Here is a 144,179-nt window from a genome sequence, read left to right as displayed (position 1 = left end):
GCATGTTTTAGCAACAAGGTATTCTTAAATTATGGTATATATATATATATATATATATATATATTTTAGGTATGATACCATTGCACACTTAGGCGACAGTATAGCCTAAACATAACTTTTAAATGCACTGGGAAACCAAATAATTTGTGTGACTCGCTTTATTGAGATATTCACTTTGCGTTAGTCTAGAACCAAACCCACAATATCTGTGAGGTGTGCCTGTACCACATTGTCTTGATTATTGTAGCTTTATAGTAAGTATAGTCTTGAAGTTGGATAGTGTCAGTCACCAACTTTGCTCTTCTCATTTAATATTTTGTTGGTTATTCTGGATCTTTTGCCTCTCCATATAGACTTTAGAATCAGTTTGTCAGTATCTACAAAACAACTTGCTGGGATTTTGATTGGGATTGTGCTGAACCTAAATCAAGTTAGGAAGAACTGATATGATATTGATATGGGGAAATGCTCATCTGTGACATATCCACATCCCTACACTTATCCCTATATCTATATATCTATGTACCTATCCTTCCATATCTGTGCTGTCCAATACAGTCATCACCAACCACATGTGGCTTTCAAGCCCTTCATATGTGGCTAGTAAGAATGAGAAACTGAATTTTTAAATTTAAAATTAAAAATTTTTAAATTTTTTAAACTTTAAATTTTAAATTTAAAGTTAAATTTGAATTTCATTTAACTTTAATTACTTTAAATTTAAATATAAAAAAAAGTCCGGCAGAGACAGCAAAGCAGCAGCAGAGTGAAGAAGCTGCAGAGTCGATGCCGGAGACCAGGGAGCCCTCGCGCAGGACCTCGCAGGGGCCGCTAGCCGCCTGCTGCGCCCGCCGCGTCTTCAGAGACTCTCCGGAGAAGGTTAGAAACCTGTTGCCTACATATCAAAAACACCCCTGGAGGGAGGGGAGAAGATGGCGGAAGAGTAAGACGCGGAGATCACATTCCTTCCCACAGATACAGTAGAAATACATCTACACGTGGAACTGCTCCTACAGAACACCCACTGAACGCTGGCAGAAAACGTCCGACCTCCAAAAAGGCAAGAAACTCCCCCCGTACTTGGGTAGGGCAAAAGAAAAAAGAAATAACAGAGACAAAAGAATAGGGACGGCACCTGCACCAGTGGGAGGGAGCCGTGAAGGAGGAAAGGTTTCCACGCACTAGGCAGCCCCTTCGCGGGCGGAGACTGCGGGGGGCGGAGGGGGGAAGCTTCAGAGCCACGGAGGAGAGCGCAGCCACAGAGGTGTGGAGGGCAAAGCGGAGAGGTTCCCGCACAGAGGCTCGGCGCCAAGCAGCACTCACCAGCCCGAGAGGCTTGTCTGCTCACCGGCCGGGGCGGGCGGGGCTGGGAGCTGAGGCTCGGGCTTCGGTCGGATCGCGGGGAGAGGACTGGGGCTGGCGGCGTGAACACAGCCTGAAGGGGTTGGCGCACCACAGCTAGCCGGGAGGGAGACCGGGAAAAGGTCTGCAGCTGCCGAAGAGGCAAGAGACTTTTTCTTGCCTCTTTGTTTCGCTGCGCGCAAGGAGAGGGGATTCAGAGCGCCGCCTAAACGAACTCCAGAGAAGGGCGCAAGCCACGGCGATCAGCGCGGACCCCAGAGACGGGCGTGAGACGCTGGGGCTGCTGCTGCCGCCTCCAAAAAGCCTGTGTGTGAGCACAGGTCACTCTCCACACCTCCCCTCCCGGGAGCTTGTGCAGCCCGCCACTGCCAGGGTCCCGGGATCCGGGGACAACATCCCCGGGAGAACGCACTGCACGCCTCGAGCTGGTGCAACGTCACGCCGGCCTCTGACGCTGCAGGCTTGCCCCGCCTCCTCTGTACCCCTCCCTCCCCGCGGCCTGGGTGAGCCAGAGCCCCCGAAGCAGCTGCTCCTTTAACCCCGTCCTGTCTGGGCGGGGAACAGACGCCCTCAGGCGACCTACACGCAGAGGCGGGTCCAAATCCAAAGCTGAACCCCAGGAGCTGTGTGAACAGGGAAGAGAAGGGGAAATCTCTCCCAGCAGCCTCAGAAGCTGCTCCACAAAGCTCCACAAACAACTTGATGTGCCTGCATCTGTGGAATACCTGAACAGACAACGAATCATCCCAAATTCAGGAGGTGGACTCTGGGAGCAGGAGATATTAATTTTTCCCCTTTTCCTTTTTTTTGTGAGTGTATATGTATATGCTTCTGGGTGAGATTTTGTCTGTATAGCTTTGCTTTATAATAGCTTTATTTTATTTCATTTTATTTTATCCTCTTTCTTTCTTTCTTTCTTTCTTTCTTTCTTTCTTTCTTTCTATTTTTTCTCCCTTTTACTCTGAGCCGTGTGGATGAAAGGCTCTTGGTGCTCCAGCCAGGCATCAGGGCCGTGCCTCTGAGGTGGGAGAGCCAACTTCAGAACACGGGTCCACAAGAGACCTCCCAGCTCCACGTAATACCAAACGGCAAAAATCTCCCAGAGATCTCCATCTCAACATCAAGACCCAGCTTCACTCAACGACCAGCAAGCTACAGTGCTGGACACCCTATGCCAAACAACTAGCTAGACAGGAACACAACCCCATCCATTAGCAGAGAGGCTGCCTAAAATCAAAATAAGGCCACAGACACCCCAAAATACACCACCAGACGTGGACGTGCCCACCAGAAAGACAAGATTTAGCCTCATCCACCAGAACTCAGGCACTAGTTCCCTCCACCAGGAAGCCTACACAACCCACTGAACCAACCTTAGCCACTGGGGACAGATACCAAAAACAACGGGAACTACGAACCTGTAGCCTGTGAAAAGGAGACCCCAAACACAGTAAGATAGGCAAAATGAGACGACAGAAAAACACACAGCAGATGAAGGAGCAGGCTCAAAACACACTGGACTTAACAAATGAAGAGGAAATAGGTAGTCTACCTGAAAAAGAATTCAGAATAATGATAGTAAGGATGATCCAAAATCTTGGAAATAGAATAGACAAAATGCAAGAAACATTTAACAAGGATGTAGAAGAACTAAAGAGGAACCAAGCAATGATGAAAAACACAATAAATGAAATTAAAAATACTCTAGATGGGATCAATAGTAGAATAACTGAGGCAGAAGAAAGGATAAGTGACCTGGAAGATAAAATGGTGGAAATAACTACTACAGAGCAGGATAAAGAAAAAAGAATGAAAAGAACTGAGGACAGTCTCAGGGACCTCTGGGACAACATTAAACGTGCCAACATTCGAATTATAGGGATACCAGAAGAAGAAGAGAAAAAGAAAGGGACTGAGAAAATTTTTGAAGAGATTATAGTTGAAAACTTCCCTAATATGGGAAAGGAAATAGTTAATCAAGTCCTGGAAGCACAGAGAGTCCCATACAGGATAAACCCAAGGAGGAACACGCCAAGACACATATTAATCAAACTGTCAAAAATTAAATATAAGGAAAACATATTAAAGGCAGCAAGGGAAAAAAAACAAATAACACACAAGGGAATCCCCATAAGGTTAACATCTGATCTCTCAGCAGAAACTCTGCAAGCCAGAAGGGAGTGGCAGGATATACTTAAAGTGATGAAGGAGAAAAACCTACAACCAAGATTACTCTACCCAGCAAGGATCTCATTCAGATTCGATGGAGAAATTAAAACCTTTACAGACAAGCAAAAGCTGAGAGAGTTCAGCACCACCAAACCAGCTTTACAACAAATGCTAAAGGAAATTCTCTAGGCAAGAAACACAAGAGAAGGAAAACACCTACAATAACAAACCCAATACATTTAAGAAAATGGGAATAGGAACATACATATCGATAATTACCTTGAATGTAAATGGATTAAATGCTCCCACCAAAAGACACAGGCTGGCTGAATGGATACAAAAACAAGACCCATATATATGCTGTCTACAAGAGACCCACTTCAGACCTAGGGACACATACAGACTGAAAGTGAGGGGATGGAAAAAGATATTCCATGCAAATGGAAATCAAAAGAAAGCTGGAGTAGCAATTCTCATATCAGACAAAATAGACTTTAAAATAAAGACTATTACAAGAGACAAAGAAGGACACTATATAATGATCAAGGCATCGATCCAAGAGGAAGGTATAACAATTGTAAATATTTATGCACCCAACATAGGAGCACCTCAATACATAAGGCAAATACTAACAGCCATAAAAGGGGAAATTGACAGCAACACAATCATAGTAGGGGACTTTAACACCCCACTTTCACCAATGGACAGATCATCCAAAATGAAAATAAATAAGGAAACACAAGCTTTAAATGATACATTAAACAATATGGACTTAATTGATATTTATAGGACATTCCACCCCAAAACAACAGAATACACATTTTTCTCAAGTGCTCATGGAACATTCTCCAGGATAGATCATATCTTGGGTCACAAATCAAGCCTTGGTAAATTTAAGAAAATTGAAATCGTATCAAGTATCTTTTCCGACCACAACGCTATGAGACTAGATATCAATTACAGGAAAAGATCTGTAAAAAATACAAACACATGGAGGCTACACAATACATTACTTAATAACGAAGTGATTACTGAAGAAATCAAAGGGGAAATCAAAAAATACCTAGAAACAAATGACAATGGAGACACGACGACCCAAAACCTATGGGACACAGCAAAAGCAGTGCTAAGAGGGAAGTTTATAGCAATACAAGCCTACCTCAAGAAACAGGAAACATCTCGAATAAACAACCTAACCTTGCACCTAAAGCAATTAGAGAAAGAAGAACAAAAAAACCCCAAAGCCAGCAGAAGGAAAGAAATTATAAAGATCAGGTCAGAAATAAATGAAAAAGAAATGAAGGAAACAATAGCAAAAATCAATGAAACTAAAAGCTGGTTCTTTGAGAAGATAAACAAAATTGATAAACCATTAGCCAGACTCATCAAGAGAAAAAGGGAGAAGACTCAGATCAATAGAATTAGAAATGAAAAAGGAGAAGTAACCACTGACACTGCAGAAATACAAAAGATCATGAGAGATTACTACAAGCAACTATATGCCAATAAAATGGACAACCTGGAAGAAATGGACAGATTCTTAGAAATGCACAAACTGCCGAGACTGAACCAGGAAGAAATAGAAAATATGAACAGACCAATCACAAGCACTGAAATTGAAACTGTGATTAAAAACCTTCCAACAAACAAAAGCCCAGGACCAGATGGCTTCACAGGCGAATTCTATCAAACATTTAGAGAAGAGCTAACACCTATCCTTCTCAAACTCTTCCAAAATATTGCAGAGGGAGGAACACTCCCAAACTCATTCTACGAGGCCACCATCACCCTGATACCAAAACCAGACAAAGATGTCACAAAGAAAGAAAACTACAGGCCAATATCACTGATGAACATTGATGCAAAAATCGTCAACAAAATACTAGCAAACAGAATCCAACAGCACATTAAAAGGATCATACACCATGATCAAGTGGGGTTTATCCCAGGAATGCAAGGATTCTTCAATATACGCAAATCAATCAATGTGATACACCATATTAACAAATTGAAGGAGAAAAACCATATGATCATCTCAATAGATGCAGAGAAAGCTTTTGACAAAATTCAACACCCATTTATGATAAAAGCCCTGCAGAAAGTAGGCATAGAGGGAACTTTCCTCAACATAATAAAGGCCATATATGACAAACCCACAGCCAACATTGTCCTCAATGGTGAAAAACTGAAACCATTTCCACTAAGATCAGGAACAAGACAAGGTTGCCCACTCTCACCACTATTATTCAACATAGTTTTGGAAGTGTTAGCCACAGCAATCAGAGAAGACAAAGAAATAAAAGGAATCCAAATCGGAAAAGAAGAAGTAAAGCTGTCACTATTTGCAGATGACATGATACTATACATAGAGAATCCTAAAGATGCTACCAGAAAACTCCTAGAGCTAATCAATGAATTTGGTAAAGTAGCAGGATACAAAATGAATGCACAGAAATCTCTTGCATTTCTATACACTAATGACGAAAAATCTGAAAGTGAAATTAAGAAAACACTCCCATTTACCATTGCAACAAAAAGAATAAAATATCTAGGAATAAACCTACCTAAGGAGACAAAAGACCTGTATGCAGAAAATTATAAGACACTGATGAAAGAAATTAAAGATGATACAAATAGATGGAGAGATATACCATGTTCCTGGATTGGAAGAATCAACATTGTGAAAATGTCTCTACTACCCAAAGCAATCTACAGATTCAATGCAATCCCTATCAAACTACCACTGGCATTTTTCACAGAACTAGAACAAAAAATTTCACAATTTGTATGGAAACACAAAAGACCCCGAATAGCCAAAGCAATCTTGAGAACAAAAAATGGAGCTGGGGGAATCAGGCTCCCTGACTTCAGACTATATTACAAAGCTTCAGTAATCAAGACAGTTTGGTATTGGCACAAAAACAGAAATATAGATCAATGGAACAGGATAGAAAGCCCAGAGATAAACCCACACACATATGGTCAACTTATCTTTGATAAAGGAGGCAAGCATATACAGTGGAGAAAAGACAGCCTCTTCAATAAGTAGTGCTGGGAAAATTGGACAGGAACATGTAAAAGTATGAAATTAGAACACTCCCTGACACCATGCACAAAAATAAACTCAAAATGGATTAAAGACCTAAGTGTAAGGGCAGACACTATCAAACTCTTAGAGGAAAACATAGGCAGAACACTCTATGACATACATCACAGCAAGATTGTTTTTGACCCAGCTCCCAGAGAAATGGAAATAAGAACACAAATAAACACATGGGACCTAATGAAACTTAAAAGCTTTTGCACAGCAAAGGAAACCATAAACAAGACCAAAAGACAACCCTCAGAATGGGAGAAAATATTTGCAAATGAAGCAACTGACAAAGGATTAATCTCCAAGATTTACAAGCAGCTCATGCAGCTCAATAACAAAAAAACGAAGAACCCAATCCAAAAATGGGCAGAAGATCTAAATAGACATTTCTCCAAAGAAGATATACAGATGGCCTACAGACACATGAAAGAATGCTCAACATCATTAATCATTAGAGAAATGCAAATCAAAACTACAATGAGATATCATCTCACACCGGTCAGAATGGCCATCATCAAAAAATCTAGAAACAATAAATGCTGGAGAGGGTGTGGAGGAAAGGGAACACTCTTGCACTGTTGGTGGGAATGTAAATTGATACAGCCACTATGGAGAACAGTATGGAGGTTCCTTAAAAAACTACAAATAGAACTACCATACGACCCAGCAATCCCACTACTGGGCATATACCCTGAGAAAACCATAGGTCAAAAAGAGTCATGTACCAAAATGCTCATTGCAGCTCTATTTACAATAGCCAGGACATGGAAGCAACCTAAATGTCCATCAACAGATGAATGGATAAAGAAGATGTGGCACATATATACAATGGAATATTACTCAGCCATAAAAAGAAATGAAATGGAGGTATTTGTAATGAGGTGGATGGAGTTAGAGTCTGTCATACAGAGTGAAGTAAGTCAGAAAGAGAAAAACAAATACAGTATGCTAACACATATATATGGAATCTAAGGAAAAAAAAAAAAAAAAAAAGGCCATGAAGAACCTAGCGGCAAGACGGGAATAAAGACACAGACCTAGTAGAGAATGGACTTGAGGATATGGGGAGGGGGTGGGGTGAGATGTGACAGGGTAAGAGAGTGTCATGGACATATATACACTACCAAATGTAAAATAGATAGCTAGTGGGAAGCAGCCGCATAGCACAGGGAGATCAGCTCGGTGCTTTGTGACCACCTAGGGGGTGGGATGTGGAGGGTGGGAGGGAGGGAGATGCAAGAGGGAAGAGAAATGGGAACATATTGTATATGTATAACTGATTCACTTTGTTATAAAGCAGATGCTAACACACTATTGTAAGGCAATTATACTTCAATAAAGATGTTTGAAAAAAATAAAAATAAAAAAAAAAAAAAAAAAAAAAAAGTCCGATTCAGGTATTGGAAAACTTTTACATGTTTGAAACAACTTGGGTATTTCTATCTCCCTTTTAAAAACGTAAGACTATCTTTTAGAGTAGTTTTAGGTTCACAGCAAAATTAATAGGAAGGTACAGAGATTTCACATTTGCCCTGCCCCATACATGCATAGCCTCTCCCATTATCAGCATCCTTCACTAGAATGGCAATCGATGAACCTACACTGACACATCATAATCTCCCAAAATCCATAAATTACATTAGGGTTCTTTTTTTTTTTAACATGTTTAATGGAGTATAGTTGCTTTACAATGGTGTGTTAGTTTCTGCTCTATAACAAAGTGAATCAGCTATACATACACATATATCCCCATATCTCCTCCCTCTTGCGTCTCCCTCCCACCCTACCTATCCCGCCCCTCTAGGTGGTCACAAAGCACCGAGCTGATCTCCCTGTGATATGTGGCTGCTTCCCACTAGCTATCTATTTTACATTTGGTAGTGTATATATGTCCATACCACTCTCTCACTTCGTCCCAATTTACCCTTCCCCTCTGCCGTGTCCTCAAGTCGATTCTCTATGTCTGCGTCTGTATTCCTGTCCTGCTCCTAGGTTCTTCAGAACCATTTTTTTTTTTTTTTAGATTCCATATATAGGGTTCATTCTTGATATTGTACATTCCAAAGGTTTGGACAAATATATAATATGTATCCATCATTATGGTATCATACAAAATACTTTTGCTGCTCTAAAAATCTCTCTCCATCTATTCATCCCTCCCTGACTCAATCTACTTTTCTTAACTTTGAATTTTATTAGATTTAAATACTTATAACTATTTTAAATGAAAATTGAGCATCCAAATTGAGATAAGCTTTAACTGTAATGGCAGATTTTAGTGTAAATTGCGTTTTTTAAATTTTCTATAATGGACACATTATTTTTATAATCAGAAGAATATTAGTTCAAAAAGAAAAAATAAGGTCTTTGAGATTTGTCCATGTTTATAGGTACAGCTCTAGTTTATCAATTTAACTGCTGTATCGTATTCCATTCTATGAACATTTAGGGCATTTAGGTTGGTTTCAAGTCTTCACTAAAATACACAGTGCTGCAGTGAACGTGTTTGTATTTGGTTCCTTGTGTACCTGTGTGATAGCTTCTGTAGGCATGTAGATCTAGTGTGGGGTTGCTGGATTGTAGGACATGTGCATCATCAACCTAACTAGACATGGCTAAGGATGCTGTTCAGAGGCAGGACAATTCACACTCCCATCAGCAGAGTGTGAGTTTCTCTGGCCTTGTTCTATTTTTTTAAAATTAAAGTATAGTTGATTTACAATGTTGTGTTAGTTTCAGTTGTATAGCAAAATAATTCAGTTATACATACATGTATATATGTACATATGTATGTATGTATGTATATATACTCTTTCATATTCTTTTCCTTTATAGGTTACTATAAAATACTGAGTATAGTTCCCAGTGCCATACAGTAGGTCCTTGTTTGTTAACTATTTTATATACAGTAGTGTGTATCTGTTAATCCCAAACTCCTAATTTATCCCTCCCTCTCCCTTTCCTCTTTGGTAATCATAAGTTTGTTTTCTATTTCTGTGGGTCTGTTTCTGTTTTGTATATAAGTTCATGTGTATCATTTTTTTAAGGTTCTACATATAAGTGAGTAGTATTCCACTGTATTTATATATCACATCTCCTTTATCCATGTATCTGTTGATGGACATTTAAGTTGATTCCATGTCCTGGTTATTGTAAACAGTGCTGCTATGAACATTGGGGTGCATGTGTCTTTTTGAATTATGGTTTTCTCCAGATATATGCCAAGAGTGGGATTATTGGATCATATGGTAGCTCTATTTTTAGTTTTTTAAGGAACCTTTATACTGTTCTCCAGAGTTGGCCTCACATTCTTCATAATCCATGTTACTTTCAGATTTAGGGATCTGATGTACTCTTAGGGTAAAACAAAACTTTATTAAATGAGTAGAGTTTGCTTTAGAACTTCCCAGAGAACAATAAATGGCTACCGTAAAATTTTTGACAACCTCGAATTAGTTGATTGGATTATTTAAAAAATATTCAAACACAAGAGTAATGTTAAGAAGAATTATAGAAAAAGCCTTTAGTATTACCCCCTTAACATAGTCACTTTTAAAATATACAACATATATTCATTGACTTGGTAATTACTCATTGACTTAACCAAACTGAATAATTTTTAAAACCAACTCACTATTGGCTTATTTTACATTTTATGTATTTTTTCCAAATATGTTTACTCCTGTATTGCTGTTCTAATGGGTCTGAGTTGGACTACAGTTAAGTAAAAATGAGTAGAACAAGTGCCCACATCAGACTTGCCTTTATTTTAGAACTTGTCTCTTGCTAACATTGTAATTCCCAAGAACAGTTCTGGTCAGATAGAGTATTCATGCTTTTCCATAATGTTTTATTTTGTTTGAAGCAAAAATCAAGTACACACAGAGCAAAGCATGCTAAAACATAAAACAGATGATCACAGCACAAAATAGCAGTTTATAAAATTAGCCTCATCTCACTTTTTTCTTTCTTACAAATTCCATTGTTTTGTAAATGTCCTGGAAAGAGCAAGCATTGCCTATAATGATGGGTTTCTATTTCTCTAAATAAACAAAAGACATTCTTAGGAAATTCTAATTCTAAATTGTTTTTACTCGAGTCCAATTTGAGATATAGATGTGATAAAAAATTATGGCAAAAATATCCTTTAGGCAGGTACATCTTCACAATTGATGCCTCATGCAGAGTTGTCAAAGAAAGGATTCAGTTAATTCTTCAAGGTCAGTTGTCCCAATTCTTAGGAGAAATGAAATCATTCCTAGTTTCTTGGTTTACTCATTGATGTCTTCACTCAGAGAAATTTTTCCCTCAGATTTGAAACAGAATAAATTTATCATGTTATTAGCCAACTGCTTTCATGAAAAATTCCTGACGCTTAACATTCCACCTCTAATAGATGATTTATGCTTCCTGGTTAGAACCACATAGAATTACTCATGCCAATGGACCTATGTTCTTTTCTGCTATGATTATCTTGTGTCCTCACCATCTGCAAAACAAAAATATGTGTTGCTCTTAGTGTCACTGGATTTGTTTAAAATGTTCCCTTTAGAGTCTACTCCTTTTTATGCCACATAAAAAAAATGCATAGTTTTGTCATTTTCAATAGTTATAACAAAAGAGTGATGTGATAATAGATACAAATGAACAACATGTAAGTAGAACTGTAGATATGCTTCTTCCTGGGAATATACTGGTACACTGATGATCTGAAATTTGATGCTTAGCATATTTAGTGGCTGGTATCACTGATTCAGAGCTACAAGGAATGTGCAGAGCTAGAAAGACTATGCCCAGAATCCCTCTGATTTTTTTTTTTTTTTTAGCATTAATTTCTAGGACAACATTCCTTCCCTTCCTATCCCTCTTCCCCACTCCTCCCCGATCACCCCCGTGTGAGCTTTGGCTTCCGACATCAGCACATATTATTCTTTGGAGGGCTGATGTCCAGCTACTAGAGTGGCTTTAACCACATAGAGCGTATCTGGGAGTTCAAGGCAGCCCTTGACCAATCAATGATCTATGAAGGAGTAAGAAAGCCTTTGGTCAGGACGACTCTGCAGCACAACTCACACACCTGAGTGACTGGAAGGAGCGAGCTAAAGCTGCACTCTGTGACACTTTCCTGAGGTGACACCCTTGTTTGCTTCTACCCCTTCCCTGTCTTGCTGCCTCCCTTTCCTTCTGATTCTCCCCTGAGTGAGTGCCACCTCCATAAGTCACATTCATGTGAATCCACATCTCAGGGTTGGCTCTGGGGAACCCGGCTCAAAACAGGATCTGAAAGACAATCTCGCTTACTTGTCTTCACACACTTTTGGTTACATACCCACCTCAAAAGAAAATAAACATGTACTCTTGCCTTGCATATTTTAAAGTGTACATCTATTTTTTTAAAATTATGAGTTTAAATAGTTGGAAAGGATGTAATTTGTAACATATTGTAAAAACTGACATTTAAAGATAAAACTTCCACATTTCTCCTCTTTTAATTTACCCAATGGAAGCTAAACATCACAGTGATCTGATACCACCATTATTCATTTAAATATACCATATGATTTCACTTATATGTGGAATCTAAAAAAACCAAACAAATGAACAAATATAATAAAACAGAAACAGACTCATAGATACAGAGAACAAACCAGTGGTTCTTGGGGCAGGGTGGGAGAAATAGGTGAAGGAGATTAAATGGTACAAACCTCCAGTTATAAAATAAATAAGAGAGGTGTGGCCAAGATGGTGGAGTAGGAAGACCCTGAGCTCACCTACCCACTGGGTACACCAATATTATTTATAGAGTGACTATCTGTGGAAACGACCTGAAGACTAGCAGAAAAGATTTTTCACAACTATGAGACCAGCATAACCTGAATACCAAAACCAGACAGACAAAGATGACATAGAAAAGATATTACAGACCAACATCACTGATAACACAGATACAAAAATCCTCAACAAAATACTAGCGAACCAAATTCAAAAATGCATAAAAAGGATCATACACCATGATAAAGTGGAATTGATCCCTGGGATGCAAAGATGGTTCAGCATCCGTGAATCAATTAATGTGATACAACAGATTAACAACTGAAGAATAAAAATCATATGATCATCTCAAGAGATGCAGAAAAGGCTTCTGACAAAACTTGACATCCATTTATGATAAAAACTCTCCAGAAAGAGAACATCTATCAACATAATAAAAGAAATATATGATAAACCTACAGCCAACATCATATTCAACAGTCAAAAACTGAGAAAATTTCCTCTAAGATCAGGAAAAACACAAGAATGCACACTCTTGCCACTTCTATTCAACATAGTAATGGAAAACCTAGTCACAGCAATCAGATAAGAAAAATAAATAAAAGGCATCCAAATTGGAAAGGAAAAAGTAAAACTGTAACCACTTGCAGATGACATGATATGATATATAGAAACCCTTAAGAAACCACACACACAAAAAAAACTATAGGAACCAATAAATAAATTCAGTAAAGTTGCAGGTTACAAAATTAATATGCAGAAATCTGTTGCATTTCTATACACTAGCAAACTATCAGAAAGAGAAATTAAGAAAACTATCCCATTTACAATTGCATCAAAAAAAAAATATACGCCTAGGAATGAACTTAAGCAGTGAGGTAAAAGTCTTGTACTCAGTAAACTATAAGACACTGATGAAAGAAATTGAAGATGATACAAATAGGTGGAAAGATATACCATACTTATAGATTAGAGGAATTAATATTAAAATGACTAAATTCCATAAAGCAATCTACAGATCCAATGCAATCTCTATCAAAATACCAATGACACTTTTCACAGAATGAAAACAAATAATTCTAAAATTTGTATGGAAACCCAAAAGACCCTGAATAGCCAAAACAATCTTGAGAAAGAAGAACAAAGCTGGAGATACCATGCTCTCTGATTTCAAACTATCTTACAAAGCTACAGTAATAAAAATAGTATGGTACTTGCAGAAAACAGACACATAGATCAATGGAACAGAATAGAGAACCCAGTAATAAACCTACACCTATATGGTCAATTGATCTACAATGAAGGAGACAAGAATACACAATGGAGAAAAGACAGCCTCTTCAATACATTGTGTTGGGAAACTGTATAGCTACATGCAAAAGAATCAAACTGAACTACTCTCTCACACCATAAAAAAATAAGCTCAAATGGATTAAAGACTTAACTCTAAGACACATACAACTCCTAGAAGAAAACATAGGCAGTATGCTTTTCTTAAGGACTGGTTAAGGATTGGCTCTTTAGCAAGAGAAACAAAAGCAAAAATAAACAAATGGGAGTTCATGAAACTAAAAAACCTTTTGCACAGTTAAGGAATCTATCAACAAAACAAAAAGGCAACCTACTGAATGGGAGAAGATATTTGCAAATGGTATATCAAATAAGGGGTTAATATCCAAAATGTCCAAAGAAGTTATACAACTCAACATCAAAAAACCAAACAACCCAATGAAAAAATGGGCAGAGGACCCATGTAGACATTTTTCCAAAGACATACAGATAACCAACAAACACATGAAAAAATGCTCTTCAGTGAAATGCAAATCAAAACCACAATGAGATACCAATTCACACCTGTCAGACTGGCTATCATCAAAAAGTCAATAAATAACAAGCTTTGGTAAGGATGTGGAGAAAAGGGAAACCTTGTGCTCTTTCAGTGGGATTGTAAATTGTTGTAACCACTGTGGAAAACAGTAGGGATGTCCCTCAAAAAATTAAAAATAGAACTGCCATAAAACCCAGCAATTTCACTTCTTGCTATTTACTCAAAGAAAACAAAACACTAATTCAAAAAGATATATACACTTCAGTGTTCGATGCACCACTATTTACAATAGCCTAGATATAGAAGAAACACGATGGATGAATGGATAAAGAAGATTTGGTATGTGTGTATATATATATATATATATATATATAGAGAGAGAGAGAGAGAGAGAGAGAGAGAGAGAGAGAGAGAGAGAGAATGGAATATTACTCAGCCATAAAAATGAAACCTTGCCATTTGTGACAACATGGCTGGATCTAGAGAGTATTATGCTAAGTAAAATGAGTCAAAGATGAATACCACATGATCTAGAGAGTATTATGCAAAGTAAAATGAGTCAGACAAAGATGAATACCACATGATCTCACTTATATGTGGAATCTAAAAATCAAAATAAACAAACAAAACAAAATGAAAGTAGACTCATAGATACAGAGAACAAATGGGTGGTAGCTGGAAGGGATAAAAGGGGATTAAGTACAAACCTCCAGTTACATAATAAATAAGCACATTGGACGCGTGTACTATTATTATATTCTTTGATAAAATAATATTTCTTATAATTTGTTTTATTTTATTTTTTTCAGAATTTTGAAGCTGCAACTTAGCTCATTCACTTTATAGGACATATCCTCATATATCCTAATGGGCAGAACTCGTCTTTACTGTCAAACCAATCAACTAGTCCTTACTGTAAAACCAATTTCTGCCTTAGAAAGACTGATTTCTTCTTCCAATTGAAATAAGTATGTTACTAAGGGTCTCTGTTATGACATCTTGAGATTTCATTTTGAGATACTTAAATGATTAAGGTTCTTGCTATGATTTTTTTGGTCTGATGAAACCACACTTGCTCTCCATTGATATTTCTCTTGGGTGCTCTCTTTGCTTTGTCCTCACAGAATTCTCACTCAGGAGAGATGCACCCTTTGACAAGAGTTGGGAAATGGAACAGGCCAGATTAGTAAGTGAAATTTATCACAACTCCAATCATGCCCACACTATAACATATCTGGGTTCAGAATATCCAAGCATGAGTTCAAATAACAAAGCTCTAGCAACACACTTCTTCTGTAACAGAAACATGTACAGGATGGGAAAGACCTGAATTCTTACCTGGCTTAAAGGAGGTCTACAGATCCAATATTTAAAATGACACTTTGTTTGACAACATGCCCCCCCCCCATTCTGTGCTTCCCTAACAGGGTTTTACATCTGGACAAAGCACCATAAGATTTAGAATGACTGAGAAATAGGCCATTTTTGTGTGTGTGTGATGTGAGGAGCACTTGTAAAAGGGGATGCAGGAGAGACCTCCATTATTCTTCAGACAAAAACATTCTCAGATAGAGTCCTTTAGTACTAGTTTTTAGAAATCCATGCACTTTAAAGTCTTTGCAGGTCTCCCCTGGTCCCCAAATATAAAAAACACTAGCGTTGCCCAAGTGCCTCCTTAAACAATAAAGTTGAGGATCAGGGCAATCAGGTGACTTTTCATGATCACAAAGCTAGCTAGTGACAGAACCAAAAATAGCTTCTGGATCTCTTCATTCTCAGTTTGGCCTTCTTTCCACCATGGTCATCAACCTCATCATCCTCATCATCTTAAACAATAGCTAACATTTATTAAGCTTTTACTCTATGCAAACTGCTGTTTGAAGGACTTTACATTCATTTACTGCTCACATTAGCCTATGATGTAGGCTCTACAATTACCCCAGGTGGAGAAATGGAAGCTCAAGAGGCAAAATGATATGCCCAAGATCAAATGACCAGTAATTGCAGAAATAAGATTCAAATCCATGTCTGACCTCTGGATTCACTCTTTCAACTAGTTTCCCAAAGTGATTTCTATAAAACATGACCGCAGTAAGACGCTCCCTGATACAAAACGCTGTGGTCAAATTGGTTTGAATATTAGCCCTTTTCTCAGAATCACAATGAACATGAGCCTATTAAAGTCACTGAGAAGTCCTGCAAAAAGGACACCTATTTATTAGTGTTTTACAGAAAAATGATTTTTCCCAAATACTTTTAATATCTAGTGACAGAACGCCCTATTAAGAAGACTAATTTAGGCTCAATATCTGTACACTAAGTCACTGGACGGCAAACTCTAGCCTGCATCAAAATCATCTAGAGGGCCCCAACCCAAGCTTCTGACTCAGTAGGTCTTTGGTGGAATCCACAAATCTGCATTTCTGATGAGTTTGTAGGTGATGTTGATGTTCCTGGTCCAGGGATCACACTTTGAGAAGCACTGCACTTGATGCTGGAAAAATAAAGGCTAAGAAACAAGCCCTGGGTTCGCACAATGGAAAAACGAATACAGTTACACTTTTAAAAATGTACATTAAAATCTTGCAAGTGTACATTATAATGAGCAAACAGAAAATGTATACATTAAGTAGGTGGATAAAAGTGAAAACATCAGAAAAATGGGCAGGTGAAAAGAAAAGCCCTCTCTTTGGGAAAACAAAAACAAACCAAAGCAGTGTAAAGGCTGATCATTCTTCACAATGAATTTTTATTTTTAATTGTCAAACATATTACCAGAAAGATAATTCATAGAGGGATAAACCTCGTTGGTTATGTGCCCAACACAGTATATTCTGAGCTTCATAGGTAGCATTTCCAACCTTTCAACAACGCAGAGGTAGGTTTTATTATCTCATTTTCAAGCTTTAAGGTGAACTTGTGTTCTATAAACATAATTATACAGTATGAAACATTGTGACAAACAGTATAGGATTAGGTGCTGAGAATGTTCTTTGGGAAGACACTTCAGATGTCTGCAGCTTCCATTTCCTTATCTGTGAAAGGATACAGTACAACTCAGAGATTTCTAAAGCCATTCCAATTTTCAAATTCTAACCTCCCATAATTCTAAGAAGAAAGTGAAACTGAGATTTTCTGAAAAGACTCAGACTGACTTCAAGGAGCAGGGCTGTCCAAGTCACCAAATCAAGCTGTCAGCTAGAACTCTCTGAGGGAAATGATTAAAGATATCATCCACTTCTATATGTATGATATATAATTAAATAGAAAAATGGGGAAACCTTTGAAGGAGAAAATTATGAGAAATGATAATAAACAAGAAAGGTATTGGTAATGCTCACTTGATAATAATCCTTTTGATTCTACTAAGCTTATCATTTTCAGCCAAAAACTGCCTTGAAATATCTAACAGAACTGATTCAATCAGGATTTATAGTAGTGTTTTTCAAACTTGTATACACACTAGAATCACCTGTGCAGCTTCTAAAAAATATGGATGCCTGTGTCTCAACCCCAGAGAATGTGACTTAATTGATGTGGAGTGTGAGGTGGACTGTGGAATTGTCAGCAAATATCCAGCTGATTATAATGTATAGACACGTTTGAGAAATGCAGATTTATAAGGTTCCTTCCTGTGCTTACACTGTTAATTATATCCCCTGCTATGGACTAGGTTGTGTGCCCCAAATTCATATGTTGAAGCCCCAACCCCCCATGTGGCTGTATTGGAGGTAGGGCCTTTAAGGAGGTGATTAAGGCTAAGTGAGGTCATAAGGGTGGAGGCCTGGTCTGATGGAAGTGGTGTAATTATAAGAGGAAGAGACACCAGGACTCTCCACCATGTGAGAACAAAAAAAGGAGGTGGCTGTCTGCAAGCCAGGAAGAGAGCTCTCACCATGAGCCAAATTGGCTGGTTCCCTGATCTCAGACTTCCCAGCCTCCAGAACTGTGAGAAAATAAATTACTGCTGTTCAAACCACCCAGTCTATGGTATATGTTATGGCAATCTGAGCTAAGACATCCTCTCTTACACCCACCCACTCTGCCTCTGATTTACCCCGAGTCCTTCCTCTCAGTGTTGGGAAAGCACACTGAATCAGGAGTTGCTAGACCAGGGTCATGTCCAAGTAAAGCACTAAACCTCTCTAAGCGTGAGTTTCTCCATCTGCATAGGAAGGATATTGATTCCTGTCTCCTGCTTTTGGAGGGGAACAAATGAGGTCATGTTTATGAGATTGCCTTATAAACGTGGAGCTCTGTACCTGGATGAGCTACATCAGTACCTGCCACTTTCCCTTACTCAGCCAGCTTCCCTTCCACCCCCCTACTTGATTTCTCACTTGTGTCCCTTCCTCAGTGTCACCTTCCCAGTGCATCCTCTCCTCCATCTAGTCACCAGTCACTTGACCTCACTCCAATTTCCTCCTATCAGAGTTGTCCTTTAGAATAGATACGTTGGCAACGAATTCTCTTAGTTTTCCTTTATCTGGAAATGTCTTTATTTTGTCTTCACTCTGGACAGCTATTTTCGTTGGGTATAAAATTCTGTGTTCACAGTTCTTTTCACTCAGCACTTTAAAGAAAAATGGTGTTCTACTGTTATTTGGTTTCCATGGCTTCTGATGAGAAATCTACAGTCATTTCAATAACTGTTCCTTTCTTTTGTAACATGTACTTTTTCTCTAGCTGCTTCCAGATTGTTTCTTTATCTTTTGTTTTCAGTGGTTTGATTATGATATGTCTGAGTGAGGTTTTCTTTGAGCTTTTAAAATCTGTAATATTATGTCTTTTACCAATTTGGGAAGTTTTGGCCATTATTTCCTCAATTTTTTTTTCTGAATGAATCTCTTTCTACTTTCCTTCTAGAATCCCAATGAAACAAATGTTGGACCTTTTGATATTGTTCTTCAAGTCTCCATGGCTTTGTTCATTGTTTTCAATTTCCTTTCTCTCTTCAGATCATGTAATTAATCTACCCTGAAATTCACTGACTCTTTCCTCTGTCATCTTCACTCTGCTACTGAGCTCATCCAGGGAATTTAAAAAATTTCAGATACTGTGTTTTTTACTTCTAAAACTTCTTTTTGGTTCTTTTTTGTAATCTCTATGTCTCTGCTGAGAATATTCTTCTGTTCAAGTTGTTTCCGTTTGTCTTATGGAGCACAGTTATAATAGTTGCTTTAATGTCTTTGTCTGATAATTGCAACATCTGAGTCAATTAGAAAGTTGGCATCCATTGTCTTATCCTTTGAATACCATTCACATCTACTTGTTCTCTCTTATGTTACATAATTTTGGATTGTATCTTGAAAAAAAATTTTTTTTAGGTTGAAGCATCTTGGTTTTTAAAACATACATATAGTTTCTATTGAAGTATAGTTGATTTACAATGTGTTAATTTCAGGTGTACATCACAATGATTCAGTTATATATACATACATAAATATACATATATGCATATATGTATATATATATATTCTTTTTCAGATTTTTTCCACTATAGGTTATTACAAAATATTGACTATAGTTCCCTGTGCTATACAGTAGATCCTTGTTGGTTATCTATTTTATATATAGTAGTGTGTATATGTTAATCCCAAACTCCTAATTTATCACTCCCTGTCCCTTTCCCCTTTGGCAACCATAAGTTTGTTTTCTATGTCTGTGGGTCTGTTTCTGTTTTGTAAGTAAGTTCACTTGAATTTTTTTTAAGGTTCCACATATAAGTGATACCATATGATATTTGTCTTTCTTGGTCTGGCTTACCTCACTTAGTATAATAATCTCTATGTCCATCCATTTGCTGCAAATGACATTATTTCATTCTTTTTATGGCTGAGTAATATTCCATTGTATATATATTTCACATCTTCTTCAGATATTACATTTTATAGACTCTAAATCTATTATAATTCTCTGTATAACATTAATTTTTTCAGCAGACGATCAATGTGCTAGGTTCAGAATGTCAGTGCCTCACTTTCTGTGGGCAGTGGTTCCAATCTCAGTTTAGTGTCCAAAGCCTTTGTTATCCTGTTTTTGAGTCTTTCCCATCCATGTACAACTTAGGGGAGAACCTGGGACTTATGTAGTTCCCATCGTTAAAATTAGAGAACCCCTTTCTCCAGCTCTCTTCTCTGAGGCTACCCCCACATGCTGACCAACAGGTCCTCTTTTCTTGGTTACTCTGCCCCCAAAGATAGGGGCCAGAGTAATTTCTCTTTAAGTTCAGCTATCTAGCCTTCTACTCAGCTCCAAACTGGAGCCCACCTTTAGAGCAAAACCATGAGAGAAAAGAAGAAAAAAATGGAGATTTCTTCTATGATCTTTGACACACAGGGGGCCCTTTTCCTAGTTCTTCTGGCCAGAAATATGGGGGTTTTATCAAGTTTAAGCCACCTGCTCCATGGCCACCATGGAGCTCCAGGACTGGGGCTCTGCACAAGGCCAAAAAAGAAAATGAGAGACTCATGCCCCTTTACAATATCTGCTTCTATTTACTTTTCAGAGTTCTTCAGTAGTTGCTTTTTGTGTTTTGTCCAGTTTTCCGTTGCAATCAGTGGAAGAGAGAGACAGCATGGGCTCACTCCATCCTGAGGCCAAAGTAAGCTTAGTCCTTCTTGACCAGACCATATATTTCATCATATTTATATCTATTTTTCCTTTTCTTACATCTTATCTTCTCTCTCCTCTTTGCCTATATTTTTCATATTTCCTCTTTCCTTGTCTCTTGTTTTCCATAATTTTGCTGATTTTATTATATTCTATATGCTATCTGTATCTACAATTATACCCATATCTAATATATGTAGTATATATAATATATAACATACAATATACATTGTATATATGTATATGTATACATACATTATATATAATATACATACATTTTATAGATATAGTGTATACCATATATAACAAGATACATTGTATATATGTATATATGTGAAGTATACATACATATATAGTATTTTACATATGTACTGCATACATATATAGTGTTTTATTGCATAATTATACCAACATTTATCATATGTGCAGTTGAGCATTTTTGTTCCCAATTTAAGGCCACTACAAATAGTTCTGTTATGAACATTCTAGTACCTGACCCTTAGCAAATATATATTTTTCTGTTATATACATTGGGATATATATACACTGGGGTAAAATTGTTGGGTCATAGGATATGCACATTTTCAGCGTTAGTAGACACCCAGGAATATTTATTTTAAAATAACTTCTCCCATGATTTTGATACATAGCAGAGACTGTGAACAGCTGCCCTCGAACTGACTATGCCTGCCTCTTCTCCATCTCCTATTTTCTCTTTAGCTATACGTCCACAGCCACTTCCCCACGCAGCCTAACAAGTGCACAGAGATCTCAGAGCCACAGCAGCCTTGTCCTCTCCAGGTTCCACTGGGCTCGGCCAGGAGCCTACATCTCAGACAAGGAAAGCCCTGGTCATCAAGGGAGAAAGCAGACCCTGAGTCTTCAAATTCTGGAGGTCTGTTGCTCAGTTCCTCTCCTATCCCATCTCCACAAGAATGCAGGGCTCCTCCTGCTCCCCAAGAACCTGTGGTCCTTACTCTTCTCCCTATTACGTTTCTATTCCTTGACCCACCCCAGGCATTTATATCTAGTTCTGGTTTTGTCAAGGCCAGTGGCTCCTTTTTTTTGCCCTCCTAGAGTTTTATCTCCCTTGCCCCCTTGTTTTGGGGACCCCTGCAGCCCTAGTTGTTAAGCCCCTCTATTCTACAATCTCTATTTGTCTCCATGAGTTCTCATTGCTCATCTTCTACCAGGGAAAATCCAAACAAACAAGGGTATTTCAGAGTTGTCAACTCTAATGCACTCAGGTTACATTTTTCATCTTGTCTGATATTTGCTAGAGCTGTAATTTCTTCCGAATGTGCCTCTTCCTTGTCTTTCATCATCAGTTCCCTAGTTGAAGAGAGCATGTATAACCTCTGGACCAAATCAGTGGTGGTCCCAGAACTGTTACTATCACCATTCCCTAATTCAAAGAAATGCTGCTGCTGGGAATCTCATTCACCCAAAGGCTCACTGTTCTCCATCTCTATTTCATATACCTCAGGAAGAAGGCTGAAGTGACAGAGAAAAATGAAGAAAAATATGTTAACCAAGTCCCTTTCAGGATTCAGTGTAGATACAGACAGATAATGTAACAGGAATCAATTTTATGCATGTTATTGGAATAGTCCAAATGCAGTTTGTGGATGAAATTTGACTGAGGGGCAACTTTTTAATTCCAAAGGGAAGTTAGACATTTGTGCCCATGGTTTAGGGTTCCAAACCAATATTATTCTCATCACTGAATTTTTACTGAGTACTTAGGGTTGGACTTTGCAAAATCAAACTTAAACGAATTCTTCCTGCCAGTCTCCATATGGGTTCTGTTTTTGAAACAGGAAACGTTTTTGTTGCCGCTTTGTGAGTTTTTCTTTTTCATCTTTTTCTTCTGCTCTAAAACTATTACATCTAACCTTTGATATTATATGTTTTCTGTTTTAACAGTACCCAATATTTGAATGATATGATATAGTTACTAATAAGGCATTAATAGGGGTCTCTTTTTTCATAAAAGCTACAAAATTGGAAACATGGTTCTTTCAAATATGGATCATATTCTATGTACTATTAACACCAGATCGGTGGTGTTGTCACAAATCAGGAACATTTAAAGCACCCCCCGCCCCACACACCCACACACCCCACAACGAAACTTGCATCCTGAAAACTAAAATGCCATTTCTTTCAAATTATTTTCTTAAGGACGGTTTCCAGTGGTAGTATTACCCAAATTGTGAATTTGTCAACTCACAATACAGTGTTTTCTGTGCCACCATTCTCTGGGTTGGGAGAGGTGATGTTAACACATTTGGGTCTCATATCTGCAGGGGGATATTTGTTGATGGCACCTGGAGAGAGAGTGGGTGGTTAGTCTAAATTTTATTCTTCCATATTCTATCACCCAAAGTCAGTTCATCTTTTCCTGTGGTTGGAGGTGTTTCCAAGAGTAAGTTAATTTTATAAGGGACTCAGGAAAGTATGCACCTTCTGACTTTGCAATACCTTGTTGGCAAAGTCAGTGAGATATAGCAGTGATTGAGTCAAAAATTCTCATGCTCTGTGTGTCACAGGCTTGCAATATAATTCAAGGATATCTCTTAATCCCTTATAATATCCGGTTCTCTCGCTCTAAAAGGAAGATGTTTCTAGAAGACAGTATTACTATTGAAATTGTCTGCCCTATTTATCTTGAGGTTGGAAGAAGGCATCATTTTTTTTTTTTGCAAGTGACAAGCTTGCCACTAAATATAAATTCTGAGTGCCAAGATGCTGAGGGTTCCATGAGCCCTGGGCTTTATGAGTGCCAGAAAATCTTCATCTCTCTGATTCCCCATTAAACTTGCAGGAGCTACAGACAACCATTCAGGGTGGCCTCTGTCACACTCCTAATTCCCGGCACAGGCCCGGACTTGCTTGATGCTACAAGCTCTTAGGTTTGCTACTATAATCATGCCTGGAATTACAGCTCATGGACAGAGACTGGGCAGTCTCTCTCAAATGCCTACTGTGAAAAGACCCCCTTAAACCCCTTGCCTGGCTGTGCCTGAGACAGCTGTCTGAGACAGAGGCTCTAGAAGAGATTTGTCCCCATGGCTCTTAAGAATTCAAGTCAGAAGCAAAGTTGATTTACAGTGACAAGATGAAACAGAAGTCCTTGGAGTAGGTGGAGGGTGGTGGGAGTGGGGTATTATTCATTACAGTGATACCACTGTAATCGTTTATTAAAGCTTTAGTAATTGATGTACAGTTTAATGGATTAGAGCACAGCCCTGGGGTCAGAATGCATAGGATTGAGTCTAGAATTTGCCAACTATTAACTGTCAGCTTTTGAGCAATTGATTTAATGTCTGTGAACCTCAGTTTTCTCACTTGTAAAATGGGGATAATTCTACTTTCCTTAGAGGGCTGTCCTGAGGATTAAATGATACAATCCTTTAAAAAAGTTGGCACATAGTAAACACAGATTAGGGTTAAAAGACACTTTTCACTTTCTGGCAAAGACCCTGACAGTGGGACAGCAGAGCTCAAGGTCACTAGGACCTGGGATTTTCTCTGTGGTTTTCTCATTGCCTCCTACTCACACCTAGACTCCACCACTCTTGACTGAAGTGAGAATCATGTTACTAAGTCAACTGGTGGATTGTACAAAGAGGTATCTATTGGAAAAGCAACAGAAGAGAAAAACTTAAATGACTTACGTCTGATTGAATGAACAAATGGCTTGACATATTTGACGATATAGTTCAAATCTGGCTTGTGGGTTCGGCCAAGCTGGACTAAGTGATGATCCAGTGGGTGGCTGGCTAATTCTTCTAATTCCTTGTCATTGTGTAGAGGACCAAAGGAAAACACAAATATGGAGTAGCCCTGACACTTGGCTCTCAGAGATACATTTCTTAAGACTCCCCTGTCTAAAGGATTGGTTTCACCAGCAGATATAACAAAGATAACTTTGTTTTTCCTCAGGTTGGGGATTCCTACAAAGACATTGTCAATTGTCCACTGTAAGGCATGGCCAATAAAAACATCTCCATTAAGCTGCTGAAGGGAGTCTTGGAGATGATGTTTCATTTGATGTATACTGTTATAAGTAACCAAATCAAATTCTAGGTAGATGGGGCATTCTTCTGTGTTGGGCATATAGCCTGGAGGAGAGTAGGTCAGGACTGCCACTCTGTCTCCCAAGGTGGAGGTCAGTGGATCTGGGGCCAGGTGAAAGTAATCAAGCACTGAGGTTATAAAAGCTTTCACTTCCTTAAACTCATCATTTCCTATTCTTTGGGAAGCATCTATGAGAAAAGCCACATCCATGTAATATTCTTGAAGAGAGGCATCTCTAAGTTCATAAGTAGGACCTGGTTCTTCTTTTCTGCCACTGTTTTCCTGTCCTGCAACAGAATAACTCAAGTCACTATTTTTAGTAGAAGGAAAACCTTGAAACTCCTAACCAAGAATGGCAATACACAGCATGAGGTGTTGTCATACTTCATTCCCACACCCATGGTGTACGTTACTAATCAATATCAGTACTTGTTCCCAGATGCATTCTCTAAGTACATCTCTACACAGTGTGTGGAGAGCCATTACCACTTGACAGGTATTGTCACATGTGAAGAAACCTATTTGCTACCCCATCTCTGATCTTTGTCAAAGGATTGATGGATCCTCCAGCTATTTTCGTATGCAAGGTGAAAAACATACAGTGATTTTTAGTGCATGCCACATGGTTACAAAATTTGGAGTACATACTGCATGAGATTTCATTATACGTAATGACCCCAAGAGAAAAGTAAATATGTCAAAGTCACATTTATTGATGACATCTTTATATACATGCTTAAAATATGCACCATAATATGATGTCATGAGAAGAAGTATAAATGCTGACTTTAGAATCCAAATTCTGTGTAAGACATGACATACTCTAAGACCTTGGTACTCAAAGTACCAGTCCGCAAACAGCTTATTGGCCCATGACAAGATAAGAAGTTTGCACCATGATATAAGTCAACTACATCACTAAGCACACAAATTATTTCATCTGATTTTATTTTATTTATTTATTTTTTGTATCAAGACCTTCTCAAGGAAGGAAACAGTGCTCCAGTTACACTCTGATGCTAACTTCTTATCTTGTTGAAGGCCAGCACTTCAAGTGGCTCTGCTCTAAAGGGTCATGAAACCATGTCTACAATCATGGGGACGATGGCTGGTTGGTGAGGTCACAACAGGAAATGTCAGCTCAGAAAGACAGGAGGACGTGGTCAATATTCTTTTTTTTTCTATGAAAGAAGTATGTTTGTGAACCTAATCAAGCAAGAAGTAGATTCCTAACTGGCAAAAACTTATTACCGTCCAATTGTGCTTGGCCCATTATTCATGCTTTGCATCTATTACTTTATTTAATCCTCACAGCAACCACCCTCACAAATGAATTGATTAACCTGTATAAATGCCACAAAAGTTTAATATTGAAATAGAATGCAGAAAAACAACACCAGGGATAATGTTATTAACAAGACAAATACTATCAGATGACTTCTGAATGCTCAATGATCTCTGCATTCCTGGGGTCAACTCCACATTATCTTTTTTTATCTATTGTAGGATTTTTTTTCTGACAAATAAAATTTGTATATATTTAAAGTGTACAACGTTCATCAAAAAGTATACAAATAAGAAATGCTAGAGAGGGTGTGGAGAAAAAGGAACCCTCCTACATTGTCGGTGGGAATGTAAATGGGTGCAGCCATTATGGAGAACAGTATGGAGGTTCTTTAAAAAACTAAACATAGAACTACCATATGATCCAGTGATCCTACTCCTGGGCATATATCTGGAGAAAACTATAATTCGAAAGGATACATGCACCCCAATGTTCATAGCAGCACTATTTACAATAACCAAGACATGGAAGCAACCTAAGTGTCCATTGACAGATGAATGGATAGAGAAGATATGGTATATATACACAATAGAACAGTACTCAGCCATAAAAAAGAATAAAATAATGCCACTTGCAGCAACATGGATGGATCTAGAGATGATCATACTTAGTGAAGTAAGTCAGACAGAGAAAGACAAACATCATATAATATTGCTTATATGTGGAATCTAAAAAAATGATACAAATGAACTTATTTACAAAAACAGAAGTAGACTCACAGACACAGAAAAGAAACTTATGGTTACCAAAGGGGAAAGAGAGGGGCGAGGGATAAATTAGGAGTTTAGGATTAACATATACACACTACTATATGTAAAATAGATAATCAACAAGGGCCTACTGTATAGCACAGGGAACTATACTCAATATCTTGTAATAACCTATACTAGAAAAGGATTTTTAAAAGAATATATAGATACACATATATATGTATGTATAACTGAATTACTTTGCTGTACACCTGAAGCTAACACAACATTGTGAATCAACTATATTTCAATAAAAAATTTTAAAAATTGAATAAAAAAATTAATAATAAAGTGTACAATGTTTTAATATAAATACACCTTGTATAATGATTGCCACATCAAGCTAATATGGTTGCATTTGATTTGCTAACATTTTGTTTAGAATTTTTGCACCTATGTTCACGAGGAATGTTGGTCTGTAGTTTCCTTTACTTGTAATGTCTTTGTCTGGTTTTGGCCTCAAAGAATGAGTTTGTAAGCATTCCTTCCTATTTAATATTCTGGAAGAGTTTATGTAGAATTGATATTATTTCTTCCTTAAATGTTTTGTTGAAGTCACCAGTGAAGTCATCTGGGCTTGGAGTTTTCTTTATGGAAAGTTTTGAACTACACATTCAATTTCTTTAATAGATTTAGGAATATTTAGGTTACTTTTCCTTGAGTGAGGCTTGGTAATTCGTGCATTGCAACTAATTTGCCTATTTCACCTAAAATCTCTAACTTATAGGCAAAAACTGCTTATAATATTCCCTGATTATCCTTTTAATATCTGTAGAATATTTCTCCTCTCTCATTCCTGATATTGGTAATTTGTGTAATTTCTTTTTTACTGGTGAGTTTGACTATGGGTTTATCAATTTAGTTGATCTTATCAAAAAACCACTTTTGGTTTTATTGATTTTCTCTTTTCTATTTCATTGAGTTCTGCTTTAATTTTATTACTTCCTTTCTTCTCCTTACCTTAGGTTTAACTTGTTCTTCTTTTTCTAATTTCTTAAGATGAAAGTTGAGGTCATTGATTTGAAAACTTTCTTCTTTACCAGTATAGGCATTTAATGCTATGAATGACATCCTAAGTACTGCTTTAGTGGAATCTCACAAATTCTAGTATATTGTGATTTTATTTTCATCTATTTCAAAATACTTGCTAATTTTGCCTTTGCTTTTTTCTTTGACCATGGATTATTTAGAAGTGCTTTATTTAGTTTCCAAATACTTGGGGATTTTTCAAAGATCTTCCTACTATTGATTTCAACTTAATTCTGTTTTGGTCAGAGAATATACTTGGAATGATTTGAAACCTTTCCAATTTTGAGAATTGTTTTATGGTCTACAGTATGGTCTGTCTTGGTAAATGTTTCACATGTACTTGAAAAGAATGTGTATTTGCTATTTTGTGTGCAGTGTTCTATTAATATCAATTAGGTCAAATTAACTGATACTGTTGTTCAGGCCTACGATATTCCTGCTGATTTTCTGTCTATTCTTTTGTCAGTTATTGAGAGAGGTATTGAAACCCACAGGATCTTTTCATTTTTTTTTTTAAAGTCTTTATTCTCCTTGAGTTTTATTTGGATAATTTCTATGGCTACATCTTCAAGGTCACTAGTCTTTTCTTTTATCAAATCTAATTTCCCATTAATCCCATCCAGTGTATTGTTCATGCTAGGCACTGCAGCTTTCATCTCTACAAATTCTATTTAATTTTTTTTTTTTTACATTTTCCATGTCTCTGCTTAACTTTTTAACATATGGAGTATAGTTACAATAACTGTTTTAATTCCTTTGTTAATTCTAACATCTTTGTCAGTTCTGATTTGGTTTTGAGTGATTGTACTTTTGATGATGGGTTCTTTCTGCTTTTTATGCCAGACATTATGAAATTTGCCTTGTTGGATATGGGATAGTTTTATATTCTTATAAATATCCATATGATTTGTTTTGGGAGACAAGTTACATGAAAATGGTTTGATCTTTTTGGGTCTTGCTGTTATGATTTGTTAGGTATGTGCAGAGTGGTACTTAATTTAAGGCTATTTATTCCCCACTACTGAAGCAAGACCTTCCTGAATTTTCTTCCCAGTACTCTATGAATTATGAGTTCTTCCAGTCTCGCTGGTGGTAACAGGCACTATCCCTGGCCCTGTGAGCAATGAGCATTATCCTCTAATTCTTTCAGAAGAATGTTCCCCCATGCTCAGGTCATTTCCTCACATGCTCATGCTATCAGCACTCTGATGAATAATGAAGGGGCATCCTCTGTAGAGCTCTGGGTTTCTCTCTCTGCACAGCTCTCTCCTCTCTGGTGTTCTATCCTGTGAACTCTTACCACCTTGTTCTCCCTGAACTCTCAGCTCTGTTTCCTCATCTCAAGGAGTATACTGGGTTCCACCTGAATTCCCCTTCCTGAACCATGGCCTGGAAACTCTCTCTTAGCAGTAAGGTGGAGAAATCATAGGGTTCATCTCATTGGTTTCTCATCTCTCAGGGATCACTTTTATTTCTTGAAGTCCAGTGTCCTGACAATTGTTGTTTCATTTCATATATATATATATATATATATATATATATATATTCTTTTTGTTATTTCAATTGGTAGGTAAATCCAGTTCCTATTACTTCACCTTGGGCATTTCTAACAGATGAGAACTAACCATCTTGTTTGAGATATTCCTATATTCTCTCCCTTCTTACAAAGGACTAAGAACTGGTCATTAATGTACCAGACTTTTCCTTTATCAATACATTCATAGTCATTGAACAGGATTTTACATTTCATGAGCTGTCTGAAATCTATGGACCTCCAATCCTCCACCAAGAACCTAGTTTCAAATTCTTAGAATTTTTGATCAATATCAAGATTCTTAATTACTAAATATAAAACTGGAAGTGCAGACAAAAGCATAAATATATTTGTCTATGCAATGGATGCAATGTAATATACTTTAGCTCTAAAACACTGCCAAAACCTCTTCTAGAGTTCTTGGCAATAGTGTATCAGGATGTGTGAAGATTAGTTAAATGGACATTTCTTTCCTTTTGAGTTTACAATCCTGGAATTTACTAATCATTACCTGCTCTGCCACCAGGATCTCCATTTTGGCTTTTTAAAAAAGGCCAATCAACACACTTTGTTAAAACATAAGGAAAATTATTTCATAAAAGTTCTGGTAGAAGAGGAAGGGGTAGAAATGAAAAAGGAGAAATTACAACTGGTATCACAGAGATACAAAACATCATGAGATACTACAATCAATAGTTACATGTCATACATACTACTATATATAAAATAGATAACTAATAAAGACTTACTATATCACACAGGGAACTCTACTCAATACTCTGTAATGACCTATATGGAAAAAGAATCTAAAAAAAGAGTGGATATATGTATATGTATAACTGATTCACTTTGCTGTACAGCAGAAAGTAACACAACATCATAAATCAACTATACTCCAATAAAAATTAAAGAAAAAAAAACCAGTTACATGTCAACAAATTAGACAACCTAGAAGAAATGGATAAATTCCTAGAAACATACAATCTTCCAAGACTGAATCAGGAAAATATACACAGTCTGAACAGAGTGGCCACTAGTATTAAAATTGAATTAGTAATCAAAAAGCTCCCAGCAAACAAATGTCCAGAACTGATCAGCTTCATGGGGGAATTCTACCAAACATACAACAAAGTGCTAATACCTATTCTTCTCAAACTATTCCAAAAAATTGAAGAGGAGGGAACACTCCCAAATTCATTGCAGGAGGCCAAAATTACCCTGATACCAAAACCAGAAAAAGACACTACAAAAAAAAGAAAATTACTGGCCAATATCTCTGATGAATATAGATGCAAAAATCCTCAACAGAATAGTAGCAAACCTAATTCAACAATATATAAAAAGGATCATACACCATGATCAAGTGGGATTTATGCCAGGGACGCAACAATGGCTCAATATTCACAAATCAATCAGTGTGATACACCACATTAACAAAAGGAAGGACAAAAATCACATGATCACCTCAATAGATGCAAAAAGCATTTGACAAAATTCAACATACACTCATGATAAAAACTTTATAGCACAGGGAACTATACTCAATATTTTGTAATAACCTATATGGGAAAAGAATCTGAAAAAATCTATATATATGTATACAACACGCACACACACATAAGTGAATCAGTTTGATCTACACCTGTAAATAACACAACATTGTAAATCAACTATACTTCAATTTAAAAAAATAAATTAAAAGCAAACAAAACAAAACAAAGCAAAAACTGTGGATATGCAGGAAACATATCTTAACATAATAGAGGTCATTTATGACAAGCCCACAGCTAACATCATATGCAATGATGAAAAGCTGAAAGGTTTTACTCTAAATTCAGGAACAAGACAAGGATATCCACTCTTGCCACTTCTATTTAACATAGTATTGGAAATCCTAGTGACAGTAATCAGACAAGAAAAAGAAATAAAAGGCATCCAAATTGGAAGGGAAGAAGTAAAATTGTCACAGTTTGTAGATGACACTACACTATATATGGAAAACTCTAAAGTCTCCACCAAAAAACCATTAGAACTAATAAATGAATTCAGTAAAGTTGCATGATACAAGATTAATATACAGAAATCTGTTGCTTTTCTATACACTAATAATGAACTCTCAGAAAGAGAAAGCAGGAAAACAATCCTGTTTAAAATCACATCAAAAAGAATAAAATACCTAGGAATAAACTTAACCATGGAGGTGAAAGACCTATACCTTGAAAACTATAAAACATTGATGAATGAAGGAAATTAAAGGTGATACAAATAAATGGAAAGATAGCCTGTGTTTGTAGATTAGAAGAATTAATATTGTTAAAATGTCCACACTATCCAAAGCAATCTATGGATTTAATGCAATCTCTACCAAAATATCTATGACATTTTTCACAAAACTAGAACAAATAATCCTAAAATTCATGTGAAACCACAAAAGATCCTGAATAACCAAAGCAATATTGAGAAAAAAGGACAAAGCTGGAGATACCACCATCCCAGACTTCAGACTATACTACAAAGCTACAATAATCAAAACAGCAAGGTACTGGCACAAAAACAGACACATAGATCAATGGAACAGAATAGAGAGCCCAGAAATAAGCCCACACACTTATGGTTAATTAGTCTACAACAAAGGAGGCAAGAATATACAATGGAGAAAAGAGCCTCTTCAATAAGTGGTACTGGGAAAACTGGACAGCTACATGTAAAACAATGAAATTAGAAAATTTCCTCATACCATATACTAAAATAAGCTCAAAATGGATTAAACACTTCAATATAAGACCAGAAACCACAAAATTCCTACAAGAGAACATAGGCAAAACACTCTTTGACATAAATTGTAGCAATAATTTTTTGATCTGGCTCCTAAGGCAAAGAAAAAAGAAAGCAAAAATAAAGAAATGGGACCTAATGAAACTTAAAAGCTTTTGCACCACAAAGGAAGCCATCGACAAAACAAAAATACAACTTACTGAATGGGAGAAAATATTTGCAAATGATATGACTGATAAGGGGTTAATATTCAACATATATAAAGGGCTCGTAGAACTTGATATCAAAAAAACAACCCAATCAAAAAAAGAGCAGAAGACCTGAAGAGACCTTTTTTACAAAGAAGACATACAGATGGCCAACAGGCACATGTAAAGATGATCAACATTGCTAATCATCAGAGAAATACAGATCAAAACCACAGTGAGATATCACTTCACACCTGTCATAATAGCCATCATCAAAGAGTCACAAATAACAAATGCTGGTGAGGATGTGAAGAAAAGAGAACCCTCCTACACTGTTGGTGGGAATGTAAATTGGTGCAGCCACTATGGAAAATGGTATGGAGGTTCCACACACACAAAAACTAGAAACAGAACTACCATATGATCCAGCAATCCCACTCCTGGGTATGTATCTGAGGAAAGTGAAGACACTAATTTGAAAAGATACATGCACCCCAATGTTCATAGCAGCATTATTTACAATAGCCAAGATATGGAAGCAACTTAAGTGTCCACCATCTGATGAATGGATAAAGAAGACATTACATATATATATATATATATATATATATATATATACATATACATACACACACACACATGAAATATTAATCATAAAAAAAAATGAAATTTTGCCATTTGCAACAACATAGATGGACCTGGAGGATACCATGCTTAGTGAAATAAGTCATACAAAGACAAATATTGTATGTTTCTACTTTTATGTGGAATCTAAAAAATAAAACAAATAAATGAATGTAATGAAACAAACTCACAGATACAGAGAACAAACCAGTGGTTACCAGTGAAGAGAGGGAAGGGGGAAGGGGCAAGATAGAGGTAGGGGATTAAGAGGTACAAACTACTATGTATAAAGTAAATAAGCTACAAGGATATATTGTACAGCACAGGGAATATAGCAACTATTTTATAATAACTTTAAATGAAATATAATCTATAAAAATATTGAACCACTATGTTGTACAACTGAAACTAATATAATATTGTAAATAAACTATAGTTCATTAAAATAAGAGGAAGGGTTGACTTATCATGTTAGTAAAATATTTTTTCATACATTGCCCACACCAGAAATAGTACTCTTTTTTTCCCGTTTTCTCTTTATAAATGAGCAAAATCTCAATCCTTTTCCAAAGTACCCAGCAGAACTATTTTCTAAAGAGGTATATTTTACCTCTAAAATCTCTAAAAATAGGTTTTCTACCTATTACAGGATTAGCATGAGAATCAAAGAAGTTAAATGCTGAACTTTAAAATTTAGTCAAACACTAAATAATCACCTATGATTATTCTGCTTTGAGTCTAAATTATCTTATTAGGAAAGATTGGGCCTTTAAAAACATTTTCCTTCAAGAAAATCTGGCAGAAGTGTGGATAAAGGTTACCCACAGCTCAGAGCAATGTTGTGTATTTTCTGGAAATGTCATGCCAAATTCTTATCTCTAACTCTGTGGAAGAATTTCCTCAGAATGGCAGAGGAGGAAGGGTTTGCTCACTTGTTATGGCTTGAAAGGAATGAGGGATGCAGCTGGATTTCCAGGGAAGTGCCCCCAGGGATTAGCCTAATTTCGGCTGAGATTTAAGCCACAGGGCCAGGTGTACTCCAGTAACTTTTGGGAGAAGCGGAGGTGGAAAGGGAATTGAGGGAGATTGAGCCATCTGGACTGGGATTGCATATGCTGTGGAGCTATGGTATTTGTGAGAAATCTCAAGATATGCATGAGTTATCTTGTGGTCTGCCTTGGAATTTGTACAGGGGCCAAAATTAGCCATGTGTTCTCTATAGGCAAGCTATATGGACAATTGTGGCTACTTTATATGTACATTTCTGTCCACAAGGACTGCAGCAGATATTTTTCAAGTTAACCTTTTTTATAAGACTTCCTATGAGTCTGGCAATGCTTTCTTTTTCAATTTTTCCATTTTCTCAGTACTGAATTGAGCATCCAGTATGCTTCAGGTCTTGTGCTCAGCTTCATGCCTATCTCCTCTCATTTAATATTCCACACAGCACTATAAGGATGAAATTATCATTGCACCCATTTTACAGATGAGCAAGCTGAGGCTTGGAGGGGGCAAATGACTTGGTCAAGAAAAGACAGCCTGTAAGTGGTAGAGGCAGGATTTGCACCCAGCTCTGTGTAACACCTTCAGAAGAACTGCTCATCAGATTTGAGTGTGGAACAGACACATTAAGGGATACAGTAGCCACCTTGCCAAAGGCCCAGGACTTGGTTTGAAGAACAAGAGTCTCAGTCAATGCTATTCCTAGTGATTGAAGCTACTAAAGAAAATTTTCTTCCAAAAGTAAGCCGTTAAATAAAATTTGCAGTATTTTCTTCTCTAGGCATTATGGAACAGTGGAACAGTTATGAGCAGAACTTTTGGAGTTTGAGGTCAGTCTATACCATTTGTTAGCTCTGTGATTCTGAGTCTCTCCCATGCCTCTGTTACATTATCTAAAAATTTATAAAATTGTTATAATAAACTATAACCTTATAAGGTTTTTGAGAGAATTAAATAAAAATTTCACAGTGCCTAGCATATCCTAAGCACTCTATAAATATATTTTTTAGAAGGGAAAAAAACAGAGAAAAGTCTCAGATATCTGAAAATCCTACCCATGATACTATATTCTGTAAACCAGAATTTCCAAAAAATGCAAAGTCAGCTGATATTAGTGGAACACAATGGACATGCGTACAAGCTCATTCTGTTGTGTTTATGCATACTTTAACTGCAGAGGAGTTGGAATGACTTACACACCTCTCCATTTCACACTGCTAACCCATACCTGTCTGGTGAGGCCACTGGTCAAGCTCTAGGCTGGGGCACATGTCTCTTATGGTCTCTTATGTGTCTCTGACTGTGTGTCATTGATTTTAGGCCAAAGGGAAATAGAGACATATTTTTCAATCTCTTGTTTTGTTAGATGTGTTCCTCTCTCCACCACTTGCCTGAACAAGTAGGAGTCACTGTCTTAAAATCAACTTCATCATTTTCCCCGAAGACAGAAAAAATATCTTTCTTGGCCTAGACTTTTCTAGGTGACATTTGGTCCAAACGACTCACCCTTGCCATCTATGTCACACTCTGAAACAACAATCTACAGAAAGGTACCAGCACACTGAGAAAAGTCATGCATGCCTTAGGAGTTATTTATACCCAGACCACATGAATCTTTGTTTTTTTAAAATTTTTATTGAAATGTAGTTGACTTACAGTGTTGTGTTAATTTCAGGTATACAGCAAAGTGATTCAGTTATACATATATATATATATATATATATATATATATATATATATATATATTCTTTTTTAGATTCTTTTCCATTATAGGTTATTACAAGATATTGAGTGTAGTTTCTTGTACTATACAGAAGGTCCTTGATGTATATCTATTTTATATATAGCAGTGTGTATATTTTAATCACGAACTCCCAATTTATCCCTCCCACTTTGGTAACCATAAGTTTGTTGTCTATGTCTGTGAATCTGTTTCTGTTTCATAAATAATATCATTTGTGTTGTATTTTAGAGTCTATATATAAGTGATATCATATAATATTTGTCTTTCTCAGTCTGACTTATTTCACTTAGTATGATAATCTCTAGGTCCATCCATGTTGCTGCAAATGGCATTATTTCATTATTTTTTATGGCTGAGTAATATTCCATTGTACAAAAAGAATAAAATGCCTAGGAATAAAGCTACCTAAGGAAACAAAAGCCCTGTATGCAGAAAACTATGACACTGATGAAAGAAATTAAAGATGATACAAACAGATGGAGAGCTATACCATGTTCTTGGATTGGAAGAATCAACATTGTGAAAATGACTATACTACCAAAAGCAATCTACAGATTCAGTGCAATCCCTATCCAATTACCAATGGCATTTTTCACAGAACTAGAACAAAAATTTTCACAATTTCTATGGAAACACAAAAGACCCCAAATATCCAAAGCAATCTTGAGAAAGAAAAACGGAGCTAGACAAATCAGGCTCCCTGACTTCCTATACTACAAAGCTACAGTAATCAAGACTGGCACAGAAACAGAAATATAGATCAATGGAACAGGACAGAAAGCCCAGAGATAAACCCATGCACATATGGTCACCTTATTTTTGATAAAGGAGGCAAGAATATACAATGGAGAAAAGACAGTCTCTTCAATAAGTGGTGCTGGGAAAACTGGATAGCTACATGTAAAAGAATGAAATTAGAACACTCCATAACACTATACACAAAAATAAACTCAAAATGGATTAAAGACCTAAATGTAAGGCCAGACAATATAAAACTCTTAGAGGAAAATATAGGCAGAACACTCTATGACATAAATCACTGCAAGATGCTTTTTGACCCACCTCCTAGAGAAATGGAAATAAAAACAAAAATAAACAAATGGGACCTAATGAAACTTAAAAGCTGTTGCACAGCAAAGGAAACTATAAACAAGACGAAAATACAACCTTCAGAATGGGAGAAAATATTTGCAAATGAAGCAACTGACAAAGGATTAATCTCCAAAATCTATAAGCAGCTCATGCAGCTCAATATCAGAAAAACAAACAACCCAATTCAAAAATGGGTGGAAAACCTAAATAGACATTTCTCCAAAGAAGACATATAGATGGCTAACAGGCACATGAAAAGATGCTCAACATCACTAATCACTAGAGAAATGCAAATCAAAACCACAATGAGGTATCACCTCACACTGGACAGAATGGCCATCATCAAAAAATCTAGAAACAATAAGTGCTGGAGAGGGTGTGGAGAAAAGGGAACCCTCTTGCACTGTTGGTGGGAATGTAAATTGAGACAGCCAGTATGGAGAACAGTATGGAGGTTCCTCAAGAAACTAAAAATAGAACTACCATATGACCCAGCAATCCCCCTACTGGGCATATACCCTGAGAAAACCATAATTCAAAAAGACATGTACCACAATGTTCATTGCAGCACTAGTTACAATAGGCAGGACATGGAAGCAACCTAAGTGTCCATCAACAGATGAATGGATAAAGAAGATGTGGCACATATATACAATGGAATATTACTCAGCCATAAAAAGAAACGAAATTGAGTTATTTGTAGCGAGGTGGATGGACCTAGAGTCTTTCATACAGAGTGAAGTAAGTCAGAAAGAGAAAAATAAATACCGTATGCTAACACATATATATGGAATCTTAAAAAAAAGAAAAGAAGAAAAATTGGTCATGAAGAACCTAGGGGCAAGATGGGAATAGAGATGCAGACCTACTAGAGAATGGACCTGAGGACATGGGGAGGGGAAGGGTAAGCTGGGACAAAGTGAGAGAGTGGTAGTGTATATATGGACATATGTACACTACCAAATGTAAAATATATAGCTAGTGGGAAGCAGTCACACAGCACAGGGAGATCAGCTTGGTGCTTTGTGACCACCTAGAGGGGCGGGATAGGGAGGGTGGGAGGGAGAGAGATACAAGAGGGAAGAGATATGGGAACATATGTATATGTATAACTGATTCACTTTGTTATAAATCAGAAACTAACACAGCATTGTAAAGCAATTATACTCCAATAAAAACGTTAAAAAAAAGAAGATGTGGCACATATATACAATGGAATATTACTGAGTCATGAAAAGAAATGAAATTGCATAATTTGTAATGAGGTGGATGGACCTTGAGTCTGTCATAGACAGTGAAGTAAGTCAGAAAGAGAAAAACAAATACCATATGCTAACATATATATATGGAATCTAAAAAAAAAAAAATGGTTCTGCTGAACCGACATGCAGGGCAGGAATAAAGATGCAGACACAGAGAATGGACTTGAGGACACAGGGAGGGCGAAGGGTAAGCTGGGACGAAGTGAGAGAGTGGCATGGACATATATACACTACCAAATATAAAATAGATAGCTAGTGGGAAGTAGTTGCATAGCACAGGGAGATCAGCATGGTGCTTTGTGACCACCTACAAGGGTGGGATGGGGTGTGAGATAGGGAGGGTGGGAGAGAGATGAAAGAGGGAGGGGATATGGGTTTATAAGTATCTGTATAGCTGATTCACTTTGTTATACAGCAGAAACTAACACAACATTTTAAGGCAATTATACTCCAATAATGATGCTAAAAAAGAATTAATAAATATTTATGGCTTTATTCATGTATGGTTTATAAAAAAGCATGAAAGAAAAATAATTAAATTAAAATTTAAAAATTGAATTGTACCACCAAAATTGTTTTAAAAAAAGCTCTCCCATTGATGACATGATGATCGTGAAATTTGGCAGCTGGATATATTCCGTCATTTGAAAATGCAAACAATGCCCTTGCCAGACAACACAGACTACATTGTTAAGTTAACGTTTTTGTGGAAATGGGCATGGATTTGAATCCTGGCTGTGCCACTTACAAGCTGTGTGCTGTTGCTTGAGGATCTTAACCTTTGCATCAGTGTCCTCATCTGTAATATGTAATAGTCATTATAATAATAATAATAGATTTTCAGGGTAAGAATTAAGTTAAATCATGTATATAAAGTGCCCGGCGCATAGTTGCACTAAATAAGTGGTAGCTTCTGTCATTACTATTATTTCTCATGCATTGTTTGATCATCAAGTGAGACAGTGAATACAATGCTGAAATGAATACTGGCCCCCAAAGCATTCCATCTGCACTTTTTATTAAACTGAATACTTTCTTACTTGTATTAGGCTTTTTTTTTTTTTTTTTTTTTTTTACTCAGAGTATACTTTGATTATCAGACTACAAGCTCCTTGAAGATAGGGCCTCTGTCTGATCTTTTTTTTTTTTTAAATCTCTCTAACCCCCCAAAAGACTAGCATGGGGCTTAATTCAGAACAGGAGTCAAATACATATTTGCTGCATGGGTATTCATGGGAAAATCCATGTAAATGCTTGGCAGAGTCCTTTCCTATAGGAAGCCCTCAATGAGGGCTGCCACTACTTTGTCGATCGCCACCACCACCGTCACCCAATTATCACTTCAACTATCTACGTTTTATTCCATTAGCAAAGAGTCCCCATGAAAACAAGTGTTGCTAACACTATAGAACATTGCTTTAGTAATTGCAACAAATGATTGCATGAGACCTACAGAAGCAGTCTCTATGAAGTCAAATCATCCACATCCCCTGAACTCGCAGTTCACATTAGCTCTGCCGCATGCAAAATCTTCAAGGAAGACACCCAAAATATAATAACTATACAATAAATTCTCAAGCAAAAGTGAATGTCACAACCTCAGTCCACAGCTTAAAATGAACAGGAGACTCAGTTTATCCCCCAAAGAGCAACCAGATGATTGAGATTTCCTAAAACGTTCATGAAACATGTCATTACAATTCAAACATGATCCTAATTCTATCACTGACTTCTTTAGCATGTGTACAGATATGAAAGTAGGACATTCAGCTTGGGGACTGCTCCATTGGGTGACTCAGAAGCCAGTTCTGTTGCATTTAATTCCAGTACAGATTTAAATGTAGCAGAAGATATATGTCTTCAAGTTCAACACATGACAGAAAAAATTGGAAGCAAGCTAAGTGTTCAACAGCAGATAAATAGTTAAATACATTCATTCATTGAAAGTAACTTTATGAGAACACAGAAAAATCAGTATGAAGCTTGCAGCAATATGTAAAATGTATAACATATGTGAAAAGCAGGATATGAAATTGAATAAAACTATGTAAACCTATATGCCTATGGAAAAACCAAAAACTGCACTCCACACCACAAATAGCTCAGTCTGCTAAATTGTGTGACTTGTGACTCTGTATTACAATTTTATATGGTATGATAGTACTTCTACAATTTTTTAAAAATTAGCAGAATCCTGAGGGTGTACTGGGAAACAGTGGACAGGGTGTAGAAATCTTGAGTCCCTATACTGAATGTTTTAGTTCCCTGATCTTGGGGACTTGAAGTTTCTTCTAAAACAGGGTTTCTTTCACTATTGACAGTCTGACTGGATAATTCTTTGTTGTGAGAGGATGTCCTGTGTGCATTGTAGGATGTTTAGCAGCATCTGTGGCCTCTACCCACTAGATGCCAGTAGCACCCTCCAGTTATGACAACTAAAAATATCTCCAGACATTGCAATATGTCTCCTAGGGTAGAGCAGGGTGGAATCATCCCCAGGTGAATTTGCAAGAGCTAATCACTAAATACCTTTCCAGCTCTAATACCTTATGATTGATTCAAAATCAAAAGATACATTGGCTTTAAAAAAAAAAAACCTGATTGTAGATCACGATCAAAGTTAGCAAAATAAGAATGTAAAACAAAATCCATGCAAATTCCCTTAAGCACAACTCCAGCCTAGTTTGAAGAGGGAAGTGTTGCCTCTTATTTCTTAATAAAATTCATTGAAAAGAACGTCAGCTGAAATTATCCTAAGGCCAAGGAGTGCTTAAAGCTATGAGTGTGCCCTAGGTTGAGTTTGGGTTGGTATTTAACATTCATTAAAAATTATCCTGTCCCTCTTTAATCTTGACAATAGACTAACTGTATCTTAAGTATTAGTTAACACAGCATCTTTGAGAAAGTGCTAGGCTCACCATTGGGTCAACAGTTGCAATTTAATTAGAATTAAACCACCCATTTTTCATTACATAATTCCAAAGAACTATGTGTATTCCATTGGTGAGTAATTAAGAGCAACTGAATTTTCCAAGGAATTTTTATATTGTGGATGCCGTGGTCAAAATGCATAATAGTATCTCTAGATAACCCCTACATATTTGGATCTTAAAATGTCTTGTTAGATAGATGTTGGATGAATAGATGGGTGGATGAATGTTCAGTGTTCTTGGATGAGTAAAATAAAATTATAATCCAGTTTACCTGGATCCCTTTGACAATAGGAATTCTTCTGTTCTGTGACACTAGTTACTCAATTGCTGTTAGCTGAGAACACAGAGCAAATCTGAAAGCACACCAAAGTGGTAGCATGCACAGTAGTTCTTAAACTTCAGCCTGGATCAGATTTTTCACTTGTTAAAAATCAGATGGCTGAGTCCCACCTCCAGTTTCTGCTTCAGTAGGTCCAGGATCAGTGCATTTCTAACGAGTTCCCAGGTAATGCTGATGTGGCTGGTTTACGGACACATTTTTTGAGAATCACCAGGATAGTGCATCTGAAAAATGAGGACCTACAAAAATCACCCGTGGTGGTTTTAAAGCTTGTGGCTTTTTCCTGGCCACTCACACCCCTAAATATGAAGCAGTAGTACTGAGAAGGGCTTAGGAATCTATGCTTGTGAAGGGCTTCCAGGTGATCCTGATACAAATTGTCTTTGAGCTGCTATAAGGAGTGGAGAGGGCCAGGAAAGGTGATGGAATTAAGGATGAACTTGGAAACTGGAGTAGGGAGGGAGAAGCAAGGGAGAGGCCTAGGTAGAGAGACAGTGGTTGTGTTTCTTGTGAAAGAGAGTGATACACAACTCATTGCCAGCCCACAGTACTCTGGGAACTCTAAAAGTTTCTTAAATGGTTAAGGTTCTTGACTTCCCCAGGACTCTCCGTTCAAGGGCACAAAAATCAGCCCTTGGCCATAAGAATCACATTATAAATGAGTAATAAGCATAGCATGTGGAAGTTCTTACAGAAGTTATCAATCTTTTTATTTGTGCAATATATCTGGAATGTATCAAAGCTCATCTCTTAGCGACTAGATAAAATATCTGAACTACAATTTACTCTCCTTGAGGATGGCACATTATACAGAAAGTTCTCAGCAGCTTTTGACAACTAGCTAGCAATGATTTTAAAAAGAAAAAAAAGAAAGAAAGGAATAGTATGAAGACCCTAGACAACACTGATGATCTGAGACTCAGATTTATTTAAAGGATAAAAAATATATATTATCCTTAGGTTTGAGACTCTGTTTCCAGGCAATCACAACTCAACATAATCCTCCACAGAACTCCCAACACACTTCAATCCACTGCAAGAGAAATTGGGTGTGGTGGGTGTAACAGCAAATTGACATTTTTTTCCTATAGAGCCGTGCAACAATTATTTCTGCAGCCAAATTGGACCTTAAACTGGTTATGAGTATCTTGATACCAGACATCTGAAAAACCAAATGAAAAGTGTTTCTATTATTACTGAACAACAGTCATTAAAGATGGCTGCAAAGATGAGTTTCTCCTTTTTTCCCTTAAATATCCAATTAATTCTGTCTTTCTTGAAAGTTCCACACTTCTGAATTATTAGACTTTAAAATGCTTACCACTAACAATACTATCACAAATGACAATTGGGTATTCCAACTCTGCCAAAATAACTTCTCTTTTTCTTTTTTATTCTTCCTAAACCAAACTATAATAAATTCCTATGCCTTGAGGGCTGTTGTAATTACCATATCGTTAAAATGAATACCCCAAATTAGCTGCATCCATTAAGAAGAACAAATTTTGTATTTTCTTCTTTAAGCTATGTCTATATAATGATAAAAACCTGTTTTAAATAAGAAATCACACACTTGAATGCCTTAATGCCAAGGAACTACGTACATCCAGGTTTACTTCATTACTTTTTAAAAAAAGTCTTATTTTTCAACTAATGAGTAACTGACTTTTTAATTCTCAATTCTAGCTTCTATAAAGGAAAGCTTAGCTGCTTTAAAGACAAAATTCAAACATGTGTATTTCAGAAATAGGGGGGAAATATGGGGACATCAGTGTTGAACCCAAGGAAAAGAACATTTATTTATCCAAGGAAATTACTAAGAATGAATATTATGAGATTGGCCACCTTTTCTTTCAAACTTGCATATTCTAACATCACACATGATACTTACGACATAATGCTTTAAATGCTGGCATTCTGGCCAAATAAGCATTTTGGGAGACTCTAGATACATAGATGGAATAGCTGAATAGTCTGTTTAGAATTCTCACCCTTTTAAATGAAAATACAGCCAAAATTCTATGATCTGATTTGTTTGAAACTATTAAATCCTGACAAAAAGCATTACTGCTTTGCCATTAAAATGTATAGAGTAGGGGCTTCCCTGGTGGAGCAGTGGTTGAGAGTCTGCCTGCCAATAGAGGGGACACGGGTTCTAGCCCTGGTCTGGGAGGATCCCACATGCCGCGGAGCAACTGGGCCCGTGAGCCACAACTACTGAGCCTGCGCATCTGGAGCCAGTGCTCCGCAACAAGAGAGGCCGCGAAAGTGAGAGGCCCGCGCACCGCGATGAGGAGTGGCCCCCGCTTGCCGCAACTGGAGAGAGCCCTCGCTCAGAAACGAAGACCCAACACAGCCAAAAAAAAAAAAAAAAAAAAAAAAAAAAAAGGTAGAGAGTGGGGTAGTTTATTTTATTTCCAGTGAAAAAACCTTACACCTTCTCGTGCAATCACAAATCACAAATTCTGGGGCACTGGTCAGGCCAACTTTTAAAAATTATTTTAATTCCTCTTTTGATATGTTATTCTCTATAGTACCTCCTTCTACATCATACTAACCTAAATTGTGGTTTCTAGAGAAATCTTAAGTTTGGTGAGCATATCAGGGACATTTCTTAGAGCTTATCAGTGATTTCCAGAGTGGTACCTGTGACCATTTAAATCTTCAGGTCAAATAAAAGCTGCAGTTGTAGCCACCATCTTGAACTTGAAAAATGTTGCTTTTTATACCCACCTTATTTATTTGATTCTCTATTAGTGTTAAAGGATGAGGATCCAGTTATTTTAAAATTACTGCTATAACTTTTCATTTCCTTACCAGAAGTGAGACTTGCAATTTCTTCAGAATCCTGATCTTTGTCATATTTAGTTGTTAATTTCTGTGGCATAAACATTTGGCTTGGAATGTAAACCAGATGGTCACTTCCACTGTCTTCCAACACAAAAGATGAATCTCTGCCCACACTCAATTCCTGGCCAATGAAGCTCTTCTCTCCTGAAGAAATCTCATGTGGCTCAGGGGTAAATCTAGAAGATAAAAGGGAAAGTTTTAGGTGAACCTATATAACTTTGGGGAATACAAATAAAATGTCCCAACAATTTAATATAGTTAATTATTTCTTAGAAGAAATAAAATTGGGTGATAAAAATCTAAATTTATTTCAATCAAATAATTCATTATACTACAGGGGAATTCTACTAAACATGTAATGAAGAACTAATACCTATCCTTCTCAAACTATTCCAAAAAATTCAAGAGGATGGAACACTCCCAAATTCATTCTACAAGGCCACCAGTACCCTGAAACCAAAACCAGACAAAGACACTACAAAGAAAGAAAATTACATGCCAATATCTTAGATGAGTACAGATGCAAAAATCCTCAACAAAATATTAGCAAAATGAATCCAACAGTATATAAGAAGATCATACACTGTGTCAAGTTGGATTTATTCCAGGGACACAAGAATGGCTCAACATACACAAATCAATCAGTGTGATATGCCACATTATCAAAAGGAAGGACAAAAATCATATGATCATCTCAATATATGCAGAAAAAGCATTTGACAAAATTCAACCTCCATTCATGATAAATACTCTCATCAAAGTGGGTACAGAAGGAACATATCTCAACATAATAAAGACCATTTATGGCAAATCCACAGCTAACATCATATGCAATGGTGGAAAGCTGAAAGGTTTTCCTCTAAATTCAGGGACAAGATAAGGCTATTTAACCACTTCTATTTAACATAGTTTTGGAAGTCCTAGCCACAGCAATCAGATAAGAAAAAGAAATAAAAGGCATTCAAATTGGAAGGGAAGAAATAAAACTGTCCCTATTTGCAGATGGCATGATACTTTATATAAATACCCTAAAGTCTCTACCCAAAAACTATTAGAACCAATAAATGAATTAAGCAAAGTCACAGGACACAAGATTAATATACAGAAATCTGTTGCTTTTCTATACACTAATAATGAACTATCAGAAAGAGAGAGTGAAAAGCCAATCCCATTTAAAATCACTTCGAAAAGAATAAAATACCAAGGAGGTAAAAGACCCATACTCTGAAAACAATAAAACATTGATAAAGGAAATTAAAGATGATACAAAGAAATAGAAAGATATCCTGTGCCCTTGGATTGAAAGAATTAATATTGCTAAAATGACCATACTACCCAAAGCAGATTTAATGCAATTCCTATCAAAATACCCATGAAATTTTTCACAGAACTAGAACAAATAATCCTAAGATTCATATGAAACCACAAAATATGCTGAATTGCCAAAGCAAGCTTGAAAAAAAGAACAAAGCTGGAGACACCACCCTCCCAGACTTCAGACTATACTACAGAGCTACAGTATTCAAAACAGCAAGGTACTGGCACAAAAACAGATACAGAGATCAATGGAACAGAATAGAGAGCCCAGAAATAAGCCCACACACTTATGGTCACTTAATCTAGCTATGACAAAAGCGGCAAGAATATGCAATGGAGAAAAGACAGTCTCTTCAATAAGTGGTGCTGGGAAAACTGGACAGCTACATGTAAAACAATGAAATTAGAATATTTTCTCACACCATATACACAAATAAACTCAAAATAGATTAAAGACCTAAATGTAAGACCAGAAGCCACAAAATTCCTACAAGAGAATATAGGCAAAACATTCTCTGACATAAATCACAGGCAATATTTTTTTTTGTCTCTGCCTCCTAAAGCAAAAGAAATAAGAGCAAAAATAAAGAAATGGGACTTATTAAACTTAAAAGCTTTTGCACAGCAAAGGAAACAATTGACAAAACTAAAAGACAACCTATGGGGTGGGAGAAAATATTTGCAAATGATATGACTGATAAGGGATTAATATTCAAAAGAGATAAATAGCTCATACAACTCAATATCAAAAACCAAACAACCCAGTTAAAAAATGGGCAAAAGAGCTAAATAGAAATTTCTCCAAAGAAGACATACAAATGGCCAGCAGGCACATGAAAAGATGTTCAACACTGCTAATCATCAGAGAAATACAAACCAAAACCACAACGAGATAGCTCCTCACACCTGTCAGAATGGCTATCATCAAAAAGTCTACAAATAACAAATATTGGTGAGGATGTGTAGAAAAGGGAACACTTGTACACTGTTGATAGGAATGTAAATTGATGCAGCCATTATGGAAAACAGTATGGAGGTTCCTTACAAAACTAAAAATAGAGCTACCATATGATCCAGCAATTCACATCCTGGGCGTACATCTGAAGAAAACACAAACACTAATTTGAAAAAATACATGAACCCCAATGGTCATAGCAGCACTATTTACAGTCGACAATACATGGAAGCAACCCAAGTGTCCATCAACAAATGACTGGCTTAAGAAGATGTGGTATACATATACAATAGAATATTACTCAGCCATAAAAAAGAATGAATTATTGCCATTTGCAGCAACATGGATGGACCTAGAGAATATTATATTTAGTTAAGTAAGTCAGAGAGAGAAAGACAAATACTGTATGATATCACTTATATGTGAAATCTAAAAAATAATGCAAATGAATGTATATAGCAAAACAGAAACAGACTCACAGGTACAGAGAACAGACTAGTGGTTACCAGAGGGGAGAGGGTGGGGGGGGGGGAGGAGCAGGTTAGGGGTAAGGGATTAAGAGATATAAACTACTGTGTATAAAATAGATAAGCAACAAGGATATTTTGTATAGCATAGGGACTTATAGCCATTATCTTGTAATAACTTTTAGTTGAGTATAATCTGTAAAAGTACTGAATCATTCTGCTGTAATCCTGAAACTCATATAATATTGTAAATCAATTATACTTCATTTAAAATAAAAAGCATATACTGATACATTTGTGTAAATTCCCATTATCTTTCCCTTTCCTGCCATCTGCTTATAGCCTATGAAACACTACTTTGGAATAAATCGAGTCTGATTTGTCACAAAGTTTTAGATAAATGACAAGAAACTCATAGGTTACTTGGGACAACCAAATAATGTGTCTTAGTTTGATATCAATCTCCACAGAAAATGTAGAAAATAGTCATTTAATCTACCATCAACTGCTCTGAGAAGAATAAAACTATATAAAATATATCTCATTGACACCATGCTTCCTAAAATGGTATCTACATTTATATTCTTTGGAGTAAGAATGATAGTTTGAAAATATTGTGTTTTTATTTAGGTGATGATAAAAAACATATTCAATATAAGTTTATTCTTATTCTATTAATGCACCTTTATGCAATTTCAAGTCCATGTTTACGTTTGCATTGATACTGTTGTTTGGCACGCGGTGGTACTACTTTAACTGTTGAGAGTTAATGAGGAAAGGAAATAAAGTCAGACATAATGTTATCAACAATACATTCACACCAAGCAAAAGCCAAATGATACGATGACATAGAGTGGGAATGACCGTTTTGCAGTAGTGCAGGTGAAGACAAGTGCTGGGGAATCAAGCACTCACAGAACTGAGTGGGCAAGCTGAGAGCAGAGGTGACTCTGCAGCATGCATCATGTTTTACACATTTTACCAATATGCACCATATTATTAATATTTTTTTAATTGAAGCATAGTTAATTTACAATGTTCTGTTAGCTTCAGGTATACAGTAAAGCGATTCATTTATACATACATATATATGTGTATATATATACATATATATGTGTATATATACACATATATATGTGTATGTTTTCAGATTCTTTTCCGTTATAGGTTATTACAAGATATTGAGTATAGTTCTCTGTGCTATACAGTCGGTCCTTGTTGTTTACCTATTTTATATATAGTAGTATGTATATGTTAATTCCAAACTCCTAATTTATCCCCCTCCCCTGCACCTTTCCCCTTTGGTAACTGTAAGTTTATTTTCTGAATCTGTGAGTCTATTTCTCTTTTGTAAATAAGTTCATTTGTACCACTTTTTTAGATTCCACATATAAGCGATATCATATGATATTTGTCTTTCTCTGTCTGACTTCACTTAGTATGATAATCTCCAGGTCCATCCATGTTGCTGCAAATGGCATTATTTCATTTTTTATGGCTGAGTAATATTCCAGTGTGTGTGTGTGTGTGTGTGTGTGTGTGTGTGTGTGTGTGTGTGTATTATATCTTCTTTATCCATTCATCTGTTGATGGACATTTAGGTTGTTTACATGCTTGGCGATAAAATTTCTTATTTTACTTTTTAGGAATTCTATTTTGGCAAAGCAGAATCATCTAATACATTAAATTAGTGTTTTAAATTTGTGTCTTATTGAGTTTCCTTGGGTTTGATGTACGAATTTGTTTTTGTTTGATAGTTGCATAGGAACTATACACATATGGTATTTGCAGCTAGATTTGTGTTTGTACATGTTAAAATAACATTATATTAAAATGTAGTCCTGTAAGAAGGGATTTTCCTTAAAATAAGAGTATTGTCTATTCCATGTTGGGAAACACTGCTTCACAGGACATCAGTGCCATATTGTCCTTCAGAAGGTGTGAGCTGCTGGACACTTCCTTGTTAAACTACTAAGTATAAATGAAACCTGACATGAGAGGAACATGTATTTGCATGAATTCTGAGGAACACTTCATCTTGCCATTTTGGATATATGGGTTTTATGGGAAAGACCGCATCTATTTTGAGAAGCTCTTGGCTTAATTGCAATCTGACAGGACAGGGCCATTATGGGCTAACTCTGGGCTTTCACAGACTGTAGTCAGGGATCCAAGCTTGGTGAAATAGAGAGAAAAGCACAGAGCAGCCAAATGGGCCATTCTCGTTCTGTTTGAGGTTCAAGTCCATTCAGATTAATTATTTCTATTTTCACTCAAGATAAAATTTTAAAGAAAATTATTTACATGTGCAATGATATTGTGGGGTCTTTCATGCTGTTTTGGGAATGAAACAATGAATCACATGGAACCCCATACTTCAGTGAGACAAGATATTGGGATAAACTGTAATAAGTGCCTCAGCAGAGGTGTAAAAAGTTATTTAAAAAGGAAAAACTGTGGATTTTGACTGAGAGTAAATATGGGCTTTGAAGAGGAGACAGGTTTAATCAGGGCCATGAAGGATGGGTAGGGTTTCACTGGAAGGAGCAGGAGCCCAGGCAGTGTGACCAGAGGTCCAGGAGGGTGAACTCCTGGACCTCTGGTCACACAAGGCAGAAAAGAGTCCAGTGTGGCCGGAACTCAGAGCTTATGATGGGGAGAGATGAGAAGTAAAGTTGAGGTGGGTTGAGACTGAATTCTGGGTTCTATTCTGGGGTAAATTTCAATTTGGAAATTTCTGAGGAAACCATGAATTTTAAAGCAAAATTGTAATAAGCTCATGAGGATGTTATAAAAACATCAATCCAGAAAGCATGCTTGTGTGTAACTTCTGCTACGGAAAATGGAATGCATGAAGAGCCTTTCCTTCAGAGACCTTATCATCTGCCATCAGCCAGTTACACACCCCTCAGTCAATCAACAGTCACTTGTAAATATCAGAGCTTTCTAACTCACAGAAGATTGATACTTCGATTATCCTCTTCCTTTGAATTGATGAGTCTGCAGATGTTTTCAAGCATCAGTGGTGGGTACTGATTGAATCCTCCTATTGAGAGAGGAAAATTATAGTTAGATTTTTAAACTAGAAATTGTATTTGCTAGGGAAAGAGAATTCCAACAGGAATCTTCTTGAAGCGATAAATGTCACTAAAGTATTTCAGCACAATTTGGCTGGGGTGAGAAAAGAAAATAGTAACAACTAGAAATAGCATTCAGAATTTGATTTTAGAACATTTTGCAGCCAAAGAATTACTGGGGTCATGGAAACGGACCTCCTCAAATTGTTCATTTAAGGGTTAATTGTGATGCAGAGACACGATTTCCATATGTTCAGGCTAACATAATTTTATTCTGATCCTATAATACTTTTTCACTCAGACTTATGCTAATAGAAAAAGTAATATTTTATTACATGATGCTATTTCTGTGCTTCTGCACCAATTAACACTGATTTCCTAGGAGGAAAATAATCACAGGAAAGATTTTAGCTTACTGACCTAAATAATATGTTCCTTTACCTCTTTCTATTGTTGTTATATAAACTGCGGAATACTGAGAAATATATAATTTTCCCCTCATTCAGGAAAATAAATAGGTTTTAGTGAAAGGAGATCTTTGACCATTGAATGATCGAAGACTCTGTGAAAATATCTCACAGAATGTTTATGGTTTTATAATAATCATATTTCTCTTGTTCTAAGATGAGCATCTTTTTCTATTTCTCTGAAATGAGACTATGTCTTCTAATCAATTGTAGTTGACAGTTGCTATTGGTGAGGAAGGAATCGTGATGCCATTGTTATCACCTGTGCATGTGGGAACAACAAATGTGCCAGCACCAAAACTTGTAGAATTGGGGTCAGTAGTTTAGAAAAAATTCCCGGAAGTATTAGTAAAGGAGACTTTTAACCTCTACAAACCAAGTGAATATGGGAAGACAGTGAATTGGATGTGTTTAACAACATTGCTCAGATGGAAATCAAAAGTAAGCTAGCTCTAATAATTGCAAAGCCTAATTTAAGAGCCCAGCAAGACCAGTTTTGTGTTATTTCATAGAGTCTTTTTAAAGTGCTGTTCCTTTGGGGTGCATTGACATATACACACTACTATACATAAAATAGATAACTAATAAGGACCTACTGTATAGCACAGGGAAGTCTTCTCAATACTCTGTGATGATCTGTATGGGAAAAGAATCTTAAAAAGAGTGGATTTATGTATATGTATGCCTGATTCACTTTGCTGTGCAGCAGGAGCTGGCATGGCATTTTAAATCAACTATACTCCAATAAAAATTAAATTAAAAAAAAGATTTTCTAAAAAAATCTATCATCGATCTTGATGGTATAAAGAAAAATATCGCATGGGAAAAGATGGGTATCAATGACTCTGAGTCAAGAAAGAGCTCACAAAAGTCAAATTTTGACTAGAAGAAGTTTTAGGAATGCCTTAACCAAGTCTATTTCACGTATATTCCCTTTTTATGTATGCACAAGAGTGACATATCGTAGTCTGTCTAAAATAACTTTTTTGAAGACTATAAAATAAAAAACTCTAACAGGAAAGTCAGTATCAACATTTAACTGGAAGCACTTTTTCTTTCATTTTTCATAATACAATGGTGCATTATACAATGGAAGGCATTTAAAGAAATAACATGATATCCCCAAAGGGGCAATTATTGGATTCTTCAGTCGAATATGAGTCACAGGAGAAAGGGGAAGCTCCTTCTGCAATGAAGAGTGAACTTCCAAGACGTTGTCACTATGGTGGTATTGGAGATTCCTTGAATACCAGGGCGACTTTGGAATCCTAGGGTGGTGGGATTGGTTCCAACAGAACCTAACTCTATACTTGTCAGATTCCCAGAAAGAAAAGGTTCAGCTCTGATTCCATGGGATCCTCTAGAGCAGGATTTCTCAACCTCAATGTTATTGACATTTTGGGCTGGATTGTTCTTTGCTGTGGGGGGGGGCGCCCTGTGCATTGTAGGATATTTAGCAGCATCCTTGGTCTCTATCCACTAAATACCAGTAGTATCCTCTCTCTTAGTTCTGACAACCAAAAGTGTCTCCAGACATTTCCAAATGTCATCTGGGGAGGCAAAATCATCCCCAGTTGAGAACCACCTCTCTAGAAAGAGCATTTCTAAACCACCTGTGGTGAAGGACAAGGTATTTTTATTTCTAGCCTTTTACAGACTGATACTTTTGGTTTATATCTTGTTCAATGAGACAAAGTCCACTGTTTATACACTTGTATAATGTGGCAATGTCAAATTGCTTTAAAAGTTTCCAGATGCTTATTCTCAATTTCTGTATTTCTTTCTTTCAGAAATATTTCTGTATTTCTTTCTTTCAGAAATATTTCTGTATTTCATCAGTTTATGAAATTTCTGTATTTCATCAGTTTATGGATTAACACTGGTCCAATGGGTGACGCTTTGTAGTACATTGGCCTAGAACCTTTCTACTCAAAGTGTGATCTGTGGACCAGAAGCATTGACATCACTGAAGAACCTGTTAGAAATGCAGAATATTAGGCTCCATCCTACACATACTGAATCAGAACCTCCATTTTAACAAGATTCCTGTGTGGTATGTATGCTCAGACTCTTTGGAAGCAGCACTCTCACAGAGTTCTCCAGGGTACTCCAAGGTTGGAAATAAACCAGGTGTAGCAGGGAAAACTTTTATTTAAATGCTCAACCTGGAGACCACCTAAGAGCTGCTAGAACTTCTTTATGTTGGGCAAGTGTAGTTCAGGAGATCTCCAGTCACTCTGTTCCTTCTAGTGCTGAGATTTTGGCTAAGAGACATTATATCATGAAAAAGGTCTCACCGCATTATGACCAAAGCATAAACAAGGTATAACCAAGATGTGTCCTATTCCTGTCCCCTTTTCACCATCTAATTCACATATTTTGGTTAGCTATAGATACAGAGGTATGTTAGGTTATCAATACTACTAACAAACACTAATTTATTAAAACATAGAGAAAATAAAATAGTGACTTACGTCTAACTGAGTACACAAATGGCTTTAAAAACTTCACAACATAATCCAGGTTTGGTTTATGAATTCTCCCAAGCTGTATCAGATGATGATCAGGTGGGTGGCTGGCTAGCTCCTCTATGTCCTCCTTATGTGTAGAGCCCAGAGAAATCACAAATATGACATAGCCTTGACACTTGGCCTTCAGAGCCATCTTCTTTAAGAATTCCTTTCTCTCATGATTTTCTCCAGCGGAGACCACAAAGATGACCCTATGTTTTCTCAGTTTGGGTGTTCTTGGGAAGAGATCTTCCACAGTCCACAGTAGGGCACGGCCAATGGTGGATTCTCCATTTAGTTGTTGGAGGTAAGTCTGGATGTGCCTCTTCATTAGAGCTTGATTGTCATAAGTTGTAAACTCAAACTCTGTTTTTACCACATCCTTCTTCCTCCCATCCCAAGGAGAGTAGCTCAACAAGGCAATCCTATCACCAGAGTCTGAGGTTACAGGGTCTGAGGCAATATCAAAGTTGTCAAGCATTGAGATCACCAAGGCTTTGACATCCTTAAATTCATCACTTGTTATATTCCTAGAATTGTCTAAGAGGAAGGTGACATCCATGTATGAATTTTCAGGTAAGAAAATCTCTTTCTTGCAATTATTTGGAAAACATTTATCTGAAAACACATAGAGACTTATCATTGGTTCAATGTCAGCACAAGAAGACACTGTTGTTTGAGATCTTCAAGTGAATAAAGGACTGATTACCAAAAATTAATCATCTGATCAATACCTCTTCAATCTCACATCATTTAAATTAATAAGGAATTTTCAAAGTCCCCATAATTTCTGTGGTCACTAGCAGACAATTTGGGAATGTCTTTGTTGAAAGCAGATGTAAGTAACATGTATACTTAAAGTCTATAAGACATGTTCAAACTCTTTTAGAAAATATTTTAAATGTTTTAGAAGCTTCTGATACAAACTATCAAATTGTCCCCAGGAAAAGCCGAATCAATTGGGATAATCTTCTAAACCAATTTTCACATTCTATGGAAACTTCAAACATTACAGAGATTGAAACTCTGACATATGGTGTTGAAAGACTGGAAAACTTAAAATAGAATCTACAATCAAAAATAGAATTCTTTGATAAAGGTAGATTTAATAACTCACCCAGAAGGCATTTAAGTGTTTCAGCACAATAAATTATTCTCATTAGTCTTACCATAGCAAAGAGTACAGTGCCGAAGTCTTTCTAATGGTTCATATTCCCCATTTGGAGGAAAAGGAAGCACCTGAAATGTTCCCGTGTTGTCAAACTGCATTGAAAAAGAAGTATATGTTTACTTGCTCATTTTCTTTAGTCATCATCAGGAATACACTGTACACACACTTTAAGAGTTTGAAAAACACCTAACTAATCACCATCACCTTGCATTGTAGCCCATTGCTCTATTCAGTGCATCTTTATGCATACACACACACACACACACACACTATCCCCCCTTGATCCTAAACATAACCCAAGGAAGCATATAGAACAGGTATCAGCAACCCAATTTTATGATGAGGAAACTGCCACAAGTTAACCACAAGATTCACCCACTGGGGTAGATATTAATATCTCATTCTTATCTCTAAACCTGCAATTCTGCATTGAATTTTCACACACTTCTGATTATGCACCAGCTGTTTATGTACTATACATCAGTTTCTGGGGTTGGGTCTTGCAGAAATTTTACATTCACAAGTTTCCTTTAGCCTCTTTAAGTAGTGATTCTAACTATTTCCAACCAATCACACTATCTAGAAGAAGGCATATCTTTCAGATGTCAAGTGGATTTCTCCAATCACAAATTCCAATTAAAAGTTTATTCCATACTACTCAGCCATAAAAAAAAGTGAAATAATGTCATTTGCAGCAACATGGATGGGCCTAGAGATTATCATACTAAGTGAAGTCAGAAAGAGAAAGACAGATACCACGTGACATCACTAGTGGAATCTAAAATATGACACAAATGAACATATCTACAAAACAGAAATAGACTCCCAGACATAGAGAACAGACTTGTGATTGCCGAGGGGCTGGGAGGGGAGGGATGGATTGGGAATTTGGGATTAAAAGATTCAAACTATTATATATAGAATGGATAAACAACAAGGTCCTACTGTATAGCACAGGGAACTATATTCAATATCCTGTGATAAACCATAAGGAAAAGTGTATAAAAGAGAATGTATATGTATGCCTATATATATGTTTGTGTGTGTGTATATATATATATATAAAACTGAATCACGTTGCTGTACAGCAGAAATTAACACAGCATGTAAATCAACTATACTTCAATTTTTAAAATGTCTATTCCAAAAGGATGTAGACAGAGGACACTAAGTCTATTCAAAATTCTTGGTAGTATACTGCCTGATTTTGTCTGTTTCTTGATTATATTTTTGCTTTGATACTCACTGAAATGGGCAATATATAGCATTCATTCATTCATTCATTCAGACTCAATAACTATATATTGGGCATTTACTCTGTATGAGGCACCATGCAATACAGACACTTTAATTACAATAATAGAAATCTATCATTCCCAGGTGATGACGGGATCTTTCAATCGACAGAGATGCTCATGCTTTTGTTCTTTCTCCCTTGGGAAATTAAAAGGTAGAAAAACCACCCCCTCTGTTTTTCTGTAAAGTGCTGACTGAGCATTTGGTAATATGTATTATGATTCCAGCCTTATAGTTAGAAAGTAGTTACTACATTCCTTCTCTAGTTTTTATGAAACTGGATACTTTGGGTGTTATTTTGTGTTTGACCTTGTTGGTCCCCCATGTAAAGATTAACTGCAACCTTGGTAATCAAGGAAGTTTATTCACAGGAGTCAACCACATGCTCTTCATTCATCCATGCATTCATTCAACAAATATTTATTGAATGCCTACAATGTTAAATAGGTAATATTCTAGGTGCTGGGGATACAGAAATGAACAAAGCAGATAAAATCTCTATCTTACATTCTAGTGGGGGGACATATACCATAACAAAACCAATAAATAAATTATCTATGTTGGGAAGTAATTATTTTTATAGAAAATACTTCAAATTCCTACAATCCTTTCTGTCAGGATCTATTGTCCCTATGACTCCTATTTCCAAAATATTCATGGATACCTTACGAGCAGATTGACTCTCTTCATGTTATAGAGAGCTTTTCTTTTTATAGTAGACATGTGTATATGTGTAAAAATAGACCTTTATAACCTCTTGGATGACATAATGATTCCACCCAGGTCCAGGAACATGTATTTCATGGACAATATGAGTAGATTTTAAAATAGTTGAAGAGTAGATGGAGAAGTTCTTCAGTTTGTGGGGAGAAAGAAAGAAGCACAGATCCCATGAGAATCTGTGAAGCCAAAAGGGATGGAACCTCTCTTGGGAAAAAGGTTCATACCCATCAAAGTTTTACACAACATTAAGGGTTCAAAAACCCCCTAAACTTCACCCATTACAGTTTAAGACCAGCTGTTCAATGAGATACAGCTAGCAGATGACAGATTTGAGAAACACCAGGTTGGCAGAGGGCTGGTAAAGCATTATATTGACAGCCCTAGTTCAAATCTTGATTTAGCCACTTAATAGCTGTACAAAATTGAAGAGGTCACTCAAACTCTCTGGGTCTCAGTTTCCTGATTTTTAAATGGAGATAATGTGCATTTACTTCAGAGGGTTGGAGAATGCCTGAGTGTGTATGTAAAGGGACAGTGTCTGGTGCCCAGCAGGACCTGAACAAAGGTGGCTGCTATCATTGGCTACTGTGTTTATTAAAAATTGGATTTCATGGACCCTGGCAACAATACAGCTGTGAAAATTGCAAAGGGGGTCAAAAGGCCACATCTGTCCCCCTACTCCCCAGTATTCCCGTCCTGCCAGTACCAATATCTTAAAAACAAATACGTTGACCAGGGAAGTACTTACCCCAAAAGCCTCGTCAAGGGAAACCCTTTCATAAGAAGCAAAGACTGCAGGGCTGATGTCCATGGCGCTAAACTCCATGGTGGCCGTGATGATGGATGACCTACTGGCAGATTGTCCATTGCTAAAAAACACAGCGACTCTCTGCACATTGGCTCCTCCTAACGTCCGCTTGAAGATGTTCCGAGCCACAAACTTCATCGTGTTACCAATATCTCGGACTTCCCCAGAGTTTTGATATTTAATTTGGGAAAGAAGCTGAAGGAGTTGCTTCTTGCTATGGTAGTCAGATCCACGGATGAGGTAGCTGGTGCCTGAGTCGAAGGAAACCACGACAACTCTTGCTCCCACAGGGCAATTATTTTCCCTGATGTGAAGGTCATTGACAATAGAAATGATGATGTCCCTCGTTTCATTAAATCTCTGCTCTGTGATATCGTAGGACTGGTCCAGGGCAAATACTAGCTCTGTTGGATACACTGGACACTTTTCTACAAAAATGAGAAGCAAAAGTATTAAGTTATTTCACTGGGTCAAAAGTCTTTCCCATTCCCTTTACTCCAGTGAGACAGGTTGACACTGAGGTCTGGGAAAATGCAAGTGTCACATAAACTCTGGAACCAGAGGTACCCACATGTAAAGGGAGGAAAAGACTCTCCTTTGTTAGCCTGAAGGTGTTACCTAAATACAGAGCAGTGATATTTTGCTATATAATGCTCAGGCTTCACTGCCCACCATCAGTGCTATTTAAAAAGAAATTGGAAGGAGTATTTGGGTTAATGGAACTTCCTGTATCCTGATTGTGGTAATGATTACATGAATCTATGCATGTGTAAAACTGAACAAAAGAGTGAATTTTACTGTATGGAAAAATTTTAAAGGAAACTATGGCTTATCAGAAAATCTGAAGGTAAGGGAACCCTCTTGCACTGTTGGTGGGAATGTAAATGATACAGCCACTATGGAGAACTGTATGGAGGTTCCTTAAAAAACTAAAAATAGAATTACCATATGACCCAGCAATCCCAACCCAATATACTGGGCATATACTCTGAGAAAACCATAATTCAAAAAGAGTCATGTACCACAATGTTCATTGCAGCTCTATTTACAATAACCAGGACACGGAAGCAACCTAAATGTCCGTCGACAGATGAATGGATCAAGATGTGGTACATATATACAATGGAATATTACTTAGCCATAAAAAGGAACGAAATTGGGTCATCTGTAGAGACATGGATGGATCTGGAGACTGTCATACAGAGTGAAGTCAGAAAGAGAAAAACAAATATCGTATATTAACACATATATGTGGAACCTAGAAAAATGGTACAGATGAACCGGTTTGCAGGGCAGAAATAGAGACACAGATGTAGAGAACGAACATATGGACACCAAGGGGGGAAAGTGGTGGTGGGTGGTGGTGGTGGTGGGATGAACTGGGAGATTGGGATTGACATGTATACATTAATATGTATAAAATGGATAACTAATAAGAACCTGCTGTATAAAAAAAAATAAAATTCAAAAAAAAATCTGAAAGTTTATTCTCTTCAAAAATCTTCAGAAATGATCTACTAATAATGATAAAGTCAGCTGGAAGATTTTCATCCACTTATGTGCAAACATTTATTGAGTATCCACCATGTGAAATGCAGGGTAATATGTGCTGTGAGATACATATGAAGATGAACAAATGCAAGTTTGCCCTCGAGGAACTTGTCTGGGGAGGATCACGATATTGAAAGGTAGAGAGTGATTATTATTCTTCACAGGGATTCAGAGGACAAAGAGACTGTTTCCAGAGAGAGAGGATTTCAGGGGCTTTGGGATGACAGCGAGGGTGGCAGGAGGAAGGGGGCAGCACAGTTGACCATGGCAGGCTTTCAACGAGCTATTATAAAGATGGGACTGTCTGTAATCTCCAACTCAATCCTAATAGTCTTATGATGACTGCACTTTGGGAATTTCATAGGTAATCTACCCTATGTATCAAACCAAACTTTTCAAAGTCCTTGTTAAAGTCTGAACACAGGAAGAGAAAATAAAATTATTTAAAAATTAAGCACCCCCTCATCTACATCTACTCTCCCCAATCTGGCTAACTCTCAAAATGCATTAAACTCAAAATATAGCATCTCCCAACCGTTGTTCCCAGTAACAGAAATAGAAGAGGAAGTGTTGATTTCGAGATGTGTTTTGAATCAAGACATTTTGCTGCGAAGAAATTTTTAAAATATGCAAGCCAATAATGAACAAGAAAATGAGAAAAATGTACTATGCCTTATTTCTTAGCCCTATACTAAAAAGGATTAATGAATTGGTAGATAGCATCTTCAGAGCTGACCTATCATCACAGATTTTCCCAGAAGACAGCACCAGTTTCCATTTATTTTTAATCTCTCCCTTTCTTAGTGCCCAGCAGGGTACCTGATAAATTTAATTCAAACCCCTGAAGTTTTACTGAGTGCTTAGATTTACTAAGTTTTTTTTTTTTTTTTTTTTTGAATAAAGTGAATGGTGCCAAACTTTGGGATGAGCTCAAAGATCCGGTGGATCTATGTCAGCAGGCCTCTAGGAGACCAGGAGCTCTTGGAGTTGACTTAACCGGCTCAGGGGTGACATCATCCGAGGGGTCTAAGGCACCACGGAACACCGACTGCAGTCTAGGCCCCAGGAAGACCATCCTCCATCCTCCGGGTCAGGCTGACGAGTGGTGGGCACGTGGAGGTGAAAGGTGTGAATGGAGGTCAGAGGGAGGAAAGGAAACATCGCCCGTCCAAGGAGCCAGTGTTCACGGACTCAGCAGCAGATGGAGCAACAGAATGGGTCAGGCAGTGAGCAGCCCTGCACTGAATTGTCCAACAACACAGGCCCTACCCCGTGAAGAAAATGAGTTGGAAACTGGCAGGACCTGGAAAGAACAGCAGTGTGAAGGGTCTGGGAGCTGGCAGTCAGCATTTTATAGTCAGGTCCAAACACGACACTTAAAATTATAGTCATAATAAGTGTCTGCACAGAAGGAAAAAGTCTCTTTTCCCGTGGGTATGAGAGTTTCTTTTTTTTTCCTTTGTGAAGTGTTTATTCAAATATTTTGCCCATTTACTTTTTTTTTAAAAATTTATTGAAGTATAGTTGATTTACAGTGTTGTGTTAGTTACAGCAAAGTGATTGAGTTATACATACATATATATATCTATTTTTTCCAGATTCTTTTCCCTTATAGGTTATTACAAAATATTGAGTATAGTTCCTTGTGCTATACAGTAGGTCCTTGTTGGTTATCTATTTTATATATAGTAGTGTGTGTATGGTCTTGTCAGAATGCAAGAATTATTTCAGCAAGCTGCATAATATGGTAAGAATACTCACCTTTCCAACAAGCTATAAAGAGGAGAGAGAGAGAAAGAGTCTGTTACATTTTTGCAATGCTGACTAAAAATAATCCAAAAAATAAAATTTCAAAAAAGTTTAATATTCTGTTTAACTCTAATTGCAAATGGGGCTAGTTTCTAATTACAGGAAGCCAAGGTTAAAGGATGGAGGAGGGCGGACACAGAAGTTTATTATTTTGTGGATCTTCCTGACATTTCCTCCTTGTGAGCTGTGGCCAGCAGACATTAGCAGAATTCTGGTTGAAATTTGAATCACTGATCACTTGTTTTAGAAACAGAACAGATGAGCCTCTGATTAAAAGGCAAGATAGCTAATATTCAATTTGTTTTGTCTCTATTTTACAGCCTTCTGAGAGCCATTCAACAAGGCAGGACTAAAATACGGGGTCTTATTTTCTTCACTGATGAACACCTTGGGAACCTCTATTTTTCTGCAGAGCTGTGGGGATTTCCAAATGAACTTTGTCTCTGCTAAAAAAAAAATACAGCTCCTGTGTTTGAGTGATCTTGTATCCAGATTGAGGGAACCCCCTGCTTTCTCCCAAGCATCTGGTTTCTCCAAGTGATTTACCTGGTAAGCGTGAGATGTAACAGGGGGAAATATTGGCAAATCTTGAAGAAAGCACAGGCCTGACAATTTCCATGTTCATTTTACTCAATTCCTAGGAAGCAAATGAATCACTCCGAGACTATAAAAGATTTTACTAGCCCTGGCAACAAACTGGTCATCCATCCTGCTGGCCCACAGCCCACAAACCCGCTCACATCAACCCTAGGAACATTTTTGTTTGTCTTCATCCTGCAGTTGCTGAGATGCTGACTGCCAACAGAGAGCACACAGAACCCACAGCCTCCTCTGCATCTCAAGGCCTGAAATAGATCTCTCTTCCTGACTGAGAAGTCTCATTTGTTAACGTCCAGCCCAGCTGTGAGGCCAGAAAAACAAACTCTAGAATTAGGTGCATTTGTCTGAGTTTCAGTCTGGGGAAACTACTTGACCTCTTTTAGGGTGTTTCTTTTTTTTAATTTAGTTTTTCCTGAAAATTCTCTTTCTTATGTCTCTCCTAAGACTCCAATTACTTGGGCCCTCCTGCTTTATTCCCAACCTCCCTTTCTCTCTCCATTCTCCCCAGCTTCCTAGATCTCTTACTTTATTCTGGGGGAAGTTCCCACCCACCAGCCCAGGGCCCTCATGCCAGTGCAGCTGGAACTGCTGTAGGGCTGAAGAACAAACATGGTGGAGCAGGAGTCCAACCTTGCAGGGCATCTGAACTAGCTCCAAAGGCCTGTCACCCAAACCCCTATCTCAGTTCTGCATTCTAGAGTTCCATGCTCTCTGATCAGCACCCTGTCTGGTTATAGACTCCGCCCACTTCCCGACAACCCACTAATTTCCTGGCTAACTCCTTTCATGCAGTGTTGGAAAATGCCCTCACATCCCAAATCCTCCAAGATAGATATTCACCTCCCTGCCCCTTCCACCCCTTGGGTCTTCCTTGATTTAGATCACACACTCCTCTCCCTACAATAGCTCTCCCCTTGTCCTCTCCCTGTGCCCCAGGCTGGTTCTCACCTCCTCCCTGTGCTGGAGAGCCTTTCAGCTCTCAAGTGACATTCTTTGACATGGGTTCCCCCACTCAACCTTGGAGTTTTCTCCATTGACTGCTTCTTGCCTCTTTCCAAGTTGCCCACACTTGGTGGGACTTCCTCATCTCTGCAGTGCCATTTTTTCTGGTGTTGGGCCCACTCTTTTTGGTAATGCATCTCCCTGGGTTCATTCTTTAGAATTCCATTTCTGTCTCTCTAGTTTCACATCCTTTGGAAGCTCATTCATCCCTGCGGCTCTAAGGACGTTAGTAATTTCAGCTTCCATTCTGCCTGTAGATCATTTCACTTTAGGGTCTACACAGCATTCCTCTGCCTCTAAAATGTTTAAACTCATCATTTCTTCCTACCAATAGATTTTCTTCGCAATTCTTCCTCTGCCTCCTCATCCACAGTGGTACCAAACCTCTCCCGCTGTGGCCTTAGAGTTTTTATTTATTTATTTATTTTAAATTTTATTTTATTTATTTATTTTTTTATACAGCAGGTTCTTATTAGTTATCTATTTTATACATATTAGTGTATATATGTCAATCCCAATCTCCCAATTCATCCCACAACCACCCCCTCCCCCCTGCTTTCCCCCCTTGGTGTCCATATGTTTGTTCTCTACATCTCTGTCTCTATTTCTGCCTTGCAAACTGGTTCTTCTGTACCATTTTACCAGATTACACATATATGCATTAATATATGATATTTGTTTTTCTCTTTCTGACTTACTTCACTCCGTATGACAGTCTCTAGGTACAACCACGTCTCTACAGATGACCCAATTTCATTCCTGTTTATGGCTGAGTAATATTCCATTGTATATATGTACTACATCTTCTTTATCCATTCATCTGTCAGTGGACATTTAGGTTGCTTCCATGACCTGGTTATTGTAAATAGTGCTGAAGTGAACATTGGGGTGCATGCATCTTTTTGAACTATGGTTTTCTCAGGGTGTATGTCCAGTTGTGGGATTGCTGGGTCATATGGTAATTCTATTTTTAGTATTTTAAGGAACATCCATACTGTTCTCCATAGTGGCTGTATCCATTTACATTCCCACCAACAGTGCAAGAGTGTCCCATTTTTTCCTCACCCTCTCCAGCATTTATTGTTTGTAGAGTTTTCCATGATGCCCATTCTAACTGGTGTGAGGCGATACCTCATTGTGGTTTTGATTTGCATTTCCCTAATGATTAGTGATGTTGAGCAGCTCTTCATGTGCCTCTTGCCCATCTGTACGTCTTCTTTGGAGAAATGTCTATTTAGGTCTTCTGCCCGTTTTTTTTTTTTTAATTAATTAATTTATTCATTTTTGGCTGTGTTGGATCTTCGTTTCTGTGCGAGGGCTTTCTCTAGTTGCAGCGAGCAGGGGCCACTCTTCATCGCGGTGCACGGGCCTCTCACTATCGCGGCCTATCTTGTTGTGCAGCACAGGCTCCAGACATGCAGGCTCAGTAGTTGTGGCTCACGGGCCTAGTTGCTCCGCGGCATGTGGGATCCTCCCAGACCAGGGCTCAAACCCATGTCCCCTGCATTGGCAGGCGGATTCTCAACCACTGCACCACCAGGGAAGCCCCCTGTCCATTTTTTGATTGGGTTGTTTGTTTTTTTAATATTGAGCTGCATGAACTGTTTATATAATTTGGAGATTAATCTTTTGTCCGTTGATTCATTTGCAAATATTTTCTCCCATTCTGAGGGTTTTCTTTTCATCTTGTTTATGGTTTCCTTTGCTGTGCAAAAGCTTTGAAGTTTCATTAGGTCCCATTTGTTTATTTTTGTTTTTATTTCCATTACTCTAGGAGGTGGATCAAAAAAGATCTTGCTGTGATTTATGTCAGGCAACTCTTCCTATACTTCCTCTATGAGTTTTATAGTGTCTGGCCTTACATTTAGGTCTTTAATCCATTTTGAGTTTATTTTTGTGTATGCTGTTAGGAAGAGTTCTAATTTCATTCTTTTACATGTAGCTGTTCAGTTTTCCCAGCACCACTTATTGAAGAGACTGTTTTTTCTCCATTGTTTATCCTTGCCTCCTTTGTCACAGGTTACTTGACCATAGCTGCGTGGGTGTATCTCTGGGCTTTCTATCTTGTTCCATTGGTCTATATTTCTGTTTTTGTGCCAGTACCATACTGTCTTGATTACTGTAGCTTTGTAGTATAGTCTGAAGTCTGGGAGAATGATTCCTCCAGCTCCGTTTTCTTCCCTCAAGATTGCGTTGGCTATTTGGGGTCTTTTGTGTCGCCATACAAATTTTAAGATTTTTTTGTTCTAGTTCTGTAAAAAAAATGCCACTGGTAATTTGAGAGGGATTGCATGGAATCTGTAGATGGCTTTGGGTAGTATAGTCATTTTCACAATATTGATTCTTCCAATCCAAGAACATGGTATATCTCTCCATCTGTTTGTGTTATCTTTGATTTCTTTCTTCAGTGTCTTATAGTTTTCTGAGTACAGGTCTTTTACCTCCTTCGGTACGTTTATTCCTAGGTATTTTATTCTTTTTGTTGCAATGATGAATGGGATTGTTTCCTTAATTTCTCTTTTTGATCTTTCATTGTTAGTGTATAGGAATGTAAGAGATTTCTGTGCATTAATTTTGTATCCTGCAACTTTACTAAAATCATTGATTAGCTCTAGTAGTTTTCTGGTGGCATCTTTAAGATTATCTATGTATAGCATCATGTAATCTGCAAACAGTGACAGTTTTACTTCTTCTTTTCCAATATGTATTCCTTTTATTTCTTTTTCTTCTCTGATGGCCGTGGCTAGGACTTCCAAAACTATGTTGAATAATAGTGGTGAGAGTGGACATCCTTGTCTTGTTCCTGATCTTAGAGGAAATGCTTTCCATGTTTCACCATGAGAATGATGTTTGCTGTGGGTTTGTTGTATATGGCCTTTATTATGTTGAGGTAGGTTCCTTCTGTGCCTACTTTCTGGAGAGTTTTTATCATAAATGGGTGTTGAATTTTGTCAAAAGCTTTTTCTGCATCTACTGAGATTATCGTATGGTTCTTATTCTTCAATTTGTTAATATGGTATATCACATTGATTGATTTGCATATATTGAAGAATCCTTGCATCCCTGGGATAAATCCCACTTGATCGTGGTGTATGATCCTTTTAATGTGTTGATGGATTCTGTTTCCTAGTATTTTGTTGAGGACTTTTGCATCTATATTCATCAGTGATATTGGTCTGTAATTTCCTCTTTCTGTAGTATCTTTGTCTGGTTTTGGTATCAGGCTGATGGTGGCCTAATAGAATGAGTTTCGGAGTGTTCCTTCCTCTGCAATTATTTGGAAGAGTTCAAGAGGGATGAGTGTTAGCTCTTCTCTAAACGTTTGATAGAATTCACCAGGGAAGCCATCTGGTCCTGGACTTTTGTTTGTTGGAAGCTTTTTAATCACAGTTTCAATTTCATTACTTGTGATTTGTCTGTTCATATTTTCTATTTCTTCCTGGCTCAGTCTTGGAAGGTTATACCTTTCTACGAATTTGTCCATTTCTTCCTGGTTGTCCATTTTATTGGCATAGAGTTGCTTGTAGTAGTCTCTTAGGGTGCTTTGCATTTCTGTGGTGTCTGTTGTAACTTCTTCTTTTTCATTTCTAATTTTATTGATTTGAGTCCTCTCCCTCTTCTTCTTGATGAGTCTGGCTAATGGTTAATCAATTTTGTTTATCTTCTCCAAGAACCACCTTTTAGTTTTATTGATGTTTGCTATTGTTTTCTTTGTTTCTATTTCATTTATTTCTGCTCTGATCTTTATGATTTCTTTCCCTCTGCTAACTTTGGGTTTTGTTTGTCCTTCTTTCTCTAGTTCCCTTAGGTGTAAGGTTAGATTATTTATTTGTGATTTTTCTTGTTTCTTGAGGTAGGCTTGTATTGCTATAAACTTCCCTCTTAGAACTGCTTTTGCTGCATCCCATAGGTTTTGGATCCTTGTGTTTTTGTTGTAATTTGTCTCTAGGTATTTTTTGATTTCCTCTTTGATTTCTTCAGTGATCTCTTGGTTATTTAGTAACGCATTGTTTAGCCTCTGTGTGTTTGTGTTTTTTACATTCTTTCCCCTGTAATTGATTTCTAATCTCATAGCTTTGTGGTTGGAAAAGATGCTTGATATAATTTCAATTTTCTTAAATTTACTGAGGCTTGATTTGTGACCCAAGATGTGATCTATCCTGGAGAATGTTCCATGTGCACTTGAGAAGAAAGTGTGATCTGCTGTTTTTGGATGGAATGTCCTATACATATCAATTAAATCTACCTGGTCTATTGTGTCATTTAAAGCTTGTGTTTCCTTATTAATTTTCTCTCTGGATGATATGTCCATTGGTATAAGTGAGGTGTTAAAGTCCCCCACTATTATTATGTTACTGTCGATTTCCTCTTTTATAGCTGTTAGCATTTGCCTTATGTATTGAGGTGCTCCTATGTTGGGTGCATATATATTTATAATTGTTATTTCTTCTTCTTGCATTGATCCCTTGATCATTATGTAGTGTCCTTCCTTGTCTCTTGTAACATTCTTTATTTTAAAGTCTACTTTATCTGATATGAGTATTGTTACTCCAGCTTTCTTTTGATTTCGATTTGCATGGAATATCTTTTTCCATCCCCTCACTTTCAGTCTGTATGTGTCCCTCGGACTGAAGTGGGTCTCTTGTAGACAGCATATATATATATATATATATATATATATATATATATATATATATATATATATCTTGTTTTTTTATCCATTCATTGAACCTGTGTCTTTTGGTTGGAGCATTTAATCCATTCACATTTGAGGTAATTATTAATATGTATGTTCCTATTACCATTTTCTTAATTGTTTTGGGTTTGTTTTTGTAGGTCCTTTACTTCTCTTGTGTTTCCCACTTAGAGAACTTCCTTGAGCATTTGTTGTAGAGCTGGTTTGGTGGTACTGAATTCTCTTAGCTTTTGCTTGTCTGTAAAGCTTTTGATTTCTCCATTGTATCTGAATGAGATCCTTGCCGGGTAGAGTAATCTTGGTTGTAGGTTCTTCCCTTTCATCACTTTAAGTGTATCATGCCACTCCCTTCTGGTTTGTAGAGTTTCTGCTGAGCAATCAGCTGTTAACCTTATGGGGGTTCCCTTGTTTGTTAGTTGTTGTTTTTCCCTTATTGCTTTAAAAATTTTTTCTTCGTGTTTAATTTTTGTAAATATGATTACTACATGTCTTGGTGTGTTTCTCCTTGGGTTTATCCTGCCTGGGACTCTCTGTGCTTCCTGGACTTGGGTGGCTATTGCCTTTCCCATGTTAGGGAAGTTTTCAACTATAATCTCTTCAAATATTTTCTCAGACCCTTTCTCTCTCTCTTCTTCTGGGAGTCCTATAATGCAAATTTTGGTGCATTTAATGTTGTCCCAGAGGTCTCTTAGGTTGTCTTCATTTCTTTTCATTCTTTTTTCTTATTCTGTTCCATGGCAGTGAATTCCACCATTCTAGCCTCTTCCAGGTCACTTATGCGTTCTTCTGCCTCAGTTATTCTGCTATTGATTCCTTCTAGTGTATTTTTCATTTCAGTTATTGTATTGTGCATCTCTGTTTGTTTGTTCTTTAATTCTTCTAGGTCTTTGTTAAACATTTCTTGCATCTTCTCGATCTTTGCCTCCATTCTTTTTCCAAGATCCTGGATCATCTTCACTATCAATATTCTGAATTCTTTTTCTGGAAAGTTGCCTATCTCCACTTCATTTAATTGTTTTTCTGGGGTCTTATCTTGTTCCTTCATCTGGTACATATCCCTCTGCCTTTTCATTTTGTCTATCTTTCTGTGAATGTGGTTTTTGTTCCACAGGCTGCAGGATTGTAGTTCTTCTTGCTTCTATTGCCTTCCCTCTGGTAGATGAGGCTATCTAAGAGGCTTCTGCAAGCTTCATGATGGGAGGGACTGGTGGTGGGTAGAGCTGGGTGATGCTCAGGTGGGCAGAGCTCAGTAAAACTTTAATCCACTTGTCTGATGATGGGTTGGTGTGAGTGCCCTCCCTGTTGGTTGTTTGGCCTGAGGTGAGCCAGCACTGGAGGCTACAGGCTCTTTAGTGGAGCTAATGGTGGACTCTGGGAGTGCTCATGCCAAGGAGTACTTCCCAGAACTTCTGCTGCCAGTGTCCTTGTCCCTGTGGTGAGCAACAGCCACCCCCCACCTCTGCAGGAGACCCTCCAACACTAGCAGGTAGCTCTGGTTCAGTCTCCTATGGGGTCACTGCTCCTGCTCCCTGGGTCCTGATGCACCCACTACTTTGTGTTTGCCCTCCAAGAGTGGAATCTCTGTTTCCCCCAGTCCTGTTGAAGTCCTACAGTCAAGTCCTGCTAGCCTTCAAAGTCTGATTCTCTTGGAATTCCTCCTCCTGTTGCTGGACCCCCAGGCTGGGAAGCCTGACATGGTTCTCAGAACCTTCACTCCAATGTGTGGACTTCTGTGGTATAATTGTTCTCCAGTTTGTAAGTCACCCACCCACCAGTTATGAGATTTGATTTTGTGATTGCACCCCCTCCTACCATCTCATTGTGGTTTCTCCTTTGTCTTTGGATGTGGGGTGTCTTTTTTAGTGAGTTCCACTGTCTTCCTGTCAATGGTTGTTCAGCAGTTACTTGTGATTCTGGTGCTCTTGCAAGAGGGAGTCCTTACAGTTGTTTTAAACTTGTTTTTGTTGTTGGTCTTTCCTGGCTACACACTTGCAATGACTACATTTTTATCCAGTCTCCTACAATGTCTTTCCGATTTTCCCATTTTCCATTCTTCTGATTGTGATTGTATAGGCATGATTATAAATTGAAATGGAAACATGAAGAAAGACAAATCACCTAGAATTCTACCACCCTAACACAATACATGGTTACATTTTCCCAATTCCTCTTCTAGTATTTGTTTCTATGTACATATATTTACCTATATGTAAAAATGAAGTTAATTTAATTTTCTGCTTTTTAATGACAATATTTTTCATATTTGTGTGAGTCTTCATAAAAATCATATCTGCTTAATATTTTATCAGAGGATGATGGACTATAAAGCAATTATTCTATAAGTATAAACAGTCTACATATATAGTCATTTTTCTCTAATGAATAATATTTCAACAACCTCTGTATCTATAATTTTTTTCCTTTATTTCCTTAGCATAAATTTCCAGAAATGAGATCACTGGGTTTTTTTCTACCTCATATTCTCCTTGATCATAATGACAGACAACCTCTCTCTTTGTTGACCCTGCTTTATTCCTTTGCTGAAACTACTCCCTTTTTCAAAAAATTTATTTTATTGAAGCATAGTTGATTTACAATGTTGTGTTAATTTCTGCTGTACAGAAAAGTGATTCAGTTATTCATATATATACATATACACATTCTTTTCCATTATGGTTTATCTCAGGGTAGTGAATATGCTTCCCTGTGCTACACAGTAGGACCTTGTTGTTTACCCTTTCTATATGTAATAGTTTGCATCTGCTAATCCCAAACTCCCAATCCATCCCTCCCCACCCTCCACCCCCTTGGCAACCACAAGTCTGTTCTCTATGTCTCTGAGTCTGTGAAACTACTCTCTTGCTGCTTCCCATCACTTCCTATAACCAGATTCAATGACTTCCATTCAAGCAGCCTTCTTTAATTAAGTAGCCAAGCAACCCCAGATCCCCATGTTCTTCCCTTTAACACCATGCCCTCCAGGCCTTTGTACATAACTGTTATACTAGTGTGAACTGAGTCACACACCTTTTGAGTTGATCACTGGTTGTTTCCCACAGGCATGTTTTCTCTCCCTCTAGGAAGCACACCTCTGAGCTAAGGCATGTGCCTTTTCCTTCCTCCTTTGTTGTGAGCTGTTCCCACAGCAGGCACTCACAGCAAGCCTGCTGCCGAGGACATATGGCTTCTCCACCAGTGAGTTCAGCCTACTGATTCCACATCCCCACACTGCCTTCATCCTAAGTGCCCTCACTAATCAATGATGCTCTACGACACACAGATACTCACGACTATGGTCCTGCATGAATTGGATTAGATCACATTGCTGTACATGAAAAAGGAGAGAGAAAATAAGAAACATAAACACAGCGAATTCCAAGTGGCCATATTCATTTCCCAGTGAACAGGTTGCATTTTTGTGTGTGTGAATAAGACGATACATACAGAATATACCCGCTGCCCTGCCATGCCTTTAGGGCCCTAGGAAAACAAAAACAGAGCAAGTTATTGGTATGTGAATTGGAGTCTTCAGTGCTCTCCCCCCACACACTGAGAGTATAAACCTTTCTGTTTCAGTGTTTGATCAATTAAGCTAATGTCTATCTAGACTGAACTGAATGATTTTTCTAGGACGACAAGAAGGAAAGAAACAGAAGTACTTTTTAAAGATACTTGTACTGCAGATAGAACATTTAGAAGGCATTTCTCATAAGAATACTTAAAATTATAAACAGCAGGCTTCCCAAAGAGTAGCATGAAGGAGAGACATTTACTGAAGTATATTTAAAACACTGGCAGCAGCACACAACCCCAACATATGTGGAAAAAAAAAAAAAAAAGACAATTACATAGCCGAATGGACATTACACAGAAGAAGAGCATACACACTAAGCTCATAAATGCTGAAAGGTGATGGTGGAAAGGAGTACAGATAATTGGGTGTGATGAGTCAGGGAAGGCTCTAAACACAGTCAGCTGCCTTTCTTGATAGTGTCAGCTTTTCTCTTTTTCCTTTTAATTCCTTTTTATCAGGATCAGCCTTCTTCTTGGCAGTTGGTTCCTAATGTGTTTGCACATATGAATTCCTTTGGGCAGCTGTTGAAAGCTAGGATGTTTGGTGGCTTCAGAAAATGCTGTCACATGCTCATGATTGCTGTACAATTTCACTGACCCCTCAGAAGCTCATCCATGAATGTCAGTGTAAGAACCTCTGTTCTAAACGACAACTGGGCATCTGTCCATCCATCCATCTATCCATCTATCCATCCAACCATTCATCCATCCAATGAACAGTTAAGTGTCTGCTGAATGCTGAGGTGGTCCACTGTGTGCTGCTGGTAGTAGCCAGAACTGTCATGACATCCATGATTCCACCCACTGGGGACATATTTTCTTCCTGACCCAAATCAAGAAATACGCATCTCACTAAAAGATTCAGAGACTTATTCTTCCCTTTACAAGTGACAGCAGAAAACAGAAAAGAATGCAGAGCCATTTAAACAGAGAGAGGAAGAGTTTCCAGCTAATGAATAGAGTAGGCAGCCCACACCCTACAGAAAATCAGAACTGTGGAGAGTAGGTTCCAAAAGACTGAGTTTAACAATAACTTTGAGCAGCTTCTTAAGGAGAGACTGAGAACCACAGGCATGAGACAGAGAAACCACGGTATACCAGACCAGCATGGCCAAACACAAGAGCAGGAAGATATGGGACCTCCAGGGAGAGCTCCAGAATCTGGAAAGGAGGCAAATCCAGACCAGTCCAGATTGACTCAGAGACCAGATTCTCACCCACATGACTGAGAATAGCCACCAGTTCCTTAATTCAAAAGAAAGAAAAGATTGTACCAGAGTATCCTTTACAGTGAGTTGATTACCATTCTACTACGGATTCAGTTTCCCACAAAACATCCATGTTTTTGTTTTCTTTATAAAGTTCCAAGATAAAGAACCCCTACAGGTAGTCAGAAAACAATCACAATACACAAAACAAGAGAAGCAGTTGCTCCTGTCCTTACACACAAGGTAAGGTGCTTCCTGCACCTCACACACAAAACACAGATGGTGGCAACATTCAGTTCTTATTTGACTGTTCTCTTTAGGGGAGAGAGACATGTTAATGTCATCACAATAACACATAAGGCACTAAAATAAAGATATGGATATCTTGTCAGTGGGAGATGTGCCTGGCTCTGCCCAGGAACGCTTCTAGAGGTGCCATTTCTTTTGTAATTGAATCACAGTGGAAAGTTGCAATTTTATTTCCAAATCTCCCCAGCGTCTAAATCGAGAGGTCAGGAAGGCAAAAATAGTGGTTTGGGAAATTCTATCAACTTGTCAGGACACCTTAATGAAGCTTATGCATTCCCGTCCCTATTTTTAAACCTTCAGTAAAAATTAACAGTCACAGCTCATATTTGCATTGAACTTTATAGTTTATGAAGAGCATTCACATTTGATTATCTGATCCTCACAGCTACCTTTTGAGGTGTTTCCAACAGGACATGTCATTCCCATTTTAGAAGGAAATTGAGAGACCCAGAGACTAGTCCAAGGGCACCCAGGTAGCAAGAAGCAGAGTCTGGACTTGAACCAGTGCTTCTGACTTTAAATTCTGTGCTCATTCCAGTGGGCACCCTAGGAAGCAGCACATGCCCCTTAGTTCTCATGAGTGTACTTACTCTCCGTCCAGGAGGGCCTTGGGGTCCTTGAGAGCCTTCTTCACCTTTCAAGCCTACAGTGAGCTGCAGGTAGAAATATTCATGAGTTTCCACATCCTCTATCCATGGAGACTACCTCAGCCTTAATGTGACTTTATAATTAAAAAAATTTTTTTTAGCAAAAGCAAATATTAATTCAAGTTAAGCAAATTCCTTAGGTGTAATATAAATAGCCATTCTTTTTTTCCCACAGAACTCACAGAAAAATTAATTTTTCCAATAGTTCATTGTTAGTGTATAGAAACACAACTGATTTTTATATGTTGATTTTGTATCCTGCAACTTTACTGAATTTGTTTATTACTTCTAACAGTTTTTTGATGAAGTCTTTAAGATTTTCTATCTATAAGATCATATCATCTGCAAACAGACACTTTTTCCTTTCCAGTTTGGATGACTTTTATTTCTTTTTCTTGCCTAATTGCTCTAGCTAGGACTTCCAGTATTATGTTGAAAAGGAGTAGTGAGAGTGGACACCTATGTCTTGTTCCTGGTCTTAGCAGGAAAGCTTTCAGCCTTTCATTGTTGACTGTGATGTTAGTTGTGGATTTTTCAAATATGGCCTTTATTATGTTGAGGTACTTTCCTTCTATACCCAATTTGTTAAGAGTTTTTATATTGAAAGGATGTTGAATTTTGTCAAATATTTTTTCAGCATTTATTGAGATGATCATATGATTTTTATCTTTCATCCTAAATAGTCATTCTTAATTATTGGTAAACATCCATTTCCCTCTTAGCCTCTTCATTTAGTGATATCCTTTGCTCTGGCACTGGCTGTGCATTTAAATCTAAATTAGTCATAAGCTAGAATTGGTGCTTTAAACAAGTGAATACACTAGAGCATATGGCGATCTAATAAAAAGCTGCCATCTACAAAGAATCAAATAAGAAAAATAATTCCCCACATATATAAGGACATGGGTTGGCTGTATCATTCCCATAACTCAAGGTGATGGATATAGATGCTAATGAAATTTGTCCAGCCAGATGTAAAATATCTGTTGAATTGCATCTCTTTCATGCTGGTAATGACCATCGATATTACACTGAAACTTTAAAATGAAAGGATGCTTGTCTTGGCAGTTTGGTTTTTTAATAAGTATAACACTCTACTCTGCACTTTGCTATTTAGAACATCTCAACAGCCTTCCTTAAAATGAATACCCCAGGTGACCTTGGCTCTGGGGACTGGAACTGTCAGAAAATCCTCCAGGACACAGTAGGAAGATGTCAGCTTCATTTCCACTCACAGGGTTAATATTCTGGGCTTTAATATGTGCCCTAGAAAAGACTGGAAGACACTGGTACTTTTTAGAATAGCCTGTTATCAATCTGTAAATACTTAAAATAGTTCAGATTCATGGAACCATAGAATTTTAGAGCTGAAAGTAGCTTTTGTGTCATTAAGTTTAACTCCCATGTTATAGAAATAGAGAACTTGAAAAGATGTGTTGAAGATCACACAGCTAGGAAGTGGCATTTCAGATGACCCTGGGTTGGATTGACAATCCACATTTATAATTACAACATAAAAGCCAGAATCTTCCAAAGAAACATTTATTATTTCTAGAATTACAGGTCACTTACTGTTTGTCCCCTAAATCCTTTGGGTCCAGGCCCCCCAGGAATTCCAGGATCACCAACAACACCCTAGAGATTCAGATATAAGAAATCAAGATATTAAAATACTTGCTATGAAAGAATAAAAATAATTCTCTCCAAACCAAAATCTAATTGATCTTATAACTATATCATATATTAAATATTAAATGTCATTCCTTCTTGTCATTTAGAACTAAGTCATTGATACACCTAGATATTCTCCAAATTATTTTAATTTTCTGAGAATACAAATATTTATGCATCAATATCAATACAATGGCTATCCAATCAGTTACTAAAAATACCTAAAGAAAAATGCTTGAAAATCAAGGAAAACATATGGGGTATTGACTACATAAAGTACTAAATAATGAATTACTTCCTAAATTCATGAATCATTTCTCAAAAAGTTGAAGGTAAAAAGAAATTTATTCTGACTTTGGTGGAAAACTAATTTAACACTTATCAATATGCTAATTTAACATTTATCTGTAAATTGAAATATGCTAATTTTCTCTTTATCAGCAAATTAGAAAATTGGTCCTTTACAATGAGAACTCCTATCCTAACAGTTATTTATATAGTCCCTTCTTGAACCCTTCTCCACCTAAGGAAAGAATCTCTTTTAGTAATTCATCAATTAAAAGCACTTTTAAGGGAATCAAAAATTGGTTATTTTCCTATACTGTAGTTGATTCAATTTACTTAGACATTCTATTTTTTAATCCATATTTTCTATTTTAATTTGAGCATCAATGATTGGAAGACATACAAGATACTTTCATTTATTTAATTAATTTTTATTGATGTATAATTGATTTACAGTGTTGTGTTAGTTTCAAGTGTACAGCAAAATGACTCAGTTATACACACACACATATATAATATATATATATATTCTTTTTCAGATTCTTTTCCTTTATGGGTTTTTACAAAATATTGAGTGTAGTACCCTATGCTGTATATACAGTAGGTCCTTGTTGTTTATCTATTTTATATATAGTAGTGTATGTATGTTAATCTCGAACTCCTAATTTATCCCTTCCCCCTTCCCCTTTGGTAATCATAAGTTTGTTTTCTACGTCTGTGGGTCTATTTCTGTTTTGTAAATAAGTTCATTTTTAAGGATTTTTTTTAAAAAAATAAATCTTATTACGGAATTCCAGTGTATAAAACAGATATAACCTGAGCTACTCTGGTTGAAATGGAAGGAATGTCTTGTCGTAGAGCTTGGAGGTGAATTTCAGGCTGGTAGGCAATGAGGAATTCTAGAAGATGTTTGACCAAGAGAGTAACATAACTAAGTTATACTTTGGGAAAAATCAAGAGAGTAGTGTTTGGGATTAACTGAAACAGGTTAAAGTTGCAAGTAGGAGACTAATGAGAATATGGTAATCTTTCAGGTAAGAGGAAGTGAAGGCCACGATAATGAAGGGCAAAGTACAATAGCAGAAGGCAAGAGTTTTGCATGAGATCACCAGGGTAGAGAAATCAAGAAAAGGACTAAGGACTAAACTTGAGAGGGTACCTAGCGGTAGGGTTTCAAGATAAGGGACATCAGGCAGTGAAGGACAAATTTTCCAATTTAAAAGTTCATAGGAGTTAAGTATGGTCCTTTCTTCATGAAGCTCAGGCAAACCGATTGTCTTGCTTTTTTTTTCCTGTTTCATTCAGATCCACAGACTTATCTTAATTCTCAAGTAGAAGGTCAAGATCATTGTAACTTTGACAAATTATGTGCACAATACCTTTTGACCCATATCTCCAAGGAATCCTCTTGGGCCCTACGATTTTCAGCAGAGAACATAAATAAATCAACACACCATTTAATTGATTCACCAGTTAAAGAAATAATTGTTTTCCATATTTACCTTTACTCCTTTTCGTCCCATAGGACCGTAGCCCGGAATGCCATAATCACCCTGTGAATATATCAGTTAATTTCAATTTCTCAAGAGTGAAAATTAATTGTAACCTATACTGGGAAGATTATGGTGTCAGGATAAAAGCACCAGGGACTTCCAGGTGGAGGGGGCCTGATGAACTTGAACTCTTGGAATATTCATGCCGTTTAGTTTTCCATACTTCCTGGTATGTGCCCTGGTACTTCTTTGGTCAGCTCCACTGTGCAGACATGACAGGAGGCAGAGGGATGGTCATTTAGGACTAGTGGAGTCAGTGGCAGTTACTTGCCTGGAAAATTAGGAGCTGGTCCAAAGAACACTGGGTGAGGAATTCCCCAAAAAGGAATTGTAAATGGCCAATAAACATATGGAAAAATGTTATCCTCACTAGTAACCAAAGAAATGCAATTTGAAACAGTAATGAGACATCATTTTTGGTCAGTAAAATTGGTAAAGATGAAAGAAAAGAAAGTGACAATACCCATTGTTGGTGTGTATGCCCTGAAGTGAGCACTCTTCCTGCACAACACAAGGGTATATACGTCCTTGGAATTTTCCTAAGGACACTTTGCAATAGAGTTCAAAGCCTTAATTAAACATGTACATATTCCTTGACCCAGCTATGCTACTTCTAGAAATTTCTATGTAGAAATTAATTATGGTTTTTTCCAAAAATGTCATTACATACAAGAATGTTCATTGCTGTGCTATTTTAAGACAGTGAAAAACTGAAAACAAACTAAATATACAGTAATAAGAAGGTGGTCAAGTGAACTAAGGTATATACATTCAGTAGAATATTTTGAAGCTATTGAAAGTAACTTTGAGGGAAAAATATAATGACATGGAAATATGCCCAGGATACATTGTTAATAGGGAAAAAGAATGTTCTTTTTCTATCTCCAGGACATTAATGATAAATATTTCAAAATGGTGGGATTATGGGTAATTTTTCTTTCCCATTTCCCATGTTTTATGCTTAGTCAATTTTCTACAATATCTATGCATAACATTTGTAATAAATGTTATTTTTGAAAAGAAATTTATTTTTTTCCTATTTTTTTCTTATATTGACTGCTTTATGAACTGAGACTCTGGTACAGCCAGAGCAACTAGAACAGATACCCTGTTTCTTGATCCTACTACCCTCTTGTCACTCTGGAGTTTTGCAAGAAGTCACCTGATTTTCAACTGACATGTCCATATAGGTTGTTAAAATACTGAGCTCATCCTTTATTCTCTCTGCATTCTCCTTTCCCTCTTGCTGTTCTCCCTTTGTTTTAGCAGACAGACTAGCTATAGAATGAGTGCTTCAGGGAGCAGGAGGAATGTCTCTACATCTTCCTAGGAGGTCCCAAAATACTTTCAGGACGCCAGGTGCTTAAGCTGATGGTGTCAGCCCCCTTCTCTTTACTGAGCCCTTGGAGCTGCTAAAGGGTAAGAGTCCTAAAACCTCATACTTGCTTTCCTCGCCGTCCAGCTTGCCCCAGTGGCCCTGGATCTCCAGGAATTCCAGGTTCTCCCTAGTGAGACAAGGAGAGCTTCAGATCAGTAAAAATCAAACTTGGCTCCCACCATAGGACGTTCTGTACACTAGTTGGGGACACTCAGGGTTCTCAGTGAGGGCTCAATGCTCAGTAAGCAAGGGAGTGTAGGAAACAAATAACCATATTCCCAAAGGCAAGCAGGAAACACTAGCACAGCCCAAAGCTGGACTCAGTACTGCTTTCCCAGTGCTATAGACAGACTAAAGGAGAAGAGAAAGAGTGGAAAATTTACTCCAGGGAAAGTGGATTCATTTGCTGATTTATTCACCCATCCAACAGTTATTTATTGTCCTGGAAAAGGAACTGTTGAACATGCCCGATGTGGTCCTGCCCTCACCAAGAATACTCTGGTTGGAACGAGAGACAATTAGGCAATTCTATACTGTGTGATAAAGTTCAGGGTGCTGTGGCAGCAGAGAGAAGGGGACTCTAAGTCAGATTTGGTGGGGCGGGCAGGCTGGCTGCCTGAAGGAAGGGAGCAGGGATGCTGAGGCTTAAAGGATAAGTTGTGTGAGCTGGAAGAAGGACCAAGGGAGGAGTCAGAATGGAGGAGGAAGGCACAGTGAGAAGCCTGGGAAGGCACACAGGAGGGAGATGAGCTAGGAAGCCTTAGAATTAGACAGGGTCAAAGGGTCTTCTAAGCTACTAGAAAGTTTGGAGATTTTCCTAAGGGTCATCTGAAGTTAAGACCAGTGACATAATCTGTGGAACTCAAATGAAAGCATGGGCCCTTAGCTCAAAAGCAAACTTTCCAGACTGTGATAGCAGAGCTTGAGGCCAAGTAGGGGTGCCTTCTAAGCAAGGCCCCCTGTGTGAATGAATGGGTCCCAGGCCCACGAAGCTGGCCCTGGGGGAGGGAGCTGCTGAAAGGTTTTGAGCAGGGGAGTGAGATTCTGAACAGGCCAACGGTCTGTTCTCTAACGATCTCCAATAAGGACATTTCTGAGAAGGTAGGTTGAGTTAGACCGAGAATTGCATGCATGAACAGATCTGAGTTCTGACATCCCCCATGCCCCTGGCCGACTCTACCACCAAGTGTCTTGATGCATTCAGGAAACCAGCGAGTTTTTATCAGAGTTGTTTCATGATAGGTGAATAAACCTTGTCTCTCCTAGTGAAATGGGGCAGTTTCAGAGAGGAAGGAAAAGAATATTGGCAGAAAGCTGGTGAGTGGTTGATTGTGCTTGGATCGTGTGAAGAATTAAAATGAAAATCAAGAAAAAAAATGGAGCTACTATTTTCTCAGTATCTGAAATCTGTAAGAAATAACACTTACCTTTTTCCCCAAAAGTCCAGGCCTTCCAACACTCCCTTTATCTCCCACTGGCCCAGGAGCACCCTGAAAGAATATAGGAAACACAGATGTTGGTGCTACAGCAATTTGTACAAAACCTGTTAGATTAGTTTTGCTTTTCTTCGTGTCATTTCTAACAATTTCTTGATGCCTCCTTAACAAGAAACCCAGCCTGAAACCAGGTGACTCGGGCTACAGTCCTGGTTAGAGGACCCCAAGTCTTCATCGGCAGGGACATCGCTAGTCCAAATGGGGGCTTAGTGAGAAATAAAAAAGGCACTCTTGACACAACACATGTTATTTCTGAATGTGGCAAGTTTGTTATGGACTGATTTTGTTAGAACAAGACCGTGCTGTCATTGTCACTTTTGTGCTCTGTGCCATCCACACATATAAAATGGGATGCCAAATGTGTTTCAGTTTCCCGATCTGCAAAGGGGCAAAATGGTCTTTCACAAATATGCTGGGAAGATAACTGAGCAAACATGGGTATCGCTTGCCTTCTAAACTCTCGCTATCTGAGCTGAAAAACTGAATAGATTCAGAACATTTTTCATATGAATCTCTCACCATCCAAACTCTCATTACTTACTGTCAGAAACTTGGGAATCAAGTAGTTTCAGAGGGTGAATTCAAAGCTGAACTTAAGAATCAAATAAATTTGGGTAGCGAGGGATCTTTGCAGAGTCCATTTCAAATATCTATAGTCAATGGAGATAGGCATGGCACTGATAATTTTTAAAAGTTAGAAAAAGCAGAATAACGTATCAGGTTTTGAAATGTTCAAGAGTCAGCAAGAGGTGCATTCTTCTAAAGGCTTCCTTCAGGCGGATGAAGTGAGTTTGTGCTTTCCAAGTCAAACTCCCGTGAAGGAGAAAGGCGAATGTACAAGGAATCTGAGCTGTGCTAAAGATTTGTCCCCAATTTGTCCCAAGTTAATCCCCAAATGAAATACTCCATACTAGATCATATAAAATAAACTCTACTTGAAGATGTCTTTGAAGCAAGAGGAAAATGAAGGTTGGAGACCATTTATGGTACCATCTGAGTCACGCACCTGAGGTCCTTTGTGCCCCTCGTTTCCCTTCTCTCCTTTCCTGCCGGGAAGTCCATTTGACCCCTTTGGTGGTAATAAAAGAAACACAATGCAATGAAGTCAATGAAAACTGACTTTCTTCATTAGCGCTTTTGAAACACCTGCATAGAAAAGCATCTATCCAGCCCTTCAAGCAGCTTTAACACTGCGATTAAGCATGTCTCAGAAGAGGAGTTGAAAGGAGACCCAGACTCAGTGGAGCAGCTCTTATGAAGGAATTTCCTGCCTGGGTGTAAGACCTCATCCCTCTGTGGCAGGGAGAAATGGAAAAGAGACTAAAAGGAGAAATAAAACCCATAGAAGAGGGAAGTGAGACATAAACAATAGGCAGATGGATTCCTTTGATGGGGCAGGTTACCTGGGCCAAAGTGCATCAATGTGTAAAAGAGAAAGCAAGTTAGCACAAAAGGACATTTTAGCAGCAGATCCCTATCAGAGGAATTAAAGCATATTTTTTTTTTGTCATATTTCCCATCAAATGCATGGATCTCATATGGTTCTCTCACACAGAAAGAAAAACTAGAGGTGCTGGTATTGTTTCTCATCACCAAAGCAGTAGCTGTAAGATGTTCTGGCTGCCCAGTGCAAATGGTGGTTACAGCCCCTGGGCTGGCCTTGGTTCACAGCCTGAGCATCAAAGGGACCCTGGAGGGGCTGAGGTAATGTCACCCCTCTCCCTAAAAAGTCTGGGGATGGATTTAGGCTGGTCCCATTGTTACTCATTCTAGAGGACACCAGAACCACTCAAGAGAATCCCAAATTCAGTCTTAGTATGAAGAATCTAGAACTTTCTAAAAGAAAAATGAACTCCTGGAAAGGTCTTAGGATGGACACATCTATGTAGGCAGGTCCTTCCAGACAAGTTCAGGCTTAAAGTAGACTCCATCAGGTGACTATGTACCCATGTGTTGCAAACCATTCTCTAGGATGACCCTGGCATATTTCTGACATGGAAAAGAAACAGAGATGTCCTAATTCCAATGCCCACCTCACTAATGTTATGACCAAGAAAAAATGCAGATGACTCACATAGAGCCCTATCGGTGATATTCCAGAAGCACTGTCACCCCCTGTAGAGTCAGCTTTGGAAGAGGTGAATAATAGTTGCCAATTCCTAACTTTCCTTCATCGGAGTCTGTGTGCAGGACCTCACTTAAGAAAAATCAATTTGTTGATCTAGATACTGATTACTAACATAGTATTAAGGTCTCAATAATTCACTATGACTAAAATGCAGACATGATGCCAGGTATACACAAGAGCAAGCCTTTCTTCTATCAGTGAGCTACAAATTTTGACGGAGCAAAATCACCCACCCACAATGGGAAATGTAGAATCCCAGAGAAATGTACCATGGTGGACGGCGGGGGCAGCTTCAAATTGTCTCAGTTATTTATTTTTTATACAGAACTACATCTTCCCATCAGAATAACAGCATTATCAGTATTACAAATATTCCAACATACCCGTGAGCCTTGTAATCCTTCAGCTCCTGATGCACCTTTAAGTCCAGGGTTCCCTGGTTCCCCCTGATGGATGAGTTTTCAGTGTTAAGATTCTCTTCACATGGTTTCCATATACGTTTTCTCTTCATAGTACCTAGTGCTCCAGGGCTTCAGGGCATGGTACCCAGGAACTGTCTTGTCTGACTCTTGGCTCATGCCCTACTTGGCCTAGGATTGTACTCTTCCAAAATGTCTGAGAATTGAACTCCAGGTAATTTCTTACTCTAAGACAGAATTTCACTCTCTTGCAGTCAATGCCCAGGGTGTGTGAATAGCACAGCCTTCAGGGCTGCACAGGTCCCCTGTCTCTGAAGTGTCTGTGAAGGAGGCTTGCTTTAGGTCAGCCCTGTCCTGTGTCTGGCAATCTAACTGATCCCCCAGTCGGTGGGGCTCATGTCCAGTGCTCAGCACTTCCTACAGCAGCCGCATCAAACACTAACTCATTGGCAGTACCATCTGCCTGTGAGACATCTCCTTGGCCTCACCTCCCACAGAGGACAGGGTGGGGGGGAAGGATACTTACCGAGGCACCCTGGACCCCCCTCTGGCCTTCTCTTCCCTGGATCAGAAAAGACAAAATGTTAGTGTGTGGGTGTCTGGATGGAGACTCCTTAGAGGCAACCTGACCTTTCTTGTCCCTGACAGACAGAGTAATGAACAGCTCGCAGAAATGGTTTCCCCGAATCGCTCTCCAAAGACAAGTTTACACACTGGGCATTTAATCACCAACTAACATTTGGAGGATTGATTGCAAACCAACCTAAAAGTCATTACAGACCTAGCTCCAGTCTGACAACCCTGACAATTATCTGGGAGGCTGTTTGGAGAATGAAATCATCCTGAAGCACCTGTCTGATACCTCCCTTCTCCAGCAAATCCTACAAAGTACTGTCTGCTGATCAGAGGTTTCCTGCATGAGAACAAGCTGTGCCATATCCGTCTCTCTCTGTCCTGGGTCCCTGATGGTATCTTAGGGGGGAGTACAAACTCGTTATACACAGTGCTTCCCATGGGCCCACTGGGGTTAGACTCCATGGAATTCTCCAAGGAGGAAATGACTGATGGGGTCAGGTCAGCTCCGTGCTGGTCCAAATGCCACCATCAGGGTTGTCTGAGAAAAGCTGGTCTGAAGCTAAAATCTGGCATCACCTCTCCAGAAGCTACCTCAAGTTGCCAGTGCAGGCTCTCCACCTAGTGGCTGTCTCTGCTTTCCAGAGGGTAGCCAAGCAGGAAGAAGATCCAAGCCCCAGATCCTAACTTTCTCCCTAAATAGCAATGATGTCTGCTCTCACCCCTCACCTCCCACCTCTGTCTCGATGAGAGAGCCACAGAACATCTCACCCATTGATCTACTTTGTGTAGTGATAAACAACTATGATTATTTTATGTACAAAACAAATACTTAAAAATTCTTCCTACATTCACTTGGAAAGTTAGCCATGGAAATGATTTCAGAGCAGCAGTTTTCTTTCAACTGCCCAGCTTCTGAACCTCCTTAGAATAAAACACCTGACCAAATATCACCTCACCAGTTTGGCTGATGATTAGAATTCTTCCACGGAGGTTCTACCCCTCGATTCAGGTACTCTTTGCTTTTAAAGTGCAAATGCCCTTTGGGAGAAGTTACCCATTGTAACTTGTCAGCCATTTGTACCTTGATGTGACTCACAGAACTCTTGACAGATGAAAGCAGAGCAGAAACAGCAAAGTTTGAATCCACTGTTTCCATGATGTCATAATTCTGTCTACATTAAAAAGCAAGGATAAAATAGCATTCCTATTTTAGTAGCACAATGGTTAGGGATGTGTCCTCAGAAGTCAGACAGCCTTGAGCTCACCCCTGCCCTTTAAAGCCTGGGTGGCACAGAGCAATTGCACAATAGGTCTGAGCCTGGCTGATTAGGAGTGAGACTCCCTGGGTTCAAACCCCAGCTCTACCATTTACCTATCCTGATCCTAGGCAACTTGTCCAAGGTTTCTTGCTTTTTCTCATCTGTAAAATGGATATAATGATAGTATCTACCTGATATATTTGTTATGAGGATTAAACAAATTAATATTTGAAAGTGATTTGATTAGGACCTGGCACAAAATATGTGCTCTAGAAGTATAAATACTATTATTTATATGTATTCCTTGTGCCTGACAGGCCAAAGGCAATGGGCCTGGAACATTGTTTCAAATGCTCTGGTTCTTAGTACATGGATCCGTTGCTTTGTCAATAGCTGGGGCAACAATTAATTTACACAGGTTGAAATTCTGTCATGTGGGAGGAGATGTCTTAGGTTTGCTTGTGTTTTTAGAATTTGTCATCCATTTAAGATCCTCTGACCATCATAGAGAATTCTAGCCTTCACTGGAAAGGTGAAGGAGGGTGTAGAAAAGCCATTGTTTTATATCCATCCATGTTGATTTGTTTAATTACAAAGGAGAAGATGGGCAGGAAAGTGGGTGAGAATGGGGGAGGGAGGCTGAGAGCCTCCTGTCCATGGAGTGACTTAAACTCATTGGCTGGTTTGTCCAAGTAATAATCCCCTACCCCACCCCACTATTTTTTAAAAGTGCCTGATTAATGATGACAGTTATAAAGCTATTTCAAACTAAAAGTATTTTCTCTTAAACCAACAAAACTACATATTTGTCTTTAAATTTTATAGCATTTAGTTCATCTTGCTGCTCTCCTGCTTCCTCTGATTAATTGTAATTCTCTTGTATGGAGAGGAGGGCAAAGTCCCAAAGAATTTCACCAGAAGCACTGGGAGGCCTAAGCCATCCAACTGCAGACCCTTTCCCTTAAGAACTATGAGTCAAGATAAACAAAGGCAAGAGGAACTAAAACGTACATCCACTATCTCTCCCAGAGGGAGAGGCAATCAGCCACAGCTTTCAAAGTGGTGAGACGATTCCAGGTTTGTGACAGAAAAGGAAGCCAAGTATTTTCAGTGTCCTCGTGAACAAAACTCAGGGCCAAATCTACATTTGGACATTATTCTCTTTTGAGAATAATGAGTACATGATGAAAGGGTTTCTAACACATTATAAATATCCTCTCTAACTTTGGTAGTCCACAAAGGGAAAAGTGATTTCTTGGTTGTTCCTTAAAAAGAAGCAGAAATCCAACATTTCTGTTTTAAGCTTGATATCACATGGGATGCTGTAAAATTACCACAGCATCTTCAGGTTGCCACCGGTTTGGCCCTAATCGCCAATGTTTTGGTTTATTCAGGAAGAATTTATCTGTGATTCTTCTTTCCTTTGGTGACATATGAGGAGGAAGAGAGCACATTTACCTATTTCTTAATATTCTACAGAAGCTCAAAGATGCTAAGCTACTGGAGGAAGGTTTTTATGTGAAAGTCACTGGCTCTCTTCAAAGACATTTAAAAGTTTCTGGAAGGTGGAAAGGGAAAGGCAGACTGTCACAGTGGTTCTCAACCAGAGGCAATTTGCCCCACCACCACATCCCGCATTACTCTCGACTACATTTGGCAAGATCTGCAGGCATTTTTGGACATCACAACTGGGGAGGAGTGGGTGCTACTGACATCTAATGAGTAGAGACCAGGGATGCTGCAAAACATCCTATAATGCACAGGCTAGCCCATCACAACAAAGAATGACCTGGCCCCAAATGACAACAGTGGCAGTATATCTGCCCTGGATCAGCTAACTGCAGTGACACATATTCTGAATGCCTCTTGGCATCTCCAGGTGATAAGGAGGGGAAATAAATGTCCACGGAAATACTTACCCTGCTCCCTCTGGAACTAGGACTGCCTTGTGTACCTTTCGGGCCGGTTCTACCCTAGAAACACAATTGTTCCCCCAAGATCATAAGGCAAAAGATTCTGAGTAAATGACAGAGACATCAGCATAAAAATCTCAAGCACTATTAAAACAGAACAAATGTGTCATGCCAGAATGTTTCTGCATATTAACCCTATTGGGTATATATCCATTAAAGAGGAAAATGGTATAGCAACACGCACTGCTAATGACCAATTTCCCCATATAATATCACCTGCTAGAAACTTAATAACTTTGCCTATAGAGGTGTAACCTACTACAGGCATACCTTATTTTAAGAAAATAAGGCTCTCTTAAATGGGAACTTAGGGGTGATTGTTAGAAAAACTGTTATGTATTTTACTAAATTAATTTAGACTTTAGGAAAGCCTCAGCTCGATAACAGAATTAATCAACTCAACATATATGTAAAATAGATCCAATTACTTGTCTTCCTTGTTTTCCTTTGGAGCCCTTTTGTCCTTTGATGTTATTGCTTTGTCCTGGATTACCCTAGAGGAAGATTTTAAAAGTACTTTAGAATAAGAAATATCAGTTGTTTTTTTTTTTTCTCAAAATGGTACAATATTAAGAACTAAACTAATTTGGGTTAAGTAATGAGAGGTGTGAGAAAATTCTCCATATTTGAAACTCACAAATTAAAAAAAAAATGAAACAATATTTCTCCAAGTCTGAAGGAGGCTTAGTGATAAATGAAGAATTAAAAGAGTGCTTGCTGAAGCTATGGCGAATTTTCCCTTCTCTGTACTGGCAGCTTCACTGATGCACTCATCCAAACATGCTTATGCCAGTCTCTCAAAGGTGTAGTAAGATTCCCCTATAATCGAGTCTTCAAATAGGGAATCAATAAGGTTAGAAAACCAATAAGCAAAATTATGGAAATTTCATTCCCAAAGGAACTTGAAAGTCTCAAGATACATAAGGATGAATAAGATGGTATTTTCGTTCCCATCTCTGAATTTTTGACATAATCAGCCCAAATCAGATGCAGGTTTTCCCCAAACCAATAAGCCTCAGTCAACACCTACCACCACTTCCCAAGACATGCCTTTGCCTACAGGTTAGCAGGAGACACAAGAAGTGTGGAGTAAACTACACAATTCAGAGCCACTTGGGCCCCAGTAACTTACAGTATCCCCTGGGAAGCCCTTCTCCCCATATCCCCCAGGAGGGCCTCTGGAACCTGGGCTGCCCTGAAAAAAATAAAATGAGCTTCTGAGTTAGCTTGTAGGAGGGTGTTAAAATGTCATGGGTCGTGGTGTTTGGAGGGGAGAAAATCAATCAGATAAAATGATCCATGTTCCTCTAACCCAGCCAGATTCCCTTTGACCTCTCAAGCAGTACAAGGTCCAGTTTTAAGCCTATAGTCAGGATTATTTATAAAAAGGCTGGGAAAAGGGAAAACTTCTTATGGTCTAGCAGAGTACTGGCCAGCAGAACTTTCTGCAGAGATGGAAATGTTCTCCATCTGCACTGTCCAATATGGTAGCCACTGGCCATAGTTGGCTGTCGAGCACGTGAAATGCGGCTAGTACAATTGAGAGTAGAATTTTTCATTTTAGTTAATTTGAATTTACTGGTCACATATTGCTAGTGGGTATCGTATTGGACATCCCAGCCAGTCTAGCAACTTCTGACATCTGTAATTAAATTGTCCACTGGAAACCACCACTGGGATGTTCCATTGTCACCTCAAACTCAACTGTTCCCAACTAAACTTGCCCAAGCTGGGATCCTTGCAGGCACTTTGACTGGCTTCTCATTCCCTGCTCCTCTGGCTACCTGGAGATCTGATATCCCGGAGTCAGAACTAGGGTGAGAAAAACAAGGTACCTAGGGTGCAAAATTTAGGCAGGCACTCACGCTTTGCTTCACTCTGAGAAAGAGTGCTTCCTTAAATTTTGCACACTAGGTCCTCACTCCAGCCTGGACCCTGTTACAGCATTCATGGGTCTTGTGTCTGTTGCTTTACTTGAAGTCTTCATCACTTCTCACCTTGATTATTACAGATCTGCCTCTCATATTTGCCTTGCCTCTATGTCATCCCCAATGTATCCTCCACACTACTGTCACGGAATATTTCTAAAGTGCAAATTCAATTGTGACCTCCCTACTTAAAATTTTCCTAAGGGTCCCCATTCCTTAATGGCTAAAATCCAGACTCCTCCTCCTTGGCTCACCAGTGCATTCACCAGCTCTTCCCACCCGCTCTTGAACCTCACCTCCCTCCACCTGTACCCTAAAGCTCACACAAAGCAGAACAACTTGCAGGGTCCCCAAGCCTACATGTCTTTGCTTATGCTGTTCCCTCTGTCTGGACTGCCCTTTCTCCACATCTTACTAATTCCTATTCATCTTCAGCTCAGAGATAATTTCCTCCGGGAAGGTTTCCTGCACTCCCTCCCCACCCTGCAGAGTTTGGTGCCCTTCTCTGGGCTCCCACCTAGTTACCTATAACATGACCCCAACCACACACTGTGTCATCATTAGCTATTGATATGTCTGTCTCTCCAACTACACCGGGGGATCCTTGAAGACAAGGACAGTGTGGTTCATCTCTGAGTCGTTAGCACATAACTTAGTGCCTGACAAATGCCAGGTATTCAGAAGTATTTGATAAATAAGTGAATCAGAACATAAAAGGAGAGCCGCTTGGAACCAAGGAGGCACACATTGATGAGTGTCAAAATGAATTGAAAATAAAAAAATGTTTCTCTGTGATTTGCTACACCAAGGCCACCAAAATAATTTTGTCTCTTTCTCTTGCTTTTTATTTTTTTCTGATACAATAAAGAGAAGAGGTAAGCTGCTAACAGGCAAATGCATTCATTTGCAGACTTCTGAAAAACATGCTCATAGAAGATCCTTGCAAGTCTTGAATCTTTCTAGCTGGAAATTCTTGAAAACTGCATAGTTACCCACTTGCCCCAAATGGGGATGTAGCATCTATTCGGTGGTAATAGGCTTCATTGCTCTCAACTTTATTCCTCATAACTTGTGACACACAACAATTAAGACCATCTCTAACACCAAATTCTCCTTCTTTGATGTAATGAAAAGTGTTACCTGGGATCCTGGATCACCCTTTTCTCCTTTTTTCCCAGGAAGTCCATGAAAGCCCTAAAAGAAGACAAGGCAAAATTTCCCATTAAAGAAATACATCAAACTCATGATGATTTCATGGTACTTGAAGAAAAATGGCTTACCTCTTCCCCATCGAGTCCATCAATCCCATCGTCTCCATGTTCTCCCTGAAAGACAAAGATGGGCAGCAATCAGGTCAAGGGAGATCTCTGCCACGTGCTTATCAGTAAACTAAGTCCATTAGGAAGTGAAATTTGACTGAAGAAGTAACTACAGTACCTTATATCCAGCAGATCCTTTGGCTCCCTGTAAAAGATTAAATATCTCTCACTGGCATGTCAAGGAGAATGTGGATTCGCAGTCTGTTGAGGCAGGAAGGGGCTGCCTCCGTTAAGAGAGTGATTTTGTATTTCTTTAGTTGCTTCTGGGTTTCCAACGACAAAGAGGTTATAGGTGGAATTTAATAATGCTCAAAATTTCTTGAGATGACTAAATAGACTTCCTCTGCAGAAGAGGAAACTAACATGTAATTGGAGAAAGGGAAAGTGGGGGGGGGATGGAAGAGAGAACACAGAAGAAGGAGGAGATGGAGAGGATGCCATAGAGAATTTAAAATACAATATTTACCTTTCGACCCCGCTCCCCTGGACATCCTGCAATCCCTCTGTTTCCTTGGGGTCCAGTGTCTCCTTGTCTTCCCTAAGAAAAGGTACCCAAACAGGTATCCAAAGTGACTCTTTTGCCAGAAGCTGCCAACTGTTTACTTTTCAAGAGTGAAGCCAGAGCAGCTGGGCACTCTGAGCTCTAGACAAAGCAAACTCTCCTGCAAATTCATTAATTAACTCTGTTTTTCCCCTCGATTCAAGCATTTTCCCTTCAGGGCTTCCTTACAGATCCAAGATCACACAAAGGTGTGGGATGGGCTCAGTTGCTTCCCTGCCCTTATCAGAAAGCACAGCCAAATGTTTGAAGTCACTTCACTTCACAGCCACACTCCCAATGCTCGACTGATACCTGTTGGCCCTAACATCTTGCCCAGGCCCTAACGCTGGCCTGGAAAACTCAGATTTGCTCACGGCAGAGAAGCAAGTTTGTGCCAGGGGACAAGAACTGAGTAGAAGCAGTTGATAGGAAATGACACTGCCCCAAGCCAGTGCTCATGGGAAGGACCACCAGGCTAAAGATCCCCAAAGTTAGAGCATCCACACAGGGAAGAGCACTCAAGGTCAATGACATGTGCTTCTCCCATTAGTCTGCCTTCTCCCAGGAAATATTTAAATACAGGCAAGGGCTAGAGTAAAATGAGTCTCAAGAGAAGAACGATATTGTATTTCCTGAGAGCAGGAACCCCCAACTGTCTCTTTTCCCATTGTGTCCCTGGTGCCTGGCTCAGATCTGTGTGCACAGAAGGTGCTAATGGTTTGCTGTGTGGATAAATACTCATCTAGCAATGAACTTAGTTCTTCCTTTCCTGGTAGGTGAGGGGAGAGGTGATTTTCCTTTTCCTGCTTTGCTTTCTTTATTCTGAGGATTGTTCCCAGTAAAAGCAGGAGGCCTCACCTATGGCCACAGTTGCTGAGAGCCAGCTGTGGGCTCACAGTCAGGCATTGGGTGACACTCTTCCCCTCACTCAAACCCTGGCTGGCTCAGTGGGCTCCATGACCCCTCTGCAGGTACAGGGTGGATAAACTACAGTCTTAGAGGAATTTATAAGTGTTTACAGATGAGGAAACTGAGGGTCAAGAAGTTACATACCTTGTTAAGGTTTCACATCTAGGTCAGCCCTTGACTGTCTGACTTGGGAGCCTATACTTTTATTTATTTATTTATTTATTTATTTATTTTCAGATCTCAAAAATGATTTTACTATTCTTTTTTTTTTGAATTTTAGAATTTTATTTATTTTTTTATACAGCAGGTTCTTATTAGTTATCCATTTTATACATATTAGTGTATATATGTCAATCCCAATCTGGGAGCCTATACTTTTAATCACAACTTGCTGTGCAGATAAGGATTCTAAGGGGATGGAGATGCAGGCTGGATGCCTCCTAAGCTTTTCTTATCCCAATGGAGCCACCTAAGTGGTTTCAGTTCCTCCAAATCCATTTTTATAATTTGGTGAACCAAGTGAGAGCTCTGGTTTGGGGGTCAAAGATTGAGATTCGAAAACCACATGTGGCGTGGGACCACGACACCATGTTTAGGGGGTGCTTTGCCGTCTTCTATTTCCATGTCAGAAGCACTGGGCTGCAGGTCCAGAGAGAGCCCCTAACGGATAACCCAGTTTCACCCTGTGCAGGGGCAATAAAGAGGATGTCCAGCTCCCTGCCACCCACAAAAAAGTGCCAGGCAAAATGTAGGTAAGCCTGCTCCCTCCTTCTCCCAAAAAGTAGGTTTAGCAAGTGCCTCATGATTAAGACAAGGAAAAGGAAAAAATAAAAGAAAAGCAACCCATTCCCCCTCCCCCCAAACTACAAAAAATATATAAACAAAACCCCATTATCCCTTCTGGAAAATAAAGCTTTTTTTATGAAAAAAGTAAATCAGTAAGTATGGTGGGCAGTGGGTCACAAAAACTTACAGGGTCTCCTTCCTCTCCACTGTGTCCTCTGCTGCCTTTCAGACCTGGAAAACCCTGGGAGGAAAGAGAGAAAATTCGATTTTAGTCATCTTCCATCAACTCAAACTTGTTACATTAGGCATTTTAGGCAAGACCCTCCTCCAACCTGGTTGTGGTTTTTGCAGGTGTGGCTGTGAGTGTGAAGAGAGTCAGACAAGTTCTGGGGCTGGCTTTTGTCCTTGTTATTGGCTCTGAAGCCCTCTGCGGAGGTGGCCTCCTGATGCCTACAGGAGGCTGAGTTTGGAACCCAGTGCAGCTCAGGGCTTCAGGGTCAGCCCTGTGCCTGGGGGGGGGGGGGGGGGGGGCGTTGCATGGAGGACAGTGGTGGCCACCAGGACCCTTTCAGCAGGCAAACTGATAACATTTCCAAAGAGATCATTTTACTTTCTTCTGCTTTTTTGAGAGCTCAAAAAAGAATAAGCCCTTCTCCAACAACGAGGTTATGCATATTTAAGTTGCTATCATCTCTCCCTCTACGTTTAACTGCCTCGTGGTTTATTTTTGGCAAGGATTTCCTTTAAGGTTTGCTTTCCTCACCCTCTAACACAGGTCCGCACTGTCTGCTCAGTATATTGGGGAGTTTTGCTCTTGGAATAGATTTCTATTACCAAGCAACATAATAATAGAGGAAACTATGCTAAACAAAACACTGTCACTTAGTAAAAAGTCAAGGGGAGGGATAAATTAGGAGTTTGGGATTAACATATACACACTACTGTGTATAAAATAGATAAACAACAAGGACCTAAAGGGAGGTCCTTGATCAATTATCCTTTCACAAGGATGGACAATGCAGCACTCAGGAGCAAGAATCGTGTTTGAGCTCTTAAAATAAAATAGACCAGACTCCTTTTCATTGTGATATCTAAAATGCATTTGAAAAAGTGAATAAAAGTAAATAAAATAGAAAGGTACAGCTTAATTATTACAAAGTGAACATCTGTGTCATCACCACCCAGGCCAAGAAATAGGACATGGCTGGTACCCAGACACAGTAGCTACCCCAATCACAAACAATTCCCCACCCCTCCCCTGGAAACACACTCCTGCTTTTATGATAATATTTCCCGGACTTTAAAAAAAAAAAAACTTCACTACTTAATCATTCATCCCTAGACACTATGGGTTAGTCTTGCCTCCTTTCAAACTTTTTATAAATGAAATCATACCATACATACTTTTCTGTGTTTTGTTTTTTTTTGGCCATTACTGTGTTTGTAAAATTTATCCCTGTTGTTATGTGTAGTCGTAGTTCATTCATTTTCACTACCTTAGAGCATTCTACTGAATTAAAATACCGTGATATATTTATCTATACTATTGCTGTGTAATTGATCTTTCATAATCTTTCTTGAAGGGCTATTAATCTGCAGTGCTATGTTCTTTTTGCAGTTCAATCACCTATCATTGCTGATGAAGCACAACTTTCCCCACCATTTCTAACACCTCTTGCTGCCTTTCAAACTGTCTAACGTGCACCACCTAGAGGGGTGGGATAGGGAGGGTGGGAGGGAGGGAGACACAAGAGGGAAGAGATATGGGAACATATGTATATGTATAACTGATTCACTTTGTTATAAAGCAGAAACTAACACACCATTGTAAAGCAATTATACTCCAATAAAGATGTTAAAAAAAAAGACTTTAAAAAAAATTTAAAAAAGCAGTTTCACGTGAATTAAAGAGAAAAGAAACCTCAAGGAATGATTAAACATAAAAAAAAAAGTATAAATTGCAAAGCCAAGGAGCAACACCACTAAGGATACATAAGAGAAAAGGGAGTCATTCTTAATAGTAGCATCAAAAGTGAGCCTTCTGAACCCTCTTACACTGTTGGTGGGAATGGAAATTGGTGCAGCCACTATGGAAAACAGCATGGAGGTTCCTCAAAAAACTAAAAATAGAGTTGCCATATGATTCTGCAATCCCACTCCTGGGCATATATTTGAAAATATTCTAATTCAAAAAGACACATGCACCCCAATGTTCACAGCAGCACTATTCCCAATAGCCAAGACATGGAAGCAACCAAAAAGCCCATCAACAGAGGAGTGGATAAAGAATATGTGGTATATTTATACAATGGAATATTACTCAGCCATAAAAAGATGAAATAATGCCATTTGCAGCAACATGGATGGACCCAGAGATTATCATACCAAGTGAAGTAACTCAGACAAAGACAAATATCATATATCACTTATACGTGGAATCTAAGAAATGATACAAATGAACTTATTTACAAAACAGAAATAGACTCAGACATAGAAAACAAACTTATACTACTAAAGGGGAAGGAGGGAAGGGATAAATTAAGAGTTTGGGATTAGTTTATACACACTACTATGTATAACATAGAGAAACAACAAGGTCCTACTATATAGTACAGGGAACTATATTCAATATCTCATGATAAACCATAATGGAAAAGAATATGAAAAAGAATGTGTATATATGTATAACTGAATCACTTTGCTGTATTGTAGAAATTAACACAACATTGTAAATTAATACTTCAATAAAATATGTTTTTTAAAAATGTGAGCCCTTCTGATCTGGCTCCTACACCATAGAAGTCACACAAATGGCCCAAAGTAATTACATCAGCATCAAGCAAAAGTTGCAAACCCAACTACTCAATCTCAGCTCCACCTACACCAAATGAAAGCCCGTTAGGTAAAAGCATGTCACAACTGAATGGCACCTTTAAGGTTTGTGGTCCTTGGATCCCTTGAGGTCCTGGAGTCCGTGAACACTTGCAAAACGTACAGCAGCAAGTCCTCTCTGCAATGTTTCCCTGGAAAAAAGAAAAAATGAGTGAGCAACTATGGTGAGGAACTTCATCACATAAGAACTGAATTGACATAAATCATAATTCACCACCTACAGCCTGTCCTCTCTCATTGGGTGAGGGGCTGCAGAGAATAAGAGGTGTTTTTTGACTTAACCCTGAAGAGAGAGCACCAGATCAGCAACTGCACTGGTGACATACCTTTTCTAAGGAAATGACCTCTATTTATAGAAGGGGCACTCACCACACAGATGGCCACAGGCCAAGTGTGCACAAGACTGGTTGGTTCCTAGTTGACAGCTCTTGTTTCCTGGGATTTCTGCAGCATAAACTGTTGGGGGCTTTTGATTTGATTAGGGGTTGGTTGGATTTTAGCTTCCTATGCATTCATTTGGCGAGATGACAAAGGATGAAAGGGCATGGAGAAGCAAAAAACAATGCTCTGGGCTTTCACACTTTTTCATATGCTAAAGACCATGTAACTGAATTTAGGGCAAACAAGGGAATCTTTGGAAATACTCAACAGGATTCCAATTCCAATTCCAATGTTCCCAGGGCATTTTGAATAATGGTTTTTTTTTTCTTCAGCAACTCACCAGATACTGTGATAACATATTGCCCAATTCTCTCATTCCAATGGTCAGGTGAGTCCTGTAATCAAATCCTTTTCCAAATTCAAAGCTGGAAAACTCATCATGAGAGGTTGAGTTTAGGGAAACCACCAGCAAAGCATCAAGTCCTAGGCAGTAAAAACAACAGATATAAAACCCCAGGAATTGTACACAGAAAAGAAGAAAAGTCCATTTTATTTCCATTCAGTGAAGAATCAGAAAGGGGGGAAAAATAAGAGAAAAGAGTGTTCTTGATACTGAAGAACCCAAAAGCGCTTTGCCTGCATCTTCAGTACACACATGAGGCACTGGTTCCTGACCTCGGCATGAAATCTAAGAAATCTTACAGAAAAACACTAGCAGAAAACTGTGTTTAATTCCTCACCACCAATCTCAATGCAGTTCTTGGGCATTTGAAAGCAATTTTTTAAGAAAGGTTATTGTCCATCTTCAGAGTTCTTCTGAATTTTCTTTTTAACATGGTAGTTAGTAACTTTTTTTTAATTTTTTTTTTCACCATTTTAAAAAATTGAAGTATAGTTAATTTACAATGTGTTAGTTTCAGGGGCACAGCAGAGTCATTCAGTTATATATTATATATAACAGAATATATATATATTTTTTTTCCATTATAGGTTATTATAAGATATTGAATATAGTTCAATATCTGTGCTATACAGTAAGTCCTTGTTGTTCATCTATTTTATACATAGTTGTATGTATGTGTTAATCTCAAACTCCTAATTTATCTCCCCCACCACTATCCCCTTTGATAACCATAAGTTTGTTTTCTATGTCTGTGAGTCTATTTGTGTTTTGTAAATAAGTTCATTTGTATCATTTTTTTAGATTCCGCATAAAAGTGATATCATATGATATTTGTATTTCTTTGTCTGATCTCCTTCACTTAGTATGATAATCCATCCATGTTGCTGCAAATAGCATTATTTCATTCTTTTTGTGGCTGAGTACTATTCCATTGCATATATGTACCACATCTTCTTTATCCATTTAACTGTTGATGGACATTTAGGTTGTTTCCATGTCTTGGCTATTGTAAATAGTGCTGCTATGAACTATGAATTTTTCTGAATGTAAATTAATTACATTAACTTGTAAATTAATTACAAAATTTGTAAATAGAGTGTAAATAGCTCTCAAATCATCTACACTGCCAAACACCCTGGGAGCTGGGTGGGCCCTGGAAGCTTGAGGAAAGCCCAGGGTGATTCCAGTCTCAGCTGAACTCCTGGCCATACACAGGAATTCATTTATTCACCCATTCACCCACTCATTAATTCATTTGTTGGTCCATTTACTCTTTCCCTCCTTTCATTAAACAAATATTTGCTTATTAGGAGTCTATTATGTATTAATCATTGTAGCAGGGAGAGGGTCAGGATGCTACAAAAGTCTGAAGAAGAAGCTCCTAACTCGGTTTTGGAAGGTCACACAAGGTTTCTGTGAAGAACTGATGTCTAGACTGATACTAAAGGGTGAATGGAAGTTGGTCAAGGGAAAGAACCAGAGAAGGGAGGTGGTGAGAAGAACTTGGGGGAAGCTGAGAGTGGGGAGAGTACCAGGCAGAAGGAAAGAGGACATGCAAGGGTGGGGAGGGTGAGGTTGAAAAGGATATTGGAGGGAGAATGGAAAAAGTTCTGATGCTGGAACAGAGTGTGAGCAGCAAGGTAAAGCTGAGTGGGAAGTGGGGCCAGATCCTGTAAAGCCTCACAGGCTGTATGAAGGAATTTGATATTCTAAGAACAGTGGGAATGTATACTAGGGATTCAAGAAGGGAGGGTGACACAACCAGGACATTTATGGCCCCTGGGAGTTTCCATGGAAGCTGAACACTGGAAGCCATGAGGGCTACACCAAGGAAGCCTCCAATAACATGCCCCACTTGCCAGTCACCTGCCTGCCTCCTGTCTCTGTATGTGACTCTCCACTTCTGCACTTAGCTCCCAGCTCTTCTGAAACTATGACATGGACAGGGGAGGTATAGTGAGAAGTGCTTTTCAAAATCCATGTTGCAATCTTTCCCATGGAAAATCAGACACAATAGGAAGTGTCTTAGGTTCCCTAGAAGCAGAATCTGAGGGAGGAATCTGTGTGTAAGTGGCTTACAGAGGGAGAGAGAGAAGCAGGAAAGGGAAGGGGAGGTTGTGAGCAAGGATGTGTCTCAGTAAAGTCCTCACCTGGGTCTGATTCCTGAGGGTCCCTGGAGTGTAGGCTGTATCAGAGTTGACCCACTTCAGGCAAGAGTGCTGGGTTTCTGTTTCCCTCTGCAATAATTACCCCTGCTCCCATCCCTCAGGTAGGATGTATGACCCCAACCCCCATTCCAAGCATCAGGTCACTGTTGGGGTCAGTCAAGGGCACACATCTATAGAAGGTCACAGGTATAAGAACTTGGCTGTAGCGTTTGCAGCATTTGGGGGATAAGTGGGCAGCTGGTCAAGGGGGTTTGGGCAGGACACCAGCAGCAGTTGCTTCAAGTGGCCAGGCAAATCCCAAGTTCCAGAGCACCCTAGTAGGTACAGACTTGTTCAGCAGATTCCATGCTTCATCATTTACTTTTTCAATTTCAACTTTACCTGCTTCTCTGAGTCTGTCCGATTTATCTTCAAGCATTATTTTGCTTTCACCCCCAAGACCATCTGAAAAGATGAGTAATACCTAGAGAAAGAGGAAAGCATAGAATGGGATGACATGATAACAAAACATATAACTGGGAGGGAGAAACCAATACAAGAGCATGGAGATGGGAGCTAGAATGTGACACGGATACCTGTCCTCGGGATGCAGACGTATCCTTAAACGTGTCCCACATGGACTGCAGGAACTGTGCATTCAGGTGAGTTGGCCCGTTGACGGTGACTTGCAGTAGGCTGTCAAATATTGTTTCCTGGTAGATTTGGAACTTGGCAGGGAAATTCTGGTCACTGTTCACCTTAAAGGCCACGCTCACTTGTACCTCTGCGCCTGCCCCGCAGCTCACACCCCTGAGGGAGGCAATGTCCTCTAAGATGCCTGGGAGGTATGATTCCAGCCGGGGGTGGCCATGGAACAATGGCTGCCCCAGCAGGTGAGTGGAAATGTCGAAGCTGACCACTATGTCCAGAAAGCAGTCTGGAGAACAAGGGAAATAAGGCCAAATTAATGAGCAGACAGGAGCAAGGAAGGGCAGACAGGGCAGGAAAAGGGGAAGCAGTCATGGTCTAGGGCTGGAGGGTCTCTAGGACCCAAAAGTGTCCAAGAAGGAAAATACTGTAGCACAGGTTCACCCTCACCCTCCCTGCCCTTGCATGTCCCATTCAAATGTTACATGTTTCAGTAACTGTTTGAAGTCTAATCATGGTTTAGTCTTATTCTCAGTGGCTGGCCTCATGTGTGTGTGTGTGTGCGTGCATGCATATTTTCTTCTTTTAATGATGACATTATGATTCATATAATTATAACATATTAAATATTTGAATTGTTCTTAGAGTTTATTTAATCCAGAGGCCACTAACTCAGATGGCGGCAAAGGCCAGGAGGGTAATGTCAACGAGTCAAGTGGGCAGGGAATGAGAAAATGAACGCAGAGCAACGACCCATCTGTTCACCGTTCAGTTCCAGCTGAGAGTAGCCATGTGGGAAACAGGGCCTAATGTGGTTACGTTGTCTGATTTTTCAAAAAGAAACCTGAAATCTGCATTTTAATGCAATATCTCCAGTTTGTAAAAGTTATCAATTAATTAAGAAGCTATCAACACCAAATAGGACAAACCCAATTCAGCTACAAGTTGCCACTTGGTCACCTCTGACCCTGTCCAGTTGCTCATTTTACACACTAGGAGATGGTCATGCATGGAGGTTGCTGCTGCTGAACCACAGTGGGAACCCTGGTGTTCTGATTCCAGTCTCGGGCTCCTCCACCACTGTCATCTGCCCCCAGTGAGCACCCCAATGGAGAGCTTGGAAAAACCAATGCGTTTTGTAAAAGAAGTCGCTTCCATCATAACGAGTCTAGAAACAGAAGCACCCTGGGGAATTTCTGCCTGTTGTGCAAATTCCACAAAATATTAACCTTCACTGTTGTTCTGTCCTCCCAACTCCCAGCTCCAAGTGTACAGAACCTGAGTCCCACATGGCAACTCTCAGCTGGAGCTGAAGAATGACATCGTCATCAGGTGAGCCATGGCTCTGCGTTCATTTTCTTCACTCCCTACCCACTTGACTCACTTCCATGACCCACCCGACCTTTGTAGCCATCAGCATTGGTAAACTCTGGAAATTAAATAATCCCCAAGGACAATTCAACTCTTTACTATGTTATGATTATATGAATGCCATCATTCAAAGAAGAAAATGTACGAGATGTGTGCTGACACATCTGACACAGATGGACAACATACACACACACACACACACACACACTGAATCCCTTACAAGATGGTTTAACAAAGTTAAAATAGGAAAATGTCCAATCGGCAAATGCTTATTTTACTTAATTCCTGTGGGATGCAGGGCATTGCTCTAGGACTTCCAGAAGCAGAGAGGGTAGAAATAAGCTGAGTTCCAGGTGTTAGAGGAGCATAACCACTGGATTACACTGGGGGTCAGGGATGACCAGGGGACACAACTCAGGGCCTTCTCCGGCCTCTGCACCCTTTCCCCTGTCTCTGAGGGAGGCTGACCGATCTCAATTTCTGGAAACAGAAGAGGTGTCTATTCTCACCGCACACGTGTTCTGCTGGACTCGCCCACAGACACCTTAGGAAATGGACAACTGGGAAGCTGCAATCAAATAATAACAAAGAAAGAGCAAGGGAGCACTCACTGGTTTTCCCGCAACTCTGGCAGATTTCACGGACCATTCTTTTTTTCACATCCACATTCTTTAGTTTATCAAAGTCTTTAAAAGTGATGATTTTTTCAGAATTGCCCGTTATTGACAGAAGCTGTTCCTTATAAACATCTCCTATGCCCAAAGCCAGAATGCAAATGCCATCTTCTCTCAGGGTCTTCACTGCTTCTGCCACATCATAGCGGGGACCCCCAGATGTGATAACCACCAAAGTCTGAGGGACACCAGCCTTCCTTCTCCCACCAGCGGATTGCTCAAACTTAACGCTCACTTGTTTCAGGGCCAAGTCCATTCGCGGAAGCCCGTTGCTCTTCGTGATAGTTTGAATTCGAGACTTCCACTGGGTTTTAGTCAGAGAGTTTTGCAACTCAATAATTTCTTGGTAATGACTCCCAAATTGTGCTATCCCAATTTTCATCCTTTGAGACTGAATGTCAAAATTATCAATTAAGTCTGACAAGAAAGTTGTCATGGTAACAAAGTCTGAATCAGATACCATGTCAGAGCCATCACAAAAGAAAATCACATCGGCTTCTTGAATGTTACAGACTGCAGTTGAAAAAATAAATCAGTTACTGTCCTTGTGAATCATTCCAAATTTTCCCTTTGCTCAAATATTTAAATTGCTTTACTAAATCCTCACATTCATGGCAAATTGAGATAAGGTAACAGACGAGAGAACCACTATAGGCCCTCAAAGAGAAGAAAAAATAGTGGGGAGGAGAAAGCTAATAGACTTTGTTTCAAATTTTAATTATTTACATGATTCATTTGAAAGGACACTGAACACTACTCTGAGAAAGAAAGTAAGACGTTTGACTAGGTTGAATATATTCATTAAAAGGTCATTACAAAGGCTTGAAATCCCTTCAACATACCCATACTGGAATGTTCACCCAAGCCAAGTACCACTGTACTATTATTAGTAATCCTGTTACTATTAATGCTACCATTTTACATTTGTGTTGAAAATTATCATTTTAAAAACCTGTTTAGCATACAATAATGGTTAATATTCATGACCACCTTATGAGGAATTATTCTGTTTGTTAGGTAGAGAAATGGAATTCAGAGGTTAAGTAAGTTGCCTCAGAATACCCAATTACTATGCAGAGGACTGGTACCTAGGTCCTTTTTATCCTTAAATCCAGCACTTTTTTATATTACAAATTGTTTTAATAATATCATAACCCAAATATTAAAATTTCATGGACAAGTGTTAATAAACAGGGTACAGGGTCATCTCCCTGAAGTCCAGTGTGAAATGGTCCATAACCAAGGGATGATGCTCGGTTCCCTTCAAATGCAAAGGCTGGGATGGGGCAGCACTAAAGTGATCACGGAAGGTAACTGAGATGACGGAGCATGCATTGCTGACTTCTACTGCCTGTTCTGCCTTCCTCTCTTTCTTTCACAGCTGTGCCTCCCTAATAAAATTCTTGCATCCCAAACTCCATCTCAGCATCTACCTCCAAAAAGACAGGTGTGGAAGATGAGAAGAAAGCAGTCCCCATATTCCTAGGAAAAGACTGTAGTCCTAGTAATGTCCTAGATTTGGTGAGGACCCAGTGATAAACAAGAGCCCAAGCCTGCCCAAGGAGCTTGTAGTCTTGTGATGGGTACAGATAAGGAAACAGCAAGTATGTGTTAAGTGCTACCACTAGGAGAAATAGAAGGTGCAGGAGTTGAGGGACACGGTTGGGACACTGCCGGGTGCTGGGTCAGGAAACTGGCAAATAAAGGCTGGATGTGACAGATAAGCTAGGTGCAGCCAAGGGAAGTGGCAGGCTGGTGTGTTCGCGGTGGGTGGAATGATGCATGCAAAGATGGAGGAATTTCAGGATGATGGGAGATACTGTGAAATGGGGGGCAAGAGGTGAGGTGGGAGATGTCAGCAGGGGCTACGTGGATCTCAGGAGTTTAGGAACTGTAACCTGTGAGCAGATCAGTGACACAACGCAGTGTGTATCAGAAAGATCACTCCGTGCTAAGGATGGTCTGGAAGGCAGCAGGACAGATGGCAAGGGTGAGAGTCTAGGGAAGGACCAGACAGGTGCAAGAATTGAGCTGGCCCCACTCCCTTGGGAAAAGTCATGTTTTTCTTAAAGATGATACCATTATTCAGTATCTGAAACCAAGAAGATGTATTTATTGCTTACTTAAGTAAAGTAGAGCTGTGGAGGGCAGAAGTAGTTTCACACAGCCCAGCAAATGCTGGTCCGACACAGGATATGGGGGGAGGTTTTGTTTGGGGTTGGACTATTTCACAGAGATGAGAGTGAGTTAATGTCAGTTGTAAAAACATGATTTCTGTTGGATACAAAAGCAGGTTTCAAACTAGTAGAGAGGAAGGAAGGGAGGAGGAAAGGAAAAAGAGAAGGAAGTCAGAAGAAAGGAGGGAAGAGGAAAGAAGAAAGGAAGTTAGCTGGTTGATTGATGCATCTGCCATGTCGGGAGGCCTAGACTAATATCTGGCCAGGATTCCAGCCTTCCAAGGAGGCACAGAGATCTCCTAGATGACTTGTCAATAACTGCTGCTTTGAGGTCAGGTGACAAATCTCACCCTTTCCTCACTCAGATGTGATGCCTCCAGCCCCTCCTGCCCCGGGGTATCTCATGGATCAGCTTTGGCCCTTCCCTCCTGGTTCCTAGCAGCCAGTCTCTATTACCCCATTCCTGGCCTTTATCCGGAAAAGCTCACTATACCACTTGGACTTCCAATGGCCCTACAGGATGCTGACAATCTCATTTAGAGGGCCCTGGAACTTTGAAGACAAAAGTCTATCTGTTTAAACCATGAAACTCTCCACTTGAGTTTGGCCTGAAACTGATACCGAGTAGTTGCACTTGGGGTCATTAAGCAAATGGGCAGCTGTGAAATGAGGAAAGGTGAATATGGCCCTAAGAAGAGTCCTTTCTGCCAAGAAAAAGGAAACAGGGAGGCCAGATAGCAAGGACTGCTTCTGAAACCTTCTTGTATAATGTCTTCAGTATGGTGGCAAAGGACCTTTAGGCTCTTGCTTAATCAATAATGCATTTCTTTCAGAAATGAGAAAACTGGTAGCCTGAGCAGAGAAATGTTCATCCTGTGACACCCAGGTAATGGGAAGCCAAGTTATCATTTATTTTTTGTGTAAACTTGTATTGCTATCCCTGTAGAAACTTTAACAGCCCAACTTACCCTCTTGTGCATTGGTACACATACTATCTTGCAGAGGCAGGTAAATATCTTTCAGTTTGTTGAAATTACTGACGTGGATAGTATAGTTTTTATTCCCCGCCATAGTCTCCAGTTCTTCTTGTTCGGCCTTTCCTACACCCACTGCATAGATGATGATGCCTTTGGCTCTTAATTTCGAAGCCACGTCACTGAGCTGATTTCGGTCATGGGATACCCCATCTGTGATGATGATCAGCATCTGCTTCACGTTTTGCTTGAGACGGCTGCCATGTTCCTCCATGAACAGGTTGTTTGCATGCTTCAGAGCCCTGGCAGTGAAGGTATTCCCTCCCGTGCCCCTGGGCCTCCTCAGATGCTCAATGATGGCTGATCTGTTTGAGTACGTATTGAGGTAGAAGAGAACCTCAGGATGATCCGAGTATCTGAGCGCTCCAAACTGAACTCTGTCCGGGCCAACATCCGATTTCTTCACCAAATGGATAGTGACGTTGATCATGCTTTCTTGGTCTTGGGGCAGGATGCTGCCTGAATGGTCCAGCACAAACACAACGTCTAACTGTCTAATACTTTTACAATCTGAAAGGAGAAGAGAGCAGGCATCACAAACTTTCTGCAGTGTGATCTGCACAGACAGACTAGAAGGGAAGCCAACTACGTTTGCCACGTCCCTCCCACGTGCCAGATACTGCACTTCACTTAGGTACTGTTGCCATTTTAAAGAGAAGGAAGCTGAGGGCTGAGAGATGTACAACTTGCCCACATCATGATTCCAAGGACACTGGCATCCTTATCTATGTAACTCCGTGATCAGATTGGTGCTCCTCATGCCTCCCGACTCTATTCTGCTAAATTTCATCGGGTCGTGCAACACCTTTTGCTAAGCAGGCTTTCAACTGGAAGGGAATGTCAGAAGGTAATTCAATGTAGTATAGTGGTGAGACACAACTAATGTTTGCCAGACTGGCCTGTAGTTTTGAAAGGGGCAGGGGCTCAGTGGATAAACTGGGAGTTTCATCCTGCTCCTTCAGGCTCCAGCTGTCTCCTCATCTTCTAGTAGATAAACTTTCCCATGTGCACCATGCCTCTTTGTATTTATATGTATTCCTTCCCCTGACTTCTCAAATTGGAACCCAGAAAAGCCCACGTAGGGGGAGAGCTAAGTCTCCTGTCACCTCACCCCAGCCCCAAGCCCTCTTCCACGTTAGAAGCCAAGCAACCACTCTGGCTCAGTCTCCAAAGTGTGAGCTTGTTTCCACTCTTTTCCTTCCCTAAGTAACTTAAGCACATGCTTCCCAAAGGTTCACCCTCCACCTGCCTATCTTACCTCCAATCCTTATTTCTGGCAATGAGGCCTCAAAATTTCAAGTCTCATCCACTGTGGATGAGCCCAGGCTATGTCAGAAAAACAACCCAGTGTGATTTGGTGACTAAACATAACTTGATAAATATTTATGAGTTGACTTGATAAATATTTATGAATTGATCTAATGTATGAGTCAGCTAAAACTTCACCTCATGCTATAGACAGGGTCTCCACAAACATTACATTTCTCAAAATGAAGAAAGGCCAGAAAGAACCCTTTGGATTTCAAAGGTGGGGCTGTGGCCTTAAGGTAAGCCTTTCTTAGAATGTCTCCACAATCCCAAGAATTTGGGAATCACTGCCATTATTGGAGGAAGAAAAAAAAATTCCAGTTAAGCTGTTCCAAGAGAAATCTTAGAGCTATTGCCTAAAGCTCAGAGTTTATACTAAGACATCTTATTTGTTAACTTTCTGAAATTTTGAAACACATAATCCTGAAGAACAAAGTCCAGAGGAGGCCTCTGTTGCCAGAGGAACAATATACAATTACTAATGCTTCGGTTTGTTCCCTTAGTTGTATCCAAAACACAGATAACAACAGCATGTGGTAGATTTTTTTTTTTTTTTTTTTTTTTTTTTTTTATTTTTACAAGAGATAGATAGACTGACACCAAGCATTGTACATGGATGACCACAACAAAAGCAACAATGATTGCAATTACCAAACATGAAACACACTTATACTATGTCATAACATTGACATTCAGTCCAGTAATCCTCCACTGTAACAGCTCCTTTACTTTGCAGTGAAAATTGATTTGTATATTCTTTTCCTCTGAGTCCTTGTGGGATTTTTTTTTTTTAATTCAGACAGAAAGTCACAAAAATTATACTCATCCTCATCAGTTCACTCAGTCCCATGTAATTAATTTCTTTTTTTTCATCTTGATCTTTTGTTAGCACTTTTATGAGTTCATCAGTTTTTCATTAGAGTTCTGAAAATGCTTATTCATTCAGTTCAGCAGTACAGTCAGTTACCAGAAACCTGTACTTGTCAGAGTCTTTTCCATGAATTTCTTGAAGATGAAACTCTTTTATAGGAACATATTTGCAAAATCATCAGAGTACACCCAGAACTGTCTGTAAATGACAAAAGACTTAAAAATGACCATGGTTAAAGATTTGATGAAAGTTCATAATAATGCAGTTGACAAGAAAATTAGTTATTTCTGAGATATACATTTTAAAGTAATAACTAGGATTATTACTTATAACATTATACCAGAACATATAAGATTTTTAGACGTTTCCTGTAATGTCTGAAACATTTATATTAACATATTTCCATACATATTTCCATACAAATACAAATATAAGATTTTTAGAAATTTCATGTAATGTCTGAAACATTTATATTAACATATTTCCATACATATTTCCATACAAATACAAATATAAGATTTTTAGAAATTTCATGTAATGTCTGAAACATTTATATTAACATATTTCCATACATATTTCCATACAAATACAAATATAAGATTTTTAGAAATTTCATGTAATGTCTGAAACATTTATATTAACATATTTCCATACATATTTCCATACAAATACAAATATAAGATTTTTAGAAATTTCATGTACTGTCTGAAACATTTATATTAACATATTTCCATACATATTTCCATACAAATACAAATATAAGATTTTTAGAAATTTCATGTAATGTCTGAAACATTTATATTAACATATTTCCATACAAATAACCCAATGAAAGTTTAGTATTAGTTGTTTTGTTTGTTTTTTTATACTGCAGGTTCTTATTAGGCATCAGTTTTATACACATCCGTGTATACATGTCAATCCCAATCGCCCAATTCAGCACATCACCATCCCCACCTCATCGCAGTTTTCCCCCCTTGGTGTCCATATGTCCATTCTCTACATCTGTGTCTCAACTTCTGCCCTGCAAACTGGCTCATCTGTACCGTTTTTCTACGTTCCACATACATGCATTAACATACGATATTTGTTTTTCTCTTTCTGACTTACTTCACTCTGTATGACAGTCTCTAGATCCATCCACTTCTCAACAAATGACTCAATTTCGTTCCTTTTTATGGCTGAATAATATTCCATCGTATATATGTACCACAACTTCTTTATCCATTCGTCTGTTGATGGGCATTTAGGTTGCTTCCATGACCTGGCTATTGTAAATAGTGCTGCAATGAACATTCGGGTGCACGTGTCTTTTTGAATTACGGTTTTCTCTGGGTATATGCCCAGTAGTGGGATTGCTGGGTCATATGGTAATTCTATTTTTAGTTTTTTAAGGAACCTCCATATTGTTCTCCATAGTGGCTGTATCAATTTACATTCCCACCAACAGTGCAAGAGGGTTCCCTTTTCTCCACACCCTCTCCAGCATTTGTTGTTTGTAGATTTTCTGATGATGCCCATTCTAACAGGAGTGAGGTGATACCTCATTGTAGTTTTGATTTGCATTTCTCTAATAATTAGTGATGTTGAGCATCTTTTCATGTGCTTCGTGGCCGTCTGTATGTCTTCTTTGGAGAAATGTCTATTTAGGTCTTCTGCCCATTTTTGGATTGGGGTGTTTGTTTCTTTGATATTGAGCTGAATGAGCTGTTTATATATTTTGGAGATTAATCCTTTGTCCGTTGATTCATTTGCAAATATTTTCTCCCATTCTGAGGGTTGTCTTTTGGTCTTGTTTATGGTTTCCTTTGCTGTGCAAAAGCTTTGAAGTTTCATTAGGTCCCACTTGTTTATTTTTGTTTTTATTTCCATTACTCTAGGAGGTGGATCGAAAAAGATCTTGCTGTGATTTATGTCAAAGAGTGTTCTTCCTATGTTTTCCTCTAAGAGTTTTATAGTGTCCAGTCTTATATTTAGGTCTCTAATCCATTTTGAGTTTATTTTTGTGTATGGTGTTAGGGAGTATTCTAATTTCATTCTTTTACATGTGGCTGTCCAGTTTTCCCAGCACCACTTATTGAAGAGACTGTCTTTTCTCCATTGTATATCTTTGCCTCCTTTGTCATAGATTAGTTGACCATAGGTGCGTGGGTTAATCTCTGGGCTTTCTATCTTGTTCCATTGATCTATGTTTCTGTTTTTGTGCCAGTACCATATTGTCTTGATTACTGTAGCTTTGTAGTATAGTCTGAAGTCAGGGAGTCTGATTCCTCCAGCTCCATTTTTTTGCCTCAAGACTGCTTTGGCTATTCGGGGTCTTTTGTGTCTCCATACAAATTTTAAGATGATTTGTTCTAGCTCCGTAAAAAATGCCCTTGGTAATTTGATAGGGATTGCATTGAATCTGTAGATTGCTTTGGGTAGTATACTCATTTTCACAATGTTGATTCTTCCAATCCAAGAACATGGTATATCTCTCCATCTGTTGGTATCATCTTTAATTTCTTTCATCAGTGTCTTATAGTTTTCTGCATACAGGTCTTTTGTCTCCCTAGGTAGGTTTATTCCTAGGTATTTTATTCTTTTTGTTGCAATGGTAAATGGGAGTGTTTCCATAATTTCTCTTTCAGATTTTTCATCATTAGTGTATAGGAATGCAAGAGATTTCTGTGCATTAATTTTGTAACCTGCAACTTTACCATATTCATTAATTAGCTCTAGCAGTTTTCTGGTGGCAGTTTTAGGATTCTCTATGTATAGTATCATGTCATCCGCAAACAGTGACAGTTTTACTTCTTCTTTTCCAATTTGTATTCCTTTTATTTCTTTTTCTTCTCTGATTGCCGTGGCTAGGACTTCCAGAACTATGTTGAATAATAGTGGTGAGAGTGGACATCCTTGTCTCGTTCCTGATCTTAGAGGAAATGCTTTCAGTTTTTCACCATTGAGAATGATGTTTGCTGTGGGTTTGTCATATATGGCCTTTATTATGTTGAGGTAGGTTCCCTCTATGCCCACTTTCTGGAGAGTTTTTATCATAAATGGGTGTTGAATTTTGTCAAAAGCTTTTTCTGCATCTATTGAGATGATCATATGGTTTTTCTTCTTCAATTTGTTAATATGCTGTATCACATTGATTGATTTGCGTATATTGAAGAATCCTTGCATCCCTGGGATAAATCCCACTTGATCGTGGTGTATGATCCTTTTAATGTGTTGTTGGATTCTGTTTGCTAGTATTTTGTTGAGGATTTTTGCATCTATATTCATCAGTGATATTGGTCTGTAATTTTCTTTTTTTGTAGTGTCTTTGTCTGGTTTTGGTATCAGGGTGATGGTGGCCTCATAGAATGAGTTTGGGAGAGTTCCTTCCTCTGCAATTTTTTGGAAGAGTTTGAGAAGGATGGGTGTTAGCTCTTCTCTAAATGTTTGATAGAATTCACCTGTGAAGCCATCTGGTCCTGGACTTTTGTTTGTTGGAAGATTTTTAATCACAGTTTCAATTTCATTACTTGTGATTGGTCTGTTGATATTTTCTGTTTCTTCCTGGTTCAGTCTTGGAAGGTTATACCTTTCTAAGAATTTGTCCATTTCTTCCAGGTTGTCCATTTTATTGGCATAAAGTTGCTTGTAGTAGTCTCTTAGGATGTTTTGTATTTCTGCGGTGTCTGTTGTAACTTCTCCTTTTTCATTTCTGATTTTATTGATTTGAGTCCTCTCCCTCTTTTTCTTGATGAGTCTGGCTAATGGCTTATCAATTTTGTTTATCTTCTCAAAGAACCAACTTTTAGTTTTATTGATCTTTGCTATTGTTTTCTTTGTTTCTATTTCATTTATTTCTGCTCTGATCTTTATGATTTCTTTCCTTCTGCTAACTTTGGGTTTTGTTTGTTCTTCTTTCTCTAGTTTCTTTAGGTGTAAAGTTAGATTGTTTACTTGAGATTTTTCTTGTTTCTTTAGGTAGGCTTGTATAGCTATAAACTTCCCTCTTAGAACCGCTTTTGCTGCATCCCATAGGTTTTGGGTCGTCGTGTTTTCATTGTCATTTGTCTCTAGGTATTTTTTTATTTCCTGTTTGATTTCTTCAGTGATCTCTTGGTTATTTAGTAACGTATTGTTTAGCCTCCATGTGTTTGTCTTTTTTACGTTTTTTTCCCTGTAATTCATTTCTAATCTCATAGCGTTGTGGTCAGAAAAGATGCTTGATATGATTTCAATTTTCTTAAATTTACTGAGGCTTGATTTGTGACCCAAGATGTGATCTATCCTGGAGAATGTTCCGTGTGCACTTGAGAAGAACGTGTAATCTGCCGTTTTTGGATGGAATGTCCTATATATATCAATTAAATCTATCTGGTCTATTGTGTCATTTAAAGCTTCTGTTTCCTTATTTATTTTCATTTTGGATGATCTGTCCATTGGTGTAAGTGAGGTGTTAAAGTCCCCCACTATTATTGTGTTACTGTCGATTTCCTCTTTTATAGCTGTTAGCAGTTGCCTTATGTATTGAGGTGCTCCTATGTTGGGTGCATATATATTTATAATTGTTATATCTTCTTCTTGGATTGATCCCTGGATCATTATGTAGTGTCCTTCCTTGTCTCTTGTAACATTCTTTATTTTAAAGTCTATTTTATCTGATATGAGTATAGCTACTCCAGCTTTCTTTTGATTTCCATTTGCATGGAATATCTTTTTCCATCCCCTCACTTTCAGTCTGTATGTGTCCCTAGGTCTGAAGTGGGTCTCTTGTAGACAGCATATATATGGGTCTTGTTTTTGTATCCATTCAGCCAGTCTATGTCTTTTGGTTGGGGCATTTAATCCATTCACGTTTAAGGTAATTATCGATATGTATGTTCCTATGACCATTTTCTTAATTGTTTTGGGTTTGTTTTTGTAGGTCCTTTTCTTCTCTTGTGTTTCCCACTTAGAGAAGTTCCTTTAGCATTTGTTGTAGAGCTGGTTTGGTGGTGCTGAATTCTCTTAGCTTTTGCTTGTCTGTAAAGCTTTTGATTTCTCCATCAAATCTAAATGAGATCCTTGCTGGGTAGAGTAATCTTGGTTGTAGGTTCTTCCCTTTCATCACTTTAAGTATTTCATGCCACTCCCTTCTGGCTTGCAGAGTTTCTGCTGAGAAATCAGCTGTTAACCTTATGGGGGTTCCCTTGTATGTTATCTGTCGTTTTTCCCTTGCTGCTTTCAATAATTTTTCTTTGTCTTTAATTTTTGCCACTTTGATTACTATGTGTCTCGGCGTGTTTCTCCTTGGGTTTATTCTGTATGGGACTCTCTGCGCTTCCTGGACTTGGGTGGCTATTTCCTTTCCCATGTTAGGGAAGTTTTCGATTATAATCTCTTCAAATATTTTCTCTGGTCCTTTCTCTCTCTCTTCTCCTTCTGGGACCCCTATAATGCGAATGTTGTTGCGTTTAATGTTGTCCCAGAGGTCTCTTAGGCTGTCTTCATTTCTTTTTATTCTTTTTTCTTTAGTCTGTTCCGCAGCAGTGAATTCCACCATTCTGTCTTCCAGGTCACTTATCCGTTCTTCTGCCTCAGTTATTCTGCTATTGATTCCTTCTAGTGTAGTTTTCATTTCAGTTATTGTATTGGTCATCTCTGTTTGTTTGTTCTTTAATTCTTCTAGGTCTTTGTTAATCATTTCTTGCATCTTCTCAATCTTTGCCTCCATTCTTATTCCGAGGTCCTGGATCATCTTCACTATCATTATTCTGAATTCTTTTTCTGGAAGGTTGCCTATCTCCACTTCATTTAGTTGTTTTTCTGGGGTTTTTTCTTGTTCCTTCATCTGGTACATAGCCCTCTGCCTTTTCATCTTCTCTGTCTTTCTGTAACTGTGGTTTTTGGTCCACCGGCTGCAGGATTGTAGTTTTTCTTGCTTCTGTTGTCTGCCCTCTGATGGTTGAGGCTATCTAAGAGGCTTGATGGGAGGCTCTGGTGGTGGGTAGAGATGACTGTTGCTGTGGCGGTCAGAGCTCAGTAAAACCTTAATCCACTTGACTGTTGATGGGTGGGGCTGGGTTCCCTCCCTGTTGCTGTGGCGATCAGAGCCCAGTAAAACCTTAATCCACTTGACTGTTGATGGGTGGGGCTGGGTTCCCTCCCTGTTGGTTGTTTTGCCTGAGGCAACCCAACACTGGAGCCTACCCGTGCTCTTTGGTGGGGTTAATGGCAGACTCTGGGAGGGCTCACGCCAAGGAGAACTTCCCAGGACCTCTGCTGCCAGTGTCCTTATCCCCACGGTGAAACAGAGCCACCACTCGCCTCTGCAGGAGACCCCCCAACACCAGCAGGTACGTCTGGTTCAGTCTCCCCCAGGGTCACTGCTCCTTCCCCTGGGTCCCGATGCACACATTACTTTGTGTGTGCCCTCCAAGAGTGGGGTCTCTGTTTCCCCCAGTCCTGTCACAGTCCTGCAATCAATTCCCACTAGACTTCAAAGTCTGATTCTCTAGGAATTCCTCCTCCCTTTGCCGGACCCCCAGGTTGGGAAGCCTGAGGTGGGGCTCAGAACCTTCACTCCAGTGGGTGGACTTCTGTGGTATAAGTGTTCGCCAGTCTGTGAGTCACCCACCCAGCAGTTATGGGATTTGATTTTACTCTGATTGCGCCCCTCCTACCGTCTCACTGTGGCTTCTCCTCTGTCCTTGGACGTGGGGTGTCCTCCTTGGTGAAGTCCAGGGTCTTCCTGTCAATGATTGTCCAGCAGCCAGTTGTGATTCTGGTGCTCTCACAAGAGGGAGTGAGAGCACGTCCTTCTACTCCGCCATCTTGGTTAATCTCCTCCGCATGTGGTAGATTTAATAGCACAGGTGCTGTTAGCCTTACATGTGGATTTATAGCAAGTTCTTACTCGATTCATTAAAACTGATGGGCTCAAACTGAAGGTTGCTCAATTCAATTTGAAAAGGATTACAGTTTGTCAGATAAAAGTGATGACCCCAAGCAATTGTTTTAAAAAAAGTATCAAATTAAAATTTTCCAAAGGGATAGACACACGAACAGCTGATACATGATACTTAGCTGATAGAGGGTAAGAGAATAATGTGAAGTAATGAAAATATACACTATAACTTTAAAATACAGAGGGTTTTTGTTGGGGGGATACTGTGCTTAGGATATTGGTTTTAATTTAACCAAGAGGAAGATCAATTTGTATTTCTATTTACTGCTTAATAATGGTTATAGGTAGCCAAGAAACAATTTGGGGAATCATATGGGATTAAAAATTGGCTCTGGAAAATCTAGGTATGCAGGTATTAAAGAGTTGAAAATTTAATGTAAAATTCTGAGACCTTCTTGGAATATATTTAAAGTCATCAAAATCAGAGTACATTTTGCCAAATTAGTTGACAAAACTGTTATTCTAGAATATGCCTTGGTATTTTGTATATATGTTCCTGAGGTCATGGGTATTTTAACATAGCATAGATAAGACCAAAATTTAATACCAAAGTCCAGTTGGAGGCCAAGCCCAGTGTCCAAGTCACTGTTCACCCCACTATAAAGTCAACAGCTCACACCCTTGAGTCCTGAAGGATAACAGGGTCACTTACCATGAAGAGCACACACACGGAAGATGAGTTTACTCTCTATTGCCTTTAGATCATCGAAGCTCTCAACTTGGAAGACCAGGCTGCCGTCCCCACTGATCTCCTCCAGCTGAGTTCTATTGGCCCCGTACACCCCGACAGAGAAGATGACCACACCTTTGTCCCGAAGAGCTTTTGCAGGGTCTATCACATCATCTTGGGCTTCTCCATCAGTGATGAGGATGAGAAACTTTTTGACCATTGAACGGCCCCCCTTGGGCTCAGTGAAGTATGGATCCACAAAGGTTAGTGCACTTCCAGTCAAAGTGTTTTTGTTGATGGGAGACATTCTGTCTATTGCATCAGAAATTTCTTTTTGTGTATAGTATTTATCAAGCTGGAATTCTTCCCTATTATAATCGCTGAATTGAATGACACCAATTTGGGTTTTGTCTGGGCCAATCCGAACCTTAGCTAACAGGTTTTTCATGAAGGTTTTCATTTTCCCAAAATTTTCGGATCCTATACTGCTAGAACCATCCACCAGAAACATGATATCGACCTTCATGTATTCACATCCTGCATGTAATCAAAAAGACCAGAAATAAGCCAGGTTGGAATTGTCCTCAGAATGTATACAAGACAGTAAAGCAGAAATAAATCCTTTAATCAGAAAACATCAAAAATTAACTCAAGCAAATTCCATTGCATTTGAAATTTTTATCTGCTTCTTTTGTAGAAGCCTGCTGACTAGAACCCTAAATCAGAAATTCACTGAAGATTACCTAAGAAGTTTTAAAGAAGAAATGCAACTTCAAAAGTCTATATTCATTCACTCACTTATGCATATATGCATTATGCATTTATTCATAATTATTCATTCATAATTCTTGAAGTTTATGAAATAGAAAGCATCAGGCCATCATTAAGGATGCAATGTGATCAAAAAAGAAAGACAGAGAAAAGTAAGCAATTTTTGGCACTAATATGACTAATATTCCAGGGTTTTATGTATATTCTTGAAACACAAAATTCCAGGTAATCTTTATATAGCATTATTTTCTGGGATAATTTAAAGTGATTTGGGGGGGGTACCTTCAAGATGGCAGAGGAGTAAGACGTGGAGATCACATCCCTCCCCACAAATACAGCAAAAATATATCTACATGTGGAACAACTCCTATCGAATGCTGACAAAAGAAAAAAGAAAAAACAGAGACAAAAGAATAGGGACTGGACCTGCACCTCTGAGAGGGAGCTGTGAGGGAGGAAACGTTTCCACACACTAGGAAGCCCCTTCACTGGCAGAGACGGGGGTGGAAGGGGGAAGCTTCAGAGCCATGGAGGAGAGTGCAGCAACAGGGTTGCAGAAGACAAAGAGAAGAGATCTCCTCAAAGAGGATCAGTGCTGACCAGCACTCACCAGCCTGAGACGGTTGTCTGCTCACCTGCTGGGATGGGTGGGGGCTGGGAGCTGAGGTTCTGGCTTCGGAGGTCAGATCCCAGGGAGAGGATTGGGGTTGGCTGCATGAACACAGCCTGAAGGGGGCTAGTGTGCCACAGTTAGCTGGGAGGGAGTCTGGGAAAAAGTCTGGACCTGCCTAAGAGGCAAGAGATAATTGTTTTGGGGTGCACGAGGAGAGGGGATTCCTTCCCTGTCTGCCCACAGAAGGCAGAGTGCCACCTAAATGAGCTCCAGAGATGGGTGGGAGCTGAAGATATCAGCTCGGACCACGCAGATGGGCATGAAATGCTACTGCTGCTGCTGCAGCCACCAAGAATCCTGTGTGCAAGCACAGGTCACTATCCACACACCCCCCCAAGGAGGCTGTGCAGCCAGCCACTGCCAGGGTCCTGTGACCCAGGGACAACTTCCCTGGGAGAACACATGGCACGCCTCAGGCTGTTTCAATGTCATGGCGGCCTCTGCCACTGCAGGCTCGCCCCGCATTCCAATTATAATTACCGTACCCCTCCCTCCCCCCGGCCTGAATGAGCCAGAGACGTATAATCAGCTGCTGCTTTAACCCTGTCCTGTCTGGGTGGGAACAGATGCCTGAGGGTGACCTACATGTAGAGGTGGGGCCAAAACCAAAGCTGAACCCCAGGAGCTGTGCAAACAAAGAAGACAAAGGGAAATCTCTCCATTCAGCATCAGCAGCAGCAGATTACATCCCCAGAATCAACTTCATGTACCCTGCATCTGTGGAATACCTGAATAGACAATTAATCATCCCAGAATTGAGGCGGTGGACTTTGGGAGCAAATGTAGACTTGGGTTTGCTGTCTGCAACTGACTGGTTTCTGATTTTTATGTTTATCTTAGTATAGTTTTCAGCACTTGTTATCATTGGTGGATTTGTTTATTGGTTTTGTTTCTCTCTTCTTTTTATTATTATTATTTTTTATTTGAATAATTTTTTAAATTATTAAAAAAATTTTTTCTTTTACTTTTTCTCCCTTTTCTTCTGAGCCATGTGGCTGACAAGGTCTTGGTGCTCCAGCCTGGTGTCAGGCATGAATCACTGAGGTGGGAGAGTCGAGTTCAGGACATTGGACGAGCAGAGACCTCCAGGCCCCACATAATATCAATATGCGAGAGCTCTCCCAGATATCTCCATCTCAATGGTAAGACCCAGTTCCACGCAACAGTCAGCAAGCTCTAGTGCTTGATGCCCCATGCCAAACAACTAACAAGACAGGAACACAATTCCACCCATTAGAAGAGTCTGCATAAAATCATACTAAGTTCACAGACACCTAAAAACACACCACCGGCTGCAGCCATGATGACCAGAAAGAGAGGATCCAGCCCCACCCACCAGAAGACTGTCACCAGTTCCCTCCACCAGGAAGCCTACACAAGCCACTGAACCAACCTCAGCCACTGGGGACAGACACCAAAAACAACAGGAACTATGAACCTGCAGCCTGTGAAAAGGAGATGCCAAACACAGTAAGTTAAACAAAATGAGAAGACAGACAAAAATGCAGCAGATGAAGGAGCAAGGTAAAAATCCACCAGACCAAACAAATGAAGAGGAAATAGGCAGTCTACCTGAAAAAGAATTCAGAGTAATGATAGTAAAGATGATCCAAAATCTTAGAAATACAAGGGAGAAAATACAAGAAACGTTTAAGAAGGACCTAGAAGAACTAAAGAGCAAACAAACAACGATGAACAATGTAATAAATGAAAGTAAAAGTTCTCTACAAAGAATCAGTAGCAGAATAACTGAGGCAGAAGAATGGATAAGTGACCTGGAAGATAAAATGGTGGAAATAACTACTGCAGAGCAGAATAAAGAAAAAATAATGAAAAGAATTGAGGACAGTCTCAGAGATCTCTGGGACAACATTAAATGCACCAACATTTGAATTACAGTGGTCTCAGAAGAAGAGGAGGAAAAGAAAGGGTCTGAGAAGATACTTGAAGAGATTATACTTGAAAACTTCACTAATATGTGAAAGGAAATAATCAGTCAAGTTCAGGAAGCACAAAGAGTCCCATACAGGATAAATCCAAGGAGAAACATGCCAAGACACATATTAAGCAAACTATCAAAAATTAAATACAAAGAAAAAATATTAAAAGCAGCAAGGGAAAAGCAACAAATAACATACAAGGGAATCCCCATAAGATTACAGCTGATCTTTCAGCAGAAACTCTGCAAGCCAGAAGGGAGTAGCAGGACATATTTAAAATGATGAGAGCAAAAAACTACAACAAAGATTGCTCTACCCAGCAAGGATCTCATTCAGATTCGAACGGAGAAAATAAAACCTTTAGAGACAAGCAAAAGGTAAGAGAATTCAGTACCACCAAACCAGCTAAACAGCAAATGCTAAAGGAACTTCTGTAAGCGGGAAACACAAGGGAAAGAAAAGACCTAGAAAAACAAACCCAAAACATTAAGAAAATGGTAATAGGAACATACATAATGATAATTACCTTACATGTAAATGGATTAAATGCTCCAACCAAAAGACATGCACTGGCTGAATGGAAATCAAAACAAGACCCATATATATGCTGTCTACAAGAGACCCACTTCAGACCTAGGGACACATACAGACTGAAAGTGAGGGGATGGAAAAAGATATTCCATGCAAATGGAAATCAAAAGAAAGCTGGAGCAGCAATACTCATAGCAGACAAAATAGACTTTAAAATAAAGACTACTACAAGAGACAAAGAAGGACACTACATAATGATCAAGGGATCAATCCAAAAAGAAGATATAACAGTTATAAATATTTATACACCCAACATAGGACAACCTCAATACATAAGGCAAATGCTAACAGCCATAAAAGGGAAAATTGACAGTAACAAAATAATAGTGGGAGACTTACCCCACTTTCACCAATGGGCAGATAATCCAAAATGAAAATAAATAAGAAAACACAAGCTTTAAATGACACATTAAACAAATGGACTTAATTGATATTTATAGGACATTCCATCCAAAAACAACAGAATACACTTTCTTCTCAAGTGCTCATGTAACATTCTCCAGGATAGATCAGGTCTTGCGTCACAAATCAAGCCCTGGTAAATTTAAGAAAATTGAAGTCATATCAAGTATCTTTTCCGACCACAACTCTGAGACTAGCTATCAGTTACAGGAAAAAAGATGTAAAAAAACGAACACATGGAGGATAAACAATACGTTACTAAATAACCAAAGGATCACTGAGGAAATCAAGGGGGAAATCGAAAAATACCGAAAAACAAATGACAATGGAAACAGGACGATCCAAAACCTATAGGATACAGCGAAAGCAGTTCTAAGAGGGAAGTTTATAAGAATAGACTCTTGCCTCAAGGAACAAAAAAAAAAATCTCAAATAAACAACCTAAGCTTACGCCTAAAGCAATTAGAGAAAGAAGAACAAAAAAACCCCAAAGTTAGCAGAAGGAAATAAATCATAAAGATCAGATCAGAAATAATTGAAAAAGAAATGAAGGAAACAATAGCAAAGATCAATACAACTAAAAGCTGGTTCTTTGAGAAGATAAACAAAATTGATAAACCATTAGCCAGACTCATCAAGAAAAAAAGGGAGAAGAGTCAAATCAACAGAATTAGAAATGAAAAAGGAGAAGAAACAACTGACACTGCAGAAATACAAAGGATCATGAGAGATTGCTACAAGCAACTATATGCCAATAAAATGGACAACCTGGAAGAAACGGACAAACTCTTAGAAAAGCAAAACCTTCTGAGACTGAACCAGGAAGAAATAGAAAATATGAACAACCAATCACAAGCACTGAAATTGAAACTGTGATTAAAAATCTTCCAAGAAACAAAAGCCCAGGACCAGATGGCTTCAGAGGCGAATTCTGTCAAACATTTAAAAAAGAGTTAACACCCGTCCTAATCAAACTCTTCCAAAATATAACAGAGGGAGGAACACTTCCAAACTCTTTCTGTGAGGCCACCATCACCCTGATACCAAAACCAGATAAAGATGTCACAAAAAAAGAAATCTACAGGCCAATATCACTGATGAACATAGATGCAAAAATCGTCAACAAAATACTAGCAAGCAAAATCAAACAGTACATTCAAAGGATCATACACCATGATCAAGTGGTGCTTATCCCAGGAATGCAAGGATTCTTCAGTATACACAAATCAATAAATGTGATAAACAATATTAACAAATTGAAGGATAAAAACCATATGATAATTTCAGTAGATGCAGAAAAAGCTTTTGACAAAATTCAACAATCATTTATGATAGAAACCCCCCAGAAAGTAGGCCTAGAGGGAACCTACCTCAACATAATAAAGGCCATATATGCCAAACCCACAGCCAACAACATTCTCAGTGGTGAAAAACTGAAACCATTTCCACTAAGATCAGGAATAAGACAACGTTGCCCACTCTCACCACTATTATTCAACATAGTTTTGGAAGTTTTAGCCACAGCAATCAGAGAAGAAAAAGAAATAAAAGGAATCCAAATCAGAAACGAAGAAGGAAAGCTGTCACTGTTTGCAGATGACATGATACTATACATAGAGAATCCTAAAGATGCTAGCAGAAAACTAGTAGAGCTAATCAATGAATTTGGTAAAGTAGCAGGATACAGAATGAATGCACAGAAATCTCTTGCCTTCCTATATGCTAACAATGAAAAATCAGAAAGAGAAAGTAAGGAAACACTCCCATTTACCTTTGCAACAAAAAGAATAATATACCTAGGAATAAACCTACCTAAGGAGTCAAAAGACCTGTATGCAGAAAACTATAAGACACTGATGAAAGAAATTAAAGACGATACAAACAGATGGAGAGATATACCATGTTCTTGGATTGAAAGAATCAACATTGTGAAAATGACTCTACTACCCAAAGTAATCTACAGATTCAATGCAATCCCTATCAAACTCCTAGTGGCATTTTTCACAGAACTAGAACAAAAAATTTCACAATTTGTATGAAGATACGAAAGACCCAAATAACAAAAGCAATTCTGAGAAAGAAAAACGGAGCTGGAGGAATCAGACTTCTTGACTTCAGACTATATTACAAAGCTACAGTAATCAAGACAGTATGGTACTGACACAAAAACAGAAATATAGATCAATGGAACAGGATAGAAAGCCCAGAGATAAACCTCCACACATACGGTCACCTTATCTTTGATAAAGGAGGCAAGAATATACAATGGAGAAAAGATAGCCTCTTTAATAAGTGGTGTTGTGAAAACTGGACAGCTACATGTAAAAGAATGAAATTAGAACACTCCCTAACACCATACACAAAAATAAAGTCAAAATGGATTAAAGACCTATATGTAAGGCCAGACACTACAAAACTCTTAGAGGAAAACGTAGGCAGAACACTCTATGACATAAATCACAGCAAGATCCTTTTTGACCCACTTCCTAGAGAAATGGAAATAAAAACAAAAATAAACAAATGGGACCTAATGAAACTTAAAAGCTTCCACACAGCAAAAGAAACCATAAACAAGACGAAAAGACAACCCTCAGAATAGGAGAATATATTTGCAAATGAAGCAACTGACAAAAGATTAATCTCCAAAATTTACAAGCAGCTCATGCATCTCCATTTCAGAAAAAACAAACAACCCAATCCAAAAATGGGCAGAAGACCTAAATAGACATTTCTCCAAAGGAGATATACAGATTGCCAACAAACACATGAAAGGATGCTCAACATCACTAATCATTAGAGAAATGCAAATCAAAACTGCAACGAGGTATCACCTCACACTGGTTAGAACGGGCATCATCAGAAAATCCACAAACAATAAATGCTGGAGAGGGTGTGGAGAAAAGGGGACCCCATTGCACTGTTGGTGGGAATGTAAATTGATACAGCCACTATAGAGAAGAGTATGGAGGTTCCTTAAAAAAACTAAAAATAGAACTACCATACGACCCAGCAATCCCACTTCTGGGCATATACCCTGAGCAAACCATAATCCAAAGAGAGTCATGTACCACAATGTTCATTGCAGCTCTATTTATGATAGTCAGGACATGGAAGCAACCTAAGTGCCCATCGACAGATGAATGGATAAAGAAGAAGTGGCACATATATACAATGGAATATTACTCAGCCATAAAAAGAAATGAAATTGAGTTTTTTGTAGTGCGGTGGATGGACCTAGAGTCTGTCATACAGAATGAAGTAAGTCAGAAAGAGAGCAACAAATACTGTATGCTAGCACATATATATGGAATCTAAAAAAAAAAAAAAGTTTCTGACTAACCTAGGGGCAGGACAGGACTAAACATGTAGACGTTGGGAATGGACTTGAGGATGTGGGGAGGGGGAAGGGTAAGCTGGGAAGAAGTGAAAGAGTAGCATTGACATATATATATTTACTACCAAATGTAAAATAGATAACTAATGGGAAGCAGCTGCCTAGCACAGGGAGATCAGCTCAGTGCTTTTTGACCAGTTAAAGGGGTGGGATCAGGAGCATGGGAGGGAGATGCAAGAGGGAAGGGATATGGGGATATACATATACATATAGCTGATTCACTTTGTTATACAGCAGAAACTAACCCAACAATGTAAAGCAATTATACTCCAATAAAGATGTTTAAAAAAAATAAAGTGATTTGATAAACACTACAAATCAATATTAGAAATTTGGGTGAAAAGCTTTTACTAGAGATAATAAGTACATTAGTAAGCACATATCCATTCAACATGGACTGTTCTTTTATTTATACATAAAATTTGTAGATACCCTACTGACTGGAAGTGGACATTTATATGCATATATATGTATCTCTACATATATACACGCATAGAAGACCAATTTCTATAAGCCATAAAAAAGTGTTATTAATTCATGGTGCAGGAGTCGTGTGTGTATATATATACATATATATATACCATAGTATATATTTATATTACATATTCTATATATAGTATAAATATATTTTCTTTAGCATGTACCTCCTTAGTCTTAACCCTTTTGTCTATCTGTTTTCACTGCCATTCTTTTACCAGCCCCTCTCTCAATATTCACAGAATCTATTCCATAGTATTTGAAAATGTATCATCATTTTCAAATGATGATGCATTTGAAAACGATGATACAGTATCAGCCATAGAAGAATTAAAAGATGCCATCTGTTTTTTAATAACTTGTATAAGGTTCACCAGAGGGTATTAAAACCATCATTTGAAATCAAAATGCCCTGGAGCCATTTTGAAAGTTGTAAATAGGGAAGTTCCCGAAGACGTTTGTGGCCTTGGCAAAGCCCCAGCTCTGCGAAGTGTGGAAGACTCTCTTCCATGAACACATGTCAAAAGAGGAGACTTTTACCTGTGGTTCAGTATTCACAGGATCTACCTCCTCATCTCTATTTGTGATGCAAGCTGATTCTTGCCATCTACCATCTCCCAATCTTCCATGTCAATAAAAGAGTTTCAACTAGGCAGATGGTCGCCCAGGTAAAGACTATATTTCCCAGGCTTCCTTGAAGCTAGATGTGGCCCTGTGACTAAGTTCTTGCTAGTAGATATTAGCAGGACTGATTTGGCCACTTCTGGGTCTTAACAATAAAATAATTGAGCATGGTGGGCTCCCCTGGCCCTATCTCCCTTTCCACAAATGCAGGATGATGAGGACTGGAGCTCCATTTGACCTAGAGATGGGTGCTATGTGTTGAGCATGGACCAGCCTCTTTGCTAGAACTGGACTGCTTACCCTGGACTATTGCACAAAAGAGAAACAATATTCTATGTTATGTAGTTTAGGGTCTTTTTGCTAGAACCACCTAACTTGCCCCTGAACCAATACACAGTGTCACTCCATCCACATGTGCTCTGAGACCAGTCAGTGGTTTCCAGGCCCTCCAGCATAGGGTCCTTAGTTTTCCTGCCTCTCTATTCACCATATTATGGCTCATTTCCTTGTCCACAGTTTGTCTCCTCCCTCAGGTGTGCCAGGGTTTTGGCACCTGAACTGCAACTACCTGATCAACAAAAAACGTATTGTCTTTCTTCAGATTGGTCCATGACTTTCTCCCTTGAGAAGACCTGAAGTGCAATCTATTTTAGGTTTCCTGAAACTTTTACTTTCCTTGGCATCAACTCCAGGAAACGTCAGGGAACCTGTACTCTTACACTCATTCTAAGACATCCTGAAGACTCTACTCTACTACTGTCCATAACAGGAAGAAAAAAATCAATAAAGTTGTGACTTAGGATTTTGCTGTTAATGCTACTTATTTGCTGGTTTAGTTTTCTTTGGATTTTAGTGACTCCAAAAAAATTCTAACACATTTTCACTTTTGTAAGTTCAAGTAAGTGAGAATTCTTTTCCCTTCCACATCACTGAACACCTTGACCAACTTTTAAAATAGCCACATTTTATGTAGCACTTACCATGGGCTAAACCCTCTTCTAAGTGCCCTGCATGCATTAGTACCTTTAAGCTTCACAATAAGCCTACACATATGGGACAAAGGCAGGTAGACAGTAAGTAACCCATTCAAGGTCCACAGCCAATAATTGATAAATCTGGGTTGTGAACTTTGATGCTTTGACTCCATCATCCTTTATCTTAATCAGTAAGTAACATGACTCTTGGCAGACAATATTTTCAGGTGCTAATACTCACAGTCAGCACACACCACCTTCAATTAGTAAGTGGCTATTATTATTTTTTTAAATTTTATTGAAATATAGTTGATTAATAATGTCATGTTAGTTTCAGGTGTACAGCACAGTGATTCAGATATGTATATATATATAATTTTTCAGATTCTTTTCCCTTATAGGTTATTACAAAATATTGAGTACAGTCCCCTGTGCTATACAGTAGTAGGTTCTTGTTGTTTATTTTGTATATAGTAGTGTGTATGTGTTAAACCTAACCTCCTAAATTATCCCTCCCCCCCTTTTCCCCTTGGTAACCATAAGTTTGTTTTCTATGTCTGTGGGTCTATTTTTGTTTTGTAAATAAGTTCATTTGTATCTTTTTTTTAGATAAGTGGCTATTACTAATAAGAGAAATAACAATCAGGTGCAGGAATTTGCACATTGTTCTTCCTTACTTCTGTTACTTAATTTTTAGTCAGAACAAAAATGCAAATATGTGTTTCTGTTATAAATAAAAATAAGCAAGGGTTACATATGTCCTAGGTATGCATTCATAATAGAGAAATAATGGTTGGTGTTTATTATGCTAAACCTATACGGATACTCTGATGTAGGTATTATCCTCATTTTCTAGACAAGGAAGTTCAAGGTTCAAGCAGTGAAGTGAGTTGAACCCTAATCTACTTAAAGCCAGAGCCCATTTTCTTTCCACTGTCCTCATCTGCCTGAATTAGTGTGTACACACACACACACAAATATAAAGTTTCTTATCCTCCACAGCAGTGGGCTTTGTCAGAGCAACGACATTCTTAGCAACCTTCACACTTATGGCTTTCGAGATGGCCTTAGGGCAGCTGTCTATAGAGGGATTCTCCAACCTTGGCAATTGGCTTAAAGTGAGGGGTTGAATCCCTCCACAGTTATACAGGAAGTTAGCAAAATGTGAGCCAGACAACTGGTCACGTCATTCCTTGTTTTGGCCTATTAGTCCGCCTGAAGCAACCAACGAAGTACAGAGAATAAAACCTTTTTCTTTTGCTTACCTTTCTCAGTGCAGATGCTGCGAACAACTTCATTTTTGATGCTTTTTAAAGAATCAAAGTTCTGTCCAAAGTTAACCCTTTCCTCTGCCCCAGCAATTTGTTGCAGTTGTGTTCTGTTAGCCTCACCAATGCCGACCACGTGGATGGTGATGTGTTCAGCCCTTAGTCTCTCAGCAGGTTCCAGGACACCATCCATGGACATCCCATCAGTCAACACAATGAGGTAACAGGGTACCTCGTTCATCCTCTGCTTCCTTCCCTTCCTTATTAGTGGCAGAATGAAATCCAGGGCTGCCCCAGTAAGAGTGTTGCCTCCAAGTTGCTTGATGTTAGAAACAGCCTTTCTCAATGCCACATCATTAGTATAGTCATTGATATCAAATTCCACTTCCTTCTCGTGGGAATACTGCACAGCTCCAACTCGGACTTTGTCTGGGCCGATGCTAAACATCTCTATCACCGCCAACATAAATTCCTTGATTTGCTCAAAGTGTTTATTCTGAATGCTGCTTGAGCCATCAATGAGGAAATAGAGATCAGCCTCTTTTGTATCTACACAGCCTGCAGAAAAATGGAAAGCAGAAATTGCATTCTCTGTTAACTATAGAGAATCTGGAGAGAACATTGCAGGAGGGTTTGGAGAGGAGGATGAGGACACTTCAGGTTTGCACGGAGCCTGGACACTTCGCTGCACACATTCATACCCATTTTCTCTGAAATTTACCACAACCTTCTGAGGAAATTGAAACTGAATGAGGCCTAGTGGTTTGCCTGAGGTCACACAGCCAGTGAATTAAAGAGTAAGGATGAGATCCCCAAGTCTCCAGGCTTTTAGTTAAAATCATTTTTCTGGTATTGACACCTGGCTTTTTCGTTTATGCCTTATCATTTCCTGAGAAATGGGATGGGATAGATGACCTGTTCTTACGTCCCCAATAACCTCTTTTGCCCAGAGCAACTAGAATAATGTATTTAAAACTAGAACCAGATCATATTACTCTTCTGCTTAAATGATTGATCATTGTATTTAGAATTTAAAAATGAAAAATCAGCCTGATCTTTCCCCCTTCTTTTCTCTCTGACCCTATTTCCAGCAATTCTTCATCTTCCTCACTGTGTTCCAGCGACACTGGGCTTCTCCTGTACTCTAAATGTGCCCCAGGGCTTTTGCACCTGCCCTCTTTCCTGGAATATTCTTCCCCCAAAATCTTCATGGCTGGTTCCTTCTCACCTCCTGGACATGCCAATTCAAATGTCCGTTCTTTAGAAGGGCTTCCCTTCCAGCTAAAGCACATCAATCATTGTCTATTCTATTAACCTGTCTATTTTCCTTATGATGCCCATTACTTTCTGAAATTACCTATTCATTTGTTCATGAGCACAGCCTGTCTCCTGTCACAGAATGTCAGCTCCATGAGGGCGAGACATTGCCTAGTTTTCTGCTTCTGCCCGGTAGACCTGCTATATCACAGGATTTCAACAGAAAATTGTAAATAAAGGAGCTCTCAATGTTCCTTCCTTTGTTGAGCAGCTTCTCTGAAAAAGTGCTTTAACTTTCCTAATAGTCCATTTACAACTCTATTTAGCCATTTTTGAAATTGGGTAGAAGGAAAAGCATACCTTTAAAATTTAGTTATGTGCACAATTACCTGGTTGAGTATGTGAAAAGGTCTTTAAAATACAGGACAATTTAGTCATTTCAGAAATATTTTCTTTCTTGATAGCTTGTTGGCAATATATGGCTATTGACACTACTTCAGGCTATGAGGAGTTGGTCCTTAAGAAATCAGAAATACTGGAAATAAGTTTGACTCTGAGAATTAAACTATGAAATCTACATATAAAGTATTAGGGCAGGGACTACCCTGGTGGCACAGTGGTTAAGAATCCGCCTGTCAATGCAGGGGACACGGGTTCGAGCCCTGGTCCTGGAAGATCCCACATGCGGCTAAGCAACTAAGCCCGTGCACCACAACTACTGAGCCTGCACTCTAGAGCTCACGAGCCACAATTACTGAAGCCTGTGCACCTAGAGCCCATGCTCCGCAGCAAGAGAAGCCACTGCAATGAGAAGCTCATGCACCGCAACGAAGAGTATCCCCCGCTCCCTGCAAGTAGAGAAAGCCCACGTGCAGCAACAAAGACCCAACACAGCCAAAAATAAATAAATAAATTTATTTTTAAAAAAAGTATTAGGGCAAAGGTAAGCAGTTATCTGCAAAAGACAGGGGTGATGCCAGGCCACAAAAACTTGACAGCAACCAGAATGAATTGTCTTATATATGTAATAAAGAAGAATGGTGGTCAGTAATGAGGAAGAGAAAAATTCGAATCCGGGGGTAACCATGGCAATACCCATCCAACCCTGCCTGGAGCTGTGAGTCACATGTTGCTATTAAAATGTGAACTTAAACTGATTAAAATTAAATAAAATTTAAAAGTCAGCTCCTCAGTTGCAAAAGCCACATTTCAGTTGCTTAACAGTCCCATGTGTCTAGTAGCTATTATATTGGACAGTGTAATTACAGAATATATCCATCTAAAAAGTTAAAGTGGACAGGGTTGAAGAGAAATGTGTCTCCTGGCACAAGGCCTCACCTGCACAGTTATACAGAGAGATAGACAGAGATGTAGATCTATATATTTGATTTTAAAATAGTCATTCCCCTGATTAAATACCACTAGACATTTCAGTCATAAAACTAACTCCCTTGCTCTGATTACACATCCTCCAGCAGTCTTTTGATTACAGTTTAGCTTCTGACTTGTCTATATGTCTACAGGGAGAGACTATGTTGCTCAGAGGACATGAATGTCTAGGTCCCTGGGCACTAATAGTTCTATTTCAGAGATAATCGTCAATCTTTTTTTATGCATTGCCTCTTGGTTTGGTTAATGTGAGTCTTTCCTTGCTTTAATGAAGTTCTATTTAATAAATTGAATACCTAGTGGTGCCGAAGGTGGTGGATACAGCAGAGACTAAGTCAGTAGAGATTGATTCTCTGTGCCTGACCATTCTGAAACTACAAAGCTGGCCACCCTACTGTAGACCATGACAAATTCACTGAGGTAGTGGTTCTCAGATATTGCTAGCGTGAGTTTGTTGGGGAGCTTTCTAAAACCCAGGTGGCCTAGGCCCTACTCGCAGAGACTGAGTCATTGGGTTGGGCCACTGAATTATTAACAAGCTCCTCAGGAAGTCCTGATAAATTTACAGCAAACACTTTTGGTGCTCCGTCTGTATCCCCTCAAATCCTTTACCATTTCTGTGTAACCAGTTCCCAGCACTTTCATTCCAATAGCTAGCACCTGTGTCTGTGGGTGGGTGGGCTGCTCTCGGGTTCTTGAAACCCTTTTTGCTTGGTATTAAGCCAGAGGTGTCTGGAAATGTACATTCTTTTCTGTGTGCTGGAATATAAATTCTCCAGTTACATTGCCCCTTGACTAGGACAAATCTAAAGTTTAACCCACACTGTCTCTCGAATGGTCCTGTGGAATTGACCCTCCATGGGACTTTGCTTATCATCCTGTCCTTCCTGGTCCCATATCCTCCCTTCTCTACCACTCTCCAGTTTTTCCTGGGTATATTTTTAATATATCAGTTTCACATGAATCCTTATCTGACATCTACATCTGAGGAACTCAATCTAAGTCAGGTACCAGTATTAGAGAACCACTGAATTAATAAGAAGCCACCTACTGAGGCCTTATGGAAGATAAGGATGGCCCTTGTCCTAGCCTTGGTCCCATATCTTCCCATTTAGAAATTCTGTAATGACAATAATATTTTTTTGTCTCATAATTTCAAACTCTCTGAGAGAGACCACGTTACAAATCCCTCCTATGCCCTAAAAGTTGCTACTAGACCAAGGCAGCTGCCACTCTGAGAGACTCTTTTCTGTATCACTCAGGAGGTAATAGGGGGCTGGTTTCTTGCTGCTGCCTTGTAATGTATATATGCAAGAGGAAATCAAGGGCTGGCCCAGGATTGCATCCTTAAACTTTCAATTGACTAATCTGAATTTAAAATTAGCCTTTAACATCATTGGAGGATTCTTTTCCATGTGAGTGCTGCCAAATTTGAGTTCCAATTGTTTGGAAGCACTTTATCTGCAGGGAAATGTCAGCAGATATCTCAGAATTAGATAAACTCGAAGTAACATCAAGTATCTTTTGGCAGTATGTCCTGGCATCTTTGAAAAGAACTTGGTAAAACTATAGCAGATTTGGTTGTGTATAAAGATATAAGTACAATGATGATCCCTGCAAGACTTTTATAAGAACGAAACATTGGCAATGACCTCTATATCCAACAATTTAGGATATGTTAAACAAATTATGTTATATCCATAGGATGGAATATTATTCCCAACCTAAAAAGAATATTGCCAAAAAATATTTAAGGAGATGGACAAAAGTTCATGTTATAAGGTTGATAGAAAAGTGAGTAAGGCATATCATACCGGCTATCCTCAATATCCATTCTCTTTTCTACACTAATTTAGTCTCCAATATTTGCCTAGGTACTTGGCTGCCCCAAGTAAAGACTACATTTTCTAGCTCTCATTTTTACAATTAAGAGTGACATGTGACTAAGTTCTGGCCAATAGGATGTAAGCAAAGATGGCGAGTGTAATTCCTGGGAATATCCTTGAAGAAAAAGAGGGGGAAGCCTGCCTTTTTCTTCTCTTTTATAATTCTTGTTGCTGGATGTGAATGTAATGCCAGGAGCAGTTATCTTGGATTATGATGCTGGGAATAGAGACCACAGAGAGAAGAAAAATAACTTAGAAAGAGACAGAATCCCTGACACTGTGTTGTACTACCCAGCTCTTTATACCTACCTTATGACTTATTTGTGAAACAGAAAAAAAAGGTAGTTTTATCCTATTGAAATCATTGTTATTTTTTCTTTTGTTAGTCACACTCAGAAGTAATTGTAACTGATACAAGTTACCTAACAGTGTGTTCCTGCATTGTCCAATATGACAGCCACCAGCATGTAGCTATTAAAATAAATATTAAATTAAATTAAATTTAAAACACAGTTCTTCAGTTCCATTATCCTCATTCCAAGTGCTCAATAGCCATGATTGGCTAGTGGCCTCCTTATTGAACAGTAAAGATAAAGAACATTTCTATCATTACAGAAAATTCTGTTTGACAACACTGATACACATAATGTTACATCGGTTTTTTAAAAATGTGTATGCATGTGTTTGTGTGTACATGAGTGTAGAAACAGAGAAGAGACTAAAAGGTAAGAGAAATAAAGGATTAGAATGGCTTTATCTGAAAGAAGATCACAGGTGATTTTATTTTCTTCTTTATGTTCATCAACACTATCAAACTATTTTATAATTAACATTTTTTATATTTTATTGAGGTATGATTTACATGCTTAAAACTTTCATCCACTGCAATCATTCAATGATTTTTAGGAAATTCATAAAGTTGTGCAACCATCACCAAAATCTAGTTTTAGAACATTTTCATAACTCCTAAAGCTCCCTTACCCAATTAAAACAAGTCTTCACTCCTGCCCCAGCCCTAGACAACTGTTCATATTATTTTTATACTATGAAAATGATTTTTTAAGACATACCAGTTTTATCAAGTTCCATTTGTTCAGCATGAGTTGAAATTTGGGACCATATTTCATTCTGGAGCTTTTTCAAGAAGTTCTTACTGTAAATTTCCAAGTCTGCATAGGACTTCATCATGGAGATGGTCTGTCCCGGAGGGTAAGACACTATTTCTTCTAACTGGGTCTTGTTGGCCCCTTGGATGCCCATAGCAAACACAGTTACATCCTCCAGCCGGAGATTCAGTGCAGCCTCACGCACCTTGTCATCTGATGGTCTGTCAGTGACCAGGACTGCAATCTGGGGCACTCCCTGTGCCCTTCTGCTGCCACTTGATGCTGAGAAGCCTTCTCTCCTCATCTTCTCAATGGCAGCACCAGCATTGGATTTCCCAGCCTGCAGAGAAAGCTTCTGGATTTGCTTCTGAAATTCGGATTGGGTTGTGCTTGAGCTCAGAAGAGAAAAAGTCTGAACTCTGTCACTGTAACTCATAAGACCAAGCCGCAGGCAGTTGTCTTTCACATCCATGGAGAAGGTGATATTCTTCAGGAAGTTCTGCAGGTTCCTTAGATTCTGTTTGGTCCCAACAGACTCATCCACCAGAAACATGAGGTCGGCAAGTGAATCTTTCTGACAGGCCCTGGGGAAAGGGACTATGGAGAGAGAAAAAAGTAGGAATGTTAGTACAAACCCCTGGCCCAGAGTGAGAAAGGCACTGTACAGATTGTCAGAAGGCATTAGTGAAAATAGAGGCAGTCATGATGGATGTAGTTAGCATTTTTTTTAGTGAACAAAAGATAAAAATTCTCAGCAAAATTTACATTAGCCATTGACTTCAGAGGATTTGCAACGCTCTTCCCTCTATCTGAAGAATACTTCTTACGATTTTCCTACCACATCCCATCAGCATGTTCTTCATGAGCACCATCACCACCAGTATGACTACCACCACCACTACTACCACCAACAACAACCATCTCCACCACCACCACCATCATCACCACTACCACCTCTACCTCTACCTCCACTACTACTTCCACCTGTACCACCTCTACCACCACCTCCACCACCACCATGGTCTTCATGACCACCATCACCACCAGTATGACTACCACCATCACCTCCACCACCACCACCACCCCCTCTACCACCACTACCCCTCATCTTCAGCAACTCCACCACCTGAACTTCCAACACTATCACCACCACCACCTCCAAGTCCACCACTACCAGTATGAACCACCACCACAATCACCACCACCATTTTCAAATGCTGAAATATAGGCATAAATTAGTAGAAATATATCTGACCTCAGGGAGTTCACACTCTATGGGGAGGACAGATAAATAAATTATGCTATTTCAGACCATAATAAATGCTAACAAGAAAATAAAATAGGAGACTCAATTGAGTTACCCTATGTTGGGGATGTGGGATGAGAACTCACTGATCTGAGCCATAAAAAGTCAGGGAAGACCTCTCTGAAAGGATTACATTTGGGTTGAGATAGATGAAGAGAAAGATTGAACTACACACTGTGTGAAAGGAAGAAGAATTCTGGCAGAAAGAAAAGCAAGAAATAGAAACAAGCAAGAAACCCAGAGTAGCCGGAGCCAGTGAGTGAGGGGAACAATGATGGATGAGGTCAGAGGGAAGCAGGGCCCAATCATATGGGGCTCAGATGATCTTATTTAAATCTTTTAAATATCACCCTAGTTCCTGAGGGGAGGTAATGAATTCATTAAAATTCATTAAAAAACAATTGCCCTAGTCCAGGAAAGAGATAATGGTTCCTGGACAAGAATAAAGCAGTAAGACAGAACAACAAGAGTCGTTTTGATACATGAATTAGAGATAGAACAGAAAGGACTTGATGATAAATTAGATATGAGTATTGGGAGACAAAAAGGAAGTGGTGAAAACTCCTGGGTTTTTGGCCTGAACAACTGAGTGGATATTGGTGGTATCTTTTTCCAAGATAGGGGAGGTAGTGGGAAGAACAGGTTGGAGGGAGAAGTCAAGAGCTCCATTTCAGACATGCTAAGTTTGGGATACTATTGAAGATGCCAGGTAAGCTGTTGGTTGTATAAATCTGGAATCCACAGGCGAGTATACCACATGCACAGAATGCCCACTCCAGGAACAGGTGGAGGAGCCACAACTGTGGGGGGTGTAGCCAAGAGATAAGCTCAATCTTGCCAAGAACTATCCACAGGATTGTGAGCTCTAGAAGCCAGAAGGCATGTCTTACCTATCTCTAACTCTCCAGTACCTGGTGCCTGGTGGGAGCTCAGAAATATTTGTGGAATTATAATAATTCTCATAAATCTACCAATGTACTCTGAACCTCACATAGTTGGCTAAAACAAACTTACAGCATGGCCCACTCAGCTCAGTATTTATTTGCAAAGAGCTATTACTATTAATGACAGTAAACTGCCAAACTCCATACAAGTCATCTCACCCATATCGTAAGGTAGATACTATTATCCTCACTTTATAGGTAAGGAAACTGAAGCTCAGAGGTTAAGTAACTTACTCAAGGTCTTTAGCAGCCAAGCCAGTGTTTGAACCCAGACTCCAAAGCCCTTACTCTTAACCTCTAAAGGCAAGGATAGGATCTTGACAAACAAAACCTTGTTGTACTGTATACTGCTGTGAAATAAATTAGGAGGAGTGAGAGAAACACAGATCAGTACACAAAACTTTCTAAGAAGGTGGTAAAGTCCTATGGTCTTGGAGAGCTCAGGCTACCTACAGGGTTGTAAGATCTCCAAGGTCCACAGGGTGAAGGGTCACAGGAAAGTTTTTTTCTCTGGGAAGAGAAGCACATGTGCTGTAAGAACTTGCTATTTAACCCAAGGCAGGAAGAGTGAGGGATGGGAAGAGTGGAGGTAAAAGTACTCCCTGATGCTTCAGGGGCAGCGTTAACTGTGACAGAGCCTTCTAGATACTTACCCAAACCCATTTCCTCTTCTTGCTCATAGGGCTAGACCTGATTTCTCAGCCTCACCTGCAATTACGTGTGGCCATGGGACTAAGATCTGGCTAATGAAATGTGAGCAGAAGTAGTGTGTGTCTCTTCCAAGCTTAGCCCATAAAACCACATCTTGAGTGACGTTCCATCTTTTTTCCCTTCCACCAGCTCTATACCAATTCCCAAGGCACCTTGAAAGTAATATTTGAAGATGAAAGAGCCACGACCAACATAATTATCTAAATAGAAGAAAGACAACTTGTCAACTTGAACACTGGCCCTATAATGTTACAAGGGAAATAAATAAACTTCTTCCTGATTCAGGAAGTCTATTTGTTATTAAGGCCTAGGCTAGTCTGAGTGCAAAATCAACCCATAGTGATAGCCAAGGAATTGGTGAATGATAGAGCAGGAAAAAATTTCAAGATCATTCCAACTCTCATATCTTACAAAGGAGGATGCTGATGCAAGGCTCAGAGAGATGACATCACTTCCTCAAGTTCACAGCCAGCTAGTGGCATTGTCTGGACCTCTTGACCTGTGGTCAGGGCACTTTGTACCAAATCAGGTGTCTTCCTCAAGTCTTAGAACTAGGTAGCACCTACTCAGAATAGCCCCTCATCAACAATAGAGCACAGAGGCAGCCACAAAGATCCATTTTGCCGGGAGCTCTTTCTACCTCACTCTGGAGACAATGGCTGGGGCCCCTCATCAGTGCAGCACACTTACTGAGCACCTCCCATGAGTGTGTACTGGCCTGTTTCTTCTGTTCATCAACAGTGCATGTGTAGCTTCCTGTCTCACTTTACCCTTTCTTTACTAATGCTTTTTAGGATTACCTCCCAAGTAAGCTACTTGTACTCAAGGGTCTTCTGTTTCAGGTCTTCATGGAGAACTTGCTTAAGACATAAATAAAGCATTTTTCAAATGAGAAGCTGTAAGTCATGGGGGTAAAAGTAGCTCTCCTTTCAGCCTAGGGGATCAAGACTGAAAGTTGATGAGGAGATCTTCTGCATTTCCACATGAAATACTGAGATTTCTGGTGAGTGGCACCATAGAGATAATAGGAGATGGCTCTATGGACCAGACTACATGGGGATGGGACACCTCTTCAACCAAGGGCTTCCTTACCTACTGTATGAGAGTGGGCTGCTACCTCCTTGTACTGAGCCGCATCCTTGAGAATCTGCGTCATGTTTTGGGAGAACATGCTGAGGTCTCGGACCGTCTGGAGGCTGTAGTGGAACTGGCCTGTAGCCATGGCCTTCAGAGTCTCCTCAGGCGTCCCCTGCATCCCCACTGAGATGATCCTCACCCCGTCGCTGCGCAGCGCCTTGGAGGCCGCTTCCATGGCATCCTCGGACTCGGCTGAAGCCAAGACCACCAGGATCGGAGGAAACTGCCTCCTGTCCCTCCCGTTTGAGAAGTAGGTCGTGTGCACCTCCCGGAGAGCATTCCCAATCCGCAGGGAACCGCCCAAGAACCTGACGTTCTTCTTGAGGTGGTTCAACATGGGGCCGCTGCTCTTGAAGGTGTTGAGTTGGAATTCTCTGTGGAGCCCATCGCTATATTGGGCCAGGCCCACACGGTACTTGTGGTCCTCTATGGGGAGGCTGCTGATCATCTTGTTGATGAACATCTTCACAAATGGGAAGGATTTAATTCCCAGGTGGTTGGAGCTATCCACCAGAAACACCACGTCGGCATACTCAGGGCCTGGCCCTATCAAAATAAAATGACAACAAGCCCTTTGGGTCAAGAGGGACAGTTTTTGTACCCACCTATCAGTCAGTCATCAGCTGCAGACTTCTCCCAAGAACTGGAGAGAAGGAGTGGAGGGTTACGGGTAAGGTGGCTCTGGGAAAGCCAAGGGCAATTGTCCTGAGAAAGTGGGGTACAGCCATGAGCCATTGCCATTGCAGGCAATATTCACAGCAGCTGTGGGTGGGGGAGTGTGTACCTGCCTCATAAAGAGAGTCTGGACAAGGGGAGGCACCAGGAGCATTGACTTTAGCAGTCATGGTCAGCCACCTCCACCCACCCAGTTAGTGATCTGCTGGTAATGTTTAACTAAGCAGGACATCTCTTTCAAAATGACCCTGAAATTCACTAGGAAGTCCTAGGGTAGCACAGTGCAGGGTTAAAAATACTTCTTTGAATGATGTTTTTAGTAATTACAGAAGAGTAGAAAAACCTAGCTTTCATACTCCATATATGCATGTATGGAATATGAAAGCTTTTATATTACTTATTATATATATATAAAATTTCCTCTGTGGTGTTCCTTTTTTCCTTTTCTTTCATTTATTAAAGCCAAGGTGCAAACTGACCCACAAAACGTATGGGTTGACATGGAACATCAGGACTTCAGCAAATCAATGAATAATTAAAGTTTTTCTAGCCAGGTGTAGCATAATTCATGCCTTTTGCCCATGGCTTTCCATCATCTTTGAGAGCTTGCATTTGCTTGATATAATATATCGCCAACTACAAATAAATGCTGCCTGCTTTGTTTTTTTAGTAAAGAAATAAATTCCTTGTTTCTATTTATTAAAATAAAGATTTGTTGAGACATAAAATATTTATTTTCCTAATAATAATAAACATAAAATATACTGGTACCTGGGCTCTGATATGTCAGTGTTTCAGTCCAAAGGATGAGAACAAATACAATTAGCAGAATCTTCATTTTGTTAGTGACGTTTTCTTGCTTTTATTCTGTAAAAAAATGTTATTTACAATATAAAAAATCTCTTTGTCTAACAAGAAATAACTACTGGGAAAGTTGGTTTAGAGCACAGTACACTGTAAACACTGTATTTGTCAACAATGCCAGTTGTGTTTAAAACATTCATCAAGAGTTTGAGTATTTGTTGAAAATAGATAATGCTAATGTTTGCTGAGTCCTTACCATGGCTCAGATACTTTTCTCAGTGCTTTTTAAGCATCATCTTATTTAACCCTCACAACCATCTTACTGGGAGGTACAACTACTATACCCACGTGACAGATAAGGAAACAGGCACAGGTGACTTGGTAAGTGGTGGATCCATCATCCTAACCCAGACAAGGTGATCGCAGAGCCCAAGCTCTTAACCACTGTGCCATGAGGTTTATACAAAATCTTTGGACTCAGAACTTATGTAGTCACTACTCTTGACCATCTATTTTCATGTCAACAATGACTATTTTATATGTTCACAACTTGGCTCGAAAATCCAACAGCTAGGGCTTCCCTGGTGGCGCAGTGGTTGAGAATCTGCCTGCCAATGCAGGGGACATGGGTTCGAGCCCTGGTCTGGGAAGATCCCACATGCCGCGGAGCAACTAGGCCCGTGAGCCACAACTACTGAGCCTGCGCGTCTGGAGCCTGTGCTCTGCAACAAGAGAGGCCACGATAGTGAGAGGCCCGTGCACCGCGATGAAGAGTGGCCCCCGCTTGCCACAACTAGAGAAAGCCCTTGCACAGAAACGAAGACCCAACACAGCCAAAATAAAATAAATAAATAAACAAATGTGGGGTTAAAAAAAAGAAAAGAAAAAGAAAAAGAAAAAGAAAAACCCAAAGCCAAAAAAAACTATATTAAGATGTATTTTAAAAAAAACAAAAAACAAAACCAACAGCTACCCATGTTTCTTTCTTCATTAAACCCTTGTAAGAACTGTTCCCTCATTTCTGGTTATACTCAGTTTTATAAATTACTTTAACTTCAGTATTTCTCTCCATGAGCACACAATCAGAAAATTTCATGGGAATTTACAATCTTACAGAAATTCCACCAAGTCAAAGTTGTTCTCTATTAATAGGGAAATAGATAAAATAACCAATACTCAAAAATAGAGATGCCTTCAATGAGATACCAAAGGTATAAGGACTGGATTTTATTCTAGAAGTGACCTTTCCAGCGGTTACTTTGAAATTGCTAATCATGCGGGAAGACTGAGGGAATCACTGGAAACTAGATTTGGAAGTCACCCTATAGATCATTTAGACTAAACCCTTATTTTGCTAAGGAGGAAATCGAGGATCCCCAGTAGTTATTGGCTGAATCATGTTAGCAATGACTTTCAGATCTATACTCATCATATTCTAATATATCATATATTTTACTTATTCATTAATTTTATTATTGAGATATAATTCACATTCTACAAAATTTACCCTTTAAAGTGGACAATTCAATGTGTTTTAGTATATTAACAGTATTTGTATCCCAGCAGCAGTGATTTTAGGAAGTTCATTCTACCACAAGGACACTGGTACTAGTTACTGCCATTTTAGATTCCTCCCTCTAGCCTATTAGTGCCAGGGGACTTACACATTCACCAGCCAGTCAACACCAGGCCCAGGCCCAGGGGCCCTGCAGCCAGCCACCTGTGACCTGCCTCTATCCACCAGCAGGCCAGCACCAGCCCCTGGACACCATAGGCTCCACAAGCAGCCACTGGGGACCCAGCCCTGCCCAACAGCATGAGGCAGAGCCTGGCAACCAACTGGCCTGGAGTCCAGCCCTTCTTACCAGTGTGGCCAGTAGTAAGCCCCACCACAACAGAAGGACACATGCAGCCCACATAGGGGGCACCCATAGAGCACATAGCTCTGGTGACCAGAAGGAAGTGTGCTGTTGGGCCCCATAAGACATCTCCTACATAAGACCACTTCTCCAATATCAAAAATGTAACTGACCTACCTAATATATAGAAATAAAGACAAAGAATTAAGCAAAATAAATGACAGAAAAATATGTTCCAAATGAAGCAACAAGATAAAACCCAAGAAGAAGAACTAAGTGAAGAGACATAAGCAGTCTACTTGATAAAGAGTTCAAGGTAATGATCATAAAGATGCTCAATGAACTCACAGAAGAATGAATGAACACAGCAAGAATTTTAACAAAGAATTAGAAAATGTAAAGAAGAACCAAAGAGAAGAATAAAATAACTGAAATAAAAAATACACTAAAAGGAATCAACAGTAGATATGATCTTCCAGAGGAACAGATCAGCAAATTGGAAGACAGTGGTAGAAATCACACAAGCTGAAAAGAAAGAAGAAAAAAGAATTTTTAAAAAATGAGGCTAGTTTTAGAAGAAATAAGTCAGGAGAGCATGGAGGGCACATTCTCTGTGACAACATCACACATACTAATATTTGTATCATAGAAGTTCCAAAGGGAAAGAGAGGGAGAAAGGGACAGATAACTTATTTGAATAAATAATAGCTGAAAACTTCCCTAACCTAGGAAAGGAAACAGACAAACAGATCTAGGAAGCACAGAGAGTCTAAAACTAGATGAACCCAAAGAGATCCACAAAAAGACACATTGTAATTAAAACTGAAAAAATTAAAGATAAAGAGAGAATATTAAAAGAAGCAAGGAAAAAGCAGTTAGTTACATACAAGGGAACTCCCATAGACTATCAGCTGACTTTTCAGCAGAAACTATGCAAACCACAAGGGAGTGGCACAATATATTTAAAGTGATGAAAGAAAAAACCTACAACCAAGAACACTCTACCCGGCAAGGATATAATTAAGATTTGAATGACAGATCAAGAGTTTTGCAGATAAGTGAAAGCTAAAACAGTTCAGCACCTCTAAAACAGCTTTACAAGAAGTGTTAAAGGGACATCTCGAAGTATCAGTAGAAAAGAAAATACCACAACGAGAAACATAAAAATTACGAAAGGAAAAAAATCTCATTGTAAAGGCAAATATAAGTAAAGGTAATAGATCAACCACTTATAAAGCTAGTAGGAAGGTTAAACAACAAAAGTAATAAAATTATCTATATCCACAATAAGTAGGTAAGGGATACACAAAACAAAAAGATGTAAAATATGATGTCAAAACATTAAATGTGTGGTTGGGGGAGTAAAAAGGCAGGGCAGTTACAATGTGTTCGAACTTAAGAGATCATCAACTTGAAATATATATATATATCTATAATATTAAAAAATATATATATAACTACATATATTGCTATATATAAACCTCATAGTATATATATTGCTATATATAAACCTCACAAACCAAAAATCTATAATAGATACACACATACACAAAAAAAGGGAATCAAAACATAATACTAAATAAAGTCATCAAATCACCAGGGAAGAGAGCAAAAGCAGAAGAAAGGAACAAAGAAGAACTACGGATACAATCCCTGAACAGTTAACAAAATGGCAATAAGTACATAGCTATCAATAATTATTTTAAATGTAAATGGAATAAATGATCTAATCTAAAGACGTAGAGTAGCTGGATGGATTAAAAAACAAGAGCCACATATATGCTGACTACAAGAGACTCACTTCAGATCTAAAGGCACACACAGACTGAAAGTGAGGTGATGGAAAAGGTATTCCATGCAAATGGAAATGAAAAGAAAGCTGCGGTAGCAATACTTATATCAGACAAAATAGACTTTAAAACAAGAGACAAAGAAGAGACATTACATTATGATAAAAGGATCAATCCAAGAAGAAAATATAACAATTATAAATATATATACACCCAACATAGGAGCACTGAAAAACATAAAGCAAATATTAACAAATGTAAAGGAAAAAACTGACAGTAACACAATAATCATAGGAAACTTGAACACTGTACTTACTTCAATGGATAGATCATTCAGATAATCAACAAGGAAATACTGGCTTTAAATGACACAGACTAGATGGACTTAATAGATATTTACAGAACATTTCATGCAAAAACAACAGAATACACATTCTTTTCAAGTGCACATGGAACATTCTCCAAGATAGATCACATGCTAGGCCACAAAACAAGCCTCAATTAATTTAAGAAGACTGAAATCATATCAAGCATCTTTTCTGACAACAGTGATGTGAGACTAGAAATCAGCTACAAGAAAAGAACTGCAGAAAACACAAACACAGGAGGTTAAACAATATACTACTAAACAACCAATGGGTCACTGAAGAAATCAAAGAAGAAATCAGAAATACCCAGAGAAAAATCAAAATGGAAACACAACAACCCAAAATCTATGGGATACAGCAAAGGCAGTTATAAGAGGAAAGTATATAGTGATACAGCCTACTTCAAGAAACAAAAATAATCTCAAACAAACGACCTAGCCTTACGCCTAAAAGAACTAGAAAAACAAGGACACACAAAAACCAAAGTTAGTAAAAAGAATAAAAATAAAAATATTAGCAGAAATAAGTGAAACAAAGACTGAAAAATAATAGAAAAAATCAATGAAACTAAGATTCAGTTCTTTGAAAAGATAAACAAAATTGGTAAACCTTTAGCCAGACTCATCAAGAAAAAAAGAGAGAGAGCCTAAATCAATAAAATCAGAAATGACAGAGGAGAAGTTACAACTGACAGCACAGAAATATAAAGGATCATAAGAGACTACTATGAATAACTGTATGCCAATAAAATGGACAACCTAGAAGAAATGGATAAATTCCTAGAAACATACAATCTCCAAAGACTGAATCAAGAAGAAATAGGAATTATGAACACACTGATTACCCCTAGTGAAATTGAATCAGTTATTTTAAAAAAATCTCAACAAACAAAAGTCCAGAACCAGAGGGCACCACAGGTAAATTCTACCAAACAATTAAGGAAGAGTTAACACCTGTCCTTCTCAAAATATTCCTCCCCAAAATGAAGAGTATAAAATGCTTTTGAACTCATTCTATGAGGCCAGCAAAACCCTGATACCAAAACCAGATGAAGACATCACAAGAAAGAAGATTACAGGCCAATATCACTAATGAACACAGATGCAAAAATCCTCAACAAAATATTAGCAAACCAAATCCAACAATACATTGATCAAGTGGGATTAATCTCAGGGTGAAAGTGTTTTTCAATATCTGCAAATCAATCAATGTGATACACCACAATACATATTGAGGAATAAAACCCATATGATCATCTCAATAGATGCAGAAAAAGCTTTTGACAAAATTCAACATCCATTTATGATAAAAAAACTCTTCAGAAAGTGGATATAGAGGGAAACATACCTCAACATAATAAAGGCCACATATGAAAAACCCACAACATCACACACCATGGTGAAAAGTTGAAAGCATTCCCTCTAAGATCAGGAACAAGACAAGGATGTCCACTCTCACCACTTGTATTCAACACAGTATTGAAAGTCTTAGCCACAGCAATCAGACAAGACAAGAAATACAAGGAATCCAAATTGAAAAAGAACCATTAAAACTATAACTGTTTTCAGAAGACATGATACTATATATAGAAAATCCTAAAGATGTCCCCCAAAATTATGAGAACTAATAAATGAATCCAGTAAAGTTGCAGTATACAAAATTAACATACAGACATATGCTGTGTATCTATACACTAGCAACAAACTATCAGAAAGAGAAATTAAGAAAAGAATTCCATTTACAATTGCATCAAAAAGAATTAAATATCTAGGGATAAACCTAACTAAGGATGTAGAAGAGTTGTACTTGGAAAACTATAAGACATTGATGAAAGAAACTGAAGACAACACAAACAAATGGAAAGTTATACCATGCTGGTGGATTGGAAGAATTAATATTGTTAAAATGACCATACTCCCCAAGGCAATCTACAGATTCAGTGTAATCACTATCAAAATACTAATGAAAATTTCCCCCACAACTAAAACAAATATTCTAAAATTTATATGAAAATGTAAATGACCCCAAATAACAAAAACAATCTTGAGAAAGAAAAAAGCTGTATCAACCTCGCTGATTTCAAACTATACTACAAATGTACAGTAATCAAAACAGCATGGTACTGGCACCAAAACAGACACATAGATCAATGGAACAGAATAGAGCCCAGAAATGAACCCACATTTATATGGTCAATCTATGACAAAGTAGGCAAGAACATACAGTGGGGAAAGACAACTTCTTCAATAAATTATACTGGGAAAACTGGACAGTGACATGCAAAAGATTTAATCTGGAGCACTTTCTCACACCACATAGAAAAATAAACCCAAAATGGTTTAAATATTTAAATGCTAAGACCTGAAAACTGCTAGAAGAAAACATAGGCAGTACACTCTTTGACATCAGTCTTAGCAATATTTTTTGATATGTCTCCTCAAACAAGGGCAACAGAAACAAAAATAAACAAATGGGACTACATCAAACTAAAAAGCTTTTACACAGTGAAGGAAACTATTAACATAATTAAAGGCAGCATACTGAATGGGAGAAGATATTTTCAAACCATCTATCTGATAAGGGGTTGATATCGAAAATATACAAAGAAATCATACAACTTAGTATATAAAAAAAAAAATGACCCAATTAAAAAGTGGACAGAGGACCCAAGTAGACATTTTTCCAAAGAAGACATACGGATGGCCAATAGATACATGAAAAGATGCTCAATATCACTAATCATCAGAGAAATGCAAATCAAAACCACAATGAGATAGCACTTCACACCTGCCAGAATGGCTATTATCAAAAAGTCTACAACAAACAAATGTTAATGAGGATGTGGAGAAAAGGGAATGCTTGTATACTGTAGGTGGAATATAAATTGGTACAGCCACTATGGAAAACAGTATGGAGGTTCCTCAAAAAATTACAAATAGAACTACCATACACTCTAGCAAATCCACTCTGGCTATTTTACTGTAGAAAACAAAACATTAATTTGAAAATATATATGCACCCTCATATTCACTGTAGCGTCATTTACAATAGCCAAGATATGCACGCAATCTAAGTGTCTATCAATAGATGAATGGATAAAGAAGATGTGGTGTATACACACAATAGAATATTATTCAGCCATGAAAAAAGAATGAAATCTTGCTGTTTGTGACAACATGGATGGAGCTAGAGGGTATTATGCTAAATGAAATAAGTCAAAAAGAGAAAGACAAATAGTGTATAATTTTACTTATATTTGGAATTTAAAAAACAAAACAATGGAACAGAACATGGAATACAGAAAACAGATAGTTGCCAGAGGAGAGGGGAGTGTGGGGACGAATTAAACAGGTGACAGGATCAAGAGGGTACAAACTTTCAGTTACAAAATAAATAAGTCATGGGGATATAATGTACAGCATAGGGAACATAATCAATAATATTGTAATAACTTTGTATGGTGAGAGATGTTAACTAGATTTATGTGGTGATCATTTTGTAATGTATAAAAATATTAAATCATTATGTCATACATCTGAAACTAACATAATATTGTAAAGTCAATAATACCTCAATTTTAAAAATTGATGAAGTCCAATTTCTCTATTTTTTTGTTCTTGCTAGTGTTTTTTGGTGTCATAGCTAACTCACCATTACCTACCCCACAGTCATGAAGATTTACTTTGTTTTTTCTTCTGAGAATTTTACAGTTTTATCATTTACATTTACATATGTGATCCATTTTGAGTTAACTTTGGTATATGGTTTGAGGTAGGGATACAACTCCATTCTTCTTCATGTGGATGTTCAGTTGTCCCAGCACAATTTGTTGAAAATTTCTTGAAACGAATTTTCTTTCACGATTGAATTATCTTGCCACCCATGTCAAAAACAAATTTACTATAAGTGTCTTAGTTTGTTCTTGGACTCTCAATTCTATTATTGTATATATTCTTATGCCAGTGCCACACAGTCTTGACCACCTTCGTAGGAAGCTTTTAAGTTGGAAAGTGGTGAGCTTTACAAATTTTTTATTTTTCAAGGTTGTTTTGGATACTCTGGGCCCTGTGCATTTCTTTCTTTTTTTTTTTTTAACATCTTTATTGGAGTATAATTGCTTTAAAATGGTGTGTTAGTTTCTGCTTTATGACAAAGTGAATCAGTTATACATATACATATGTTCCCATATCTCTTCCCTCTCACGTCTCCCTCCCTCCCACCCTCCCTATCCCACCCCTCTAGGTGGTCACAAAGTACCGAGCTGATCTCCCCGTGCTATGCGGCTGCTTCCCACTAGCTATCTATTTTACGTTTGGTAGTGTATATATGTCCATGCCACTCTCTCACTTTGCAACAGCTGACCCTTCCCCCTCCCTGTATCCTCAAGTCTATTCTCTAGTAGGTATGTGTCTTTATTCCCGTCTTGTCCCTAGGTTCTTCATGACCTTTTTTTTTTTTCCTCTTAGATTCCATATATATATGTGTTAGCATACGGTATTTGTTTTTCTCTTTCTGACTTACTTCACTCTGTATGACAGACTCTAACTCCATCCACCTCATTACAAATACCTCCATTTCATTTCTTTTTATGGCTGAGTAATATTCCATTGTATGTATGTGCCACATCTTCTTTATCCATTCATCTGTCAATGGACATTTAGGTTGCTTCCATGTCCTGGCTATTGTAAATAGAGCTGCAATGAACATTTTGGTACATGACTCTTTTTGAATTATGGTTTACTTAGGGTATATGCACAGTAGTGGGATTGCTGGGTCATATGGTAGTTCTATTTTTAGTTTTTTAAGGAACCTTCATACTGCTCTCCATAGTGGCTATATCAATTTACATTCCCACCAGCAGTGCAAGAGTGTTCCCTTTTCTCCACACCCTCTCCAGCATTTATTGTTTCTAGATTTTTTGATGATGGCCATTTTGACCGGTGTGAGATGATATCTCATTGTAGTTTTGATTTACATTTCTCTAATGATTAATGACATTGAGCATTCTTTCATGTGTTTGTTAGCAATCTATATATCTTCTTTGGAGAAATGTCTGTTTAGGTCTTCTGCCTATTTTTGGATTGGGTTGTTTGTTTTTGTGATATTGAGTTGCATGAGCTGCTTGTAAATTTTGGAGATTAATCCTTTGTCAGTTGCTTCATTTGTAAATATTTTCTCCCATTCTGAGGGTTGTCTTTTCGTATTGTTTATGGTTTCCTTTGCTGTGCAAAAGCTTTTAAGTTTCATTAGGTCCCATTTGTTTATTTGTGTTCTTATTTCCATTTCTCTAGGAGCTGGGTCAAAAAGGATCTTGCTGTGATTTATGTCACAGAGTGTTCTGCCTATGTTTTCCTCTAGGAGTTTGATAGTGTCTGGCCTTACATTTAGGCCTTTAATCGATTTTGAGTTTATTTTTGTGTATGGTGTTAAGGAGTGTTCTAATTTCATACTTTTACATGAGCTGTCCAGTTTTCCCAGCACCACATATCAAAGAGGCTATCTTATCTCCACTGTATATTCTTGCCTCCTTTATCAAAG

The 144,179-nt window shown here is 38.6% G+C and overlaps 1 protein-coding gene across 1 annotated transcript; it reads right to left on the bottom strand.

Annotated features, from left to right (window-relative positions):
* Positions 1 to 23,066: 23,066 nt before the first annotated feature.
* Positions 23,067 to 134,658, bottom strand: COL6A5 (collagen type VI alpha 5 chain). The gene is made up of 39 exons (XM_007166984.2): positions 134,592 to 134,658; positions 133,101 to 133,691; positions 129,012 to 129,644; positions 123,407 to 123,967; positions 112,278 to 112,832; positions 102,456 to 103,031; positions 99,248 to 99,823; positions 97,214 to 97,554; positions 97,020 to 97,101; positions 94,408 to 94,550; positions 93,725 to 93,817; positions 90,982 to 91,035; positions 89,025 to 89,096; positions 88,677 to 88,703; positions 88,520 to 88,564; positions 88,380 to 88,433; positions 86,444 to 86,506; positions 85,740 to 85,805; positions 85,258 to 85,311; positions 82,030 to 82,065; positions 81,468 to 81,530; positions 79,963 to 80,025; positions 78,888 to 78,950; positions 77,525 to 77,587; positions 76,032 to 76,082; positions 75,909 to 75,944; positions 74,146 to 74,208; positions 72,517 to 72,579; positions 70,281 to 70,316; positions 70,125 to 70,161; positions 60,491 to 60,502; positions 57,119 to 57,606; positions 54,350 to 54,443; positions 53,145 to 53,798; positions 50,095 to 50,172; positions 47,282 to 47,294; positions 44,355 to 44,563; positions 24,518 to 25,207; positions 23,067 to 23,167 (listed from the first exon to the last, which is right to left on the bottom strand). The coding sequence occupies exons 1-39, from the start codon at positions 134,656 to 134,658 to the stop codon at positions 23,067 to 23,069; spliced, it is 7,566 nt and encodes a 2,521-aa protein (XP_007167046.2).
* Between the last annotated feature and the right edge of the window lie 9,521 nt (positions 134,659 to 144,179).

The sequence above is a fragment of the Balaenoptera acutorostrata genome, chromosome 4, assembly GCF_949987535.1.
Source record: "Balaenoptera acutorostrata chromosome 4, mBalAcu1.1, whole genome shotgun sequence".
Taxonomy (NCBI): Eukaryota; Metazoa; Chordata; class Mammalia; order Artiodactyla; family Balaenopteridae; genus Balaenoptera; species Balaenoptera acutorostrata.
The sequence above is the reverse complement of the archived record's forward strand: the minus strand, read 5'-3'. Positions and strand labels throughout refer to the sequence as shown.

What these genes read in the sequence shown, in the direction of transcription:
- COL6A5 (XM_007166984.2), bottom strand. Translation starts at nt 134,658, where the DNA reads ATGAAGATTCTGCTAATTGTATTTGTTCTCATCCTTTGGACTGAAACA. An exon ending in CCGTGTGTGTGCTCTTCATG is followed by an intron (nt 103,032 to 112,277) that starts GTAAGTGACCCT and finishes TTCTCCTTTCAG; the next exon opens with ATTGTAAAAGTATTAGACAG. An exon ending in AAGGACCACAAACCTTAAAG is followed by an intron (nt 91,036 to 93,724) that starts GTGCCATTCAGT and finishes CTTTCCTCCCAG; the next exon opens with GGTTTTCCAGGTCTGAAAGG.